This window comes from Neovison vison, chromosome 7, assembly GCF_020171115.1.
Source record: "Neovison vison isolate M4711 chromosome 7, ASM_NN_V1, whole genome shotgun sequence".
In the NCBI taxonomy this organism is placed as follows: domain Eukaryota; kingdom Metazoa; phylum Chordata; class Mammalia; order Carnivora; family Mustelidae; genus Neogale; species Neogale vison.
In genome coordinates this window covers 51,968,696-52,108,788 of record NC_058097.1, presented here as the reverse complement: position 1 = coordinate 52,108,788, position 140,093 = coordinate 51,968,696, and the positions used below count along the sequence as shown (strand labels likewise).

Below are 140,093 nucleotides of genomic sequence, written 5' to 3'. Positions count from 1 at the left end.
CAGAAAGTTGCATTTCTCAAGGAATTTGTCCATTTTTCTCTACGTTGTCAGATTTGTGGGCAAACATTTGCTCACGATCTCCTAATTTCCATTTGATTTGGCCGTAGCATTAAATGACATAGCAGATCCAGATAAGAAGAAAGCCTAAAATCAACCATCTTTAACGTCTGGGTGGCTTTGTTAAGCATCTGTTTTCAGCTCAGGTCATGATACCGGGGGTCCTGGGATGGAGCCCGGCATCCGGCTCCCTGCTCAGCGGGAAGCCTGCTTCTCCCTCTCCCACTCCCCCTGCTTGTTTCCCTCTTTTGCTGTGTCTCTGTCAAATAAATAAATAAAACCGTGGAAAAAAGAAAAGAAAAGAAGATCCAGTCTCTTTTTAGAAAATTGGTTCCTTTGTTCCTATCTTTCTGGACCACACTTCTGGGAACTTCCAAATTCTTCTGAGACTCCCATGGATTCATGGAAGTTACCCCCTTTCCTAATCACTACTCTTTCTCTAGGTTTTCACTGAAAAACATCTTCCGTTTGATCCAGAAAATGGGCTTTAGCTGTATCACCCCAGGGAACCATTAAAAAAAAAAATTAAAGGGAAAATTTCACTAAGTATCCCATGAAGGAAAATGCAACAAGTTATCACATGGATGGGGATGGGTATTGATTAATAAATCTTTAAAAAATAAAAAAATAAAAGTTTGTTATTTTTCATTAAAAATTGGATTTTGAGTTTTATCAATGGTTCTTCCTACCTATACTGGTATGATATGATCTATACTGGGATGATATGATCTTTTCTTTATTATATTAACATGACAAATTACCTCCCTTGGTATTTAAGTATTAAATCTGTCTGCGTTCCTGGAATAAACTCAACTTGGTTAGGATGTAATTATCCTTTATATGAGCCGGATTCCTTCTGATTTTGTCTAGGACTTTGATTCCACGATCTATAATTTTCCTTTATCTCAGCGTTCTTGCCAGGTTTTGGATATCAAGGCCTCATGAAACAAAATGGAAAATGTTTCCTCTCTTTCAGTTCTCTGGAAGCTTGCATAAGACTGATGTCATTTCCTTCTCAATTGTTCTGTGAAATGCCTGGGCAAAACCAAATGGTCAAGCCGTGTTATTTGTATGAAAAATGTTAACTATGGATTACTCCTCTTTTAAAAAAATAATGTACTTGTGTTTTTATTTACTTATTTATTTTTCAGTAATCTCTACCCCAACCAGGGACTCGAACTCATGACCCCGAGATTAAGAGTCACACTCTCCACCACCTGAGCCAGCCAGGCAACCCTGGATTATTCTTCTTTAATAGGACTATTTGGACTTTTAATTTGTATATTTGTTTGCTTGGGTAAGTTGTGTTTAGCTTGGAGTTTGTCATCTAAATTTTCAAATTTCTAGACATACAATCATTCACAATATCCTTTTATGATCATTGACATCTTTTTTTAAAAAAGACTTTATTTACTTATTTGACAGACAGAGATCACAAGTAGGCAGAGAGAGAGAGGGGGAAGCAGGCTCCCTGCCAAGCAGAGAGCCCGATGCGGGGCTCGATCCCAGGACCCTGGGATCATGACCTGAGCCGAAGGCAGAGGTTTAGCCCACTGAGCCACCCAGGCACCCTATGATCTTTGATATCTTAATGTAGGATTTTTCATAATGCCCTCTCTCATGTTCATTCTTTTTTTTTTTTAAAAGATTTATTTATTTATTTGACATAAAGAGACACAGCAAGAGAGGGAACACAAGCAGGGGGAGTGGGAGAGGGAGAAGCAGGCTTCCCACTGAGCAGGGAGCCCGATGCAGGGCTTGATCTCAGGACACTGGGATCATGACCTGAGCCAAAGGCAGACGCTTACTGACTTAGTCAGCCAGGCTTCCCTCTTACATTATTATACAGTAACAATGATCCTAACTGGGCTGTGGGGAATTTGCAGGGAGTGCCAGGAAAGATCTCCCAACCCCTAAGTCCTGTTAATTAAATGTTAAACATTAAACATAATGTTTTCTATAGGATTCTTTTGCACATAGCCTTTATCGGATTTTTCTGGGTTCGCAGACTCTGCAGCCCCTCCGTTGTCCTCTTGATGCAATGTTTGGATGTGGGTGAGGTCTGGAGCCCACGGCCAAGAAAGAATTTCTGAGACATCTTTGGTGCAAAAAGGTTATTTTATTAAAGCACGGGGACAGGACCCCAACTTCCCTCTGGGTTGTGAGGGGTGACGGATTATATACGTGGGAGTTGGGGAGGCAAGGAAGAAGGGAGGTTTGCCAAAGAACTTTCCTAGGCTAAAGAGGACCTACAAGATACTGGAAGCCTTGCCCTTGTCAAGCTATGGTTGCTTTTCCCTCTAGCAAAGCCTTAACACTGAGACATTTGGGAGTTTCCTGGAGGAAGGTTATCCTTTGCCTCAAGTATCTGTCACTGGGCTGCAGGTTAGAAGGAAATTTAATTTGACCTGCATTTCCTTTGACCTTGGTTTTCTATGTCAATGTGGAGGGTGTGGGATGATGTTAGAGCCCCAGGAAATGGAGTCTATGGACGGTCTAGCAATAAACTAACATCCAGGTTTTCTTGTAAATTTCTTTCACAAAGACATTTGCAAACTGTTGGGGACTCCTGTCTTGTAGGACTATGATCTCTATAAGTTAACCTTTTGTTTTTCCCTTCCCTTTCTTTAGAAAAGAAAGTGCCTGAGGAATGTCGTGCAGACCCTTACTCTGTCCCCCGTGGGGTGGGGTGGCGGGGGACGGGTTGTGGGGTGTCAGTTCCATCACTCCCAGCTGTGGGCAAAATCATACCCGTGTCCTCTTGCCCAGATGTCTGCACTTTCTGGGCTCTCTGGTTTGCTTCTCAATTTTGGTTTTAGAAATCCCTGTTCTCAGAACCAGTGGAGATATAGATAGGCAGGGGGGGAATGAAGGAAAGATAGTGGAGAGATGGACAGACGGGAGGAAACAGTCTTAAAAACTGGACTGGAGTTTGGAAGCTGGATATCTGGGGCACGAGGGAAGATTCTAAGGGCACGAAAGTACAAAGAATGTGTGTGGAAGGGAGTGGCAAGCCACTAGGGGGTTCTGAGGAATGGAGGATGCTGTCCTGTCCACCCAGCTGGGAAGGGAGAGGATGCAGGACAGACGGACAGAGGGAGGGACTAAGGCTGGGGGTACAACCAGCTGAGACCCCAGTTAAAGATGATACAGCACTTAGAATAGTGCCTGGCGTTTAAGAAAAATGCATCTGAATTTCTCTCTCTTTTGTTTTTGCCTTTGTTGCTCCTATCTGCCTGTCTTACCTCTTAGCTCTCTCTTTTCGGATAACCTCAAAGCTCTCCCAAGGTCAGGCAAGACTCTGCGGTGGCTTGCCTCTCCATCCTCCTCTTTCTGCCTGGCTGGTCTCTAGCTGCCCCTAAGAGAAGCTAAGGTCTGGGACCAAAACCAGGGGTAGGGGCCCAGGTGGGAGAGGGAGGCTTGCCCGCCCCTACAGAGCTGGTTTTCAAAGTAGGGTCCCTGGGTCCCTGATTCGTCTCTGATTCAGACCAGCTCCTTTTGCATCATCTGGGAACCTGTCCGAAATGCAAATTTGGGGTTCCGCCCCCATACCCTAAGAATCAGAAACCGGAGGAGCCGGAGAAGCAGGGTAGTCTGGGTTATAACAAGCCTCCAGGGGATTCTGACGTGCACAGATTTCAAATATCCGCCGCCAGGAGGTGCTGCGGAGAGAGGCTGGCTCTCCAGGCAATCCTGATTGTGTGGTTTGTTATCAGGGGTGGAGCCCCGGCTTACACCCAGGGACCCTGCCTGTGGCGGAGGGGGTGGGGGCGGGGAGGACAAAGCTGTGGCGCCAGGGGTGGGTTCTCCCGGTGGCTGCAACAGGTGGTCTCCCGAGCAGAAACACAAACACTGTCCCAACCGCCAAAGAGAGGGCTGTTTCCCACACAGGCTAGCACGGGAGACGCTTTCCCTGCTAACCTCGGCTCCCGACCCAGCACCTCCTGGCCTTCCAGACGCAGCGTCCTGTCACAGCCCGACCTCTGTTTCCAGGCATCATCCAACCCGGAGCACAGCCTCGCTTCCTTCCTCAAAAATTGTGGTAAAATACGGGCAGCGGAGCAGCACAGTGGGTGGAGCCTCCGATTCTTGGTTTTGGCTCAGGTCCTGATCTCAGGGTCGTGGGATGGAGCCCCCCCATGGGGCTCCGGGCTCAGAGTCTGCTTGAGATTCTCTCCCTCGCCCTCTGCCCACCCCCACGCCCCCAGCTTGCTCTTGCTCCCTAAAATGAAATAAATAATACCTTCTTTAAAAACTGTGGTGAAATCTACAGGATGCAAAATGTATCCTTTTTACTGTTTTAAAATGCACGAGGCGGGGTGCCTGGGTGGCTCAGTGGGTTAAGCCACTGCCTTCGGCTCAGGTCATGATCTCAGGGTCCTGGGATCGAGCCCCGCATCAGGCTCTCCGCTCAGCGGGGAGCCTGTTTCCCCCTCTCTCTCTGCCTGCCTCTCTGCATACTTGTGATCTCTGTCAAATAAAAAAATAAAATCTTAAAAAAAAATAAAATAAAATGCACAAGGTTGTGGTGTTAAGTACCTTCACAGTGTTGTGTGACCGTCACTGCTCTGTACCCATTAAACACTAACTCCCCATTCTGCTCCCCCCACCCCCTGCCAGCCCCTGCTAACCTGCGGCTGCATCCCCGGACCCTGGAATCATGACCTGAGCCCAAGGCAGACGGTTAATGACTGAGGCCCCCAGGCATCCCCCCGAATTCAATTCAAAATCATAAAAAAATAATAAAAATCACTTTTCTTTGAACCTTCCCCTTCTCCCCCAATAAAATACAATCGTCTCATCGAGACGTCTCATCGAGATGCCCATATGTGTGAGATATTAAACCCACATGTGCTCACCTCCTGGCGTCCTCCTGACAGCCTTGGCTCAGAGACACTGATAGCTATCACCAAGTCTGTCTTGAAAACCAGCCTATGAAATGGTCAGACTCCCCATCTCCCTGTCACTGGAGAGACGACCGGTTCTGAACTCAGGTTTGGCTGTTTATGGCTGGAAAGCCAATACTCAAGACACAAATGTTGGTGGGAAAGGACATTGGTGGCCTTATTGAGGAGGCTGGCGATTGGGGACAATGGTGGACCCACGTCTTAAAGACCACCCTCTTCACCTGGGGGGAGCTGGAGGGCTTAAAGGGGAAAGTGTGGGATATGGTGAGGGGGTTGTGTGCAGGCAAAGCCGGTGCTCAGCACCCGACTATTTGTCTTTGCAAGGCTTCCAGATTCCCCCAATAACCTGCCAGTCCTCAAGGCTTCCAGGTGTCTCCCAGTAGGGGCTGGTTCAGCAGCCCAGCAAGTTATATCTGGACTCTTCCCTGCACCGGGAACCAATCGCTGAGGTACCTGAGGCTGTTTTCCAGGGCCCCCCTTCTGGAAAGCCTGGTCCTTTGTGCCTCAAAGTCAGTGGGCAGCAGGATCTCAAGGAAGCAGCTAGTTAGTTCTGCTACAAACAGAGGCGTTTAGGTCACCAAGCAAGAAGCTTGAAGCAAGTCAACCCTTAACACGGGTGGGAGTGTGCTCACCATCCCACCCACCAACCCCAGGGAGACCCTTCTTCTCAGTCTGGGCCAATCTCATCCACAAAATGGTACATTTACTTTCTTTTAAAAATGAGAGAGGGCGGGGTGCCTGGGTGGCTCAGTGGGTTAAGCCTCTGCCTTTGGCTCGGGTCATGGTCTCAGGGTCCTGGGATCGAGCCCCGAATTGGGCTCTCTGCTCCGCAGGGAACCTGCTTCCCTTCCTCTCTCTCTGCCTGCCTCTCTGCCTGCTTGCAATCTCTCTCTCCCTATGTCAAACAAATAAATAAAATCTTAAAACAAAATGAGAGAAGGATCCTGCTCCTCCTTCTCCTTCTGTCTTTCTGCCTGCAGGTGCTTGCTCTCTCTCCTGCTCACTTTCTCTCTCTCTCAAATAAATAAAATCTTTCAGGAAAAAAAATGAGAGAGAAGGTGGCCTCCAGCTACATCTTCTACACCAAGGAAATTGCTAGATGCCTCCTGTGGACAGCAGAGCCATTGACTTGGTGACCCGTAGGTTCCTACCTGCCCAAGGAGAAAAAGATGTCCAATTAAGCCAGAATCTTGCCAGAAAGGAAGGGGCACGAATGCCCTGTGAGACACTCAGACAAACCTCAAATAAGAACGTTTTGTTTTCCCTCATTTTGTGTCTGATCCCCCATCCTACCTACCCCTCATCTCCCGCTCATGAAAATAACAGCCCTCCCCCGGACCTGAGCCTTGTAAGCTGTGTTCTCCCCAGACTCCAGTCCTGAGCAGACCCAGCGCCAGGGAGGAGCTCGTCTGGTGCCGAGATGTGGGTCTGTGTCGTTCGAGGGGCTGGTCTCCCCTCGAGCTCCCGAGTCCGCACACGAAGAAGCCTGTTCACTCATTCACTAAGGGGGGGGGTCCACCTGCACCCCGACGGCCTCCATCCCATAGGAAAACCAGCACGGATCCAAACCAGCACAGGGGGCCAGCGTGTTTGCGCTCCTCTCTGTTCAGGACTCTTAAAGGGGGCCATTTAGAGAAGGAAACAGAAGGCGAGAGTGGTGTTGGGGGGCAAGGAGAGAGGCTGCTGTACCAAGCAGGCAGGACAGGATGGAGACTGGACAGGGAAGCTGGTGACTGGGGCTCTCAGGACTGGGAAGGGATGGGATGACCCCAGGGCGCTGGCTGGAGGGGCCCTTTCCTGCGACGGGGACCCCACATGATGGGCAACGTGGGGTTCCTCTGGGCGAGAGCCCCCGAGGGTGGGACCCAGGCTGGGTGTTCTCGGAGGTCCCAGCCCCCAGCCCCGCCCCCACCCACAGGGTGGAAAGGGTCAGTCGCTCCCTGCGAGTCCGGCAGGGGCGGGGCCGAAGAGGCTGAGTAAGGGAGAGTTCCGGGACCCTCAGGCTGGGTGTGGGTGGGCACCGCTGGCCGGTGGGATTTAAGCCCCGGGTGCTGGGGGCAGAGCCTCGCACGCAGGCCTCCGGGGAGCGAGGAGAGCGGAGGATGATGGCGCCAGGCCCTCTTGCAGGTGCGCCTGGGCCTGCCTGAGGGGCCAGAGCCGGGGCTGAGGCTGGGGAGGCCCCCCCGTCCGGGAAGGGGGTCCCATACTGTGCTGTGGGGACTTCTGTGGGGCTGGGGTGGACTTAAGTTCTTGGGGGTGGGCTGAGCAGAGGGCACAGTCGCCCCCTCACAAAGTGTGAGTGAGGCTTTGGCCCTTCGAGGGAGGAGCTGGGGGGCAGGTGGGGGTGGGAGCCCGCCTGAGCCTGGGGCGCCCACCCTGCCCGCCTTCCGTGGCTGCGGGCCCCGGAATCACAAGACGGGACCTGTAATCGGGCCCGTTTCAAGGACGGGGACACCGAGGCCCGGACACGCGCAGGGACTAGGGCCGGCAGCGGGAGAGCCTGGGCCCGAGCCCGCAGGGCGTCTGGTCCACGCGCCGCCGCCCACCCGCAGCTGTGCTCCCTCCCCGGGTGGAGCCTCCCATCTGCTCAGGGGGCTTGGCCCAGGCGGCGGCGGGGGAGGGGCGGCGGCGGGCTGGGGGCTCTCTCCGGGGCCTGTCTGACCCTGGGTCCTTTGCTCAGGGCCCCCAGCACCCCAAAGGCCCCCGAAGCCCCGGAAGAAGCGCACGGTGTACCTCAAGGCGCAGCTGCGGGAGCTGAGGAAACATTTCGTGAGGAACCGCTACCCCAGCACCAGGAGCGTCTCGCCCTGGCCGCCAGGCTCGACCTGGACGAACAGCAAATTCAGGTAGGACCCCCGCGCCCCCGGGTCCTCAGTGTTCATGAGATCTACTAGGAAGGTGGCACTTCGTGGGGGGCTGGGCCCTCCCCTGCACCCGCTGAGCAGACTGAGGCCAGAGGTTCACATGGCTAACAAGGGGTCCCCGTGTAGAAGCGGGACCGGACCCCAAGTTCAGCCAAGCCCCTGTGCTGTCCAAACCCGCCAACGTGATCCCGCCCGGACTGAAGCCGCGGGGCTGGGCCTCTAGGCACCAGCGTTCAGGGCCTCGGTGAAGCCCTGCCCCTGGGGTGCGGGGTGCCCACGCCCTGCCCCTGCTGCCCCCTGCATCTGCCCCTGTAGCTTCCTGCACTCCACATCCCAGGGGCCTCGAATTGGATCTGGGGCCATAGGGAGCAGTGTGAGGCCTGGTTTTTTCTTCCGAGCAACCCCATCCCTGGCCAGAGCTAAGCCCTTTTTCACACCTCCTCCCTGTCCCCTCTGTCCCTCCCTTCAGGTGGGCCAAGCTCCCAGGCTTCAGCGACTGCCCAAAGGGTGCGGTCTGGGACCCCCTGCTGCACTGAGGGGCCATGCAGTCCCTGCATCCTTCCCTGTCCCCTTCCCTGTCCCCACCCGGGCCCCGGGCCCTGCTTGCCTCGCGTTCCCAGGGATCCCAGGCGTCTCCAGCGTGGCTGGGCACAGCCCACGCGGGTCTCCCGGGCAGCAGCGTCTCTAGCCTCCACCTGCCCAGCGGGACCCAGAGCGGGGCTCCCCACGGCATGTCCCCTCTACCCACAACCCTGTCCTAGCCCTGGACCCAGCCAGGCCTCAGAACCCCTTCGCCTCAGACTTCTCTCTAGACCCCGTCCTGGCCCCCGATTTCACAGCGCCCCTCTTACCCAAGACCCCTTGGAGGAACCCTCTCTCTTTCCCTTTGATGTCCAGATCCCAAGAGGGAGATGACACCTCCCACGCCCGCCTCCCCACCCCCCAGAGGACAAGTGACTCAGATGCTGTTACTGGATACATAGGGCAATCTGTCCCCACGGAGTCCTGCAGTTCCCATGGGGTCAGAGGGGACTAGGGGGGTCCTCCGGCTTCATGCACCGCCTCCACGTGGGCGGGGACAGCGGTGGCGGGTCAGGCTGCACCCCAGATTACTTCTTCTCAATGGGACCTCCCCCCCATGCCACCCGCTGAGGTGGGATATTGTGTCCACTGTGGTCCCCACAGGTCATGCTGTTGTGTGTCCCCACTGGTACTCAGGGGCCCCTGTGGGCATTTCTCCCAGCTCCCAGGTATCCCACGGGACCTCTGCTTCAGAGATGCTCTGAGATCTTACTAAAGTCCTCAAGCAGCCTTGTGGGGGAATTTAATCAAAATTGCATGAAATCCGTCAGTGGTTTGGGGATAAACTGACATCCTTACCATACCAGCGCTCCAATCAATGGATAGTATTTATTCCTTCATTTGGTTGTTTACAAAGACTCTCCACCAAATGTTCCTATTTATCCGCAGAGGTCTTACAGACGTCTTTCTGGAGGTAGAGTTGTAGTGTTTTATCTCTTATGCCTGACTTTTTAGATGACAATTGAATATTTTATTTTTCTGATCTGTTTGTCCTATATAGAGGGTTCGACTGATATATTTACTATGTATCCAGGAACCTGATTTGCAGCTTTTAATTCTAATGACTTAATCTGGATCTTGTTTGAGGGATTGATACTTTGAAAATTAATAGAGCTCATGGTCCTCTTGGAAATGCTTTTTCTACTACAGAGTCAGCTAGATTTATGCCCTTCTTTGATCTTCTCATCCACCCCCCCCCAAACACTCCAGGAGAAATCCTCACCCCTTCTCTCGGCTTCTTTGTCTCCTCCCTCCCCAACTTCTGCCGCCCCCCGCCCCCCCCCCCGGCCCCGCCCCGTGGCCATCTTGGCCCCTGGGTCTCCCCACAGCTGTTTCTCTAACCCTGTCCTGGTCCCATTTAGCAAATACTCCAATCCTCTTAAGCCGGGAGGGCCTCAGCAGAGCAGAGAGAGAATTAGATCAGATTTGGGGGAGGGACGCTCATGTGACCATGTCTGTGGAGGGGGAAGGGGGAAGGGGAGAAGTTTGTGTGTCAGGGTTGGAGTAGAAGAGTGTGTGTGTGTGTGTGTGTGTGTGTGTGTATGGTTCGAATGTGGGGACACTGCTGGGAAGTACTGAAAGCCGGTCCTTATCTGACAGACCCTGCTAAATGTACACACAAACCGCCCAAACCCCACCCCAGTTGTCCCTGGGAGATACCTAATTTTGCATCTATCCCAGGCGAGGGAACTGAGATCAGGAACATCCCTGGGGTGGGGGGAAGCAAGGTGGGGGGTCAGATGAACTTCAGACTCACACCCTGGTCAGAGGGAGGGAGGCTGCTGACCCTGGGAACCGCCAGGAATGGCAAACCATGGAATGGCAAATCGACGGATTTTCTAACAGTGGAGACAGTTCTCTTTTGCCTTGACCAGCTGCACGGGACCTGAGCAGATTAAGTAGCACAGATCCCTCCCTACTCACCTTTCTAATTACATTTCACCTTTCACCTTTTACCTGCTTTTAACAGCCCCAGGCCCCCTGACCCCTCTGAATCCAAGAAACTTTGTTATCCCCCAGGAAACTTTCCTGGGCTGCATCGGGACCATCCCAGAGGGGACGCATCTGGACCTTCTGCTCAGCTCAGGAAGGAGGGGAGGGAGTGGTAAATTCTTAAAGGCAGGTCTTGGGACTCCCTTATATCTGTATCCCTCAAAGCAGCAACCAGAGCAAGAATTATTCTGTTTTCCAACCTAGCTAAATAAATAAATACGATGTGGGGGGAGGGGGTTGGGAGAAGGGGGGTAGGGTTATGGACATTGGGGAGGGTATGTGCTTTTGGATAAATTGGAAGGGGAGATGAACCATGAGAGACTGTGGACTCTGAAAAACAATCTGAGGGGTTTGCAGTGGCGGGGGGGTGGGAGGGTGGGGTACCAGGTGGTGGGTATTATAGAGGGCACAGCTTGCATGGAGCACTGGGTGTGGTGAAAAAATAATGAATACTGTTTTTCTGAAAATAAATAAATTGGAAAAAAAATAAAGGTATTCTGGCTGAAAAAAAAAATACGATGGCACGTGGATCACTCAATCACACGGCTAGCCAACACTGTTGATCTGGAGGGACCCATGGTGACCCCTATGATCCAGAGGGCTCCCTCTTTGGTGCAAGGTCACTGGCATCCATGGCATCAGTGGGTAGAGGTAAGACTCTACTGTGCACCCCAGTGTTCATAGCAGCAAGGTCCACGATAGCCAAACTGTGGAAGGAGCCAAGATGCCCTTCAACAGATGAATGGATGAAGAAGACGTGGTCCATATGCACAATGGAATATTCTTCAGCCATCAGAAAGGATGAATACCCAACTTTTGCATCAACATGGACGGGACTGGAGGGGATTGTGCTGAGTGAAATAAGTCAAGCCGAGAAAGTCAATTATCATATGGTTTCACTAACTTGTGGAGCATAAGGAATAGCATGGAGGACATTAGGAGAAGGAAAGGAAAAGTGAAGGGGGGTAGAGATCGGAGGGGGAGATGAACCATGAGAGACTCCAAGAAACAAACTGAGGGTTTCTGAGGGGAGGGGTGACCACGGTGGTGGGTATTAAGGAGGGCACGGATTGCAGGGAGCACTGGGTGTTATACATAATGAATCATGGAACACTACATCACCCTTTTTGCTAAAATCCATCTAAAAAAAGTCAAGTGCCACAAAAAAAGAAAGGTTTTTAAGGGTAGTTGTTTTTATAGTAAGCGAACACAGTATCCACCAATGATTTTGTTTGTAAAAAATTAAAGCCCCCCCATTTTTTTTTAGTCTTTACCTCAAGTTCCTCTAGATAAGTGCCTAACAGGAAATACCTCTAAACTAGTATAGCTTTAATATTGTTGTCACAGTAAACAATGTGCCTGGAGACACAGGTCAGATCAAAGATGGGGTTCCTTCATGGGACACCTGAGTGGCCCAGTGGTTAAGCCACTGCATTTGGCTCAGGTCATGATCCTGGGGTCCTAGGATGGCGTCCCACTTTGGGTGGGTGGGTGGGGGGGTCCTTGCTCAGCGGGAGGCCTGCTTCTCTCTCTGCCTCTGCCTACTTGTGTGCTCTCTCTCTCTCTCTGATAAATAAATAAATAAATATAAAATCTTAAATAAAAAAAAGATGGGGTTCCTTCAGGGCCTCCTTTGAGGGGACAGAGAAACCTGTTGTGATGTCCTGAGGCCACCAGGGGACACCCACACACCGCCGCCTCTGAGCCAGGACTTTGGGCTGGATGGGAGAGGCTCTGCGTTTTTCCTGCGAGGAAAACAGGAAAAAGACAGAGGTAACATAGTATTTGCTTCCATTCCTATAATTTAAAGCCAAAAACCTAGAAAATACTAATTTGGCAAGGATTTTGGAACCGTGACTGGTTCGATTTTAAATCGGAGCAATCTCCTTGGAAAGCAGTGGCCCGAAGTCACCAAATTGTAACGTTCACACATTTTAGGATCAGGCAATCCCAGTCCTTGGTGTGTATCCGAAAGAAACGTGCTCCAAGACATGTACAGACAGATACAGTCGAAGGTGCATTAAGGATTATAAACCCAAGCGAGCAGCTTCCCAAATGCCCGTCAGGAATGAAAAGGATAAAATAAGTTTGGGGGCATTTGTGCAATGAAATAGTGTTACAGGAGCTCAAATATCAGGAGCGTAATGACCGCAAGTCAAGCGAGCGGGACATAGAATGTGACATTGAACTTATGGAGAGCATGGCACTTGCTGAGAGGCTGCCTGCTTTCCAGAGTGGCTTATAATTTTGCATTTCTGCTAGTGCTAGGGCTTGAAGTTTGTGCCCCTTTCGAATTCTTTTTTTTTTTTTAAAGATTTTATTTATTTATTTGACAGACAGAGATCACAAGTAGGCAGAGAGGCAGGCCGAGAGAGAGGGGGAAGCAGGCTCCCTGCTGAGCAGAGAGCCCGATGCGATGCGGGCTCAATCCCAGGACCCCCGGATCATGAGCTGAGCCGAAGGCAGAGGCTTAACCCACTGAACCACCCAGGCGCCCCCCCTTTCAAATTCTTATCTAGAAAACCTAATGCCCCCAGTGATGGTATTAGGAGGTGGGGGGCTTTTGGGAACTGATTAGTTCAGGAGGGTGAATGGATTGATAATGAGTGGGCTCTTACAAGAGAGGTCCCAGAGAGCTAGCTCCTCCTTTTCTGCCCTGCTCAGAGACAAGCAGAAGTCTTCCCATCTTCCCCCCTCCCCTGTCCCCACTAGAGGGCTCTCACTGGATCATGCTGGCGCCCTGATCTCAGACCTCCAGCCTCCTGCACCATGAAAAATATCTGCTGTTGTTCTGTTGTTTATACGCCGCCTTGTCTTATAACTTACAACGCTCACCCAGTGTCTCAGTATGGTTTTATTTTTTTTATTTTTTAAAAATATTTTATTTATTTGAGAGAGAGCATGAGAGATCACAAGTGGGAAGGAGGGGTAGAGGGAGAAGCAGACACCCCACTGAGCAAGGAGCTTGACCTGGGGCTTGATCCCAGGACCCCCCAGATGACGACCTGAGATGAAGGTAGACACTTAACCGACTGAGCCACCAGGTGCCCCAGAAATGATCTGTTTCTTAGTATGACTGTCAGTTACGTGAAGTGTTTAGTTTGTGAAAATTCACCTGTCTCTACACACGTCACCTATGTGCTTTATAAAATATACATATTAGTGGATAAATCAAGTGTGGTATAGCCCTAAAATGGAATATTACTTGGCCATAAAAAGGAAGTAAACTATGGATATGTGTGCAACAAAGTGGACAAGCTTCAGAAACATTCTTCTAGCTTTTGGTGCTGATAGCCCTCTCGCAAACATGGTAAACGTTCCTAAACCCGCCGGACTTTTCTGCAAGAAGTGTGACAAGCATTAACCCCACAAAGTGACACAGTACAAGAAAGGCAAAGATTCTCTTTATGCCCAGGGAAAGTGACATTATGACAGGAAGCAGAGTGGCTATCGTGGGCCGACTAAGCCGATTTTCCGGAAAAAGACTAACTCTATAAAGAATATTGTGCTGAGGTTTGAATGTGTTGAGCCCAATTGCAGATCTAAGAGAACGCTGGCTACTAAGAGATGCAAACATTTTGAACCGGGAGGAGATAAGAAGAAGAAGGGCCGAGTGATCCAGTTCTAAGTTTCGTATTTTGTTATATTATGAAGACAATAAAACCTTGAAGTTATGTTCGCTTCAAAAAAAAAAAAAAAAAAAAAGACAAACAAACCCCCCAAACCACATTATTCTAAGTGAAAGAAGCCGGACACAAAAAGTCACGCATTGGATGATTCCACTTATATAAAACATCCAGAATGGGTCAATCCATAGTGACAGCAGAAGAAGACAAGTGGTCGCTGGGGGCTGGAGGAGAGGCGAGGGGGACTGTCTGCTTCATGGGTACGGAGTTTCCTTCTGGGGTGGTGAAAATGTTCTGGATCTCGGTAGAGGTGCTGTTTGTGCAACATCTCGATGACGTTAAGTCCCATTGAATTGTTCACATTACAATGGGCAATTCTGTGTCATAAATTTTGCCTCCAAAAAAATTCAAAGTGTATATTATATTTCAAAAAGTCCATGAGCAGAAGCTTGAGTCTCTGAGAACTTACTTCACTTACCAAAGATCATACAGTTAGCCATTCAGCAGGATTTGGATCTGAAGGCAAGCGCTTCCCCACAAATGTCCCCCTGGCTCCCCACCCCACCACAGTCAGGATTGTACTGATTACCGCTGAACACTAGCCATGGCTTATTTTTTTTTTTTCAACAAAAGGAGTCATCCACAGGTTAGAGACACCAAATCTTTATTGTCATAATAATCAGGGAAATGATATATTCTGAGAGGCAGCTGATGAGTCCTATAACTTCTGTCTCCTCAAGGACACCAAGACTCATTTAGAGACTGTGGAAGAAAAACAGAGGTTAGGATAGTATCCGTTTATCACCCTTCAAGACAGAATGATCAGTTGCCTCTCTGATGGGAGAGCTGGTCTACCCAGAACTAACTAGCATGAATAAGTAGAACAGGAGAAAAGAGATGTGTTGTAAATCAGTGGCCATAGGAAGGTTTAAGACTTTCTCTCTCCCTCTGAAGTTCAGTATGCCACTATTGATCATTTTAGTTTCTTGATTATTTAACACAAATCACACAGTCTTTTATTTGAACAAATTCACTAAGTTGGTTATTTTCAGTGGTAAGAAAGTTAAAAACAGGCAGTCCTGTAATGTTCACAGAGGATAAATTGGAATAACCCCAAATGTAACACAGACCCTTGAGATGTACATACACTTTGACCTTGGGATTCCGCTCAGTTAGTCTAATAATAACTTTTAAAAAGCCAACCCTCTTGGGACACCTGGGTGGCTCAGTTGGTTGGACGACTGCCTTCGGCTCATGATCCTGGAGTCCCGGGATCGAGTCCCACATCGGGCTCCCAGCTCCATGGGGAGTCTGCTTCGCTCTCTGACCTTCTCCTAGCTCATGCTCTCTCTCACTGTCTCTCTCTCAAATAAATAAATAAAATCTTAAAAAAAAAAAAAAGCCAACCCTCACACACTCACTTAAAAAGCAACGTGGAAGGTAACCATTGAAGACAAACAGGTTATACTCTCATAGAATAGTATATCTGTATTTTGAAATTTGGTGAAAGCATGAGGAAAAGGGAGGTAGGGCGCCTGGGTGGCTCAGTGGGTTAAGCCGCTGCCTTCGGCTCAGGTCATGATCCCAGGGTCCTGGGATCGAGTCCCGAGTCGGGCTCTCTGCACAGCGGGGAGCCTGCTTCCACCTCTCTCTCTGCCTGCCTCTCTGCCTGCTTGTGATCTCTCTCTGTCAAATAAATAAATAAAATCTTTAAATTAAAAAAAAAAGAAAAGGGAGGTAGTTTTATGAATTCCGGTGGAAAAATCACCATAATGTGTATATTTAAATGAAGATCAAGGATCAAGTCACGGAACAAAAGAAACAGTATTACTCATTCATGTTTTAAAGGACCTTGATATTGTTATCTTTGTGTAAACGCCTAGAATAAACCCAGAAGAGCATGTCCTGAGCAGTTGGTTGGATTTTCTGCCGTGGAAGAGAGTAGGAAACAGAGCAATGTGAGCGGGACAGGGAAGGGGTAACGTTTTACCCATATTCATGCGCTGCCTCAATGTTGAAGTGAGCAAGTGTTCATGCATCACTTGTGTAAATCAAAATCGGAATTTAAAAAATGAAAGTCAGGGTGCCTGGGTGGCTCAGTCGGTTAAGCCTTCGGCTCAGGTCATGATCTCGATGGGCATATTCTCAATGTCTGTTTCCAGATCCATAAAAAGGCAATTTTGGTGGGGAGAGAGGTAATGAGTGGAAAGTTCATAACTGAGCCTATCGTAGGGGCTCATTTAATGGGAACAGCTAGTAAGTGGCTTGCACAAAGCCTCATTAAGATGATGGGATTTAACACTGAGTTTGGGTATAACCTATCCCTTTGAGCCTTGTCTCCTCATTTCTCTGTGGACATAAACACATGTCCGTAATCACTCCCTGAGGTCATCGTGAAGGTTGACAAGACACTCTTTTACACTCAGTAAAAATCCTCACTGTAATTTAAGAGCACGGAGATGAGTGAGCTCTCCGTGGTCTGTTGAACAGGCTCTTCTCCTCATGTTTTCTTTTCAGTGGAAACTAGCCTCATTTCTTTGTCCTCATAGGGTCAAGGACAGATCGCTCAATCCAGGGGCCAGCAAGCTAGAGCCCAGAGGCCAAATTCAATGGACTGTCTGTTTTTATGACCCATGAGATATTGGTTTTCTTATTTTTAAGTGAATTTTAGCTAAAAATGGAAGTCAAAATGTGATTGAAACTTTGCGACCCCTGAAAATTATATGAGATTCAAATTTCAGGGTCTATAAATAAAGTTTTATTGGAACAGCCACGTTCATTTGTTTTTTATTGCCTGTGGCTACTTTTGTGCTACTGGGTAGAGTTGAGTATGTGAGAGACCATAAAACCTGCGAAGTCTAAAATACTTATGAATGGGCCCTTTACAGGAAATGTTTGCTGAGCCCCAATCTCATCCATTACTGAGTAATGTAAACTTCAACATTCCCTTTTCATTAACCTAGAAAGTTCTCCACTTTAAGAGATGCCCCCAACACAACACACACACACACACACACACACACACACACAGAGCCTTCTTAACCAGCCAACTTACCCAAAAGGAGAGCACTGCTTCCATTTCCCATCTTGGTTATAATTTTTTGTCAACGAGCACCAACTCCGATTCAAAACATAGCCATTCTTGGTGCATTCATAAAAGAGCTTTTTTCTGTAGAGGAAGGGGAAGGCACATTTGGGGGGATCTGCAGAGAAAGGAAGGAGCAGAAGCAGAAATATGAACATGGCAAATTTTGGGATCAACCATCACTAAACTCAAAACCCGTGCTTTGTCTCCCACACCCAGCTCTTTTCAAAGTGGTTAACACAAGAGAACAGTCATTCGGACTCAGGTTTACCCAACATCAAAATCACACAGTCAGCTCCTATCAGTCGAACCTTGGATCCCTGGCATCCAAGACAGCCCATCATAGCGACGCTCACCTTTCCCCGTGCAGTACCGCCATCTGCCTTGGAATTTCTTGTCGAGTGAGCACCAGTCATAATCGCTGTGGAGGGAGATGCAGTTGTAGTACATGGAGTCGCCATACATAAATGGAAAGACACACGTACTGTTAACAAACTCTGGAAGAGAAGAAACATGCTGGTGTGGGGCAAGCTTGCAAGGGGAACTGACTTTCTAACGTCCATCCCAACAATCCGCACTACGCTTGCCCACCCGCTGCCCTGTGTCCGCATGGGGCTGGTCTCTCCAACTTGTCTTCCCTGTGCGTAACAAAATACCCATGAGCAGAGGACCCACACTTCATCTCCTAAGCCAAAGCTCTGGAGTCTTTCTCATAGTCTCCTTTCTCCCTCTCTCAGAAAAGTAAAACTATTAGCTTGCCAGAATTGGCTCCTGCGTATCTCACAAAGCTATCTACTTCTCTCTGCACTTTCACCACTACCTTAGTGTTGCATCTTGCCTTGGCCATGACAATAACTTATTTCTGGAAGCTTCCAACCTATTTGTTCCATCCATCTCCACACTGCGGAGAGAAAGTCCATTTGCAAAGACCAGCCAGCCCCGGCCCCCAACCTATTAACACCAAATGGCTCTTAGGATCAGAAGCAGCATTGAAATGGCTCACAATACTCTGCTCGCTCTTGGACTTGAAGCCTAACTTGGACTTTCCTTCCTGTGTTCTCTCTGCTCACCCCTTGTTAGGTGTCCTGAGTGTGCCGCCATCTTTCTTGCCTTAGGGATTTACCGATGATTTTCTCTGCTTGGCAGGAAAACCACACACCCTTTGCCTGTTTAACCCTCTTCTTAGGTTCAGCCTAGATGTGAGTCTCCATGGAACCTTCTGGAAAATCCAGACTGCACTAGATCCACTTGTATTGCACTCTCATACAGGGTCCCATTCCTTTTAATTATTTAATGCATAATGACTTGTTCAGAGTCTTTCTCATTTGTCAGAAATGACCCCATGTATCTTATCCAAAGCTAGACCCATGATATCAACTGATAGGGACTGGCACATGATAGAGACTTAATGAATAAATATTGGTTGACCCTTCATAAGCCTGAAGTAATTTTGACCCAGATTAATTTATTGCTATATGTTGCTTATATTTGCTATATGTTATTTATATTATTATATATATGTTATAATATATATTATATATATTGCTATATGTTACTTATATTGCTATATGTTATTTATATTTATTATTTAATAATATGTTATTTATTAACAATTATATTAGCACCTTATTATGTTATTATTTAACCGTGTTGTCATTGTGAAATTTATTATTTAATATTTAAATAATATTTAAATCATTTAACAATTTGTATACCATTAGTAATCATTATGCTTATGATTATTTAGTTATTATTATGTAGTTACAGAATATAGCTTACTCTCTGCTAGACGGATTGGACATAGTTTACAAGCAATAATGCACGTGATGATATCCCCACATCAGTCCCGTGAACTGGGTATTGTCATGAAACTCCTGCGAAGGTCAGCTTTGGTCCTCAGCATGCGATCCCTACACCCAGAGATGCTGCTGCCTGCCAACTGCCCTGAAAACAACTTCCTTCTGACTCCAAAGCCAAGAGGGCTGAAAGGCCACATTTTCCAGGCTACGTTAGTTCAACCCCCAAACAAGTAATTGGTGACTGAAGCAATTAAGAAACCAACCAATCTTTTTGGACTCCAATGTCCCTTTCCCTGGCTTGACTACCCCACAAAGTGTTCCCATCTCTGCATTTCTCTCCCCAAACCCTAATTTCATGTGTGTAGGTTAAAACTGAGTACCAGTCATGCACAGGTGGAAATGGGCCACCTCTTTCAAGAGCTGAGACCCTGAGGCAACTTTAGCTAATGTGAGCAGGTAAGAGTTCCATGATTCAATTTCTAACTTAAAAAACAGATGCAGAAGATCACATGTAGGCTTCCATTTATATGAAATGTCCACAAAAGACCAATCTCTAGAGACGGGAAGGAGACTGGTGATTGCCTGTGCCTGGGGACAGGAATTTGGAGGCGGGTGATGGCAAATGGATACGAGAGGTCTTCTTGGGGGTGATGAACATGTTCTAGAACTGGATTGTGGTGATGTTTATACGCCTCTGTAAATTTACTAAAAAATCATTGAATGGTACACTTAAAATGGGTGAATTTTATCAATCTGGGATTTGGCTGTCACGACCAGGGAGGACCTTTACAGCCGGAAGAATAACAGAAGAGCAAAATGGTGGGAAGTGCAAGGATCTCCAAGATCATGACATTGTTTCGTGGGTGAGGCTAACATTTGAGACACTAACAAATGAAGAGATGTCTCCTTACCTAGAACCGGCGGGTGCAAATGGGTAATCAATTCTGAAAGTGAAAAGAAATGAATAAAATTTAGACCCAGCTCCTAAAATACTCCATTCCTAGACTAATGACTATTAGAGACTTTATTTTTATATTATTATTATTATTATTATTATGATTTATTTCAGAGAGACTAAGAGAGTGGGGAGGGTCAGAGGGAGAAGCAGACCCCCTGCTGAGTGGGGAACCTAATTTGGGACTGGATCCTGGACTCCAGGATCATGACCTGAGCTGCTTAACCCACTGGGTCAAACAGGTGCCCGACTACTGACTATTAAAATACCTTGAAGTACATGTAGCCAGCTCTCCGAGGGTTGTTTTAGGTCAACTGAGGAGATGTCTCACATCCACCCAAGAAAGCCCCTTAACTTAACTCAGGTGTGAGCTCTGACTGTCCCCAAGGTCTTTCTTGGAGTAAGTTCGAGGAAGTCTAGTGTCACCCAGCTTCCAATCATTGGTTGAAATTCCACAAGTCTGAAAGTTGGAGGAAACGTTCTAGCTTTTGTCCACATGTCAACGTTTCAGGAAAACAACCTGTTTGCTCAGTGTGCCCTTGATGGGGTGATTTTGTTCTGTAGTGTTTCACTTCTTGGAAAATTTTGCTCTTGTATCATCCCTGAGCCCATTGTGGGGAGTAAGGTTAGACCATAAAAGCCAGGTTAGACCTTGCTAAAGACTAGAAGAGAAATACAAAGGTTCGTTACCCAGTAACATTGACTAATGTCTACTGCACTGTTGCCATGTTCCAGCTGTTCTCCTCAGTTGACCTAAAAAAGCCCTTGGAGAGCTTCTCATTTGGAGCTCTCTCTTCCTCCTCATTCCCCCGAAAGTTTACAGATGAGAAAACAGGAACAGAGAGAGTCACATGACCACCAACTGGTAGGAACCAGGTCCAAAGTCAAGACGTCTGACTTCAGAGGCTGTGTTCTGACCATGATATTGATGCCATCTTGGAATTGCCAAGTGCAAGTGACCTGTGCAGGCAAGTGACTTACCTGTGCAATCCATGAACCTGACTTTGTCTCTGATACAACAATGCTCATTTGTAGGTTCGCATGAGACTCTAACTCAGGAGCTGCTGTGTGGTGCGTCTGGCACCAATGTTAGGTGATCGCAGCCCTGCTTTTCAGAAGGAAGCTAACATGTCAACGATTTTGAAGGCATGGTTAAATAAATAGTCACTGGGGTAGTTTTCTAGGTGTCCACCTTCGTATTTAGCGCCTTATGCCAATTATCTACTTAACACTGGTTGCTTGCACGGCCCCTGAAAGATTGGGATTATTATTATATATTACATTTCTTGGTTACATATTGATAATGACCTCCGTTTTGTAGATACACAAATGGAAGTGTAGAGAGGGAAATCACTGTCAAAGCCATAAAACTGAATAGGTAGGTACTCGGGCTCCAGAAACCGAGCCTTTAAAATGATCCTGCCTCTGGGGGGCGTTGTTTCTGTCCCTGAAACCCTTCTGGGAGCTGCCACAAAGCTGAGCCCCCACTCTGGGTGCTGGTGGTGAGTTAGGATACTTTTAGCCTAAAACCATGGGTGCTGAAGTTTCTGCTTTGTCTGTCGCAGTGCTCTCGGCTTGCCACAGAACCACTAATGTTCGCCCACGTCTCATCTCTGCGGTCTGTAATCCCCACAGCCTTCTCATTTTACACGTGAAAGAGCAGAGAGACACTTTCACCCAAACACTGGCCACTGTCAAAAATGCGTGCGGCCTGGGCTCCTGTCCACCTCGGTCTTCTGGTTCCAAGGAACGGGCTATTTCTTGCAGACGCCGGTTCCCCCAGAAAAGGTCCTTGCCATTCCCATCCACTGATATGGCGGAACCCCACCAGATCCTTACAGATCATCTGTCACTGTGCTTTAGGTCACTATCACACTGCGCCTCCGGCCAAACATGACTACTTTTTACCATTTGATAAATGGTTTTGACCCCCTCCCACCGGGTCCTCCTGGTCCGCCTCCAGCTAATGATGCTGACTGAGGACCACGGATACTGACTGAGGACCTACAGTGTGTCCCCTGTGTTTTGAGAAAGGGAAAAACAGCCGCCCGACGCCCGACACCGAAACCCTGGTCCTCCACCGCTCTCTGTGCCACAGATTACCAACCACGCCTGTGCCCTGGGTGGCTGCTGCTTCTTGACCTACTGACCAAATCTTCCTCCTCATGCTGGTCTGCCTTCCCCCTCCGGGAGGGTTTGCCGACACCCAGACAGAATCCCCGCTCCCCCGTAGCATTCAACGGAGTCAGCCCCGGCTTCTCTGAACCAGCCCCCCAGATCTCTCAACCAGAGTCCAAAGCCTGGAGCAGATTCCAGCACCCTGGGTTTGAACAGCCCGGGGTGCCCCGCGCATGCGCAGTCTCCACGGCTCCGGAGCAGGGCGGGGCGGTGGGGGGTGCGAGTGGGAACCAACGCGTGGTGCAGGCAGGGCTCTTCCAGGGTTTTAATCTTTACCCCGGCAACGGCGACCTGAGATAAAGACCACTTGCTCTCTACTGAATTGATCTGTTTTCTGGGGAGGCAATTTAAACGGTTAAAACAGCAACTGAGTTATAAAAGGGAGATCGTGAAAGAGAACTTTGCAAAGCAGCACGTGTTAAGTGTCCTCTTTCTCTTATTTCTGTTTATTTTTGTTTATAAGTTGTGGTAAGAACATTCTGCAGCAGATCTCCCTTCTTAACACAGGTTTCAGTCCGCATTACAGTCCTGCCAACAGCGGGCAGACGGTCCTCAGCCTACACCCACGGAACAGCAAGCTCCCCGGCTCCCTTCTCCCCAGCCTTGGCGTGCACCCCTCTGCACGGTGTTTCTGGGAGTCTGACAATCTCAGACACTTGATACAAGCGGAGCCCCCACACCCTTTATTTTGCCCCAGCTGTTAATGCTGTATGTCAAAGACCCCAGTGGAATCTGGTTCCTGCCCTGCTCACCGCAACCGTTGCATCCCAGGGGGTCTCCGCTTCCTGCTGTGACCCCTGCTCCCTCCTTCACCCACCTGCTTTCAGCCCACCCACACAGACAGCCAGGGATAGCCAGCTCACTGGACTCCTCATCACCTCCAGGCACCTGCAGACGGCCTGCCCCGGAGCCAGTGTTGCCTCTGGTTTATACTCTCGGAGTCTGCCCCTCCCTCCCACAGGAGCTGCTTTCCCGGCACAGGGGCACAGGGCACCCGGACTGACTCCACAGCAGGCTCTTGGCGCCCTAACTCGGGGTGGGGGGGGTGCAAAGAAGAATCAGCAACATCCCCCCCTGAGAATGCGCTCTAGCACGTGTGGAGAGTGGGCTCCCTGCACTGGCTCCAGTCTCCTCACCTGCACATGAGTCAGAAATGCAAATCCTTCGCCCCCCCACAACCTCCCTCAGCCCCCCAGTGCCACAATGCTTAAGTTTGGGAACCCCGGCTCCAGCTCCATAGCTTGCTTGATCTTTCCATAACCATTTCGTACCATTTATTCCCTTAATTACTGCTTTTTTTTTTTTAAAGATTTTATTTTTCTGTTTGGAAAGAGAGAGAGAGAGCAAGGGAGCGAGAGCACTGGAGTGGAAGGGAGGAGCAGATGGCGAGAGAGAATCTCAGACCAACTCAGCACTGAGCCCGAGCCCGGAGCCTAGCTCAGGGATTGATCTCATGACCCTGAGATCTTGACCTGATCCGAAAACAAGAGTCAGAAGCTTAATGACTGAGTCACCCAGGGGCCCCACATAAAGGACAGATGCTCACCCCAGTTCCCACGTGTGGGCGTGGCCCACGTTAGACCCCTCTCCCAGCCACCCCCTCCGGAGGGATCTGGGTAGAGTGGAAGACACCCCGCACACTCTGCAAGAGAGGTGAGGGATGGAAAGGTGAGTACCTGTAAAGGGGGCGGGGGTGTCCTGGTGGACCCCCAGGGCAATCCAAGATGAGGAACAAGACAAGCATCACCATGGCCGACTGTGGGGAAGGGAGGGCACTCACCTCACCCTTGCGTGTCCGTCTGTCTAAGTTCTTCCCATGGTTACTTCACTCACTTGCTGCCCCTTTGTAAGCACTGGGGGACCGGCTACTGGTGAGAAACACATCTGCCTTTTCCAAACAGAGATGAGAAAATGGAACAGGAGAAACTTTGATAAAGGCACGAAGCCTGGAGAAGCTGCGTTTCCCCCACCTAGCATGTGGGGTTTGCTTTTTCGCCTTTTGCTATTTTGCTAAAAGGGATGGAACTGAACACAGCCTCTGACCTCTCCTGCAGCTAGAGAGGTCAGCTAGTAGGTAGTCCTGGGAAGCAACAGCGCCGCTCCAGGCTGGGAGGAGTCTCACACAGCTCCATGTCCCAGTTTCTCTGGCTTAACAGCTGGGGAAACTGAGGCCAAAGTGGCAGAGCACAGGTTCACTCCAGGCAGCCAGCTGAGTGACTCTGGAGAGTTCTTTTTGTTCTCTGAGCCTGTACTCCAGATCTCTGAAATGTTGGGGCTACATACATGCCATTGGAGAACCCAGTGAATATTCTTTCCCTTCCTTCCTTCCTTCCTTCCTTCCCTTTCCTTCCTTTCCCCTCCTCCGTCCCTCCCTTCTCCTCCCTCCTTCCCTCTTCCTTCCTCCCTCCCTCCCTTTCCACTCTTCCTTCCTTCCTTTCCTTTTTTCTTTCTTGAGTTAATCATTTTCCATCACACCATTGTTCCCAGTCCCTAACCATGACTATTTCGGATGCTACAAACAAAATCAGTAGCAATGTGAGACCAGTTCTCCATTCCTCTTATTTAAATCAGTTAATGTTTGTGGCAGATACTGGAGTTTCTGCTGTCAGGGAAGAGACCGTCTTTGGCTTTGATTTATTTCTCCCTTTCGGGGGGCAAATTTTACTGATTTTTATTTATTTATTTTTAAAGTGTTTCTTTTCTTTTCTTCTAAAAAAAGATTTATTTATGAGAGAGAGAGAGAATCCGGATGTAGACTCTTCATAAAGAGTGGAACCTGATGCAGGTCTTGATCCCAGGACCTTGGGATCACTACATGAGTGGATACTGAGTCAGCCGCTCAACCGACTGAGGTGTCCAGGTGCCCCATGGGTAAATTTAGAAAAATGCTTTAGGTTCTAATGATCACTTCTCCCAAAGATCATGGAAAGTTATATTCCTGAATCTTCATGAGGTCATCAGAGGTGGTGATAATTACGTGCAGTGTTGGTGAAGAACCTTCTGGAGGTTCACCTGGAACCACTCCCTAAAGGCATGTCCAGGACACTCTGAGCAGGACCCAGAACACCCTACCCTCTCGAAGGGCTGTCATGGTCATCAGAGGGGACCCATTATTCCTTTCTTGCTCAACTGAATCGTCATTATGCCCCAAGGCACTCAACCAACTGTGATAAAATATTTTCCAGAATCAGAGGTGGTATCTAGCCAACAATGCTTGTAGAGTTGAGATGAGAAAAAGAAAAAGGAAAGGAAAAAAACCCCAAACACTTAAGGTCCTAAAGCTACCAAAGGGCAGAGGTGACCTTAGTTTCTAGAGTTTTTATGTGAATCCCAGGGAGACCCAAGAGAGAAATTACCCATGATTCTAGCAGAGAGAGGATTACAGGGGGCTCTTTCTCTTCTGCAAAAATGGCCCTGGGTTTGGACTCAGGTCTCCTTGTAAGGGCAGCTCTAGACCCAGTGGAAAATATATGGGCATTAATGTCACATAGACTAACTTTCAGCTCCTGGGTTTCCCACTTAGTAGTTGGGGACGTTAGCCACCATGTTTCAGAGCTGCCCAGTCCGCAGTGAGTACACTGCAGACCTTTACCCTTCTCCAGGCATTGTTGTGTTTGAGAGTTGAGTTATTGTAGGTAAGATGCATACATCTTCTTGAAACCCTGTGTATGAATTTGCAAGGGCTGCAGTAACAACATACCCCAGACTGGGTAGTTTGGACAACAGAAATGTCTTTTCTCAGAGTTCTGGAGCCCAGAAGTCCATGGTCAAGGTACTGGCAGATTTGATTTCTGGGTAAAGACTCTCTTTGTGACTTGTAAATGGCCAGCTTCTCCCTGTGTCTTTACATGGCCCTTCCCCTGTGCTTGTATATAGAGAAAGAGATCTCTGGAGTCTCTTCTCATAAGGACACAAGCCCTATTGGCTTAAGTCCCAGATTTATCCCTCACTTTAACCTTTATTACCTCCCTATGGGTTCTATCCCCAGATTCAGTCACATTGGGAATTAGGGCATCCGTGTGTACATTTGCAGGGCTGGGAACCACAATTTAGCCCATAACACTCTGATTCAGCTCTGCAAAATGAGCTCATTGGCCGCAGCTTGTCTGAACCATGGGAAAATCTGAGATGATGGGCATCAATTGAAAGTCAATGTAACAAACAAAGTTGTATCAGTTCCTAGAAAAGTTGAGTCATATCCACAGGCGGACAAATGATAACTTACCTTTAATTGGTAGCTCTCATGGAGCTAAGAGTTTCCTGGACCCAGCCACATCCCACTTCTGCTGATGCTCTCTCTCTAATCCAAGCATCATGATTCCCCCAGCACAGCACACAGCTCCCCGACCAGGCTCCCTGCTCTGCAGCTCTGCGCCCGCTCCATTCTCGCTACATAGTAGCTACAGCAAGGTGTGCTGCTGCTGCCATGAGTATCTCCCATGGCATCCATGAAACTTAGGGAAAAATGCCAAAGCCCCTGTTCCATCTGACCTTGGACTTTCCCCATTGCTCACCCAAACCAAGCAGCCTTCCTGCTATTTCTGCAGCTCCCCAAACACTGTGGGATCTCAGGCACTGACATCGTGTGTCTGTCCCGCAGAAACACCATTCCTAGAAGACACGGGGCGGGACTTCTTCCTTCTCTTTCTTCTTCTTTTTTTTTTTAGTTAAAAAATATCATTTATTTATTTGACACAGAGAGATCACAAGTAGGTAGAGAGGCAGGCAGAGAGAGAGAGGGAAGCAGGCTCCCTGCTGAGCAGAGAGCCCGATGCGGGGCTCGATCCCAGGATCCTGAGATCATGACCTGAGCCGAAGGCAGAGGCTTAACCCACTGAGTCACCCAGGAGCCCTTTCCTTCTCTTTCTTCAGAGCTCTGTGAGTGTTTTAGAAACCCTGTTCTTTCTTTCTTTCTTTCTTTCTTTCTTTCTTTGAGAGAGAGTGAGCAAGAGAGAAAGCATGAAAGGGGCAGAGGGAAAGGGAGGAGATACCCTGCAGAGCAGGGAGGCTGATGCAGGGCTTGATTCCACGACCCTGAGATAACTCTGTCTCTCGCTCTTCCCTGATGTAATCTTTTACACAGGGATTCTCTCTCCCTGGCCCAACTTCCAGCACTCACACCTATGTTCAGATGCATATCCATTTCTATGCCTGTGCGTTTGTTTCTTTATTACATTTCTCCCATCTAGATTGCAGACTCCAGAGGCCTTTCTCCAGTTCAATACCTGTGCCCCACAGGCGGCACATGCTCAGTAGCCATCGCTGAATGACAGAAGAGAGTGCGCCTCCTGCGGGGCCTGCGGTGAGGGTTCTAGGAAATAAAACAGTGAGGCCAGAACGCGGCCCAGGCCACGCGATCATGGCAGGGTGGTCGTTGTCACGCTCGGAAAGGCGTTTCTCACATTCATGCCTGGCAGAGAGTAGAGGAGAAGGATCCTCCCAGATTTCTGATTTTTTAAAATTTCCGATTTTTAAAATTAATTATTTTTATTAACATATAATGTATTATTTGCCCCAGGGGTACAGGTCTGTGAATCGTCAGACTTACACGACAGATTTCCGATTTTGAGGAGCAGAGAACAGATTTCAGGAAATTTGGACAAGGACGTCCAGCAAACATCTCTGGCTCGTTGCTCAAGGCAAGCAATGTCTCCTGAGCAGGGCCCAATGGTCAATCGGTCGGCATGCCTCGATGTCCTCATGATTGCTGTGTGTGCGGAACATTGCAGGAAAAAGCGTGCAGGTATGTATTTTGGACAGGAGCCCTTTGGTTGGGTGGAAAATACTGTGAATCTTCAAGTCAGGTGAGTTTGGATTTGATTTCCACCTCTGTCCCGGAGAAGACCGTCACCATTAGTCACTATTCATGTTAGGAACACAGCTGCTCAATGTCCAGCTGCTCAGTTCTGCTCCTGGCTATTCCACTTACTAGCTATGTGACCCTAATGCTTCGTGCCTCACTTTTCTGATGTGTAAGCTGGACATGACAATTGCTTCTAATTCATAGGAGTATTGTATTACGTGTGTTGGTATGTGCAAAGCAATTTAAACAATCCTTGGCCCAGAGTAAGGAAGGCCCATGTAAGTGTGGGGTTTGACCGTGGCTGTCACCACCCCAGTTATTACTGGAAGTAATAACAAAGTTTTTATTTTAAAACGATCATTGTATAGGGGCACCTGGGTGGCTCAGTGGGTTAAAACCTCTGCCTTCGGCTCAGGTCATGATCCCAGAGTCCTGGGATCAAGCCCCACTTCTGGCTCTCTGCTCTTGAGTGCCTGCTTTCTCCTCTCTCTCTTTCTGCCTGCCTCTCTGCCTACTTGTGATCCCTCTCTGTCAAATAAAAATAAAATCTTTGGGGCGCCTGGGTGGCTCAGTGGGTTAAGCCGCAGCCTTCGGCTCAGGTCATGATCTCAGGGTCCTGGGATGGAATCCCGCATCGGACTCTCTGCTCAGCAGGGAGCCTGCTTCCTCCTCTCTCTCTCTCTCTGCCTGCCTCTCTACCTACTTGTGAGCTCTCTCTGTCAAATAAATAAAATCTTTAAAAAAAAATAAAATCTTTAACAAAAATAAAATAAAATAATTATTCTACAACCCAGACAAAACCTCTATCAGGTAAGCAATAGGTATGAACCCAATTTGTGGATGGAAAAACTGAGGCCCCCAAAAGTTAAGTGACTTGTCAGAAGTTTCACAGCTGGAAAAATGTGGGGTGGGTTTCACATTCAATGGCGTCTGATTCCAAAGGGTCCTAAACTACTGTGTACCCTTTGGACAGGACCGACTAAGTTCAGGAAATCATGCTTTACTCCAAGCACGTGGATGATGATCACCACTGAGGCGGAACTTAATTTAAACCTGGAGCTTCTCCAGCGAGGGGCTCAAGCCTGACCCCTAGTGGATTCCTCAAGAAGAACATGTGAGGGTTTGCTTTCCTTCACCCCTCCACCAATATTTATAATGCTTTGACATTTTGATGATGGCCATCCCAACATGAATAAGACGACATCTCAGTGGTTTTGACTTGAATTTCCATGGTTAGTGATGTTGAACACCTTTTTATACACCCACTGGCCATTTATATGTTTTCTTGGGAAAAACGTCGATTGGGGTCTTTTGCCCATTGGTACAGTCACTGTGGAAAACAGTATGGAGGATCTCCAAAAAGCTAAAAATTGAACTGCCATATACTCCAGCAATCTTACTTCTAGATCTCTATCCAAAAGAAATAATGTCACCACCCTGGAGAGGTATCTGCTCTCCCATGTTCATTGCAGCTTTGCTCACAATAGCCCAAATATGGAAGCAAACCAAGTGTCCATTGATGGATGAATGGATAAAGAAAATGTACATATAATGTACATATGTATAATGAACCATTATTCATCCTTTAAAAAGGCAGTCTGTGATCTGTGACAACATGAATTAACCCAGAGGATATTATGTGAAACAAAACAAGTCACACACAGAAAAAAACAGTTTGATCACACTTATATCTAGAATCTAAAAAAGTTGAAGTCACAGAAACAGAGGAGAAGGGCAGCGAAAATGGGGAGATGCTGGTCAAAGGGTACAATTGGAAGCCTTACTGTAAACCTAATCTGATTAAGACAGTAATCAAGACAATGCAATCAATATTAATGATGTAATAGACAAGTAGATCGATGGAACAGGATAGAATCTGGAAACAGACTCACATATATAGAGTCAGCTAATCTGGACAATGGAGCAAATGCAATTCAATGGACGCAAGGCAGTGTTTTCAAAAAATGGTGTGGGAGGGCGCCTGGGTGGCTTGGTGGGTTAAGCCCTCACTGCCTTCGGCTCAGGTCATGATCCTAGAGTCCCAGGCTGTGAGCTCTATGGGGAGTCTGTTTCTCCCTCTGACCTTCTCCCCTCTCATGCTCTCGTTCTCTCTCTCTCTCTAATAAATAAATAAATAAATAAATAAATAAATAAATAAAATGATGTTGAAATACCATGTTTGCAAAACATCCGTCTGCCAAAGGATGGTATCCAGGATATATGAAGAATTCTTACAACTCAGCAATTAGAAAACAAACAATCCAGTTTTTAAAAAATGAGCAAAAGATCTGCACAGATATCTCACTAAAGAAGATACACAGGTGACAACGAAGCTTATGGACAAATAATCAATATCACTGGTCACTAGGGGATTGCAAGTTAAGATAATGAAATGCCATCACATCCTTATTAAGATGGTTAAAATCCAAATACCAACACCACCAAAGCTGGCAAGGATGTGGGGTGGCAGGATCTCTTCTTCATTGTTGGTGGGAATGCAAAATGGTGCGACCACTTTCGGAGACTGGTGGTCTCCTACAGAACTAAGCTGACTCCTACCATATGACCCGGTATGATCCAAATGAGTTGGAAGGGCACATCCAGGGGTATCTGGGGGGCTCAGTCAGTTAAGTGTTGGAATCTTGATCTCAGCTTGGGCTTGATGTGAGGGTTGTGATTTCAAGCACCACACTGGGAGCCTACTTAAAAAAACAAAACAAAACAAAACAAAACAAAACAAAAAACCCCAAACTCATGTCCACATAAGAACCTGCACACAGAGGTTTACAACAGTTTTATTCATAACTGCCCCAAATTGGGAGCAACCAAGACGTCCATCAGCAGGTTAGTGGATAAATAAACCAGTACATCCAGACAATGGGATATTATTAGTGATAAAATGAAATGAACTATCCCGAGCCACATAAAAACCACTGGGGAACCTTACATGCATATCGCTCATCGGAAGAAACCATTCCTAAAACGCTGCGTACTGTGTGGTTCCAACTGTAAGGTACTCTGGGAAAGACAAAGTGATGGCTACAGTGGTCCCCAAGAGGAGAAATTCCGCCCTAACTGGAAAGGAATCCCAGTGGATCAGAGAAAGAAGGTCAGGAGCAGAGGACCTTGGAAGTGAAGAGACCTGAGTGGCTGATGAGGATGCTTTCTGTAGGACACGAAGGTAAACAGAAGGGAGAAAGCCTTTGGGGGCTGGCTGATGAGAGAAATGGAGGGGCACACTTTAGGGCACTATAAAATAAAACAGAACCCCAAAATAGAAGAAACCACAAACCGTCCCACCATCGAGATCCCCACCTCCCCAGCAAAAAGCCATCCAGGAAAGAAACTGCCCCTCCCTGCATGGACAGCAGATGGCGCCCTTGAACTAAGAATCTTATAAACCATTAACCCCCCTCTGTGGGTGAAACGCAACAAGGTAGCGATCTCTCCCTCGTTGCGCACACACCCCAGAAGCAAATGAACCAAGGGCGTGAAAGAGCCTCAAATTAATATTTGAAGATAGGAAAGACATTTTGAATTAGAAATTCGAAAAGTACTAAAATGAATTTTTAAAAATGAGGGGGGAAAATGGAACAAGCCGGAATTGGAGGTTTGAAGTGGCGGGGGGGGGGGGGGGAGGTTGGGGTACCAGGTGGTGGGTATTATAGAGGGCACAGCTTGCATGGAGCACTGGGTGTGGTGAAAAAATAATGAATACTGTTTTTCTGAAAATAAATAAATTGGAAAAAAAAAAGAAATTAAAATGTCCAAAGTGAAAACTAAATTAAAACGTGGCCAAGGGACAGTGGCTCTAAGTGCAGACTCATGAAGGGGCATTAAGGAAAGCACTAGAGGGATGCCTGGGTGGCTCAGTGGGTTAAGCCTCTGTCTCTGGCTCAGGTCATGATCCCAGGGGCCTGGGATTGAGTCCCGCATCAGGCTCCTTCCTGCTTCCCTCTCTGCTTGCCTTTCCCTGTGCTTGTGTTCTCTCTCTGTCTCTCTCTGACAAATAAATAAATAAAATCCTAAAAAAAACCCCCCAAAACAAAACAGAAAACCCTACAACATCCACAAGGATGAAAACAAGATAAAAATGTAAAGGGAGTTATAGAGGGTGTGATTGAAATAAAGGAACTTACGATGTGTGTCCCTGAACAAGAACATCAAGACAAAGGGGGGAAAAATAATATTCGAGACATAACCTAAGAAAATTATGCCAGAATAAAAGAAGATTAGAAGCTACATATTTAAAGGATCCACCAGGGGGTTGTGAAGATTTTTTTTTTAAACATTTTTTTTTTAAGATTTTATTTATTTATTTGACAGAGAGAGATCACAAGTAGGCAGAGAGGCAGGCAGAGAGAGAGAGAGAGAAGGAAGCAGGCTCCCCGCTGAGCAGAGAGCCCGATGCGGGACTCGATCCCAGGACCCTGAGACCATGATCCGAGCTGAAGGCAGCGGCTTAACCCACTGAGCCACCCAGGCACCCAAACTGTATCACTCCCAGGACCTGGGGAAGTAATTGCAAGGTGTGTTGGTATGGCACTGAGCCAAGAGTGAAGTGAACTTAAGTGAGGACTCTGTCTTATGTTTCTGGAAACTTCCACTTGAATTACTGGACTCCAGTGGCGGTCCGAGTCCTTGAAAATTTATCTCCACGTGGAACCAGTATTCAGGAGACCCTTTCTCCTGGACACTAAACACTGTGCCCCATTGGGGAAGTCTCCCAAGAAGGCTGAGAGTGTGTGCCTCTGGTGCCCCGCTTCACAGTCGTCCGGACTCCCAATCATTCAAGGGGCATCGAGGCTGTGGACTAATTCATGCTTGGAAATCTGGTAGGAGGTTGGCTCTGGCTCTTCCATGTAACACGCATAGCAAGCTGATTTTCAACTGATTTTCTTTCTTAAAAAACCCCTATGATCCATTTATCACCACTAGATGTCTCTCTGGCCAACCATTCCCTAGGATCTGATTAGTAAGTAATTCCTGATGCCTAGAATAATAACCAAAATCACTGTGCACCTTAAGGACTAATTGCCAACACCCCCCGGCTCGGTCACAGTGCGTTCTATGGCTTTCCCGATACAAGTAAGCCCATTTCAAAGACTAGAAAGATAAGTCACCAACATTCTTTTTGGGGTTCCTGTTTCTTATGAAAGATTATGAGGAGTCTTTTGGGTCTATAAAGACAGTGCTTTCCTTTTTTTTCCCACCATCTTGGGGCCTGTGGAGGCCTGCTGGGAACAGGACTCCTCTAAAACACCGAATAATGTCTGGAAGGCTGTGGTCCAAGGCCATTTTTGCTGGCTATAAGCGGGGTCTCCGCAACCAGAGGGAGCACACAGCTCTTCTTAAAATCGAAGGTGTATATGCTCGAGATGAAACGGAATTCTATCTAGGCAAGAGATGTGCTTACGTGTACAAAGCAAAGAACAACATAGTGACTCCTGGTGGCAAACCAAACAAAACCAGAGTAATCTGGGGAAAAGTAACTCGTGCTCATGGAAACAGCGGCATGGTTCGTGCCAAATTCCGAAGCAACCTTCCTGCTAAAGCCATTGGCCACAGAATCCGTGTGATGCTGTACCCCTCAAGGATTTAAGTTTAATATAAAGTAAATAAAGGTGTAGATTTGTTCTCTTGTATTTTTGTTATTAAAAAAAAAAAAGACAGTGCTTCCAAGCTCTTTTTTAGGGGATGCCATGACCTACAGTAATAATACATTTGAAAATATGATTTGACACATATTCGTGTATATGTTTTTTTATTGAATTATATTGACACACAACACTGTTTCGGGTGAGCAATGGAATGATTTGACATTACGTTCACTGTGAAATGATGACCACCGTCTGGTCACCATCTGTTACCATAAAAAGCTACAAAACATTCTTTTCCTTGGGATGAGAACTTGCAAGATTCACTCTTCCAGCAACCTTCAGATATGCACGACAACACCGCTGATTACAGTCACCATGCTTGACATCACATCCCTGGGACTTATTCATGTATATATGTGTAGACAGGCATCTGTTTCTATTTATAAAATCACCTTAAAATATTAGAAATAATATATTGGGTACACATGTTATACTCTGTGATTTCCCCTCCAATTCTGTGGCATTTTAATTATTTTTTAAATGTATTTTTTATCTTAATTTTTTAATTTTATTTTTTAAAAGATTTTACTTATTTATTTGATAGAGACACAGTGAGAGAAGGAACACACGCAGGGGGAGTGGGAGAGGGAGAAGCAGGTTTCCCACTGTGCAGGGAGCCCGATGTGGGGCTCAATCCCAGGAACCTGGGATCATGACCTGAGCCCAAGGCAGATACTTAACGACTGAGCCACCCAGGCGCCCCAGAATGTAGGTTTTCATATTAAAACCTCATCATCCACCATCCATGGCCAAAAACCCATTATTAACAGCCGGATCACCTTCTACTCATATCTCAGGAAGAAAGAAAGAAAAAAAAAGCCTTATAAGGAGGGTCCTATCTTCTCCTTTCACAAAAGAAACTGAAGATTACTTCCCAGGAGAATGATTAGACCTTTTCATGCCCTTCCCTGAAAATCTCACCATCAGTCACAATATTTCCAAATCTTGTCTTTGTTATAATGCTGGGTCAGGGAACACCATTTTTTCCCAAAGGCGTCCCCATCTTCAGTACATTCCCGGTAGATCATGTGTCTGTACCAGAAGGGAAACACGCATTTTGCAAAGTCTACAGAGGAAGGAAGCAATCAGAGTAAGAAATCTTTCTATTTTGTTGTTTCTTCTTTGCCATGTCTCTCATGCACACATGTCTGTGCCCCCCCAAACCCTTCCCCCGCATTCAGCACCGTCTGCTTGGCAATATTGGTGGGAGATTGAGGTTTTGCTAAAAGTTTGCTTTCAAGGTCATGTGTTTGAAGCTCTCATAATGTCCTTGGTGCAATGTGATTTGCATACTGTCGGAGACCTACCTGCACAGATCTCCTTTTCACAGTGTCATTGACCGTGGAATCCCCGTACAGCGTCCTCTTGTGGATCCTATTGAACAAATATCACCCAACCTCCCTGCAGTATTCAGAGACCGGACACTCACCGTCTTCAGAGCAGTATTTCCAATAGCCTTGGTAAGTCTCATTTAGGGAACACCACTTGTGTTTCGTCTTGAGCTTGACGCAGTCATAGAATATTCCATTTTTGTAACGGAATGGAAAGAAACATTTGCCATCTGAAGAAAACAAAAATTCTTGGTCTTTCTCTGGGAGTGTTACTTGGGATGTTACAAACTTACTTTTTTTTCTTAATATATTATTTATTTTTTTGACATTGAGAGAGAGAGGGAGAGAGCATGAGACATGAGAAGGGGAAGGTCAGAGGGAGAAGCAGGCTTCCTGCTTCTCGAGCCCGATGTGGGACTCGATCCCAGGACCCTGGGACCATCACCTGAGCTGAAGGCAGTCGCTTAACTAACTGAGGCACCCAGGCGCCCTACAAATTGACTTTTGTCTTCCCCTGGTTGCACTGAAGTGAGAGCTGCTCCCTGGGGTCCTGTTGAATACTGAGTCACTTAACACTTTTCTCCATGGTAAAAACACTCTTGATATATTTTGCTTAGCATTTGACCCCAGTTCCAGAAAACTCTACTAAGCTTAGAAACATAAATGTGAGACTTATCTATCGAACAATTTCCCCTCCATCTCTTTTCTTCACCTTATTACACACACACACACACACACACACACACACACAGTATATAGCCTGGTTTGTATCTATTCAGTTTTCTCCACACGTATATGGACATAACGCTTATATGGACATTGCGTATACACACCTGTACATCCCTACAACACACACACAGGATACATACTATACATGGGCTCTCTGCACAGAGTTTTTGCTCCTTCCTAAAATGAATCATACTTTATATCCATAACTTGTTTCTAACTTAGCTTATCACAAAAGTGTTTCCCAATGTATCTTTTTCTTCCCCCCTCCTGGCCTCCATTTAAGACAGTGTTCAGAACTTTCTCTAGAATTGAACTCATCATCTTTCTCTCTCACTTATATTCTTCCTCCGTGAAGGGCATTTCTATCCACCCACCTGAGCCAAAAAAACTTACCCCATGTATCCTTTTAATCTTTGTAGCTCTAACTCCTATCTAATGTCAATTCATATTCTGTGATACGGATCTTGCCAAATTGACTCAACATTTCCCGTATTCAGATTGTTTTCCCTCTCTACAAAGCCGAAGCAAACTTTCCATGTATGTAAATTCTTAGGTGCTGAAGCATTTATTTCTGCAGAATGGAATCCCAAAAGTAAGATTCTTAGGTTAACACACATATGAACTGTTAACGTTATTGGGTATTGTCTTCTCAAAGGACAATAGCAATTCATGTTTCCTACCAATGTGCCCTTTTACCTGGATTTTCTTCACCCCGAAGTATTTATATGATCTTAAGATGTACACCTTTTTATTTTTATTTATTTATTTATTTTTATTTATTTTATTTTTTTTAAAAGATTTTATTATTTATTTGACAGAGAGAGATCACAAGTAGGCAGAGAGGCAGGCAGAGAGAGAGGAGGAAGCAGGCTCCCCGCTGAGCAGAGAGCCCGATGCGGGACTCAATCCCAGGATCCTGAGATCATGACCCGAGCCGAAGGCAGTGGCTTAACCCACTGAGCCACCCAAAGATTTTATTTATTTATTTGACAGACAGAGATCACAAGTAGGCAGAGAGGCAGGCAGAGTGAGAGGGGGAAGCAGGCTCACCGCTGAGCAGAGAGCCTGATGCGGGGTTCCATCCCAGGACCCCGAGATCATGACCCGAGCCGAAAGCAGAGGCTTAACCCACTGAGCCACCCCACACCTTTTTATTTTTTTAAGATTTTATTTATTTATTTGACAGACAGAGATCACAAGTAGGCAGAGAGGCAGGCCGAGAGAGAGGGGGGAAGCAGGCTCCCTGCTGAGCAGAGAGGCTGATGCAGGGCTCAATCCCAGGACTCTGAGATCATGACCTGAGCTGGAGGCAGAGGCTTTAACCCACTGAGCCACCCAGACGCCCCAGGTGTATACCTTTAAAACAGATTATTCCTGTCTTGCTTTAAAATAGATGGTACAAAGTAGAATGACCGGGGTCTGAAGCCAGCAAGCATTAGAAAAGATTACTTATTACTATTTGATGAGTTCTTGGCTGATATCATGTTATTTATATTACTATAATTATGGTTTGTTTAAATATCTGATAATACAAGGTGTTTCTCCAATGCTTTTCCCCCCGTAATATTCCTAATTACTATTGGACATTTTTCCCACGTGAATTTTAAAATCAGGTATTTTCTGGTTTATTGGCAGAAATTAAAGAGTAGTGCTGGTAAAGTTCGGGGTGACTCTTATTTCTTGTTTTTCTTTATCTGTCTACAAATTCCTTTTATCAAATTTACAAAAAGAGAAAAAAGATTTTATCAGGAAAAACCCCACTGATCTCCCCATTTTTACAAAATTAAAAGAAAATATACTTTAATCACAAAAGTTTTCTGATCATCTTACCTTTGACTTCTGGAAAGTGAATTATAGTTTCTGAAAAAGAAAATTGGAAGCTGATGTTTATTTCACTATTCTTATTTCTTCCAACCCAGAACATAGCATGATCTGTCATTTAGAACTTGCTTTATGTTCTTCAATATGATTTTATCATTTATTTATTTAAGTCCTGGATTTTTTTTTTTAAGATTTTATTTATTTATTTATTTATTTAACAGACAGAGATCACAAGTAAGCAGAGAGGCAGGCAAAGAGAGAGGAGGAAGTAGGCTCACTGCCGAGCAAAGATCCTGACACAGGACCGGATCCCAGAACCCTGAGATCACAACCCGAGCTGAAGGCAGAGGCCTTAACCCACTGAGCCACCCAGGCGCCCCAGTCCTGGACATTTCTTGCTGATTTAACCCCAAAGTGTTTTTTGTCACTGATATAAAATCAGTCTCATAAAATAGAATGATTTTCTTTTCTATCAGTGTCTACTGGGTTCTTACCAGTATAGGAAAAAACAACTGGTTGTTGTATGTTTATCTTATATCTAGCCACAAATCCAGATTCTCGTATTTTTTAAAAATTTCTTATTAAGTTTCAAATTTTAATAAAATTTCTTATTAAGTTTTAAATTTTAATGTTAGTTCAGATTCTCTTATTGAATCTAGGAACATTTACTAGTTTTCCTAGGGCTTTTTGAAGTATGCAATCATACAATAATTGTACTTCTTATTTTCTTTGCTTAATGGGTTATCTCCTTTTTGCAATATCACCTGCCTTAGGGCCTCTCCACCCCCACAAAGTTAACTAGTACTGGTCACAATCAACACATCCGTGCAGACGGAGTGATATTTGGGTTAAGAATGTTCATTTCAGCACAGCTGATAATAACCCCGCAGATAGAGATCAATCCAAAAATACCAATCAGTAAGGGAATTTAAAAATAAAATATTATTATTTTTTATTTGAAAGAGAGAGAGCAGGAGCAGGTGGAGGAGCAGAGGGAGAGGGACAAGCAGACTCCACGCTGAGTGCGGAGCCAGAAGAGGAGCTCAGTCCCACAACACTGAGATCACAACCTGAGCTGAAATCAAGAGTCAGACACTCGACCTCCTGAGCCCCTCAGGTGCCCCTTCAATACATAGCTTTATAATACTGCAGACATTAACAAAGAGGAACTTATAAATAGATATGAAAACATTTGCACTTCATCTTTAGGCGACAAAAGGCATTTTCTATTTCATTATGTTCTATAAGACTCTGTTTTTACAAAAAAGAAAATCCCATTATGGAGTCGTATGGGATGATACATTCGATCACTCAAAAATATTAACAGTAAAAATGACAGTAATATTATAATTGCTTTCTTCTTCTTTTTCCTTATCTATTCTTTTTTAAAAAAATTATTTATTTGAGGAGTGCCTGGGTGGCTCAGTGGGTTAAAGCCTCTGCCTTCAGCTCAGGTCATGATCCAAGGGTCCTGGGATCGAGCCCTGCATTGGGCTCTCTGCTCAGCAGGGAGCCTGCTTCCCCCTCTCTCTCTCTGCCTGCTTGTGATCTCTGTCTGTCAAATAAATAAATAAAAAATCTTTTTAAAAAAGTTATTTATTTGACACAGAGAGAGAGAGAGAGAGAGAGAGCACAAGCAGGGGGAGGAGCAGAGGGAGAGGGAGATGCAGGCTTCCCCCTGAACAGGGAGCCCAATGCGGGGCTCAATCCCAGGACCCTGTGGTCATGACCTAAGCCCAAGGCAGACGCCTAACTGACTGAGCCACCCAGGCTCCCCTTTCTTTAACTATTCTTAACATAGATTGTACTTTATCTTACATATGAGGACATGAAATATGATTTCTTGCCAGGAAAAGGAGCATAATATTGAATAACTTTATATTTTATTGCCAAATTTAAAAAACAACTCTTAAAGTTTTTATCAACTCACCTACAGCTGGAGGATCATCATCTGAAAGACACAATTTTATTTTTAAATTAATCTCTCCACCCAACATGGGACTTGAAATTACAACCCAGAGATCAAGAGTTACACCTTCCACCGACTAAGCCAGGCGGGTGCCCCGAAAGTCACAAATTTTAGCAAATACTTATTTCACTAGATTTAACCTTTAGACTAGAATGAAATGCAAATATTTTCCTAAATTATAATCTAGTAAGGATAATATTTTGAAGGAGCTGAGTCAGAATTTCAGTGGTGCTTCCTTTCAGTAGTGTAATTGTGGGTGATTTGTAATTCTTCCTTTTGCTTTAACTGTATTTTCTGGGGCTCCATGTTATCACATGGCACCTGTTTTATTTCGGTGATAAAGGATTTCTCTCCTCACAGTAATCATTATTATTTTCTCCCCAATGAGATGGAAGACTCTTTCAAATTCGCAATCGATTTTCGCAAAACAGTAGAGAACTTACATCCACTAAAAATGGCTCCGGAATTCAAGTTTAGGAGGCTGGTGTCTTGCAAGTATTGAAATGCCAAGAAACCTCCCAGAAAGGGCTAAGGCATTTCGTCATAAATGGCCTGTCCATTATCTTGTCCAGATCTTCAACGCTCTTCTCTGAGACTGAAAGAGACAGGATCTTGATGGCTATGTTTTTGCCTGTAAATGTCGAACTGGCAACTGGTACCGAACATGAAGCACCCCCCTTACTGCCCCCAGCGCAGGAAGCACAACGTGAAGAAGACATTTAGAAATGACTTACTTTTTCACCCTTACAAGTAGGAAGGATTCCAGGGGGAGGACACATTCAGAATGTACACTGACAGTGCAGAGGTGTAGCTAAAGAAGTACACTTTCTCTTAAAAAAAAAGAGGGTGCCTGGGTGGCTCAGTGGGTTGGGCTTCTGCCTTCCACTCGGGTCGTGATCTCCGGGTCCTGGGATTGAGTCCTGCCTGGGGCTGTCTGCTAGGTGGGGAGCCTGCTTCCTCCTCTCTCTCTGCCTGCCTCTCTGCCTACTTGTGATCTCTGTCAAATAAATAAATAAAATCTTAAAAAAAAAAAAAGAAATACACTTTCTCAGAATCTTTAGCTCCTTCATCCCCAGCTAACTGTGTGACTTTGGGTCCATGACTCGACATCTCTGTGCGCCAGATCCCTTTCTACAAAACAAAGGCCATAACTGTACCTACCTCATGGGATTGTTATGAGGAACGTACTTCTTACGCATATCAAGTTCTCAGCTACAATTCTTTTTTTTTTTAAGGGAGATTTCTTCTTTATTTTATTATTATTATTATTTTTAAAGATTTTATTTATTTATTTGACAGGTAGAGATCACAAGTAGGCAGAAAGGCAGGCAGAAAGAGAGGAGGAAGCAGGCTCCCTGCTGAGCAGAGAGCCTGATGCGGGACTCGATCCCAGGACCCTGAGACCATGACCTGAACCGAAGGCAGAGGCTTTAACCCACTGAGCCACCCAGGTGCTCTTAGCATATGATTCTGCTTCACCCTAGAAATTCTGTCTGCCATCCACAGGGGTGCAGCATAGACAATTCTTCTGAGTATGTGGGAATATTTCCATAATACAGTGAGTTAAAGGTTTTTAAAAGGAAACCTGACCTAACCATGATGGCAAAGAATTACAGAGTGCACATGCTAGGGAGGGGATATAAAACAGCATGGCTGCTCTGGAAAACAGCACGGAGGTTGCTCAAAAAAATTAAAAATAGAACTACCATGTGACCTGGCAATCCCACTTCTGGGTATTTACCCAAACGCCTCAAAATCTGGATCTTGAAGAGCTTTCTGTATTCTCACGCTCACTGAATCCTAATAGCCAGGACGGGGGAACCACCCGAAAGTCCATCCCCGGACGGGTGGACAGTGGATCAGGAGAAGGCAGTCTCTGTGTGCCGCGGAAATTAATTAGAGAGAAATACACTCATTAAATAAATAAAATTAAATTGTATCCAAAGAGAAGGAACTCCTGCCATAGGCAACAGCAGGGATGGACGTGGAGGACATCAGGCTAAAGGAAATAAGCCAGAGGCAGAAGGACAAAAACTTCACATGAGGTATCCAAAACAGATGCACTCCGTGAATGTTAGCAGTTAAATCCAAACACTTATACTGTGTCTCTAATACCTGCTGGTGGTAGGTATTAATAATAATAATAATATCCTGGCATCCTCCCAGCATCCGTGGGGGAGGGGGCAGCAAAAATCATTCTCCTGTGTCGGGTGTGGGAACTCAGAGCCTGGCCCGAGGTCACGGAAGAAACTCAGGGTGGAGTCAGAGAGGCCAGGTTGGGGCTGGACTTGGGAGCCCCTGCTGGAGGGAAGTGGGACAGAGGTGGCCGGGAGGTGCTCAGCTCTGGGCCGGTGGGGTCCCGCTGGGAGCGCTGGGCTATCATTCTCCTGCCCTCCGGTCCCATAAAATGATAAAGGCTTTTGCAATGCAAGATTTGAATTTTAGCACAAGCGTTTGCTGAAATTCAGCTGTGGGCCGACGGGCAGTGTCTGCCCCAGGAGCATGAAATGGTAACAGGCAGCAGGGGAAAACTCCAGAATTTTGGGTTCATGCTGCATGTCAGGGGCTGCCCGCCTGGATGGTCCTCCTGTCAGGGACCCCACTGTCGTGTCATCCCTGAGTGCACCCCAACAGCTCGTAACCATGGAAACGTTACACATGCACACGGCCAGCGTCTAGTCCTGGAACGGGATCACTCAGTTGGACCCTCTGTGAAGTCTTGCCAGGTCAGTCATATCTCCGGGCTTGCCCGAGGCGTGAAGGCGGTTGAGGTCACACAGCTCATCTGTCTCCTCTCCGTCTTCTCACCCGCCAGTGGGCCCACGGTATAGTCACTCTTGCCACTTACTCTCTACACTGTGCGCCCCCAGTGCGATCCAAGCCTCCTACCTCTTTGCTTCTAAAATGCTAAAATCCAGTGCTTTCATGTTCTGTCTCCGGGATCAGAATGCCCCTTATTCTCCACGGTGTCTTACTGCCTGCAGGCCGGGTGGCTGGCCCCAGAGATGACAATGGGGCCCTCTTCACCTTGGGGGAGCAGACACTTGTGTGGAGAGACAGACAGCGTGAATGAGCAACATTCCCAAAGACTCAGAAGTGCGCTGAGCACCACGTAAGTGGAAAGACCGTGCCTGGGCCCTGTGGGTCTTCATTCACCGAGACTGGGCAGCATGGAGAGAGCGTCACATGGGAAAATGTGACCTTCCTAATTCAGGAGGCCAGGCACTAAAAGTGGAGAAATTTTAGGACCATCTTAACCAGCTTTTGACCCTTATGCTTTCTTTTCTTTCTTTCTTTTTTTTTTTTAAAGATTTTATTTATTTATTTGACAGAGAGAGATCACAAGTAGGCAGAGAGGCAGGCAGAGAGAGAGAGAGGAGGAAGCAGGCTCCCTGCCGAGCAGAGAGCCCGATGCGGGACTCAATCCCAGGACCCCGAGATCATGACCTGAGCCAAAGGCAGAGGCTTTAACCCACTGAGCCACCCAGGCGCCCCCCCCCCTTTTTTTTTTTTAACATACATACAAAAGTGGTATCTCACGAAAAAATCAATGTCCTAGACAAAAGTATTATTGTTCCATAAGCACAAAAAGAATATTCTAACACATAAGAAATTAGTGGTCACAGCCACACTAAGAACCTCTCTCTCTTTTTTTTTTTAAAGACGTTTATCCACACTGTATTCGATTTACTTTTCAATGCAAACGTGTCCTGGAGGATACTTCCACGTAGGACCTGAGAGACCATCATTTTGAAAAAATTTCACAAAATAACTGTTTTCCCAGGTCTACGTGACTCCTCCCACCAGATGTGTAGGAAATGCTTCTGTGATGAAATTCCCTTCTTATATGGTCATCCACAATCGCTGAAGGCCACACGATTTGGTAAAGGACTAAAACAGACTTGCCAAAACTCAGTTCCATCTTCAAAGCCTCAAATAAAGCATTTAAAATATGGTAGGGGAGAAGGGAGACACACGGTTATGAAGGAACACGACTCTGCCAATGGGATTGTCCAACTTGCATTCCGATTCTCTCATTTTTATTAGTCAAACCTTGTTATATTTGTGTGTGTTTTTAGTATTTTTATTTTTTTAAAGATGTTATTTATTTATTTGACAGACAGAGATCACAAGTAGGCAGAGAGGCAGGCAAAGAGAGAGGAAGGGAAGCAGGCTCCCCGCTGAGCAGGAAGCCTGATTCGGGGTTCGATCCCAGGACCCTGAGATCATGACCCAAGCCCAAGGCAGAGGCTTAACCTACTGAGCCACCCAGGCGCCCCTGGGTGTGTGTTTTTAAGGCCCACCAGTGGCGTGTGTCTATTCAATAGAAATACTAGAAAAATAGAGAGGGTATCTTTTTCTCTTTTAGGGTACATGAAATTAGGATGGTTCTTACACTCAAGTTGGATTACATACGGCAGAAAATGTGCAAGACTCAGTTTTTCCTTTCCTTTTTTTTTTAAAGTTTTTATTTATTTATTTAACAGAGACAGAGAGATCACAAATAGTCAGAGAGGCAGGCAGAGAGAGAGGAGGAAGCAGACTCCCCGCTGAGCAGAGAGCCCAATGCGGGGCTTGATCCTAGGACCCTGAGACCATGGCCTGAGCTGAACACGGAGGCTTAACCCAAGAAGCCACCCAGGCGCCCCAAGACTCGAGTTTTCAATGCTCACCCCCGACGTGTCACATCGCGACTCACCCTCATAGTCAGGACAGACCACACGGTGAAATCCACAGACCCAGAGCAACAGGAACCCCACCGGCAAGGCCATGCTGCTCCTCTCAGAAACAGCTGGTTGACTTGTGACTTGCTCATCCTCAGGGCTTTATAGCCAACACCGCCACCGCCACTGACTCCTCCTTTCTACTTCACTTCCCTCCTCCCTCCTCCTCTCCCTCCTTCCCCCAGGCTCCTCCTTCTCTCCTCCCCTCCCTTCTCGTAGGGCTCTTTCTCCCTCTCAGCTCCCCTTCCTCCTCCTGCTTTTCTTATCCCTCCTTTCTCCACTCCTCTCCTCCTTATCCTCCCTTTCTCCTCCTCCTCCTTCCTTCTCCCTTCTCTGCCCCAAACCTAGACCACCTGCCTTGCATGGGAAGAATTGCAGGAAAAGAAATACACAAGGATTAGGTGAGTCACAATGAGGAATTTTAAGTTGTTCCCACAATCATCAAGGATCCATGAGCGGTACAGATTAATCCCTGTCTTTGACCTTACTGGTCTTTGAAAGCCAAGCCAGGGGTGCCGGGGTGGCTCAATTGGTTTAAGCATCTGCCTTTGGCTCAGGTCATGATCCCAGGGTCCTGGGATCGAGCCCCGCATTGGGCTTCTTGCTCAGCTGAGAGCCTGAATCTCCCTCTCCCTCTATGCCTCCCCTGGCTTGTGTGCTCTCTCACTCACTCTCTCTCTCTCAAATAAATAAAATCTTAAAAAAAAAAAACAACAACAACCAACTTGCAATTGCTAAACTACTAAAGTTTGCCTTTACCATCCCTGTTCCATGTCAGTCACTACAGCAAGGCACGTCACCAATGTCCCATTCTGTAAATTTTTCCTCAGTCACGTTTTCCTTGTTATTAGCCATGTGAGATCCAAGAATCCCTCAGAGTGTGAATGAAGGAAACAGTTTCTCATGAGCACATCTTGCTGGCTATTTTTAATTCCTGTGATTTCTGTGAGTCTGAGTGTTGCTGAATGGGCTAAGAATCCACACATCTCATATTATCACTAAACTTCTGCACAGACATATATAATTCAGGGAAAACTTTTTGAATCATGCATTTTCTAAAGTTTTTATTTTATTTATTTATTCATTTATGTAATCTCTACACCTGACACAGGACTCGAACTCACAACCCTGAGATCAAAAGTTGTACACTCTTCCAACTGAGCCTACAAGGCACCCCCTGAATCATGTATTTTTTAGAACATTGTAACTAGGATTTGCCTGAGCAAATCTCAAAAATCTTCAACTACCAAAATTTGTTGGCCATTTACAGCAATAATCGAAAACCTTGCCTAAATTTTTAGTCTCTATAGACCTGAAAGAATGTTTTTCTCAAAATGTCTTGTAAAATCTGATGCTTTGAGGTTTGATTGGTGAGAACAAAATGTATTAGGGTCTCTCATTAAAAATCAATATTTTTATTATATCTAGAAAGAAAGATGATTGCACACGGTTACCAGCAAGAGTGCCAAAACTGTCATTATGCTTTTAATTTATGTTCATACTATTGAAAGGGTTCTGAAACAGGACTTTTTGGAAGACAGGTGGCCTATAGGGAAGAAATGTGATTCCTAAAGATTTTGTTTAACAGTATGAATGTGGAGTACTGAGCAATTATGTACACATAAACACTTATTTTCTGCTTATTCTGCCTTGTTTATAATCATTTAAATCATCCCAATATTTTACCCTAAAGGGATACAATGTTCTTCTGGAAGTTAACAATCTAACTTTCTTAATCTTCATGTAAATAAATTCCCTTATTCTATATGCCTGTTTGAAAGTTTTTTTTTAATTTAAGATTTTATTTATTTATTTGACAAAGATCACAAGTAGGCAGAGAGGCAGGCAGAGAGAGAGGAGGAAGCAGGCTCCCTGCCAAGCAGAGAGCCGGATGGGCGGCTCGATCCCAGGACCCTAAGATCATGACCTGAGCCGAAGGCAGAGGCTTTAACCCACTGAGCCAACCAGGCGCCCCTGAAAGTTTTTAACAACTAATTTTTATACAAAATTAATGACCCTCCCAAAGCTATTTTGTAACAGTAACATTGATTATGGTCACATTTTGCTCTTGTATAACAAATTAGACATCTCACTGCTGTAATCTCTACATATAAAGTACACAAGATTTTTTTGCTCCTTATGACTAGAATGCATACTAATATTTAATATTTAATATTAGTACCTAATATTTAATATCTAAATGTAAATGTTAACATGAAAAATGAATCTGAAACCATGCCTCATTAGTGTTACTGACGTTTCGCCTATTAAAACGCATTCTGTGCATATTAACAATGAAAACAGCCGACGTGGTCACAAAAATCACCGATCAAGTTGGCCATCTGTCTGTCTTCTTTGGAAAAATGAAAAGGAAAAAAAAAGTCATTGATCAAACAAACAGTTGGGGATTCCAGGGAAGATATGGGCTGAGGCAATTGGACAGTCTGGCCAAAGGTCAAAGTTGAATACACATTTTAGCCAAATAACAAGATCAAAACCAAACTTTCTGTCTAATTCACAAGATGATTCCTCCCTTTTACTTAAATTTGCATTTATCTGAACACTAATGCAATTGAGTGTTTCTTCCTCTCTTGCAAAATAATCCATTCAGCATTCATCTCCTGTTCGTTCCCTTTGCATACGTTTGTACTGGGTTCTTTGCCTTTTTCTTATGATCTGCATGAATTCCTCGAGTATGCTAGGTATTAAGGCCAAGTCAGTCCTAGACAATGCAAACACCTACCCCTGCTCCCCCACCCTCACCTGAACCTCAGGGTACCCATCTTCTCACTCCTTTTCGGGGGGATGGGAGGGTGTCCTGCAACTGAGGTCAGGCATGCCGGCTCATAGCTTAGTCCTTAGCAGCTGTGTGAGCCTGGTCCCTAACTTCCTCTTCTCTAAGACAGGGCTAATAGTGTCTGCCTGACAGGGCTTGTTGGGGGGGATTAAATAAGTTCTAGTGGGTGAAGGGCTGGCTGAGTGCCAGTTCACTGTCTTTCCCTCTGTACCTCCGAAGGGGAAGAATTGAGGAAAATTCTTCACCACAGAAGGAGGCAGGAAACTTTTCAAGGAACACTCTCTGCCTCCCCGTCCCCACTATGCCCTGTCTTGCCTTGGACGTGCCATTGGCACCCACCGTTGCCGCCACCAGTGTGTCAAGCCCTGTTATCTCTCAGTATATGGGAAGCCTGAGGAAAAGAGAGCCAGCCTTGTCCTCATGAAGGTTCCACCCTAAGCAGGAATGGATGGTACCAGGAAAGTCATTTGAAGTAAAGAGCCCTGTTGGCATCCTAGCTAAGAGGATGGTAGCTCGCTCTGTGTGTATGAGAGAGCGTGGCACTGGAAGACACCGCAGGAGGGCTCGGGGCTCCCTTTCAATTGGTGGTTCCGAGGCAGAGATGAGGTCTCTAAAGTTGTTGTTCAGCATGTATAAGGTTTCAGCCACCCAAGATGAGTACGTTCTGGACATGTGCTGTCTCTAGCTAACTAGCTAACTCGCTAACGCAGTGTCCATACCCAGCAACACTATCCTATGTACTTAACAGTTTGTTAAGAGGGAAATCTCACATTGAGTGTTCTTGCACACAAAGCAAACATAAACAAAGGGATGGGAGGGAGCTTTTGGAGGTGATGGACCTGTGGTTACCTTGATGGTTGTGATGGTTTCACAGGTGTATGCCTGTCTCCAAACTTGTCATCAGACAGGAAAAGTGTCTGGTTATATCTCAAGAGAGCTGTTAAAAAATTACAAATGCCAGTAGGTCAAGGCTGGAGGCTGGGAGACTTTATTCTTAAATAAAGCTCTCCAGTGATTCCAACTACATTCCTCTTTTATTTATTTCTTTAAAGATTTTATTTATTTATTTGACAGAGAGAGAGATCACAAGTAAGCAGAGAGGCAGGCAGAGAGAGAGGAGGAAGCAGGCTCCCCGCTGAGCAGAGAGCCCAATGCGGGGCTCGATCCCAGGACCCTGAGATCATGACCTGAGCCGAAGACAGAGGCTTTAACCCAATGAGCCACCCAGGCGCCCCTACATTCTTATTTTAAGATAAGGAGCGGTTGGGGGCGCCTGGCTGGCTCAGTCAGAGCACACGACTCTTGATCTTGGGATTGTGGGTTTGAGCACATGTTGGGTATAGAGATGACTGAAGAATAAAATCTTCAAAAACAAATAAAATAAAGCATGGTTGAGAGAGAAAGAGAGGCAGGGTGATGGACTAAGAGAAAAAAGGAAAGAGGGAGGGACAGAGCCAAATGCATGAATTTATGGACACACACACGTATATAAACACACATACAAGTGTGTACATGTATCCAGTGAGACATTCGAGTCAGAATGACATGAAGAGACCGAACAACACCCAGAGACAGAGAGAGAAAGAGGAGGGAAGAGGAGATGGGGCTTAGAGAGGGAGAAGAAAGATGGTATAGGAGAGGCTGAGAGAGTGGATCTCCACGACACAGAGCGGAGACAGAGACAGGAACTGGAAGGAGGAAGGAAGGAAGGAGGCCGCCATGTCAGAAATTGGAGACCTTAAACCTCTTATCTGGAAAGAACCCCCAAACCTGTGAGATGAGAACCTGGCACCAAAGTGACAATCACATGAGACCCCAGACTCAGCTGCTCCAAGTTCCACTTTCCTCACATATTTGCTGTATGATTTTAGCAAGTCCCTGAGCCCATCTGAGCCTCCATTTCTTCATCCTTGAAACCAAAAGGTCCTACCTGTGATCAGTGGTAATATTTGGTAAATGTCAATGGTGTCAGTCCTGAAAGATACCAAGACAGGGCTGTGGACTTCTGGCAAAATTTTCAGAATGGTAGAATGGGATTTAAAAATGAGGGAAAATGAGATGATGTGTCTCAGAGAGCGGGTGGTTTGATTTGCCCACACCTCCCTTCTCACTAGAAAATTCTAGGGCACTTGGTCTCGCATTATTCACTTAAAACCTGCCCACTTCCTTGTAGCTGCATATCCAGGAGCCCTTTCTTCTCTGTTCATTAATATTTCTGCTCCTGGGGCACCTGGGTGGCTCAGTGGGTTAAGCCTCTGCCTTCGGCTCAGGTCATGATCTCAAGGTCCTCGGATTGAGACCCGCATCGGGCTCTGCTCAGCGGGGAGCCTGCTTCCTCCCTTCTCCCTCTGCCTGCCTCTCTGCCTACTTGTGATCTCTGTCTATCCAATAAGTAAATAAAAATCTTTAAAAAAATATTTCTGCTCATGATACCAGTCCCTGCACGATCCCATTAATGTACACATGACTGAATTTTATGGGCCTCATGGATATGCATGAGCTCATCTTGGGGCATCATTAACCATGGGGCTATCCCATCCAAATTTCCCCAGTTGTAACCAGTTACAGCAAACCTTCCTTTAGGGAGCTGCAGTGTCTTCCTACAGACAGGTTGGGGCCAAAACGATCGGGCCTATCCCCAAACAACCCAGAGATTTGGGGAGCACAACCTTAAAGAGGGCTCGTGGAGACAGCTAGGGCCAAGAAGGACTTCTCTCAAAGGTACACCTCAACCTAGAAACTCGGGAGGGGTGTGAGAAGTGGGTCCTGGGGGCCCCCCCACAGCAAAGAAGGAGGGTTTAGAGTAATGCTGTCCTTTGGAGGAAATGGAACAAGAGCCATAAATATCATTGTAAATTTTATAGTGGCCACATTAAAAAACAAATAAGAACAGGTTTAGTTTATTTTAATTATATTTTTGTTGAATCATAATATTGAAAATATTATCATTCAATGTATAATCAACACCAAAAAATTTAATGAGATACTTATATGTTTCTCTTTTCCATACTTCATCTCCAGAGCCCAGTAAGTATTTTACACTTACAACACGGGGCAATGAGAACTCACCACATTTCAAGTGCTCAAGAGCCACAAGTGGCCAGTGGCCACCATACTGGATGGTGCCCTGGAGCTTTGGGAAGGAAAGTTCAGAGAAAGCGGGGAAGAGGGCCGTATGGGGCAGATTCCTTTCTCTTTTAGGCAACTCAAAGGGGTGGGTGAAGCCACCTCTGGCTGGCTTCAGACTGACTGAGCTATGTAAAGCTACGGAAGGCTATCTGTCCCCCAAGTCTGGGGAAAGGAGATGGAAGAAGAGAACTAGCCCGGACAAATTGCCTATTAAGTTCCTGGTAGTCAACTACTGTCTTCATGGTCCCATGAATCTTTGCACTGTCCCTCTAAGGTAAGGCTCACTCTCCCTGTTTTATGGAGCAGAAAGCTGAGATTCAGACATCTTTCTGAGGTCCTGTCACTGCTCCTTCCAAAGGCAATCCAAATACGTAATAGAAGGGGTGCGTGCATGTGTGTGTGTGTGTGAGGAGGTCTCACATGGAGGTTTTATTTCACACATGGAGTCATCATCTGCGACCAAGGGTGGAAGGACTCAGTGTTTTGAAGCAACATTAAAGTTCAGTGACCTTACGTCCATGAGCTCTTGTAATTCCCACATAGCTTCCATAGTTGGATTTTTATCTCCACTTAACAGATGAGAACTTGAAAACTGGAAATCAGAGAGGTCAAATGATCTTCCCAAGGCCACCCAGGAAATAAATGGGAGAGGTGGGCTATCAACCCTGGTTGGTTGAGCGCCATCTTCTTCTCATGACTCCACTGTGACATTTTGGCTCAAGAGAACCAGCAAGCTGAGGTGGTAGGCTAGGCTGCCCCCTGGTGACCCTTTTAGCACCTTAATACTACCTGGCCTTGCTGTTCCATGTTGGGTGACAGATATTGGTGCCCATGTCTCATCTCTGATTACCAAGGTCAGAAATCACATCCAGTTCCTCTTGGTAGTTGCCACTGCTCTGTATAGATGGTAGGGTTCTGGAATACTTATTCGATGGATGGATAAAAAAGTAGATGGTGGAGGAATGGATGGAAGGATGATGGATGGGTTGGTGGATGGATGGAAGGATGGATGGTGGATGGATAGATGGTTGGATGATTGGATGGGTGGATGATGGATAGATAGATGGATGGATGGAAGAATGGGTGGATGGATAGAAAGATGGATGAATGGATGGATGGAAGAATGGAAGGATGGATGGTGGATGGATAGAAGGTTGGATGATTGAATTGATGGATGACGGATAGATGGATGGATGGATGGATGGAAGGATGGATGGAGGGTGGAAGGATGGATAAAATGATATTAACAATGAAGAATATCATTAAGCAAGAAAAGCATTTCCTAGAAGGTAACATTTAAAAAAAAAGATTTTATTTACTTATTTGACACAGAGAGAGAGAGCGAGCACAAGCTGGGGAGAGGCAGAGAGAGAGGGAGAAGCAGGTTTCCTGTTGAGCAAGGAGCCCAATGTGGGGCTTGATCCCAAGATCTTGAAATCATAATTTGACCCTATGGCAGATGCTTAACCAACTGAGCTGCCCAGGTGGCCCTAGAAGGTAACATTTTCAGAAAAGCTTGGAAGATGATAAATAACAAAAAGTAAAGGAAAGAAGACTATCATAGAACATTCCCTAAATAAACTTACTTAATGAATTAATTACTAAAAGCCTAGCATGGTGAAGAGAAGACTGGCTAATACTATCATCATCATACCATTAATGGCCAACATCTACTGTGATCTTTCTCTATAGCAGGCACTGTGTTAAGTACTTTATATCTTTTATCCAACAACTCTGTGGAGTAGGTATGATTCTCATTTTGTGGTTGAGGAAGTGCCCTGCCCACCACCACTCTGCCAGCTGCCAGGGATGTATCCACACGGGCTGTGGATGTGATCCTGTGAAATGCTGGCACCAGAGGGCCCCTAGCACTGTGCTTTGCTCTGTGGGTGTTTGCTAGATCTGGTCCAACATAGCTCCTTCTGAAAATTAACATTCTAAAGCCAGACATCTATATAGATTTTATAGATTTTCAATTTCATAATTTTGAATGGCCTCATATTGTTTTATCCAGGATGCTCTCTTTTGTTTTACCAAATTTTAACCATTTGCACATTAGTGTGTGAGCATGTGTACATCCAAACACCTGTACGTGTATGTATATAATGTGTGTGTATTTGTGTATATGTGTAAGTATACACACCTGTAACATGTGTGCATGTACATATATATGGGTGCATATACATAATTATTATTTTTAATTATGAAAGTCACACACATCTATGGTAAAACATTTAAATGGAGAGTCTCACAGTTGTCCTCAGCTGCTCATTCTCACTTCTCAGAGATCCTATCAACCAAAACTATGGTGAGAATGGCAGGATGCCAACTCCAACTACCCCACGGCCCAGGACAAAAGGTCCTCTGCAACGTTTGAATGTGCCAGTGCTCAGAGAATAGCTTGGTCCTAACCTGAATGTTCCAGACGTGGGTGTCTGGCTATTATAGCTCACTTTATGGTTCAACCATTGTCTTGAACCACCCCCAAACATTTTCTATTAATATCCAAGTGTCAATCCAAGGAGACTTATTAACATTCCAGACTATCAGTTCCTATTGGCTCCTTGCATACATACAACACCTCAGATACCTAGGGGGAAGCATCCATGTAGAGAGAAGAGGAAGTGCAAAGGTCCTGAGGTGGAAGGAAGCTTGGCCTGTGCTGGAAGCAGTGGAAAGCTTAGTGTAGCTGAGGCAGATCAAGGGAGAACAAGAGTGATAAGGAATGAACTTTGAAGGGAAGGCCATGGTAGGGACTGTGGATTGTATCACAAAAGGGATGGAGAACTATGAATTAGTGGATGCCACTTGCCCCCACTTTAATCTCTCCAGTGGCTTCCATTTACATTTAGAATCTAAGGGTGGCTCTGCAGGGTCCGGCTCCATCCACCTTATCAGGCGTCTCTCAGGCCTCACTCCTCCCTGCTCAGGCATTCCAGGTGATCCTTAAATACATCTAGCTCTTTCTTACATCCTGCCTCTTTGGCCCAGAAGAGCTGCCACTGCCCCAGGCTCCCCTCACATCTACATCTCACACTTCCTGCAAGCCTGTTTCAGTGTCATCTTCTCAGAAAAGCCTCCCTTGACCTCCTGACCAGAAGTCACCTTGCCTCAGTTATTCCTTATGGCAGCCTTGGTCCTTCTCTTTCATAACCACGATCATGAGCAAGAGTTTCATGCTTGTCTCTGGTTTATTTCCTTCCTGCCTGTCTCCTTCACAGACAGCCAGCCCCACGAAGGCAGGGTCCAGGCCTGTCTCACACACAGCGTCGCTCCTCTCTGAGCTCTGCAGACTACGCATATTGCAGGCGCAGTAATATTTAAATGAATGCTTTAAAGCAAGCACCAAGAGAGGCCCAATCTGCAGCCCTGTGGATGGGACAGAGGAGAGCCTGGAGGCCAGGACATCCATGAGGGAACATGACCACTGTTTGGGGGAGAGAAGGTGAAAGCCTGACTTTGCAGGAGCAGGAGAGACAGAGAGAAGGTGCTGGTTTCAAGAGCCCTTCAGGAAGTAGAAGCTACTGGGTTTGATGATTGCTAAGACATGACACGGAGAAAGCTTTACTCTTGGGCTGACCACTTGGGAGATGGGGAAGAACACTTAGTCTGTTTGGGCTGCTGTTACAGAAATATCATACACCGGGGGACTTAGAAATAGCAGATTTCTTGTGGTTCGGTTATCTGGAAGTATAAGACCGTGGCACTGGCAGATCCAAGGTCTGGGGAAAACCCTTCGTGGTAGATAACCACCTCGTCATTGAGTCCTCGTGTGGTGGAAGGCGCAAGGGAGATCTCTAGGGTCCCTTTGACAAGGGCACTAATCCAACTCATGAAGCTTCACCCTCATGACCTCATCACTCCCAAAGACCCTACTTCCTATTGCCAACACTTGGGGGTTAGGATTCCAACCTATGAATTTGGGGGAGACATAAACATTCAGGCCATAAGAAACATAGTGCAATTAAGTGAAGTCATGTGTGTGTGGGGGTGGGGGAAAGGGATATTTGGGGCTTTATATCAGGAGCCCAGTCTTGGAATCTGAGGTGCTTGAGGGCCATCCAGATGGACATATCCAGGAGGCAGGTGAAAATATAATCTTGACACTCAGAAGTGAAATTTGCCTGGAGAGGTCTGGTATGGACGATGACGTTGGCTGATACTTCTGGTGGGCTTAGTGCACATGAGGTAAGCCTGAAGACAGCGTCACACAGCAGCTAAGAGCCCAGTTTCTGGTATTAGGTTGTCAGAATTCAGGTAGGAGCCCCACCGCTTTCAAGGTTTGTGATCCTCAGCAAGACACTTAAGTTTTCTGTGCCTCCATTTCCCCAAATGTGCAACGGAGATGATACTGGTGCCTCCCACTTTGGGGTACTATCAGGATCATAATGAATTTAGAATAGTGTATAGCACTCAGGGAGTATTATCTGTTTTTTTTTTTTTTAATAATCTCACTTAGTCATAACAAGCCTAAATGGTAGGTAAGATTAGTATCCCCATTTAAAAAAAAGTATTTTAGGGGCGCCTGGGTGGCTCAGTGGGTTAAAGCCTCTGCCTTCAGCTCAGGTCATGATCCCAGGGATCGAGCCCCCATCGGGCTCTCTGCTCAGTAGGGAGCCTGCTTCCCTTCCTCTCTCTCTGCCTGCCTCTCTGCCTACTTGTGATCTCTGTCAAATAAATAAATAAAATCTTTTTAAAAAAGTATTTTATTTATTTGATAGAGAGAGAGAGAGCATGAGCAGGAGAAGGGGCAGACTCCCCATTGAGCAGGGAGCCCGACTTTGGGCTCGATCCCATGACTCCAAGATCATGACCTGAGCCAAACACAGGCGCTTAACTGACCGAGCCACCCAGGCACCCCAGTAGCCCCATTTTTTAGGTGATGAACCTAAGGCTTGGAGAATTTAAGTAAATCTGAAGGTCACCTAGGCGGTAAATGGTAGAGTCAGGATTTCAGCCAGGACAAGCTAGCCTTCACAATCAAAGTGTGGGGGGGGTGTCCAACCCTGGAGTCTGACCCACCAGTCAGGGTTAGTCATGAGTCGGTAGGCAGTGAATGAGACATTACTCAGAATAAAGTTTGGGGCATGGTGCTGTGGTTAAAGAGAATGAGAGAAATCAGAAAATGCTCCCATATGTAGCAAAAAGCCAAGTGAAAGGGTATGTTCAGAGACCCTGGTGCTCAGACCCTGGTCCTACTGGAGGACCAGAATCAATGGCTTTGGGATTTTGTTTTCCCAACTCATCATTCAGATTTGTTTTTAAGAATTGATGCCATCTGATGTCTCCCCTGAGCTTCCCTAATCTTTGCCTTAATTATTCACGAACACAACTAACAATTGACAATGGAAACATACTTTCGTATCAGGGTCCGCCTGGACCCTCACCGCTTCCCCCAGAGCCAGGAGTTATGAACGTATGCTCTGCAGGTGAGAAGACAAAGGCCCACAGAGAGGAAGTGGTTTACTGAACTTGAGAACTCCGACGCTGGTGTAGACAGTTCTGCCATTGAACCTGAAGTCTTTCACCTACCATCTGCGGTGCTTGGGTAAGTTAGGGTTAGACTTACCCTCTGAAATCTTGATTTCGCTCTTCTGTAAACAGAGCTGGTCATGCCTGCTCATCAGGTCGTTAGAAGGTGGCATACAGCAGGCGCTCAATCCCAGGTAGCCAGCAGGAGCGGTAATAGTAACTGAAACTCGACACAAAAACAGACCACCCATTCCAACCCTGAATTGTTGTTTCTGTGGAGAACGGCACACCTATGTGTCATTAAGGAAAGGGCACAGAGGCAAATGGAGGTAGCAGAAGTTAAGGCTGAGGAGGATGGTAAATGGTGATCATTAAGGTACTTTAATATCCAGCTGGAGGTGGGTGTGAGCACGAGGAGGGTTTAAGGCTACTGTTAAGACCCCCATGATGAGTAAAGCCTTTGGAGCCACTTATATGGGCTAGAATCCTGCCATTTCCTCGCTGTGTAACCAACTAAGGCAGATCACTTGGCTTCTCTGAGCCTCAGCTTCCTCATCTGTAAAATGGGATTAAACTAGCTATCATTTCATTTCATAGTGTGTGTTGAGCGCCTAGCCTGGTGCTCAGCGAATACTACGTTTCTCCTTCCCAGCACAAGGACCCTTCCATAATGACGGTGGATATAATTTTTCTTTCCTGTAAGAGTAAATTATTCTTCACTGCCCTCTAGGGGTGGGAAATAAAATGGCACGTGTGACACCAAACCGTGGAATTAGTGGAAGAAGAAGGAACACACAGGAGCAAAATTTTTGTCTTCCTGGGGCGCTGGGTGGCTCAGTTGGTTGAGCATCTGCCTTCGGCTTGGGTCTTGATCTTGGGGTCCTGGGACCAGGCTCCATGTCAGGCTCCCTGCTCAGAGAGGAGTCGGCTTCTCCCTCTCCCTTTGCCCCTGCCCCTGCCACTTGGGCACACACACTCTCTCTTTCTCAAATAAATAAATAAAATCTTAAAAAAATTTTTTTTTCTTTTTTTCTTCCGTGAGTCCAGCAAGAAGAGGCCAGTTGAGATGAACCCATGGTCCAGTTACCTGTTGGGATGGACGACCTTTGTCCTCTACTCCTTTGAGACAAGTGGAAGTGAGTATACTGGAAAATGATGGGGAGGATTTGGAAACCAGAAAGAATGAATGGGGCCAAAGCAAAGATTGCTGGAGTCAGGTAGAGAGGAGATAATAGAGAATCACTTGCTTCTGGACTGCCTTGACCATAGATAACTGAAAATGTGGGAAGCAAGTTAAGTGGGTAGGGGCTATAATGGACATGGGCATCTTTCATGACGGTCAGCACATGGTAAGGAAGTGCAGATGTGTTAATTAAAAGGAGGGGGGCTCTAGGGGTGCCTGAGTGGCTTGGTTGGTTACACGTCCAACTCTGGATTTTAGCTCAGGTCCATGAGATCAAGCCCCGTGTCAGGCTCTGAGTTGGGCATGGAGCCTGCTTAGGATTCTCCCCCTCTTCCTTTGCCACTCCCCCACCGCTCACATGCTCAGTCTCCCTCTCTCTCTAAATAAAAGGAAGGCTGTCTGTAATTCCAATAGATTGAGTCCTCAGACTCCAACTCAGACCCGCCACTCCTTTTCTTAGATTGTGGTAAAATGCCCAGAACCTGAAATCTACTATTTCAACCATTTTGAAGCACACAGTTCAGTAGAACAGCATTGACTTTGTTGTACAACCAAGAGCCAGCACTGTTTTCAGCTTGCAAAACTAGAACTCTGTACCCGTTAAACGGCTCACACTTCCCCTCCCTCCAGCTCTGCCAACCACCGTTCTATTTTCCGTCTCCGTGAATTTGACCACTCTAGATACTTGATGAAAGTGGAATCAAATTGTACTTGTCTTATTGTGACTGGCTTGTGTCACTGAGCATAGTGTCCTCGAGATTCATCCATGTCGCAGCAGCTGTCAGAATTCCTGTTCCTTTTAAGGCTGAATGATATTTCACTGTGTGTTTGTACACACATACACATACATTTTGTTTATCCACTCATCCATTGATGGACTTGGATTGTTTCTACCTTCTGGCTGTTGTGAATAATGCTGTTATAAACATTGGGTGTTACAAGTACTTCCTTGAGTACCCACTTTAAAAAAAATTATTTACTTATTTTACAGAGAGAGAGCACAAGCCGGGAGAGCAGCAGAGAGAGGAAGAGGGAGAAGCAGGCTCTATGCTGAGCAGGGAGCCTGACACGGGGCTCAATCCCAGGACCCTGGGATCATGACTTGAGCCAAAGGCAGATGCTTAATGACTGAGCCACCCAGGCGCCCCAAGAGAACCCACTTTCAATTCTTTGGGGGATATAGCCAGAAAGGGAATTGCTGGGTCATATAGTAATTCTGTGTTTAAGTTTTTGAGGAACTGCCACACTATTTTCCAAAGCAGCTGCGTCATTTTGTATTCCCATCAACAGGGCATGAGGTTTCAAATTTTCCACATCCTTGCCAACACTTGTTTTCTGCCAAAAAAACAAAAACAAAAACAAAAACAAAAACAGTAGCCATTCTAGTGGGTGTGAGTCCATGCTCTTAATATATCTAGGAATCTAAATCAGCTCCCCAAAGATCATATGGTAAACACAGAAGCAGAACCAAGAGAGACCCTGATTATATGTAGTTCACTCAAGCTATGGTGAAACAATTCTCCACAATGAATATCCTTTTCTACCTGACAAGCCCTCTCCCTTGGATAGGCTCAAGAAACACTCCTTTTTTTTTTTTTTAAAGATTTTGTTTATTTATTTGTCAGAGAGAGAGAAAGAGAGAGCATAAGCAGAGGGAGGAGCAGGGGGAGAAGCAGGATTCCCACTCAACAGGGAGCCCGATGAGGGACTCAATTACAGGATCCTGGGATCATGGCCTGAGCTGAAGGCAGAGGTTTAACCAACTGAGCCACCCAGGCCTCCCTCAAGAAACACTCCTATTTTCATGCCCTTGGATCCCATGAAGCCCTTTTTCTTTTCTTTTTTTTAATAATATTTTTAAAGGATTTTATTTACTTGACACAGAGAGACACAGTGAGAGAGGGAACACAATCAGGGGGAGTGGGAGAGGGAGAAGCAGGCTTCCCACTGAACAGGGAGCCCGATGCAGGGCTCGATCCCAGGACCCTGGGATCATGACCTGAGTCGAAGGCAGCTGCCCAATGGCTGAACCACCCAGGTGCCCCCATGTAGTTTTTTTTCAATGATCACATTCTCTATTCCAGAGATTTCTAATATCTTTGGAATATAGGTCACTGGACAGGCACTAGAGTTCATGAAATCCCAGACTGGTATAAAAAAAAAAAGGTGTGTATTTATCAGGGTAGTGAGAATAGATCTTGAAACAGATAAACTCCAAACCATCAGCAGCTTAACATGAAACATTTTATTTCTTGTTCCTATAAAGCCCAAGGAGAGTGCATCTGGTCAGCAGGGGTCCATGCACCTTCTGCCATGGGGCTCCACCATCACCGAGGACTTTGGGGTGCTGTGTGGATTCTTTGCTTGGAGCTGATAGATAAGAACCAAGAGTGTGATAATCTTGGAAGAGAGGTTTTTTTTTGTTTTTTTTTTGTTTTTTGCCAGGAAGTGATATCTGTTACTTTCTCCCATTTCCACTGGCCTGAACTCACAGAATGCTTTGTTGCAAGGGAGTCTGGGAAATGTGGCTTTCAACAGTATGTTTGGGAGGAAGATGAAGCTGGTTTTCAATCCACAGCAGTCTCTGCCACAGGGAGATATGAGCGTTTTCCCGAGGGAAGGTCTGGCTTCTCACAAGAACTGAGGAGTCCCAAAAGGCTAAGAACCCAGAGTTCATTCAGATAGGGAACCATGCCAGATTTCCCAGTTCTTGTCTCATTCTGGTCATACCTTCCTGAGACCACCCCCACATTCCTGTGGCGAGACTTGGCACATATTTATGGTTAACTTATTCAGTACACATTTACTGAGTGATTCCCAAATGCCAGGCACCGTGCAATGGGTCAGAAACGTGGCAGTAAATAAACTTATGCCCTATACTCAGAGACCTCGCAGCGAACGGGAGTGATAGACATGGAAACAGATAACTGTATTCTTTGAATATTTGGTAAGTACATTGATAGAGATTGGCTCAGAGTATTGGAAGAGTGTGGAAGAGTATTAATCTGGACTGAACCAAGTCGTGTGGTTGAGTAATGGGGAATAAGGCTAGAAAGAAAGAAAAGAGCAGAGTGAGGGCATGAGCCAAATGCCAAAGACAAGAAAGAGCATGGAGGAAGGTCGAGGAAATGTTAATCAGACAGTGAGAACAGAGAGGTCAGCACGGCCCAGATTAGAGAGGATTTCAACCCAGTTAAGAAGATCAGACCATCTGCTGGGTTACTTTGCAGATGGCTAATAGTATCTATTATGTGTTGATTCTTACTAACAACTCCCAAGGATAATCTTAATCCTGGGTCAAGGGGGCATCTGCCTGCCCTCGCTTCACCACCAGCATCCTATGCTCTGGTGGTGTCCCTGACTGAGAATCATTGATGATGATGATGACGGTGATAGTGACAATCGCTAACATTCACTGGGTAGCACTCATGTGTTCTTCTAAGCACTTTCCAAATATTAACCGATTTCAACTTTATAAAACCAAGACCAGAAAGTTCTGAGACCCAGAGGTTGAAAGCGCAATGTGAGTTCAGGGCCTCTACTTGCGTCAACCCACCAGCGAAGCTCAAAGATTGAGGTCTGCCTTTCTACCCCCTCCCAGGACATCCCTCATCCACCCTTATGATGGCTTAGGTCAGATCATACAGGCTAAGAATCTGATCCAGAAGAGACGGGGCTACTAGGTTGAAGGTTGAAGGTAGAGAGGATGTCTTGTTCATCTCTATTGGTAATAGACTAACTATCCCCAAACGTCAGTGGCTGAACTCCGTAGAGTTCACATCAAACTCCGCTAGCACTTCGATGTGGATGTGTGGTGGGAAGCCTCTTTCGTTGAGATTCAGAGACACAGGATCCTTCTGTATCATGGCTCCTCCAGCCCCTAGAGCCTCAAGGTTCTCTTTTTTATCTGAGTTTCTCAACCTGGCCACTGTTGGCATTTGGGGCCAGTTGGCTTTGTTGTGGAACCTGTGCATGGTAAGAAGTTTAGCAACAACCCTGGCCTCTACCCAGTAGATACCAGGAGCACACCTACCAGTATCCCCTTCTCCCAGCTGTAACAACCAAAATGCCTCCAAACTTTGCCTAATGTCTTCTTCTCCATTGAGAACCATGGCTGTATATCCAGCTGACAGAAGAAAGGAGCATGGAGGTTTGCTTGGGAGCAAGGAAGTAGTGAACATCATTTCCACCCACATGAGTTGTAACTGAGTCACATAACCCCACCTAACTATAAGAAAGTCAAAAAATAGGTTCGAGCTAGGAACCCATTTAGTGAGTCTATGGAAGCTTTGTCTCACCGTGTTTGGAATAGGAACACACACACACACACACACACACACACACATGCACACACTACATAGCCCTATCAGAATGTCTTTATCATAGTAAGCCTTCGTTATATCCTTGTGGGAGGGAAAAAGAGAGGAGGAGGGAATGACAGGATGAAAGCAAAGAGAAAAGCTATGATTTTGGACTATTAGGTAAAAAATTCTAGTTCTCGTTCTAGTTCTGCTCAAAAAAAAAAAAAGGCATTAAGTTGAAATGATTCCTTATCTTACATGGGTCTTTACTTCCTTCTCCATGATGTGAAGAATTTGAGCTAGAATTTCTTTCTCTCTTTCTTTTAATTTCTTTCTTTCTTTCTCTCTATTTCTTTCTTTCAAGATATTATTTATTTATTTGACAGAGAGAGAATGAGAGAGGGAACACAAGCAGGGGGAGTGGGAGAGGGAGAAGCAGGCTTCCTGCCGAGCAGGGAACCCGATGCAGGGCTCGATCCCAGGACCCTGGGATCATGACCTGAGCCAAAGGCAGACACTTAACATCTGAGCCACCCAGGAGCCCCTAGAATAGAATTTCCTAAGATGTGTTTCAGGGAACATTATTCTCCAAAGCTATCAAGGGATTGGGGAAAAGAACAATTTAAGATACTCCATATGCCTCTTACTAATTCAGTTCTCATTTGCATACTGGCCTTTCTGATGAGTCCTGCATTAAGGAAATCTGTCTAGCTTTTTTTTTCATGTGGCATTTTCTGAACTTACATCTTCATTTTGTCAGTTCTTACTTAAGCATCTTCTTTGAGCAAGTGACTGTTCTAGTTTCCAAGGAAACACTGCATCAAAGACAAAGTCCCTGTCCTCACACTGAGGAATACAAAGGCCAAGGGTTGCATTTCTCTAACTTTCCTCATCCAAGTACCACCTCCTCAACATTTGCCATATCTTCACCCCAGCATCACTGGCTCCACCTTCTTCTTTAGATATGATCTCTTCTTCACTTTAACACCCTTATTTTATTTTTTTAAAAGATTTTTAAAAATTTATTTGAGAGAGAGGGATCACAAGTAGGCAGGCAGAGGAGGGGGGAAGCAGGCTCCCTGCTGAGCAGAGAGCCTGATATGGGGCTTGATCCCAGGACCCTGGGATTATGACCTGAGCTGAAGGCAGAGGCTTAACCCACTGAGCCACCCAGGCGCCCCAACACCCTTATTTTAAAGGATAGTTAACATCAGGTCTATAATCTATAAAAATGCTACTACTTGCCATAAATAGAAATTGCAAACAAAAATAAATACTGTGAAAGCAAAATCCTATTATTAGATTCTACTAGATGCTATTGTCCCAATACAGCTTTGAGCTTGTGTCCTGCCCTCTTTTTGTTGTTGTTAAAAGGGAGATTATTCAAAATTAGAGACATGGTAGAGAAATAGCAGCATTAAAATGAAGTTTTCTCTTTTGTCATCAGAAAGATTGAAAAGAGCACTGCAAAATGAAATTGCTTTTCAGAATTAGTTAATGTGTGTCCTTCCATTACCTACCGTGATATCATGACCTTTACCAGATGTGTTTGCTGTAATGTTGACGGTGCTCTGCTGGTCTGAGGAAAACTTTATCCTGGTTGTTTTCATGGTTTATGAGACTCCTTCCCTGTACTCTTGGTCTCAACATAAGTTGGACATGCCCTTATATGTCACAAGAAAGCTCGATGCTAAGACTCCACATGTCGCCTTCAGACCCCCCCATGGGAACCAAACCAAAACTCATCCTTGGCTCTTTGACTGTGATGAAGCCCCTCTGTTTTGTCTCTCTGTCTTTCAGATCAGAAAGATTCATGTGTCTTTCCCTTCATCTACAAGGGGTCTTCCTACTTTTCTTGCATCAAAACCAATAGCCTCTCCCCTTGGTGTGCAACCAGAGCCATTTACGATGGGCAGTGGAAGTATTGCATGGTGGATGGTGAGTAGTGCCATGCTGTCCCCTCAGGAGGCCTCTTCAAATGATGGGTCACAAAAGAGAATGTGTGGATTTGTATAATATGATCATATTTTTGCACACAAGTTATGATACGTGTTTGTGTGCCTAGAAATGCTGCAGGAGGCCAAGCACTAGATGCTAAAAATGGGGTAATGATGTTAAAAACGATAGTGTTGAAAATGGAGCTCTCTGAACCACCGTATTCTTTGTCTCTTTCTTGATTTTCTAAATTAATAAGGAAAAACAGAAACAAAGTATAAGGGATTTGAGAAGGGATTTAAGAGACTCTGTTTACTTTTTTCTCAAAGCCCAAGACATTTTTTGCAATTGTATGATTTCTATCTTTTGTGCACGAGACAAAGGGCATTTTGTTTTAACCAATATCCTATTGTTGGACATTTTAATTGTTCCTACTAGTAACCAGGTTTTGAATATTTAGAACCTACTTTTCCCTGTACCACTGTTCTTGACTCTCTTAGATCGAATTCTCCCTTTGATAATAAATATAACACCTTTTTACTATCCTGAAATAAAATTTATAAAGAACATTACCTATTCTAAATTCCTAACCTCAAAATAAATCAACATAATTCCATAACTGCAGAAGAAGATAAATAAAAAGAAGCAAAATGGTTGTAAAGTAATTAAGCACTCATGATCCTACCTAACCTACAAGATATTAGAAAGTGGCCAGACTCTTGTGCCTCCAAGCAGAATCTCTTTGATTGCAAGAGCTAAAAATGACTACAAAGAAGCCCCATTACACAGAAAAAAACAAACCAGACCTGGAAGCAGTACTATCCCTGGCTGAAAATATTGCTCAAACAATGCAAATCAGGATCAACTGGCAGAAACTGAACCTGAAAATTAGAGGTTTTTTTAAAAATTCTGGAACATGTCCCCAAACATGCACAAGATGTACAAAAGGGGACAAAACTCTGCCAGAACTGCATATACTAGACACAGTCAAGGCCCTGAGAGTAGACAACCTGCATTTGATTTAACCCCTTCAGCCATGTCACCAAGGGCTCCTATTAGATGAAGGCATCTTTTGCATCTTCTCCCTCAGATCTGGCTTCTGAATCAAGTACTGCTCTTTGAATCCATACCGGCAGGTATCTCACTCCCTGTGAATAGTGGTGGGGAAGCGGTTTTCCCTGGTCATTTCTAAGTACTGCCTCACAGGACGCTTCTCGTGAGTGGAATATGGAGATCAGAAGCAGATATCCATGGCAATCCCTAGTGACGTTAGCTTACGATATTCATATCACTTAAACATATATTACTGTGCAGATGCTTTTCTGCTCATTTGCAGGCTTCCTCAATAAGGACACTACTGTGTAAATAGAAGAACAGAGTCATCCCTAATTCTTTCCTTCCCACCCCACAGGTGACCCACCAACTAGACTTAATTTTGTCTTCAAAATAGATACTAGCTTCAGCTTCTGGGGAGCACCTGCTTTCCTCTGTTTCCATCCTTCTTGAATCACCATCAACTCTGCCCGCCAATATTTGCTAACCGTTCTTCCCAAATCCCCCTCACCTCCCTCCAATAGATTCTCCGCATATCAGTCAAAGAAACCTTTTTGGGATGTGAAGTCAGGCAAGGCTACTTCCCTGCTCATGCCCTCTGTGGCTCACCGGCACACTTAGAGGAATATCCTGACCCCCGGATAGCCAATGCAATATTGAGAAAGAAAAACAAAGCAGGAGGTATCACATGCCCTGATTTCAGGCTCTATTGCAAAACTATAGTAATAAAAACCTATGGTATTAGCATAGAAATAGACACAGGGATCAATGGAACAGAATTGAGAGTCCAGAAATAAACTAATGCATATATGGTCAATTAATTTATGACAAAGGAGCCAGGAATATGTAATGGGGAAAGGAAAATCTCTTCAACAGTGGTGTTGGGAAAATGGCATAGCCACATGCAAAAGAATGAAACTGGACCCTGTTTTACACCATACAGAAAGGTCAACTCAAAATGACTGAAGACTTGAACATAAGATGTAAAACCACAGACTTCCTACAAGAAAACATGGCAGTAATCTGTGAGACATCAGTCTTGGCAATGATTTTTTGGGTTTGACACCAAAATCAAAGGCAACAAAAGCAAAAATAAACAAGTGGGACCACATCAAACTACAAAGCTTCAGTATAGAAAAAGAAACCATCAATAAAATGAAAGGCAACCTTAGAATGGGAGAAAGTATTTGCAAAACATATATCTGATAAGAGGTTAATATCTGAAATATCCAAAAGAACTCCTACGACTCAACTGGAAGAAAGAGGAAGAAGAGGAGTGGGGAGAGTTGGAGGAAGAGAAGAAGAAGGAGGTCAAGACGAGGAGACCCCTCACCTTGGTCTGGAAAGCTCTACTTGACCTTGCCCTTCTTGTCCACATCTTCCCCTCCCTTCCTTGCCTGCTGAGCTCCAGCTACACTGACTGACATGCTTCCTGAGTATTTTGAACTCCTTCCTGTCTTTGAACTCTCACACTTTTATTCCTTCTGTCTGGACCTCAATTATCCCCAGTTTTTGCATGGTTGGCTTCTCCACATTGTGAGAACCCCTTCTCAAATGCCACCTGCTCAAAGTCTTCCTTCATCCCTTCATCTATGAAAACCCCTCCATCATTTCCAAATGACCCTGATTCCCTCACTTAGTGTGAGTAAATCCACCCGCTATAAACATAATGTTTATATTTGTATAAACATTATAAACAAATACAAATTATATTTGTAGCCCTACATTTGTGGTGGTAAATTCAATCTGTCTATGGAAGTTGCCATAAGACACCAGCACCTAGATGATATATTTGACTTCTCTGACATTTGACAATTTTTCTTTTTGGTAATGGCAGCATTCCTGGTATGTCAAGGTCTTGGCTTTATTTGTTGGTCATAAACCATCAAAATTCTTTGTCTTGACTTGATTCCTATAGGTCGTTTTCTAAGAGATTCATTTTTAAGACACAGTGAAGTATGTTGTTTGTACAGCAGGTGGTGACACCATGGTTGAGATTGGGAACTTTGTTGGGGAAGTTTTCAGGATGAAAGTACAGGAAAAGGCTTTCTTTATGAAATGAATGAATAAAATCTTTTTGGATGGAAGGATGATTAGATGACTGTCCCGTGAATGGCCAGGAAAGTGAAACCACTCATGGGCTTCTTTCTGTACAGATTATCCACGATGCATCTTCCCCTTCATCTATCGAGGAAGGTCCCATAACACCTGCATAATGGAGGGCAGCTTCTTTGGAAGGCTGTGGTGTTCTGTCACCTCCAGCTTTGATGAGAAACAGCAGTGGAAATACTGTGAAATCAATGGTGAGGCACTGGCGTAGGGATGGGGTGTTTTGTGGGGAGGAGGGGAGATAACAATGATCCTCCTGAGGGGAGGGTGGCACAGGGGAGAGCAGAAGAATGGGAGCAGTCTTCTAGGAACCAAATACCTTCTTGGAGAGTACATTAGGACAACCACAGGAGATAAGAATGTCCTGAGGCCACATTCCCCCAAGACCCCAATGTCAGCATGGAAAATCCAGTTGTCCTGAGAATAAAAACCATGGGCTCACATTGGTTTTCAAGTGTTTCTATTGCCAGAATTGCCAATAACCAGATTCACCAAGTGCTGGGCCTTTCCTTAATATTTCATCTTAATAATCTCTTCACTTCTTAATGACCTCCATTCATTCTAGAGCCCTCTCTGTATTAGACTCTGATGCATGACCTCTACATATAACCTCCCATTGAATCTTTCCATGGAAGCTTTATAAGATGCTATTTTCTTCTCTATTCAATAAATGGTTGCAGTAAAATTAAGTCCTGCCAAGGTCACACTCCTAGGTGATGTCAGAGTTAAGATTTGAATTCAAGTCCATATGGCAGTGATGTCCATGTTTCTCACTAAGTAGCGTTGCCTCCATTGAGATGAAGATTCACGTAAGGCACCTATCCATGGAGCACACTTATTCCTTCATAAAAATCTTCACTATGTTCTTCCCTTGGCTCTCAAAAAGTCCTAATCCCATAGAACACCTTAATTTATCTTTGGCCTAGCCATCCATCACTTGTGTCCTTGCCCCTACCACCCTTATCCTTAAATCTCACAATAACTCTGTTGATGAAGACTGTAGAACACAAAAGCCTTTGTTCAAGTAGACAGTAAACTGTGTAGTGGTTGACAGTTTGGGTTCTCCCTTGTATGCAAAGTGGACCTGATAACATCACCAGGAACTCCTTTGGGCATGTTCAATGTTATGTTGCCTTTCATGATATAAAACGTGGTGCCTCGTTCATGTGTGATAAATGGAAGCTCTTTTTGTTGTCTCTTCTCGTCCCTGGGACATTTCCATGATTATTTTCAGAGTATGGGGGAAATTCTTTCAGCAAGCCCTGCATCTTCCCCTCCATATACAGAAACAGCACGATCTCTGAGTGTGTTGAAAATGAAAGCAACAAACTCTGGTGCCCAACCACGGAGAACATGGATGCGGATGGGAAGTGGAGCCTCTGTGCCGACACAAGTAACCAGGGAAGGGGACTGGGTGGGCACGAGTGGGTTTCTTCATCCATCTACTCAGCATATGTTGGGAGGTGGGCATATTGGCAATGAGTAATTCAGGGTCTCTTCCTCATGGATCTGATAGGCAAAGAGCATAAACAATGCAACTGTATGACAGGCAAAGTACAGGCTGCTGAAGATCCAAGAGAAGGGAGCCAGTGTAAGATTTTCAAAATGCAAAACACCTAACTCTTGCTTATACAAACATAGAGTAAGCACATGCTAAGGGTTTTTAAAAATATATTTTATTTATTTATTTGACATACAGAGATCACAAGCAGGTAGAGAGGCAGGCAGAGAGAGAGGGGGAAGCAGGCTTCCTGCTGAGCAGAAAGCCCGATATGGGGGGCTCTATCCCAGGACCCTGAGATCATGACCTGAGCCGAAGGCAGAGGCTTTAACCCACTGAGCCACCCAGGTGTCCCTAAGGTTTAAAGAAAAATCTGGGGTGTCTGTTTGGCTCATTTGGTTAAACATCCAACCCTTGATCTCATCTCAGGTCTTGATCTTAAGGTCATGGGATCAAGCCCCACATTGGGCTCCACACTGGGCATGGAGCCTACTTAAAGAAAAAAAAAAGCTATTAATAAGGGAACTAGAAGGATGGTGAAGCTAATTCAGGGGACATTATAAGAAACATAAAGTCAGTGAAGAGAAGAATGTTGAGTGCAAGCAAGATTGTTAAGTTAGCTACCAAATCCATTAACATCTAATGGGCAATCAAACCTTTGTGGTTATCTTGTCTGCCAGACAGAAGTTACTGGCATCTCTCTGGAACAAAAATCATTCACGATGTATCAGTTTTCTACACGTTCCAGAGTTGGAGCCTCAAGCAAATGCAACAGCAGGTAGTAAGTGAGACAAAGTTCTGTTTCCCTAGAGTAGGGGTCTGTGAATCCCATCTTGCATATGGGCCACAGCTGGACCAATTTTTTTTTTGTTCCCCAACCTAAGAATAATTTTTACATTTTTTTATGATTGAAAAAAGTCTAAAGAAGGATGGTATTTTGTGACAAGCAAAAGTATGTGAAATTCGGGGACACCTGGGTGGCTCAGTTGGTTAAGTGGCTGCCTTCAGCTCAGGTCATGATCCCAGCGTCCTGGGATCGAGTCCCACATCGGGCTCCTTGCTTGGCAGGGAGTCTGCTTCTCCCTCTGTTTCTGCCTGCCTCTCTTTCAAGCTGTGCTCACTCGCTTTCTCTCCCTCTATCCCTGACAAATAAATAAATAAAATCTTTAAAAAAAAAGTATGTGAAATTCGTTACTTAGGACCCATATAAAAGAAAGAGACTGTATGAGGCACGAAGCTGAAAATACCTACCATCTGGTCCTTCTAGAAAAAGTTTGATGACACTGAGCTGGAGAATCAGGTGACTGTTAGGAACTCTTCAGACAACGCTCTAGGAGGACATGAAAAGGTCATGTGGCAATCTTTTGGTGCCATTGCATGTTTTGGATAATTTTGGTAACAAAGGAGAACAAATGTAGATTTAGTGGATGATCAGGGCAGAAGCCCTTAAGGAAGGAAAATAGAACATTTGTCTGTAAATGTAATATAACATTTCCTCACAAGGCACATCGCAGCCTGCCTGCACGTCAGGACCCTGGACATCTCTCCAGCACTGCACTGGTCAAGAGCATGAGAGTTGCACGGAAGAGGCAGGGTGCACCTTGCCGGGCTTCAGCTAAGAATGTGGGCACTATGTGTCCATACACAGCCACAGAAACCCCACCAGTACTGATTTGGGTTCCAAATAAATTTTAGCATGTGGAGAATTCACACGCTGAGGATCTGGGATTAAAGAGGAGCCCCTCTATTACGTCCTCTCCGTGCTTTCCGCTCCGCTCCCTGGTTCCCTTGGTGACATGATGTTGTCCTTGTCTCTACCCCTGCCAGGACCCCTTGTGCTTTCACTCTGTCCTTGTTCCCCATCCCACACCCCATGGAACTAAACTCAAATAGCTTCCCAGGGAAGAAAATCTCTGTGAGATTTAGGATTGGGTCAACATTTCTCTCTACTAATGGGAGCCTCTGAGCAGCACCCAAACAACACATGCAAAGGTATTGTGGACCCAATTTCGATTTTAGGGTGAGCTCTGAAGCCTAAGACTTCACCACAGTGTAAAGGTACAGGGATAACCACTGTCCTATCCCTTCTTCTCCTTAGGAATTTCCTCCTTGGTTCCTGGGTTTCCATGCCACTTCCCATTCAACTATAAAAACAAGAATTATTTTAACTGTACGAACAAAGGAACAAAGCAGAACCTTATGTGGTGTGCAACGTCTTACGACTATGACCGGGACCGCACCTGGGTGTATTGTTGATGCAAAGGTGAGATGCGTAATGTACTCTGGGGCAATGCACTAGCCTTCCAGCATGATTCACTGTGGTTCCCAACAGGATGAGCTCCATGACCCAGAGGTGAGGTGAAGTGGGGGTAGGGAGAGACTGGGACAGCTTCCTGACTTAGAAGGAGGTGGACAAACTCTTTCAGACCCTGAAAGTTACCATGCCAAGTTTTAGGACCAGGAGGCCTTGGGTGTGCAAGGAAAACAGAATTTCTCTAGAACATGAGAAGAAAAGATGGGCTTGAAAGGAAACCACCAGGACTTCTCCAGTCCCCAGAGGACATGGCACCAGGTTGTTGATCTGCTAACCCCATAACTAAGTAGCCAGTGGAGGAAAAGGTGGGGTCATTTCTGCTCCCCATCATGTGGGTCGCTCCCCCACCTCCATACATAAGTCTTCCAATCTCTCCGCAGGATCCACTTCACTCTCCCTTCTAGCTCTTTCCTCTGGCTTCAGTATTCTAAGGCCTGTGGAAACTCTCCATACTTCCTGCGTGGTTCTACTGACCTAAGCACTCTGGTTCTGGGATTTAAACACAAACAGAAGCCCTTCCCTCAGATGTGGGGACAACTCTCGTATTTCTAGCACTATATACCCTTAGGACGCATGTGGCTTATGGATGACTCCTGAATTTTGGCTTGGCCATGAAAATTATCTTCCTGGAGTAGAGGAGAGGCAAAGGAGTGGACTTGGGGCTCTGGGTACCATCCTAACAGGGTGGATATTTAAAAACACTCACATGTTGTTGTGCCTGGGTAGCTCAGTCGGTCAAGCCTCTCTTGGCTCAGGTCATGAGCTCAGGGTCATAAATTGAGCCCTGAGTTGGACTCTGTGCTCCCTTTCCCTCATTCCACCCCCCACTCTCCCTCTCTCTCTCTCTCTCTTTTTTCTCTAAAACAAAACCCAAACCCAAACCAAGAACACCCACAAGTCATCCCCAGGCTGTGGCTGGAAAGAAGAACATTTTTAGTGGACATCCAGAGCACAACTATCTTCTTCAGGCCCCTCTTTCACCAAACCTATTAGTAGAGGTGAGGCTGAGGTGCTCATGGTTAGTGTTTTCCAGACCCTGTGAGCCAGGTGAAGGGCAGGGGTGTCTAACCACTTTTGTCTCAGCTCCTCATCTTCTGACTCAGTCTTGAAAACCAATACAGTACTTTGGTATTCACATTGTGTTTTGAGTCAGTGCATACCTATTACCTGAATGCCGGCTTATGATTTTATTTTCCAGGGGAGGAAAAATATCTTCAGTGGAAGACGGACATACCAAGTTTAGAACCTGCTTTGTCTTTTTCATAGAGTCTTTCAAGTTTAATCGCTTTTAGAAATACCTTGTTCACCATTTTGCTTGATCATTTGGTCCTTTGTGAAAATCAGAGGGGAAATGTGGCATAACCACCAATAAAGGAGCCCACAGTTAACCCCGGGGATGCCCTTTGTACCTCTTAGAATGAGAGAGATGCAGAGGGACAGGAATGTGGTGAAGGAAGCATTGGTGATGGCATTGGTGAGTATCATGGGGGGAGGTCAGATTCTCAGCCCAGGAGCCCAAGGAAGGAACTGCAGCCTGCTCTCTCTTTCTGGGAAATGGTAGATTTGGGTGGAGCATTTGTAGATACTTGTTAAATCAGTAATAAATAAATTCGTAAGTAAACAGAAGGTAGAGAATGTAGAGAAGTCATTGCACTCGATGTAATGGGTGTTACATGCAACTGACAGATCACTAAATACTACCCCTGAAACTAATAATACAGTATATGTTAACAGTATAGGAATTTAAATAAAGAATTAAAAAAAAAAGAAAATTCATTGCAATCCTACCTTGACTATCCTTGCCCTATGCCAGTGGCAGACATCAGTAATTGATTACAGAGTCTGTTTCCCTGTGAGCCCAGATGAATCCTCGTGTTATTGTTCTCCTCCCTCTCCTCCTCCCCACTCTTGCCCCTCCCCCTCTTTCATAAAACACTGAGCAATTGTAACCACTATCCCACACTGCCTGCAGACATCGGGGATAGATTTAACCATTCAGCCTCATGGTACCAATCTGATTGTCTAAAATGACATTGCATAGACATTGGAGAAGCCCAAAGATCTGATTCCATGATGGCTCAAGAACCACAACACGCCAATCACATACAAACATGCCACAGGAAACCTGGCCTTCCTGCCCCCAGATCCTACATGTGCCTCATCCTTGTCTCCAGCCTTCCCTCACACACTTCCTGCCTCTGCCCCCTCATTCAGTACACTCCAGCCCCTACCCTATTCCCGACTCCAGCCTCTGTGCCTTGCTTATGCGGAATCCCCTTCCCCTTGCCCTTCTGACATCATTCATAAAATCACTGTTGATAAAATGTTGATTTAGCAGAATAAAAATAAAATTCAGTTTCTCAGCCTCACTCACCAGGTTTAAAACTCAGTAGCCACATGTGGTGAGTGACTACCATAACAGTGCAAATCTAGAACATTCCATCATCATGGTTTAACCCTGATCCACCCCCTTACCTCTGTCTGACCACCATGGCTTCCCACCATTCCTCCAACACAGCCAACTACATTCCTGCCTCAGGGCGTTTGCATTTGCTCTACACTGTGTTGGAAGTGCTCTTCCTTTGGATATGCCCCTGTTGCTCAGTAGACTCCCTGATGTCCCTACATGGAATGGGGACTCCTGCTCGTTCTCAGACCAACCCCTTAAACCACCTTCCTGCTCCATTTTTCTCCATATCTCTTACCAACTTCTACCATACTAACTAGGATTATATTTAATCATGTATTTTGTTCTGTGTCTGTCTCCTCTCTTTATAATATAAGTTCTCTGGGAGAGGGGCAGGGATTGGTGTATTTCATTCATCATGGGAGCCCCATGCTTGGAAGAGCACCTACAGCAACAACTTCATATATCACTGTTGAATAAATGCAGCGCAGAAGGGGAGGAAGGGACGGAGGGAAGGGAAGGAGACAGGGAGGAAGGAAGGGCAAAAACGAAATTTTAATTTTATGAAACGAGGTTATTGAACTGGACGACCCATTATATACATCTACTTAGTGGGTTTCAGATGTGAGGAAAACTTTCTGGAAGGTGGGACACGTACTTTGGGGACCTGGTGTTCCTGGAGCATCCTGCCCTCAGGTAGAGGTGAGGAGGAACAGACCCTCCGGTTTCAGGGCACAGGTCAGTGTCAGGGTGTGGGGACTGGCATGACGCCCCTCCTAACAGAGGCCATATCCCAGAGTGCCCGGTGTGGCCCAATGCAGTGGGGCTGGGGTTCTCAGGAATGGTTTCCACACTACCTGGCTGAGCTGGAATTTGAGAACTCCCCATCCCCCCCACCTTTGCTTGATGACATTTTGCAGGGGATTAACTCCCCTGGGGATCAGCTTGCCCTAAACCTTGGTAATCCAGATTTATGATTTAATTCAGTGGCCTGAGTATCTTACACAAGGAAAAGGAAGTAGGAGGCTAGAGGGAAAAAGCAGACTGAGCTTCTGAGAAATGAACAAAACGGGCTAAGCTCACTTTTGAAAGCCTCTTTAATGAACCATTTCTAAGCCTAGTCTTATCAGGAACCCCATTTGTAGCCCCAAGATCGGCATGCCCCCTCTTACTGGCAGAAAGAAACTGAGGAGATTGGAAGCAAGAAGGGGGGGAAGTGTGGACTACGGGCTGAACTTTTTCAGGAGTTGGACCCAAGAGGATGCTGGGGAAGAGACATAGGCATTGGGGATTATGAAAAGTCAAAAGGTGTCCTTAACCTTTGGAATTGGGGGAGTGGCACTAACCCTAGTCCCAATCTCATTTCTGTATGTAGACTCCTCCTTCTTAATCTCACTCTAGAGAGGTACCCCTCACCCCATAGTGCTATCTGGACAAAGTGACCGCTCCAGGCTAACCTCAGCTCATGCTCTCTCTGCAGGGCCCATCACCATGCACCCTCCAACCCTCTCTCCTGGAAGGGCCCAGGGGGATTCAGTCTTCAGCAAATGTTTGATCCACGTTGGCCAGGGAGGGGGTATGGGGCTTCTGGAACCTTCTCAGCGAGACATCATCTTCACAAACTCTGCAAAGAAAAGTCCCTGGTGAGACGCATATTTGTAAGGGCGGTGGCCAGGTTTACTTTTGAACCCTTACTGTGTGTGTGTGTGTGTGTGTGTGTGTGTGTGTGTGTGAGGAACCATGGGGGATCTGCAGGCAAGTCCCTGGTGTACCTCAGTTTCTTCATCTCCAACCTGGGAGTCACAGGACGGCCATATGCCTTCTATAGTCTTTCAGATGGTTAAACAAGATCATGCTTATAAGACATATGAAGTGTTCAATAATAACTGTGATTATCTGATCTCATACTTTCAACTAATCTTGGAGGAGAAAATACCATTTTTACAGATAGGCAAACAGAGGTCAGTGAGGCTGACCAGTGAGCCTGAGGTCACGTGGATGGTGAGTGGCAAAGCCTGGAATGAAGGCAGGGTGCCCCTGACTGCTCCGTGACTCCATGCCAGATGAGCTCCAGGGCCCCACCCAGGTCCTGAGGTCAGTCTGTCCTTCCCCTGCCTGAGGATCTGTCTCCGACCTTGTCCAGATTTCCAGTGGTGTCCCCTGCACACCTGAACCTGGCGAGATCCAGCAGGCATCCAGAAAACGTTTACTAAGCTGTGGTCATGCAATGAATATCTACCAAACTTCCCTCTGGGGACTGACAGTGGACGGTTCAGAGAACATCCCTCATCGCCCTCCAGGAATCTGATGGCCCGGACGATGAACACAACTCAGAGCATCAAAGTCTTCAGCGATTACTCCCTTTGAAGGGAGAGGAACAGGAAAATGTCTGTAGGACCACAGAGTGGGGTTTAATACATCCAGCTAAGGGTGAAGGGAAGCTTCTTGGCAGAGGCTTTGCTGTGCCGATTCCCAAGGGATGGATAAAACCTAAGAATGCACTGATGGGGAAGGTGCAGGAAGTGGAAGGAACATCAGGGAAAAAGGAACAGGATTTGAGGGACACAGAGCAGGGGCCAAGGGTGCCCCAGAGCACAGCAGCTCAGAGAGAGGTTGCTGAAGTGTGGAGTGGGTGGGGCGCAGACCATGGATGCACTTGAATATTGGGTTAAGAATTTAGCTTTTGTCAGGGTGCCTGGGTGGCTCAGAGGGTTAAGCGTCTACCAGTGGCTATCCCCATGCAATGTCACCTTCAAAGTCAACGGTACCGTCTCCGTTCACATCGGCCTCCTGCACAACCTCCGAGATCTCACGGGGTGTGAGCTTCTCTCCCAGGAGCCTCTGCATGGCCTGCTGCAGCTCCCCGAGGGTGATCTCTCCATCTCCATTGGCGTCAAACTGACGGAAGCAGGGGGGGTGATGTCAGCCACAAGTACGACAATCCCAAGAGCAGTGTTTACTGATCAGTTAACTGTGGGTCAGGAATTAAGATAAGTGCTTTTGCACATGGTGTACAGGGGGGTCAGGTCCCCGAAGGTGGTCATCAGCACTGCCTTGTTCACTGCCCCATTCGCTGCCCTGTGCCCAGCCCCAAACAGTGCCTGCCACCTGATATGCTGAATCAATGAACTCTTTTCAAACCTCCATGCTGCAAACACTTTACCGATCTACCGGAATGTTTCATATGTTCTACATCCCAAGCAGGTGGGGCAACTACCTATCCTTCCCTAGTCAGCTGATGCTAATGTGGCCAAAGCCACAATCATCTCTTGCCTGGACCATCATGACAGCTCCCCCTCCATTGGTCCTCTGGATCCCCTCATGGTCCATACATCAGAGCCTTGTGTTCATGTTTGTTTAAAACAAATCAGGGGTGCCTGCCTTCAGTTCAGTTCATGATCTCGGGGTCCTGGGATCAAGTCTCGTGTTGGGCTCTTTGCTCAGCAAGGAGACTGCTTCTCCCTGTCCCTCTGCCCCTGCTCATCCTCTCTCTCTCTCTCAAATAAACAAATAAAATCTTTTTAAAATAAAAGTAAAGGTAGACCACACACCCAAGTTTTTCTGAAAGGAATGTTTCCCAGTAACTGAACTGTGTATTTGTTTTTAAATTCACACAAATTGAATTTATATTCTGTTGAATATAAGTGAAAATTGAAAAAATAATCGAATTGAAAGTAATCAAAATTAGACAAAATGAAAAAAAAATGAGTTCCTCAATCACACCTGCTATATATCAAAGGCAGACGCTTAACCTACTGAGTCACCCAGGCACTCCTGAGAAACGCATTTTATTAGGGGATGAAAGCGAATTTCACCAAGCCCCTCACCTCCCTGGATCTCATTTTTAAAGCATCTCTACAAGTGGGTTAAACCAGATTATCTCTTTGCATTCCCCTGTGGGATCTCAAATTATTGGATTCCTTCTTCCCATTACGGGCACAGAAATTAGAGGTCCTAACGTGTGTTCTGGGGATTGCAGGACCTTGGGTAAGATTTGTAAATTCCATAAGCCTCATTGTTCTCATATGCATAACTGGGATAAGGAGTCACTTACCCCTACTGTTCCATATGATGTATAAACTAGAGAGTATGTGTAGAGGGCCTTGTACTTTGCAAGTGTTTGGAAGATGTCATTTTCCTTCCCTATACATCCCATTATAGTTCCCAAAAAACTTGGTTTGGGTGGGTTCCGTCCACACTTGAAGACCAGTCATAGAACCCTGAGGTTTCCTTCAAGCACTGACACCATGAAACTCTTAACTCACTTCCTTGAAGGCATCTCTCATCTCCTGGACACCAATCATCCCTGCTGTTTCAGCTAGCAGTTTGGGCGTCATCAGCTCCACAAAATCATCAAAGTCGACACGGCCACCCACTGAGGACAGAAGAGGCAGGTCTAGTGAGATGCCAAGGAACCAACCCCCCATGACCCCACTGGACCCTTTGAGGTCTGGAGGTCTGTTCAACAGGGAGAACTGTTCCTATCTCTCTGCCTTCTGAGAACTTTCCCTCTCAGCCAACCTGGGCCCCAGAGTCCCTCTAATCCCAACCAGGGTGGACCGAGTGCGTGGGATGGAAGTCACTAGCTGTCCCTGTGACCTTGGACAAATCTCTTAATTAGTTCAGATCTACGTTCGCTCATCTGTTGGTCTGTAGAAGGGGGAGAGTGAATTCAGTGGGAGCCAAATCCCTTCCGGATAGGAACACGATCCCATCCATGCCTAGCCTCATTTACTCTGTGGTACGCCTGGAAGCAAAGCCCAGAGCAATTTTGTCCAAGCTTCCTTCTCAAAATGAGCTCTGAAATCCATCCCAAGTTTGCTTCCGGTGGTAAACTGGGTTCCAATCTTGCCCTCTACCAATGCATCTCGGTGGTTGTGGTTGTGACCTCCATAAATCACCCCTTACTGGAGGCTAAGCCTGACCTGCATCAGCTCCTTTATCACAATCCCACAAGGAGTGACATCGTCTCTGCCTGACAGGTGGGGAAACGGACTCAAGCATGGGAGCTGACTCCACATTTCAAAAGTACCACCATCAGTAAATGATAGAAGTGGGTCTTGAACCGAAATCTGCCTTGAAGAGTCACCCTTTTATCCACTTCCAACACTGCCTCCCTGAGTCCATCCTGGAGTGCTTAGTTCCAGACTCCGAGGGACCCCTACCCTCTTCCTTCTCTCTGGCTTAGCCTCACATCCCTCCCCCTTCCACCATAGCCCTTCCCCACTCCCAGCAGTTCTTCCCGCCCTGGCCTCACAGTTCATGCGGATTTGCTGGCCCAGTTCAATGAGCTCCATCTCTGTGGGCATGTAACCCATCGTCCTCATGAGATTCCCCAAATCTTTACAGGAGATGAACCCATCTCTGTCCTTGTCGAACTCAAGAAATGCTTCCCGAAGCTCTGAAAAGTTAAGAGAGAAGAACCTGAAACAGTCCATGGGGAAGACTGGCATCCCTTGAAACCATCAGGGAGTCACCAACTAGAAACTTTGCAAAGGAGAAGGCATCTTTGAAAACAAAAGTTTCAAAAAGGAGTGATGTATGAAATGTGGCTGGAGATTGTAACATGCAAGACCAAAATGTACAAGAGAAATGATCCGTGACACTGCAAAGCGACGGCACGGCGGTCCTCCAAATTCTGGGCTGAAATTATGCGAAGCTTCCAAACCACCAAAAGAGAAGTCAAGTTTTTGATTCAACTTAAAACTCATGCATGTGAAATAAGTCCATCGGAGAAAGACAACTATCATATGATCTCCATGATATGAGGAAGTGGAGATGCAACGTGGGGGTTTGGGGGGGTAGGAAAAGAAAAAATGAAAGAAGATGGGATCGGGAGGGCGACAAACCATAAAAGACTCAATCTCACAAAACAGGCTGAGAGTTGCTGGGAGGAGGGGGGTCTGGAGAGGGTGGAGGGGTTATGGACATTGGGGAGGGTATGTGCTATGGTGAGTGCTTGTGAAATGTGTAAACCTGGCGATTCACAGACCTGTACCCCTGGGGATAAAAATATATTATATGTTTATTAAAAAATTAAAAAATTAATAAACAAAACCCCCAAAACTCATGCATGTGTCTCTCCTGGGTCTCTGAGATACTTAGGGATGGGCATGCCTTTTAAATACTTTGGGAGGCTCCTAAGTGAGCATGAGAAGGAGTTGCACAAAATCACGGCTGAGTGGGAAGAGAGAGGGGGATGAAGCTTGTGTGGGAAGGGTCTACCCTGAGATGCACAGGAAGAAGCCTGGGGGGGTGGATGACAATGAGGTGGCATTCGGGGACAGAGGTTACCTTCGATCTCATCTTGTCCCAGGGGTCTTTCCTGGAAAGGAATGCAGGGAGAGGGTCAGGGAGCCAATATCCACTTCTCTAAATGCGTCCCCTCCCTCCTCCGAGCAACCCCTTCCCTTTCCTGTCTCTCCCCACCCCGCCCTCCACTTCCTTCTCCCACCTCCTGACTCCCACCCCTGATGGCTTCCCGCCCTCTTTCTCATCACTTCCCGTTTCCTCTCGCCTATCCCGGAATCTTGAACTCTCTCCCTCTGTCTTTCCTGAACAGACATCCCTCCCATTGTGCTGCAAGAGGCTTTCGATGCCACGGCATCCAATCCCCTCCTTTCTCTGGGACAAGAAAACGAGGCTTGGAATCACATTGCTCTGAGCGCCAATGTCATTTAAATCTCAGAACCACCTGGGGAGGTAGGACCAAACAGCATTCCCATCTTTCTTGAGAGGAAGCTGAGGAACAGAGAGGTTAAGGAAATGGCCAGAGGTCACACGGCTCCTAAGTGGCAGAGCCCTTCCAGGGGCAGGGAGACATTGAATCACTTTCTTAAGGTCAGGTGCAGTGAGGGTTGAGACTTGAAATCTGAGCCAAAATTCTTTCCACTATACCCCTTGATTCTTTCCCTATGGGCCCCATTCTTTCTCCCAAGGGTTAGAAGCCGTTTGCATGGGACCAGCATTCAGTGGAGTCTGGGTGGGATGTCCCTGGGTATGTGGCACGCCACCTGAGGAGCCCCACCAGCCTCAGGCTTCTCCCTTTATTCTTGCCCCCCCTCCAACTTCTCTTATTGTCTCTCCCCTCATCCCCCCCCCCCCCCCCCCCGCCTATCATCTGAAAGCCTAACAAGGAAAGGTAAGCCCCCTGGAATCGAATAGATCTGAATGGACCCTGCCACTCAGTAACTGTGTAAGGCAGGGGCTTTGTGATTCAGCCTTAGCATCTGCATCTGTGAAATGGGAACGCAAGGATGGCTTCGTGGGCTTAACAGGATGAAATGACAGTGGGAAAGCAAAGCCCTTTGCCCAGGGCTGGGCATGCAGCAGCGCAAAGGGCTTTGGTGTGGGCACTGGTGTCATCATCATCATCGTCCTTGCTCTGGGTGTCCATAGGAATGGGTGGTGACAAACAGGGTCACCCCAGTTCCCCTTTAATTTGTGGGTCTCCCTCTCCCCTTTTTGCCGCTGACTTCTGATTTCACCCTCACCCACCTCACTGGCCCACCGAACTCCCCGAATTCTACCTTCTCAGGCACGCACCCCCTGCCTGGGCCCCCCACCTAGCCCCTGGCCCCTTGCACCTGTCACGCCCCTTCTTACCCCGTGCCCCGGACTCCCTTTGCCTTGCCCGCCATCTCACCCGCTGTTTCTCGGCGATGCCTTTCCTCAAGAAGATGCAGGCGGGGCCCATGGGAAACTGCATGGAGGGGCAGGGCACGGGACACCGGGCACCAGGCTCAAGGCGGCTCCCCCTCCTTCTTGTCCCCCTCCTTCCCGTCCCCCTAGGCGGGTTGGGCTTCCTTATCTTCCCTGGCACTCCTTCACCAAGTCTTCCTGCCTCTCTGGGCCTCTCCCTCAGTCCGGGTCCCAGTGTCCGAGAGTTGTGACAGCTGGATCAGAAACCTCTCCAGAGGATGGGGAGGGATCAGAGCGGTTCCTGCCTCCCCATCTGGCTTGAGTGACGTGGAGGAAGCGCCAGTCTCAGCCTCTGACCTTTTATCCCCAGAATAGAACTGGATGGTCTTGAAACCGGGGATTAGAGCGGAGGGCACCTATTGATTCACTTTCCAGCAGGCCTGTAGGGTGCTCGCTCCAAGCCGGGCCTCCGCCGGCCTCCAGGCCTGTGAAGATGTAGCGGACATGGCCCATGGCCTCAGGGAGCGGCAGTCACTGAGCCCAGTGACAGTCTGACTTCAGGAAGTGGCCACTCACAGCAATTAAGGGCGAGCGAGCGAGGGGGTTGGGGAAGGGAAGCCCAAGGAGGTGCTGAGGGTCTCTACCGGTGGGGTTGGGAGGGAATCAGGACAGGGAGCCAGAGTTCAGATCGGGTGTGGGAGTGAGGGGGTGCCCACACAGTGAGGAGTTCTAGGGACAGCGGGGCACGGAGTGTTGGGGCATGGGGAGAGGAGCCTGGCGGGCCCTGTGGGAGCAGCAGCAGCTGAATGAGAACGTGTCGAAGGCAGGTCCCTAGGATGTCCACTCACGGGGGCAGCACGGTGTAGGGCGTGGATGCGGGTTCAGGGCCAGAAGGGCAGTCCCGCTGCACGGGGTACGGGCGCGGAAGGGAGAGGAGTGGCATGCGGGATTCTACGACAGAGAAAGGGAAATCAGGTTCCTCATGGGTACAGAAAGGGGGGAAAAGGAGGAGTCTGCAGTATCGGGATGAGAATCAGAGGCACGGGTTTGTACTGGTGGGTTTCGGTACAGAGAGAGGGACATAATAGTAAACACAGACGTCATGGGGTGCACGGGGATGTCATCGAGCTAAGAGGACACCTCCAGCATCCGGGGCTTGACTTCTAAATACCATTCCCCACGAAAAGGGCCCGAGTCCTGGGAGACTGCACTGCTCCCACGTCTGGAGCAGGAAGAGCAAGTCTAAGATGACCCTAAAACCTCTTGGGCAGTAAAGCAAGGACAGAGTTGTGGGGTCCCGGCAAAGGGACAGAGGTCAGCTGGAAGAAGCTCCCCAGCCATATTAGGGGCAATTTGAAAATCCAAATAAACAACAACAGGGCATACAGGGTAACACAGGAAGCCAGGAATCCATGTAAGAGTGCCAGGTGTGGTAATATTTATTTACATCGCACAAGGTACCCCTTACAATATGCTAACTGCAAAGGAGGGTCGCTTTAAGAGGGGGACACCGAGCAGACCGTATCTTCATCAAATGATTCAAATGAACATCATCAGTTATGTGACAATTCGAAATTATATATTCGATTCATGTGCAATAATGAATGAGCGCTCCTGTCCCCTCCCCCGCTCTGCACACACTTCCCAGGACTCAGCTCCAAGCACCTTCTGCCCTTGATGGGTATCGACAAGTTCTAGAAGCATTGCACCAAGGAAAGATGTTCTAGCTGCTGCCCCCAGCCCCTGGACCTCTCACCCAAAGGTCATCCCTTCACCATCTGCATCTCCAGCCGTCGGCAGATCTTGTCACTTCCAGACCTTCACTGCTTGCAGGATTAGGTTCCACACCCTCGAGGGGCCACATGAGGCTCCCCCCGAGAGGCACTCTGGGCACAGGGCCTCCTGCAGACCGCCCGGACCGAATCCTGGCCCTCTGTCTCCTAGATAGAGGATGTAGGTAAACTAACTTCCATCCCTTTGCCTCAGTGCCCCCATCTGTCAAATGGGGGTATAAAAATTGTTGCAAGGGTCTTTGGTGAGTGAGGACGTCCCCGCCCAGCCCTGGCAGAGGGCCAGGCGGCCACGGCTACTTGGGTGCGTGTGTTCACGGGGGTCTGCAGAGGCACTGGGGGAGAAAGAGCATGCCCCCTGCCCTGCTTTCCTCAGGAAGACTGGGTTCTGTGCCTAAGGGAACCACGGGGCTGGGGATCTATGGCCTCACGGCTCAGGCCCCAGAATCAGCAGTCCCCAGTCGGTGAGCTGCAGAGCTGGGGAGGGAGTCTCACAGTCACTGCACTGACTGCCTCCCACGAGGATGGGGCCTGGAGCCGGACTGCTGGGTCAGAACCCCGGTGTGGGCCTGGATGCCCAATCCCTGATATGTGCCCCACAACCCCCACTGCCTGCCTGGCAGGACCGCTGAGGGTTACCGGAGTTAACATTCATGGTCAAGGCCACCACTGTCTCCTACTGTCTCCTAATAGCATGTAGCATGTCTCCGCTGTTTCCTAATAGCATGTGGCTGCTTACAGGAAAATTCATGAAAATGAAATAAAACACACCATGGCTCAGTGGTCGGGCGCGGCCGGTGGCCATCCTGCTTGGCCGTGTGGACATGGGATGTTTCCAGCGCCATGGAAACGTATGGGAAGGTGCTGGCACGGGGCCTGTCACACGCCACCCATGTGGGAGCTCCTGGGGCTGCACCCCAGAGCCCAGCAAACACCCTGACACAGTGCCGGGTGTTCAATAATTATTTATTGAAGAAAATGATCAAATAAATCCCACACCCCGCTTAACCCATCCCCCTCACACACACACACGCACACACACACACACAGACGTGCACACGCACGCACACCTGTGACACTCCAGACTGCCCCCCGCGACCGCAACAGCAGGTCTGCCAAGCAAGAGGATATCTGTGTGTCCGCCCCTCTGCGCCCCCGGCCCCCAGCCCCTGGGCGGGCAGGAGCCTAGTAGAAATCTTCTGGGTCGGAGTCCAGGTCCGCGCCCTGCTGATTCTGAATCTGACTCTGCTTCCTGTACAGCGAGGCCACCTGCAAAGAGCGGGCGGTGGCGGAGGGGCTCAGAAGCCCCAGGGCTGCCCCCCAACCTCAGTTCCAGAACCCTCCACCGAGCAGCTGGTGTGGCCAGGCAAGCGCACCCCGGCTGAGGCCTCACCTGGGCGCTGGTGGTGGCCTCCTCTGGCTTCTTGTCTTCACGGACGCGGATAAACCGAGGGAAGCGAAGGGAGATCCCCTTCTCACCATCCACCTGGGGGAGGGGGCGAGGTTGGAAATGCTCCTGGGGTTCAGGCCACAGGCCGCTCCTGGCAGCAGGTCCCCAGCCCGGGTCTCCTCCCCGCGCCTGCCCTCTGGCCTCGGTTTCCTGATCCATACAATGGGGCCAAGCAACAGGTTGTCAAGACCGAATAAGGGAATAAAGCACTTGGAGCACAATGACAGCTTAAGAGCCAGCAGCTGGGACCTCGGCTGCCGTCCTATTGTCACCCGGGGGCAGGGCAGCAGAGACCCGGGGTAGGTTTGAGAACCAGACAGCACAGTTCGAATCCCAGCTCCCAGCTCAGGGGCTGTGTGACCCTGGCCCAGCGCCCTCGGCTCCGGGGCTCTACCCACCCCCACCCAGCTGCAGGCCGGGCTCGCTCAGTGCTTCGTGAGCATGGGAGGGTGTAAGGCAGGGCCGGGCCTGCGAGCAGGGCGCCTGCTTCGCTCGGAAGCTCCGTCTACGCCGCTCCTGCCACTTGTCACCGAGGGACCCTGACTGCCTAACAGGGAGCCTGAGCGAGAAATGTTAAGACAGAAATTTGATGTAAAAAGGCGAGTTCTGGGGTGGCCTGGGGGGCTCAGTCGGCTGAGCATCCAATGCTTGGTTTGGGCTCAGGTCACGACCTCAGGGTTGTGAGGTCGAGCCCTGCGCCGGCTCTGCGCTCGGCGGAGTCTGCTTGGGATTTTCGCCCTCTGCACCCCCCACCCCTGCGCTCTCTCTCTCTAAAATAACTATATCTTGGGTGAAAAAACAAACCCGAGTTCTGCCTTTAAATTTTAAGTCCACTCCCAATCAGAGAAGCACACGCTAGCTAGATCCTGAAGTCTGAGGGGATTGAAAAGGAAACACGTTTTGAACTCAAGCCTCCCCTAGCACCGGGCCGACCGGGGAGCTGGCCTGGGGGGCGGAGCCACTGGTCAGGGAGATCAGCCTGGGGATTTAAAAACCTGGCAGCGTGAAAATGAATTACGGTCGGGAAAGATGGGCCCCAGCCATCACTGCCCAGCAGGAAGTGTCCCAAGCTTTACATTCGGAAGAACTGTGTTTTCAAAAATGCTGAGGAGCCGAATGTGAGCTTATTGGTATTAAAGGAAATAACTTCAGCATCTACTTTCTGCACCTGTGGAATTTCTTTCTTTCTTTCTTTCTTTTTTTTTTTTCCACATTGAGACGTGGAGCCTGTTGTTGGGTGCCCAAAAAAATGTGAGCTCAAGCTCTCCTAGTTACTACAGCCCGGGCACAGGCGTGGGCTCTATCTCCCGTCTTGCTCCCCATCTCCCATCCAGAAGCTCGACCCCAGGTCCCTCCTGCTGCCTTCGGCCCGCAGGGCCCCGGCTACTTACCAGGCCCCGGGCAGCGGGGTAGATGGGGGACAGGGACAGGTCAGCGCATTTCACCTCCCACACGGCGCTGGGGTCCAGCCAGTGGTCAGGGGCCACGGCACCATCCACCCGGACATAGGGGCGCGGGCTGGGCAGCACCAGGGCCTGCGGGCAACGGCAGTGGGTGTGAGGAGGACAGGGTCTCGGGTCTCCAAGTCAAGGCTGGGGGTTGGGGGTCGGGGAGACGGGTAAGGGGACAAAAATGGGGCACGAGTACAGACAGTGACACAGGCATGTCTTAACGGAAAAGCCTGGGTGGGGATGAGGGGAATGAACAAAAGAGCCAGAGAGACAAATAGAGAGAAAACTGAAGACTGTCACAGAGACAGAGAGAGCACAGGAAAGGGAGTTGTACCTGCAAAATACCTGTGACTGTGCCACCAACAGTCCCGATTACTAGGGGCTTCCCCAGTCCTGTTGGGGTTCACTCAGGGCAGACTCAGGGACCCCTGTGAGAGTGCTCCCCATGACTCATCCCCTCCCCTCAGGGCAGCGGAGGTTCCCTCACCCACGCCCTGGGCTAGCAGTTGGCAGAGCTGGGACTTGAACCTGGACATGTGGGGCTCCTGAGCCTGTTTCAGCACCCGCAGCCCCTAAGAGGGTGAAGGGCCAGAGCCTTGCGCGCACACAGGGCGACAGGGGGCGAGACTGTGCTCCTCACCTGGAGCCTGTGGTGGTGCTCTTCCAGCTCCTCGTCACTGAAGCCGGTTCCGAGCTGCGGGGAGGACAGGGGATCAGCCGTGCAGCCCGGGGCTCCTGCTGCCAAGGACCCAGCTCTGCATAGGGGAGGCCCCCACCCTACCCCGGCCAAGTCAGAACCCACGGAAACCACAGAGGAAGTGCTGGGGGTGGGGGTGCCTGGATGGGGATCCCCTCTCCCAGCGGCGGTCCCCTGCCCACCCGCAGCCCATCACTTGGCACTTGCTGGAGAAGCCCTGGCTCCTTCCATCCGGTCCCCGGGCTCGCCCGTAGCCCACCGGCCCCGGAGTGGGCTGTCTTCTCCGATCTCCACACTGCCGAAGATTTTCCCTCACCTACCCACGTTGTCCAACCTAACAAAAACTCGGCTGCCGGCAGACATGGCAAGACACACGTCTCCAAACCACAGATAGGAAATGCCAACCAGAAAGCCCTCTGTGTGTCGAGAGCCTTTAGTGGTTTCTCTGGCATGGAGCTCTTCCAGAACACTGTCGTGGGTCGAGAGTGTGAGCCAGAGCCCGGCTTGTGCCCCACGATACATCTGAATGGGTAAGGCCACCTCTGCCATGGCTCCCTGGGGCTAAGCACCTTGTGCGGTGCGGAGTCACTCGTGAGGGCCACGCTGGCCATGAGGGAACTGGCCAGCTGCGCGGAGCTGGTCCAGGACCCAGGGCACACCCATCTCTCGGAACACTTCCACAAGTGTTTGTGAAAAATCCCGGGTCACCTCACTAACGCGGGGTCAGAGGCTGGTCGAGGGAGGCCCCTGATCGTCAGTTACAGGAAGGACTGGCCATGACAGAGGCCAGCCCAAGCCTCCATGATGGGCTCCCAGGGCGGAGGCCCCCGGGGGGAAAGACAGACTTTGCTCTCTGAGAAGCAACCACCCCAGCCACTTAGCCCTCTGAGAAGTAGTCCCCACCCCACCCCAGGCTGGTGCTTTATTCTTTTTCCTCCCCAGTGGACTTTTGTTCAAAACAACCCCTTCCCCTGCCTCCTTCTGTTCCATAAAATAACATTCCTCTCCTTCATGAGACGAGCCCATGGTTTCATCACAGCTTGCATGTCCTCAACTGCAATTCTCTGCTATTTCTGAATAAACCCATTTTTGCTGGTAAAATAAAGGACCGTTTTATTTTTAAGTTTAACACATTCGAGTTGTGCTTCTAGAAGTCCTAAAGACAAGGGCAAATGGTCTAACATCTTTTATCACTATGTTACTTAAATGTATCTGATGACATTTAAAACACGGTATTTCTAGGACAAAAAGCAGGGGAAAAAATTACTGTTATACAAAGATCACAGCTTTGTAAAGGTGTTAATAAGACAGTCCCTCAAATTTTATTAGTGGTTGGGGTGCCTGGGTGGCTCAGTCAGTTAAGCGTCAGCCTTTGGCTCAGGTCATGATTCCAGGGTCCTGAGATCAAGCCCCACATCCGGCTCTCTGCTCTGTGGGAAGCCTGCTTCTCCCTCTCTCACTCCCTGTGCTTGGGTTCTCTCTCTCTGTCAAATAAATAAAATCTTTAAAAACATTTTTTCTTACTAGTGGTTATTTCTAAGCATTGGAATTGTGGGTAACAGTTTATGCTATTTCTGTGGCAAAAGCCTCACGTTTGTTGGGTCAACAATGTGCGTAGCTTTAAACAAAAACCCAGACCACCGCATTTTCCAAGCTGCCCTGTGCGTGGGGGAGGGCCAAGGAGCAGAATTCTGACCCAAGCCACAAAAGCTGCTCACTGGCTGAGGCTGATACGGGGGACATATCCCTCTGCTCAGGGCCTTCCTCCTTCCTGCTGCCTAGAGCGTGCACGGCCATGACGGCTGCAGCTCCTGCAGCCACATTATGAAGATGAGGTTGGAAGCCCATGATCAAACCCCTGTGCAAGGGGAGAAGCTCGGGTCCCCAGTGACATCAGAGAGCCACCTGCCCCCCCACTTCAGACTTCTCCTTACGTGAGAGAAATGTAAGACCCTCGTCAGCTATCCTCACCCGCAGCTGAATTCAATTCTTGACATAGCTTCCTTAAAACTTTCTCTATGACAGTGCATTTCTCTACATGAGGCAAGTGTTACTTACAGGATAAGAAAAAGCACACAAAACCTAGAAAAAAAATAATCCTACACACGGCGTGAGAGCCTCTTGGTTCACCCCCCGCCACTCCCCAGGCTGAGTGGACTCTACTTCCCTCCAGCCTCCCCGCACCTTGCATATGGCCTGGAGCTCCTCACTCTCCTCGTCGTAGGCAGCCAGCAGGAAGCCCCCATAGCGGCCGGCCCGCTTGCCACGGCCCAGGTAGGCGCCGATCACCACGAGGTCCAGGGTGTCGCCCACGCCATCGAGGTAGTCCTTCTTCAGCTGGGAAGGTAAGGCAGGAGGTGAGGGGACACGGCCAAGGGGCGGACCTCGCTGCTGGAGGCTCCGCGGTCGGTGGAGCCTGGGCTGGGGTGAGTCTAGGGAGAGCTCCCGCAGAGGCCGAGGACGGCCGCCGGGCTGAAACTGGCCGCGGGAGGAGCTTCTGGACTTCCAGAGCAGATGCGAAAGCGCCTGCCCACAGGCGCCCGCTCTGCCCAGCACCACCCCCCACCCCCAACCATCCGCCATTCACGGCCAGCCAGATATCTTGTGCAAAATGATAATCAGACCATGGGACTTCCTGCCTAAAACCTCACTGGTTTCTCAAAACCATTAAAGGGAAACCCAGAGTATTTTACAACAACCCCAAAGCGCTGTCTGATCTGAGAGCTGCTCTCCACCCCGAACTCACCTCACGCCTCAAAGGCCTCGTTCCCTGCTTGTTTCGACCTCAGGGCCTTTGCACTTGTTGGCTCCACCCTTCTCCTAGATACTCTGCCCCAGATTTCCAGGCAGCTGACCCTTTCCTGTCATCCGTGTCCTGACCCAAGCATCAGCTCTGGAGAGGATCAGACCAGACCCCATGACCAGAGCACTGCAAGATCCTCGCTGGCCCCTGACCTCGACTTGCTTTCTTCACGATGCTCATCGACCCCGATGTCATCTCATCTACGGCCTGGCTGACTCCCTTCTTGCTGGCCCCACTCGACCCAGACGGCCCACGCAGAGAACAGAAACGTCACGTAGCTCCCATGGCGCTCAGGTGGGGGCAGCGCTTAGAGGGGCGGCTTCAGGCTGGCTGGACTGAGAGGCAGGCAGGACCGAGACCCATGGGGTGAGGTGGGGGTGGAACCCCGTGTGGAAAGATCGCCGGATGTGGGAAGGGCAGCCGGGCCAGCTCACCTTGAGCCAGTTGTGTGACCTCTTGGCGATCTCGTAGGTGGCGTCGACATCCAGGGTTTTCACCATCAGCCCCTCGCAGGAGTCTGAGGGAGGTAGGGACAAGGGGACTTTGTGAAGCCGCGGCTCAGGACAGCCAGCCTACAGAAGGCACCGGGGCTGGGGCGGGCGGGAGTGCGGGACGCCCACGGCGGCCAGCCCCAGACCCCCTCACCTTTCACAGACTGCTCCAAGAACTCGGCGATCTGCTCCGTGTCCTTGGTGTCCAGGGAGGTGGCGAAGACAAACTCGCCCTCCGTCTGCACGAAGTTCTCCCGGAGCAGCTGCCGGCGTCGGGAAAGTGGCTCGCGCACCAGGGACTGGGTTGGGGGCGGGGCAGGAAGAGAGAGACAAAGGGACATCACTGTGGATGAGAAGAAGCCGGGGCCTGGGAGAGACAGGACACCTGAGAGTCACCAGCCACTGCGCAGCTCCCGACGGACTGGCCGGACAGGGAGGAACCATGCCGGCACCAGGATTTTGAGAAGGGAAAGGACCAATTTCAAGGGCAGGTCAAGAGTGGTGCAGGGACTGGAGATGGGAAAGGACTCCTGTTATTGGGGCTACAGTTCCTCGTTCAACACCGGCTGAACAGAGCCAGAAGGAAGCCAACGACCACAGGGGTGTAACCTCAATGTGTTTCTGAGAACGTGTTGCATTTTCATCCAAGGGTCGGCAGCCCTGTCCTACAAAGAACCAGACAGTAAATATTCTCGGGTCTGTGGGCTACTTGGGCTCTGTTGTTGCAACCGCTCAACTGTGGGCTGTTGGGCATTAAGTCAGAGGACGGGAGCATCAAACCTTTACAGACAAAAAAGGCCAAGACAGATCGGGCCCACAGGCCTTCGTCTGCCGAGCTCTGAGGCCACCAGATCCACTCGTGGGAGAACACTGCTTGCTTTATATGGTAAAACAGACTTGCCAACCTTCTGGAAGTTAATCTACTCTCTGTGACCTTATTAACTGCCCCCTTTCATGTTCTGTGCACTCCCGATTTCAGAACAGCCCTGCTGGAAACCAAGCAAACCGATTCCAAGCTGAATCTGGCAGGAAGCCTTGTTCTTACAAACCATCGGGCAGGCTGCGGGAAGAAGTCACCTAGCTCTCGCCCATCCAGCCCCAGGGGAGGCATGGCCCTCCTCCACCAGGCTGAGGTAGGATGCTTCCTGAGATTGGGAGCTCACTCCTTCTGTTCTCTTCCATCCCTGCGAGGGCATGGAACTTATCTCAACAGCCCAGACTCATCCGTTCTGTGTCCAGATTCACTCTGAGACTCTCCTAAGGGGAGACTCTGGTGATTGATCCCAGTAGTGATAAGGAAACGGAGACCCCGAGAGGCTGGGTCACTGGCCTGTGGCTGCACACCCAGGAAGGGAGAGCTGGGATGTAAAAAGAGGTGGTCTGGCTTCCGATTCTTACCCCAGCCCCAGAGCAGTAGTTGGCAAACTTTCCAGTCTCGGGACCCCCCGACTCCAGACAGCTTGGGTATATGTGGGTTACATCTCTGGATATGTACCAGAGCAGCGACGGAGTACCCGCGACGAAATCGTGTGTTTATACTGGCTACGTGAAAAGTGAGAAATCTGGGCGTTTGTTAATTCATTTAAAATCAACGCCTCCCATATGTTAACCCAACAACAAATTTTTATGAAATGTGCCCACGTTAGGGAAAATTAGTGGGAACAGGTGGCATTAGTTTATGTTTTTGCAGACTCTTCCATGTCTGGCTGTTAATGGAGCCGGGCTCTCACGTGTGCATGTGCACTCAGATGGTGGCCGCGTGGGGAAACTTGGCCTCGCCCAGCTGCGGAGCTGGGGAAGGTGGGTGGGGCCTCACAGACTCCCCTGAAAGGGTCCTGGAGATACCCTCAGGGGTCCTCGGGCCACACTTTGAGAACTGCTGCCTGAGTCTGTCTGGCCAGACAGACCTCTGGCTCCCAAGCTCCCACACAGCCCCCACCTGCCCCCAGACCCGCAGCCGGAACTCACCTGTCCATTGAGGTAGATGAGGTCGAAGGCATACAGACACACCTGCACTTGGATTTCTGCTGCGTCCACCTCCTGGGTTGGCACAGAGGGGAAAGCAGGGGTGGGGGATGGAGACAGGGGCATGGTCGGTGTGCCTCCCACCATGTCCCAGGCGGACACCTGTCACCTACCACTCTCCCCTTCTCTCCAGCCAACAGGCCACACACCCGTGAGGGTGACAATGCTCCCGGCTCCGGGCTCTGCATCGTGATGGCTCTCAGCTAATCCCAACAACTTCACTCCCCTTTGTCAAATATTTGCTCTCCCAGCCTCCCTTGTACATTAGCTACAAGCTAATGGTGTTGATGGGACAGAGTTTGGGCCATTGAGGGAAAAGAAGTTTGCGGGGCACAGACTGTGGGGAAGCCTCCTGGAACTGATCTTTCATGATGAAACAGAGACATAGGAAAAGGGCTCTTCCCCCTTTGTACTTCGCATGCTGGGATGAGAACACAATGGCTGGAGCTGTGGCAGCCACCCTGTAAAAGGCAGCAAGAACCACACCCCAGTGGACACTGTTCTTCTGGGGACGGGGCAGGGCTGGGAGGAAGAGGAGAAAGTCTGTGACTATGGAAGGCAGCAGAGGGGAATGGAGGCTACCTTGCGTTTGCGGGTGGTAAGCACTTGGAATGGCTGGATCTGCTTCTTTTCCCGGTCCCAAGCCACGGCTTCTGTGTCCAGGATGAAGGATGTGACTGATGGGAGTTTAATCTGAAAGGTGAAAAGAGAGAGCTGGGGTACTAAGAGGTAGGGGATGAGGGCAAAAGACAGGCCCAGAAAAACAAATGTTCTTTTCCTTCCACAGCTCTCGAGATCTACCGATGAACTGATGCCAACTTAGAGACGCATGTACGGATACACACCCTCATTGTCCACAAGGAATGGAAAAACAAACTTTTCTGAGACTTACTACTTGGTCCCATAAGCTGAAAACCCAGTGGCCTTTGTCAGTTCTCCGGGAACTTGTCCACTTCCCCTCTGAAATCTCTAAGCCACCACCAGTCCCCCATCTTACTGAGTCTGGTCCAGCCAAGGCCACATCATGCTACTAGTCTCCCTGCTCCTGCATGGACCCTGTGTGTAACCCACTCTCCTCACAGCAGTAAGGGTGCTCTGAGCAAACCCCAAGTCTGATCGCAGTGCATCCCTGCCTAAAGCATCTCCAGCTCCCCAAAGCTGTGGGGGCTCTCCTGGGTCAGCCTCTGGCCCTCCCAGACTCTGCACCCCAGCAGGCCAGCCTCTCTTGTTTTATGTACTGGCTAGGCCCCTCCAACCACAGGGCCTTTGCACATGCTAATCATGCTAGAATGCCTGTCCTTACTCTTCATCTCCACTGGGAGGACTTCCTTTCCCTCAAAGGAACACTACTGCACAACTCCGGCAGACGCCCACCTTGGGGATGCGGCTGATGATGTCCGGGTACTTGCTGGTATTGTCTTCCTGATTCCTGCTGAAGATCTTCACCTCCCCGCCTTCCAGGACATGGATCTGAGGCAGTGGGAGAGGGGAGGGGACTCAGAGCCTGGCCTATCCCAGCTGGCCCTAGCCCTACCTTCACCGGCAGAAGGTTCCAGAAGCTCTGGAGGAGGAATCAGTGCAAAGACTGGAGGAAGTCATCTCCTCCATCCACATGGCGCCTCCCACCCATTCATGGAAGCCCCTGCCATATCCTTCCACATCCTCACTACCCACTGACCCCCCCGCCCCCGACCCTGGAGGTTCCGGTGTCTTGCTGTGTCTATGCGGATCTGCCTGAGTGTTAAACCATAAATATCTGAATGTATTGTGTTTTCATACAGAGCCTGGTCACAGTCCTTAAGCAGAACTACGAATATGTTGCTTTACTTGTACGACAGCTGCATGTGTGCTAGATACAACATATGTGACTTAAAACACATTATGTATTTTCAAGATCACTGCTGCTACTATAAATCCTTTGGTTTCTTATTTTTTCAGTATCACAGTTTGAAGATCCATCAGTCTCGTTCGCTGCTTCTAAGGGCCTCAGAGCACCAAATATCACCTGCCACATGCGCTCATCTGCCCCCATGATGAACACCGCAGCCCCAGCTCCCCGCCTGGACAGAAGAAGCATCCTTACAGACCCAAGCAAGGATGTCCCTGACTGCGGGGTGGGGACACCCTCGTACATACTCAGTGCACTGTGGGTTAAGGAGGGGCCTCCCACCATGGCTGGTACAGTGAACAACCCCACCCACAAGGCACAGGCGGGCGAAGCCAACATTGCTTCAACTCCCACTGCTGTGGCTCAGAGATCTGGACGATTTTGTCCAATCAAACTGACTTCCAGTAAGCCTTCGTGGTGGTTACTGACACAGCCACTATGTGAAGGTGGAAACCAAGGCCTGAGAAGTGTGAGGTCGTCCGGGCAGTTTGCGGCAGGACACAGTCTGAGTTCAGGTCTGAGTTGCCCATGGGCCCCACTCTTGGGCACCTTCCCTCCTGCCGCAGGGGTGCGTCCGCTCCCCTACCTGTGCCCTCTGCCCATCATATTTGTACTCGCAGGTGAAAGCTGCCTCCTCGAAGCGTTTCAGGACCTCGCTGACTCCGCGGGTGGGGTGCGCCAGCATCGGTTTCAGGGGAACCCCTGGGAGGGCAGAGTGAGAGAGTAAGCTGGGGGAGGCGCCAGCAACGTGTGGGATGGGGGTGTGTGGGATGGGGGTGTGTGTGTGGCAGAGACAGCTGGCTGTGCCCCAGGGAGAACACGCCCTCACCTGGCCTCCCAGCTTGGGACACTCACAGCCTCCCCTGCAGAAAGGGAAGGCCTCGTGATTAGGATGCCGGTTAGGATGCATGGGGAGTGGTGAGTGCAAGGTCTGGGTCACGCCCCCACCCCTCTTCTCTCTCCCCTTCTTCTATGATCTAGAAACCTGAGCCACCTCTGGTCATGCACCTTAAGGTGAAAACCTTGAGACAATAAAGTGACGGAACAGAGGAAACTCAGTCCCCAGTGGGGGGAGAGGGGATCCCTGGAGCCCAGCCACGGTGTCCTCCCTGATCACCTGCCTTCCTCTGGACTCTTACATGTGAGAAAAAGGTTCTGTCTGGCCCGATCTACTGCCTTTTAGCGTAATAACCCTGTTCCAGCATTAACCCCCACCCCGCCTCATCTGACTGGGACTCCACACAGAAGACGGGTGGGTTTTAGCACAGGAAACAGGATTCAGTTTTGGAGGCAAGAGGAGGAATCTGCAGGTTCTTGGCGGGACAAAGGAAGCTATGCCAGGTGGAGGGTGCGGAGCGTGCAGCAGGGCAAGTCCCCCAACCCTGCCCCATGCCCCTTGCCCCCCACCCAGTGGCTTGGTACCTGGGCTCAGCTTGCAATGCTCTGGGAGGCGCTCCAGGCCATGCTCCAGCAGCACGGGGATGAGCCGGTCCAGGTCGGGCACCTCGCTGGGGCAGAGGCAAACATGAGCTGGCAGCTGTCTTTCCAGAACTCTGGCAGCCTGGAAACCCTGTGCTCTGGCTGCAAACTGTGCCTCTGCCAGTCTTTCCCCTCGTCCGGGGGTCTGCTCGCACCTGTCCCCAACTCCTCCACATGCCCGACTCTGGCTGTCTGTCACACTGCCCCCCTCAGCACCACTGCACATCGCTCTGTCTCCCCTGCTCTGGGCCTGCTGTCACCCCTCCCTGTCACCAGGAGACCAGGGGCCCTCTACCTGAGCTACACGTTAGAACCCCTCAAGGATGGATTCAGAAATTTCTCTAAGACCAGGTCCTGCCTCCCGAGAGTCTGACGGAACTGGCTGGGGGCAGGCCAGGGAGCCCCAGTTTGCAGATCCTCCCTGTGGGCAGAGTGGAGACCGCTGCCCTGGCCCTGGCCAGGACGGTGGGGGGTTGGCAGGTGCCCCAAGGGCATCTGCAGAAATGCTCCTGGGCCCTCCTGCCGCTGACATTCTCTCTGGGCATTCACCACCTCGCTGTGGCCAAGCCCCCCCTGCCCCGGAGCCCTCACTGTCACCCCATGGATGTCCTAACCCCTCATTCCGCGTTGGTCACTAGCCCTGCTCTGGTTCTCTCAGCCTCTGCGCATGTGTGATCTCACTGGGAGCTCTCAGATGTCTGCTGCATGCACCTGCGGCCAGCACCCCTCCCTGCTCCCCGTTCCCATGTCCCTGGTCCTAATCACGGTCCCCTGCCTCATGCACAGCACCAATCTTGTCTGGATCACTACCCCTGCTCTGTCACCTGCCCCACGATAGTCACTGTCACCTGCCACGTCACAAGTGGCCCTCAGGGCTGAGCCCGCCGCCCCTCTGGCTCCCGCCACCCTCCCACTCTGCCCACAGCCCGGGATCTCACCAGAATGTCTGCTTCAGGATCATGCCCTGCTCCTCCAGCCACGTCTTTCGGGCCTCTGCTGTCCTGCCCTTCCCAGCATCCACAATGCCCGGGGGGAATTCTGAGAACAGACCACCAGCAGAGGCTTGGGGACCTGCTGACCCTCCGGCTACCCCGGGGGCATAGCAGGCAATGTCAGTGAAACAAGGAACAGAAACAAGGCTGCCAGGGAAGGAGCCCGGAGAGGAACGGGGGCGCGTGGATTTCGGGGAAAGGAGGGTTACCCGGTTGACTCCGGTGCTGGGTGTGGAGACAGACCACAGGGCCTCACCTTGGCCAGGGGGCGTGAGGCTCACGGCCTGGGCGAGGGCGGCCAGCACCGACTGCTCTGCTAGCCCGAGACGCAGCCGTCCGCTCAGGGCTCTGGGGAGACAGCAGAAGAGGGGGAGTGGGCTCGTGGCCACCCTCACTGTCTTGCCCTCCACTCCCTGCCCCTGCCTCCTCCCATCTCCCCCTGCCTCCTCCCATCTCCCCCACCTCAACTCTGTAATCCTCTCCTCGAAACCCGAACCACCTTCAGGGCCAGAAGGGACCCGAGAGATCATGCTGTCCCACTGAGCAGACGAGGAAATGGAGGCCAGCCCCTAAGAGCCATGGCCGCCGGCCTTCCCTAGGCAGAACCAGGGATCCCGTGGTGTCTTTGCCTTTCAGTGGGCCTCTGGGGAATTTCAGTGAGGCTCGGGGCAAGTGAGCCAGGACACAGTGGGCTGGGAAGCAGGACAGGGCCTCTCCGGAGGGGCCCAGAGCGTGCTACTCAACAGCCTGCCCACCCCCCAGGCCTGGCTCTTAGGCACTGCCCTTTAGCACGAAGCATACTGTCCCCATGCCTCCGTCTCCCCGTCTGTAGACCCGGCTGAGGGTGACGAGGCCTGCCTGGTGGCACCTCGGGGAGGAACCACACCCAACATGGGCTCCCGAGAAACGCTCTGTGATGGGGCGACCCCTGGTTTCGTTTCCACCTGCACGGCCACCGCCAGGCCCCAGTCCTGTACTGCTTCCACTGAGGCCAGGCAGGCAACAGTCATCAACCCCGGCACTGCTTGGCCACAAGCCCCAGGCCTAGAGGAGGGGAGCCGCCCAGGGAAAGGTACCCTGTGTTCCCAGTCCAGCCCCTCAGGGCCCAGTGTGAGGGAGGTTGGGGTTGCAGTGGGATTACTGAGAGGAATCAGTAATCAGTAATCAGCTGGTCTTTCCCTCCCGCCGTGGCTCCCAGCCTCCCAGGACCACACCTACCTGGCGATGTATCGGGCTTCTGAGTGGCGGCAGGCAACAAATAGGCCTTTGATGATGTCCATCTTCTTGGCTGTGGACTTAAGGCCGGTGGAGCAGTCAGTGGCTGGGGCGAAGGGAGGGGCCCACACCTTCTCCTGGCTGGCCCCCCAAAATAGGCCCTGGCTGTTTCCCCACTCCCACTTCCCATCGTCCTGGGAGATGCGAAAGCCAGCTCCAGCCCGCCTCCCTCCCTCCCTCCAGCAAGCACAGACTATCCAGTGTGGGGTCACGTGGCAGCTGCGGAGCAGGTGCTAGGATTGTGGCAGGAGTCCCCCGGCCCCACAAGCAGGCCCAAAGCAACCCAGCCCCAGAGAGCATGACTGGAGGCCCCCTGGCCACATGTGTGCCTCTGGGTCGCCCAGGGGAAGGGCAGAGGGTCTGGGTGTGGAGGCCCAGCCTGCCCCACTCACAGCACTGCCGGCCAGCCGGGCAATGTCTCGGAACTTGGCGAAGACTCCGGCGGCGGTGAGAGCGGGCGGGGGCAGCACGAGTCTCTGGGTGCTGCGGCTGCTCTCCGCCACCAGCCCCACGTCACCCTTCTCGGCTGCCTCGGCCTTGACAGACTCCAGCTGCCGTCCTGGGGGTGGAGGGAACCCGTGGTAAGGGCGATACACAGGGCCGCATGTCTGTCTCGGGTCCTCTCTGCTCACACCGGGCCTGGCCCCCGCTCATGGTCTCCCCACATCTCCCCTTGGCCCTCCAGGCTCTGCCGTGTCCCTGGGCCCCGGCCTCAGTCCTAGTGCCCTCACCCCGCTCCCTCTGCAGCCCATCTTCCCAGCCCCCCACCCCGGCCTGCCCCATGCCGCCCAGCCTCCCACACCTGGACCAGTGCCCCACGCTCCCCCCCACCAGACCTGTCTGTCCGATCGGCCCTTCTCCCCACCTTCAGAGCTCCCGCTGTGTCTCTCACCTCCTCACCTCTGCACCCTCTTCCTCGGAGCCCCCCTCCCCAACGCTGGAACTGCCACCACACCCCCTGTTTACCCGTGGCCTGGGCCACTGCCTTGAGGAGGACGCCGTCACCAACACCAAGCTCCAGGCCCTGCTGGGGCGGCCCGAGGCGGTTGAGGCTGAGGTAGAGGATGGGGAGGAGGTCTGGAGGGGACAAAGCCACCACAGAACGCAGCAAGTTGCTCAGCGTCTCTACCATCCGGAGCCTGGGTGGGGGAAGGGGAGCAGAGGTGTGACCTCCTGGCATTCTGGTGTCAAAGCAGGGGGCAGGTAGAAAGGACCCCGGGAAAGAAGAGGAGGAGCTCCAGTCCAGGCCCAGGTGGTACCACAGGTGCTAGGGACAAGGTGAGCCCATTCCAAGCTTACGACCAAGATGGGGACAGTCATCCAGAGGAGCAGCGGCTGCTGGCGTTGGGGGGGGTTACTTTTGAGATGCCAGACGGGGGTGCTTACTGAACACTCATGGCCCCGCCACAAGGGAGATACTGATATTACCTCCAATTTACAGAAGAAGCAGCTGAGGCCCAGAGAGATCACGTAACTCAGCCAAGGTCACAGAGCCAGTGAGTACCAGGCTGAGATGTGAGCTGAGGCCGTCTACCCGAGGACCCGTGCTTTCCACCCCTGCGCCGGCTGCCGGCTCAGAGTAAAACCTTGTTTCTGCATGGCTCATGGCCTCTGTGCAAACGTCTGCATTTGCGGCTGAGAAGGCCTCACTGGAAAGGGAAGCTAAGTCTCCCTTACAGAAGCAGCCCAGTGAACACGGGGGAGGCACGAGAGAGAGAAACACAAAGCAGTGCGGGGCAGACACCACGCATGTGACTTACAGGCAGACCAACGGCATGACCCAGACAGAGGGCCACCGGAGCCTCAGGACAGGACCTTACTTGGAAAGAGGGGCTTAGCAGGTGTAACTGAGGTCAGGGTTAAGAGGAGATCATCACAGATGGGTGGGCCCTCAATCCAGCAAAAGTGCCCATATAAAACCCACAAGAAGACACACACAGAAAAAGAGCCCGTGGAATCAGAGGCAGGGACTGGAGTGACGTTGGCCACAGGCATGGATGCCCGCGGCCACCATCAGCTGGGGGACACATGGGTCAGGTTTCCCCCGAGAGCCTCCAGGAAGAACCAGCCCTACCCACCCCTTGATCTTGGCCTTCTGGCCTCCTGAACCTCGAGAGGACACGTATCTGTTGTTTCCGGTCCCCAAGCAATGGCGATCTGTTTTGCCAGCCCAGGGACACTCCTATGGATGCTAAAACCAGTGGTGCGAGTCTGAGGAGAAATGGAGTCTTTGCACAGGCGGAAAGGGAAGCCCCCAGGATGCCTGCTCACTGCAAAGGGGAAGGTGGCAAGTGTGGAGCAGAGGCGCTGGCAGATGGCCCTGGAGCCGCGTAACCAGGAATCAGACTGGTGGCTGCAGAGGAGGACCTGCCATGGGTAGGGGTCAGGGTCTGGGCAGGTCCTGGCCCGGCAAGGACAATGCAAAAGGGGAAACTGGCAAAACCCAAGTGAAGTCTGGAAGTCACCTCACAGTGCGTGCTGACGCTAACGTCCTGGTCTCGGCCACGGCCCCATGCTGGCAGAAGGGGCTGGCATCAGGGGCCGCTGGCGCAGGATACAGGGGAACTGATGATGCTGTGTCTGCAGGTTTTCTCTAAGTTTCAAACTATTTTGAGAAGATTTTAAAAAAATTATAAAACCCTCCAACTGGGGCACATCTGGGGTTTGGACAGTCACCCGCGGTTCTGAATGCAGGGACACTGGACAGTGTCTCTGGCCGCCGAACAGCCAGCTGTGCTACTCTTTGCTCCACGGATCTTGGCGCAACCTCGAGATGGACGAGTTGCACGTGTCTCGTGAAGAGACCGAAGCTCAGAGAGGTCAGGCCACCGGCCCACGGTCACACAGCCAGGAGGCAGTGGAACGGGACCCATTCCCAGATCCATGTGCCCACCCCAGGCAGGGCTTGGGCTAACCAGGCCCTCCCGCTGCTGCAGCCCACAGGTCTGGCGCTTGAGGCCCTTCCCGCACCCTCCGTGCCCTGCAATTCCACTGTGGGGCTTCCGTCCTGGAGGACATTCCTCCCGTGTTCACAGAGACACACATGCATGAGAACAAAGTGCTGGGAACAGCCTAAATGATCCGCTCATGTCTGAGAAGTGAAAGAGGAAGGAATCCCACAGAGCCAGATTAAAAGGGCTGAGACCTACTTAGACCAACATGGAAGGATCTTTTGGAAACAAGGCTGATGCGCAGGTAGGAACCAGAATGGCGGGGGAGGGACCTGATGACACTGATTAGACACCTGGGACTGAAAGCCAGGGGGCCAGGGACTAGGGGCCTGGAGAAGGGGGAGGGCCGGGGCTGGGCAGCCCAGTGTGCCAGCGGCCTGACTAACACTCGCCAGATTGGGGTTCCCACTAGAATCCAGACCCGGACCTCCTCACACTGATGGCAAGATGGTCAGCGAGGCTACAGTTACTTCTCCTTGCCCAGGGGAGATTAAGTTCCTGCCATCAGGAGGAGGCGGCTTCCCCACCCCGGAACCTGGGCTCATGTTAACGCCTCCTTCTGACCCACAGAAAGAGACAGAAGTGCGGCCCTCTGGGCCAGTGGCCCACAAGGCCCTGGAGCCACCCCAGGGGAGCGGGTGGGAGGGTGAAGCGGAAAGCGCAGAGGCAGAAGGGACCGAGCAGCATGAGCCACTGCCCCACCTGCCCCACCGCCCCACCTGCCCCTGCCTGCCCAGGTGGGCCTGATGAGTTACCGAGCAGAAACTTCCTCAATCTTCTCAAAGGTCCGGGCCACAGCCAGGTAAGGAACCCTGGGGAAGGAAGAGAGACACAGGGTAGTGTGTATAACCTGTGCCATCCATCTGTCTGCCCACCTGCCTCCCTCCACCGTTGGGGCGGCTGCCTGTGTCCCCAGAATGGGAACTTGAGAGGTCTGATGGCTTCCTCCAATGGAGGCCTCTGGGGAGATGCATCAGGTGACAGGGAGAGGCAGAGGGACTGCTGGGGGCGGGGGGAGCCTCACTTCTGGCCTGGCTTCCAGCACGCGTCGTCGATGGGATGGTAGTTGTTCTTGGCAGGATTGTAGCTGGGGGGGTCCGGGGGTCTGTGGAGGCAACAGGGAGATTAGACACCTGGGTCAAAGAGAAGCCATTCCTCCAGCTAGTGTTTTCTGAGCACCTACTATGTGCCAGACACCGCTCAAGGCATGAGGGCACAGAAGGGAATGAAAACAAAGTCTGCGAATCTGGAGCTCACATTCTAGCCAGGGAGTCGGTGGGGGGAACCCCAAAACATAGAAAAAAATAATTTTAATATCAAAAAAATTTCCAAAACCACAAAACCACGCTGGGGGAAGACAAGATGGCAGGTGCTGCTTCTGAGGAAAAGGCTGGAGGAGACATTTGGGCAGAATGACATGAGAAGTGAGCAGAGTGGGTATCAGGTTGAAGAGCACTCCCAGCAGGGGAAATAGCAAGTGCAAAGGCTCTGAGGCAGAGACGCACATGATGTGTTTGAGAAACGGGAAAGGGTGTGGATGATACGGAGCAACACGATCTGCCTGGTTTCTGGGGGCCATTCTAAGAGGCCAGAAACCTCTTCGGGCCTCCCACCCAAGCCCTCCCTCACTCTCTCCTGATGGAACGGCAAGAACAGCAGAAGGGTGCACTCCCAAGATGTCTCGAAGTGCCAGGTACTATGTTCAGGGCACCTGCCTGTTAGCTCCCAGCTACACCAGGGACTCTTCTAACCCTGTTTCCCAGGCAAGTGCTTGAGGAGCTCACACATAGCTAGTAAGCAGCACGGCCCTGGAGACGGCATGCTGAACCTCTCGTTACCACGATCGCCCCTGGAAATGCCGCATGCTGGCCCTGCTGGGGGCCCTGTGCTGCAGCCCCTGCAGTCTGTTGCCTCTGGGCTCACATCCTTGTGCCGTCACTGAGCAGCCGTGTCACCCCAAGGGAGCAACCTCCTGTCTCCGAACCACACTGTCGCCCTCTGTCCAGTGCGGCTCCTGGGAGTCCCTACCACCATGTGCCATCAGGAGGGTGACAGAAAACACAATGGCGGGCGTTCCCCCTCCTTGGAGCACTCTGTGGGGAGCCTTTTTAAAACAACATGGACTCCCCAGCCTCAGGCCTGTAGCTATGCAGGGGAGGCCCAGGAGGATCGGAGAAGCCTCCAGAGGTTTTCAGGCTCTTGTGGCTGATCCCGACGCACAGACTGTGGGTGGCCGCGCTGGACCGGAAGTGTGCAGGGCTGTGCACGGGGAGCTGGACACATTCAACCTTTCCTAAGTGGTAGCCGTCCTGGCGAGCCTGCTGTTATTACGAGACACCAGAGTACTGTGGTTAAGGAATTCCGCAGCGAGGGGCGCCTGGGTGGCTCAATGGGTTGGGCATCTGCCTTTGGCTCAGGTCATGATCTCAGCTTCCTAGGATCGAGTCCTGCATCGGGCTCCCTGCTCAGTGGGGAGTCTGCTTCCTCCCCCTCTCTCCCCACTGCTTGTGCGTGCTCTCTCTTACCCAAATTAATTAATTAATTAATTAATTCCACAACCAGGAATCTCGAGGGGGGTGCACTCCTCCTTTGGGACATAAGTGAGGCACTAATAGAAAATTCACAACAACACTAACAACAGTAGCAGCTACAACTTGCTGAACTTGACCATGGCCAGACCCTAGTCGAATGTTTCGAACCCTCAGGCGCAAACTGGCCCAGAAAGGCTATGTCACTTCCCCAAGGTCACACAGCCGGTGAGGGCGGAGCTGGGCTTTCTAACCACCCAGAGTACCACCCTGCTCCAACACCTCACTCTTCCCATCTGTGAAATGGGGAGACCGGCAGACTCTACACACAGTGGTGCTGGGGGGATTCCAAGCGTCAGGATACAGAAGGCACGCCACCAGGTGCCCGGCCCACAGTTAAGAGCGGATCAAATATGTGCTTTCTGTCACCAGTATGTCCCCATTTCTGAGGTTAGGAGCCTAGAAGTCCTGAAGGTGTGTCAGTCTCCTTTAGGCAGTCACCAGAGATGGACAAGTGATTGGGCTGGGAAGGGGATAAGAGAAATCACCAAATCCCATGAAATAAAAAGCAAGACAGAAAGCTTTGCGCATAGCAGGATGCTGATTTTGTCAGAGAAACTTAGTCGTAGACATGTAAGCACAGGCACATACCCTGGAGGCAAGATGGGGCAGAAGCCAGGGAAAGCACAGACCTGGGATTCAGGGGGACCCAAGTCCCAGGCCCAGTCCTGCTCCACCACCTCCCTGTGCGACGCGGGGAAGCCAACCTAACCCCTCGGGGTCAATTATTCCAATGCCCATAAAATGGCTAAAATACCCTCTCCTCTACCTCCACAGGAGCAGCGCAGAATTGGAAGTAACACAGCCTAAAAGAAACCATCCCGTAGGCAACACACAATCAGTGCGTGAGAAAAGGAGCCGACCATTCGTAGAGTGACGTCACATGCTGACATCGCGCCTTTCAGTCTCCCCAGTAAAGTCTTAACTGGGGCACAAAAATGACATTAAGAATGCCCAAAACACTGTCATTGTTATAATCAACCGTAATCACCGACGGTTCGAGCTGCAAGAATTTCAGATGCTCATTGGTCTCCTTGGTAAAAGAATCAAATCAGCAGAATCTGGACCCGCCGCAGGCCTCCCCTTAGCACCCCGTCCTCCCCACTCAACAGCCAACATGGACTCACCCCTTGGCCTCCTCCTGTCTTGGAGTGCCAGGTACCTCTTCTTTCCCTTCTTTCTTGGTTGCTGGTTTCCGGGGGGCTGGGAATGAAGTCAGGCAACTGTGGGTCCCCTTCCTGAGAGCCCCCACCGGCCGGTGAAGCCAGGAGTCAGGGGTCAGACCTTCCACGGGGCGGGGTGCGCTCTGGGGAAAGGCCCGCCTGCCTCCTCCCCGCGCAGCCGGGAGCCAAGGGGCAGCAGACACTCACCGAAGAAGCTGCTGACCGTCTTGGGAGCTCTGGGGGGCGGCTTGGCCGGGTCCTCCTCCTGAGCCTCCTGCTTCCTGGCCACCTCAAGCTCTGAGGTGCTGTCCGGCAGGGAATCTGCCACTAAAGTGAGAGACGTCGGTTGGGGATGCCAACTTTCACCCCAGGACTTCGCTGGTCACCCACAGCGTTCTGACTCCACAGACAGAAAACACCCGTGGTTCCGCCCTTTTCCTTTCTGTGCGTAAGCACTGAGCCCCTTGAGTCTGATGCCTTTCTGTCAGTAGTAACAGAGTTCTCCCTAGCATCCGGCCTGAGACCGGAGACTTTACGGACAATGGTTTAAAAAGAAATCCCAGCATGATCTCAGTGGGAAGAAAACGTTCCCACTTCTGCTGCAGCTGGCAGGAAATCGAGTACGGTCTGCATCCACAACCCCATGGGGCTGTGTCGCACACAGGAGGCTCCCAGGCACCTGCCTGGAGATGGAACCTCAAAAGCCCGCAGCTCCGCTGGGCTAACTTCATCAACTACCCCTCGGTTAGTAACATTTAGTACCTGTGATTTCTCAAAGATACAAGTATTTTGTTGAGGGATGACTGGCTCTTCTTTCCCATGTGCATGGGGGGGGGCATGGATTTTAGCCGTAAAAACAGCAATTGCAGTAAAACCTCTGAATCCCTTAGAATTTGCATTTTAACAACACTTTTGAGTCTTACTTAAAATTAACTGGCCTCAGGGAGGCACCTGTGTGGCTTAGTCGGTTAAGCGTCTGCCTTCGGCTCAGGTCATGATCCTAGTGTCCCGGTCCTGGGATCGAGTCCCGCACAGGGCTCCCTGCACAACGGAGAATCTGCTTCTCCCTCTGCCCCTCACCCAGATTGTGCTCTCTCTCTCTCTCTCAAATAAATAAAAATCTTTTAAAAAAGAAAATAAACTGGCCTTGTAAGATATCCGACCCAAAACCAGAGAGCCGGGGCCACCGGGGGACTGGAAACTCACAGGTCTCTGGGTGCTCAGGGGACGTCACGGGCTGGTCCCCTCCCTCTGCTTCTTTCTTTTGGGTCACTTCAGGCTCTGTGAGGCTTTCTGGTGGGGTCTCAGCTTTGGATAACAGAAAAGTCACATGGCAAAAAAAGAATTATTCTGACCCCCAGGGCCATTTCAACTCCCGAGATGTCCCGCCCCCATTTGCTCCTGTGCCCATCAAGCATGTCTATAAAGCAACGGGAGGGGTGAGCCCGCTCCTGCCCAGCCCCAGGCACGGCTGGGCATCCACGGAATCCACACCCGGTGCATGAGCGCCCGGGCAGCCAGAGACAGACACAACCAGCCAGTGTCTTCTTACCAACATCTAAAATTATTCACCGCAAGATACGACTGGGAAGAGTTCTAAATGTACATGATAACTTGATGTAGGTAAAAATGAAGAATGTTTTAAACTGGAAAAAACCCCCTGACTTCTAGGACAACAATACACACTGTGTAAGTGAACTTGTGAAAAACCAAGCAGCTTCCTGCCCTCCCATGGCCCCAGACACTGATGCTGGCTAAAGACGGGGAGCCTAACGAGGGGCTTTTAGTAAACAAACACTGGCATAAGTCAAGGCTGCACACGGGCCCCACGGGACCAGTGGTTGTTTCCTGTTCCAGGGGACACTGGGGACACCTACTGGTCATGGCGGGAACTACTAGCTCGAGGTCTTCCAGATTTCAGTGTCCTTAGCCCCCATGGCCTTGCAGCTCCTGCCCTCACCTGTCCACAAGGCTGGGCTTCCTTCCCGTGGCTGCACAAAAACCAGTGTGAACGGGCAACGGGGGATTCCAAAGTTTGGGCAATTGTGCGGAGAGCAGGACACATCCTCGGTTAGAAACTCACTGTGATTCTTTTAAGGATGAAACAGAGAACAGTACTTTCCTTTCACTGGACAAGTGCCTTTTTATCAAATGTCCAAGTTTCTAGAACATCAACAGTTGTCCGGACATAGCTACTTAATAAATGGCACCATTGAGGTGCTGGCCCGGGGGGGCCGTCATCAATTTACTTAGACACTAAGGGTGCTGTTGCGAGACTGGGGATCTCTGCCTCCTGGCCACGTTTCTAAGAACAAAGAAGTCGTGGAGAGGAAAACATTCTCCATCAACACAAACAGAAAAACAGGGTAAAAATGGGAAACTGCCTATGAATGAATCCTAAATTAAAGTGGCCCAAATGATTGCATTTCAAAACGCTCTCGTAACCCAAATGCCTATGTCGGTGTGTGGGCTTCTGACGGACACATCCGGATTCAAGGACAGACATCAGACCGGGGATCCTCCCAGCCTGGCCTCTGGGAGAGGCCCCCACCCTTCCAGATTCCCCACCAAGCACCCTCCAACTCTCTCTCTCTCGCTCTTCCTCCTCCTGGTGCCTCACCTTCTTCCTCCTTCTTCCTCTTGGCCTCTCTGTCCTCGTCCTTGGCCTGCTCCTCCAGGACATCCTGGATTGTCCGCTTAGGAAGCTGCTTCCGAGCTGGGAAGACAAAGGGCTCAGCGTGATTGACCTTGTGGGTCCATCTACTCTCCAACCCCGTCCCAATGAGCTCAGGCCACTATGATGGGGCCCCCTGAGAAGGCTACAGGACCCTCTCCCCTTCTGCCCCAGGCACACTTCATCCTTCAAGCTCTGCTGCTTCCTGGCTGTGTGACCCTGAGCAGGTTACTTAATCTCTGTGCCTCCAACTCCCGAGTGCACAGAACGGAAACAATCCCCAAGTGTAAGTGATGCTAGGACATGTTCGGCCCAGCACCGAGCCAACTCCAGCAGCTGCCCTTAGGGCCTCATCAGCACCCCTGGGATCTGCCATCAACGTGTGTCTCTGATGGCTCTTCCAGGGCCTCAGAAGTCCACAAGCAGTAGGGAAGCAACAGGCCCTGACAGGGGCCCTTGCTCGTGATGGATGGGACCTGGCACATAAACGCAGTAGCTGCCCTGAACATCCGTCTTCTGCTGTCCATGTCCCCTTCCCCGAATCACTCACCGTCGTGCTCTCTGCACCCCCCAAAGACACGCCGTGTGTCTGAAGGCTTGTTTTGGAGCTCCAGAGGGTGCTTCTAGAGGCCTCTAAGCAAGGTGCTCATGCATGGTAAGGAACTCACTGAGGCTACGGCTTTTTTATTGTCACCGGTCCCCTTGCCCCTGGCCTCCTGGACCTGGTAGCTCCCTTGCATGGTCACAGAGGGGTCTACTATCAGCTGCCGCTGGCACTGTCCCCCCTTACTCAGAAAGCTGGCCACGTTTCCCCACCCCCCCATTCCAGAAGCAAGTCTTTTGCTGCTGTGCGACCTCACCTCTCTCCAGCTGACTTTCTAACTTCCCACACCTGACAATCCTGCATTTCCAGCACGGCTGAAGTCCTGTTGTTCCCAAACACAACTCTGGGCCCTGGCACTTGCTGTTTGGGGGCCCTCCACACCAGAGTGCAGAAGTCCTTTCCTCTTAAAAGAATTCCCTGACACCCCCTGCCCCCAGAACCAACCTCAGGGTCAGCCCTGAGCTTCTGGCACGCCCTGAGCCACTTAGCTATTTCATGATGAGCCCCTCCCCCTGTTCTGCAGCCCTCCTGTGGCACCCCAGTAGCCCCAGGATGAAACCCAGGCTCCTGGCCTAGCGCGCAAGGCCCTGTGGGGGCCAGCCCCACCACACACTGTCCTCAAACTCACCCTGCTCCCCAAACTGCACTCAATCCCCCAGAAAGAGGCCAGCATGTGACCCCGAGTGCCACGTGGCTCAGCTCTGCAGGCTGCCCATGGCTGCCCAGCTCCCCCACCAGCCCTGCCTCAGCCCGGTCAACACTACCCCACCTTCCATGGCGTGGCTCAGGTGTTACCCACTCTGTGCTCCTACAGTGCCAAGCCCCATTACCCCTTGAGACTCCTTTTCTTCTTTTTTGTAATCCCAAAAAACTTATTTTAAGTTTTTTATGCAAGTGTAATTCACGTACCATCTCTTAGTTTCAGCTGTGTTATGTATATATATTTTTTAAATTTTAAGTAATCTCTCTACCCAACGTGGGGCTCGAACTCACAACCCCGAGATCAAAAGCTGTGAGCTCTTCTGACAGAGCCTTCCGGGCGCCCCCAGGTGTGCTGTTTCTCATACTAGCACCACCCCATGGAAATAGACGGTGAGCCACAGACCTGATCTTAAACTTGCCAGGAGCTATACTGAGAAAAGAAAAAAATCCAGATACGCTTTGTTTTAATAACACAGTTTATATAACCCAATGTATCCAAAAACACTATTAACTCCAACATGTTGTGTTTTCAATGTTAAAATAACAAACGCTCTCTGTTCCGTGCTGTCTTCGAAGCCCAAGGTACCGTCAGCACATCTCAACTGGGCGCTAAGTTTTTCTCAAAGACAGCGGATCTGTGTTTGGATTTCACAGAATTTAAAGCCGAAGAAGATTTATGCACCCAAGTCCTTCTAAACGTGCCTGAGAGTCCTCGCTGACTCAATCCGGCATCCCCTTGCACACTTAAACTTAATGAAAATGCTGCAGCACTGAACATTGGGTCCCTCGGCCGCACCTGCCACATCTGTCACCGAGCATCACGTGAGGGTCTCTCACCGGTGCCTCCCCACCCCGTTCAAAACACTCCCGATCCCTCGGGGGGATTCCCCCGGGGCACAGAGGTGCCATTCCTCAGGCTGGCTTTCCATGGACCTTCTCCAGTGTCCCCACTGGAGGTCCCCAACCTGCTGCGCTAAGCACCAAAACACCAAGCCATCAGTGCCCTGAAGGGCCTTCTCAATGTCTACTTCCTTCTGCCGTTAACCCTCTTCCTTGTCCTTCAGGGCTCGGCTGGGCGAATCTCTCTTCTGCAAGTCTCCCTCTTCACTGTGCTCCCAGAGCGAGCCGCGCTGCCTCCCTCACGGCCGTACCCGTGGTCACAATAACCAACACATCCTGAGCACTCGCTATGGGCCAGGCCCAGGTCCAAGTAGTTTCCGCATATTTCCTCTTAATCTCTGCATGATAAATGCTGTCATTGTTATCATCCCTGTTTTAAAGCTTTGCTTTGATTTCTGAGAAGGTAAGTCATTTACCCAGGGTCACACAGCCAGTGGATGACGAAGCCACGCTCTCAACCACAGCGCTAAGATCGGAGCTGTCACGAGGCTGGCTGCCTGGTGCAGAAATCCTTGCAGGGACAAAGACAGGCAAGGGAAGGGGGCAGGGGCCTGTGTGTCCTCACCCGTCCGCCGCTTTGGGATCCCTGCTGGGGAGATGTCCACAGGAGAGGTGCTGGAGAGGGAAGGGCTGCTCTCGGGCAATGTGACAGGGCTAGGAGGGGAGACTTGTGGAGAGCCCGGGGCAGGCTTCTGGAAAGCAAGAAAAAGCAATTCTTGAGTGAGGAGAGGAAAGAGTAGCTATCTCCTTGTCCTTTTCCAGGTGGGGGTAGAGAGTTCCCTGTCCTCGTTCAGGGCTCCTCTTCTCTTAACCCGGGCCTTAGCCTCCTTACCCTCCTGTGAAATTTCATGGCGCCAGATGTCCCCATCAAAAACAACAATAACAACTCTCTTTTTTTCTAAAGTAACAGAACGTTTGATTTTTAGCTAAACATATAATGGCCCAACTAAAAACCACATTTCACTGCCTCCCCTGCAGCTAGGTGCGGCCCAGAGTCTAAGAGCCACACTTCCCAGCCTCCCTTGCAGCTAGGCGTGGCCAGGAGCCTTCTACATAGTGCAATACAAGGGATAAGGGTGTGCACTTCCCATGGAATGCCTCCCTCTTCTCACTGGCCAAAAATGGACATTTGCTTGGACAAGGGCATCTAGGATAAAAGTAATGGTACAGAAGCAGCCTGCGTCTCTGACGCTGAGAGATTGCCATGCTAATCCTGAACTTTTTGTGCTCATTAGAAGGAGAAATAAATTCCTACCTTGTTTAAGCCCGTTATTTGTATGTTAGTTTCAATCCCTAACTCATCTTACAGGGCCCTCTGCCCGTTATTAAGTGAATCTTGCAGCTTCATGCCTACCCCGTCCACTCCCCCTCATGAGGCTGGGGACTCCGCAAACCCCTTTCCCGTTCTGGCAGAAAGCTCCAGGGCAGGCAGCACCACAACAAGGCATGAGAGGGGCCTGCGACAGGCAGATCTGATTTATAGCATTTCCAACACTCACGGGGCCCGAGACGTGATGCCCCATGGATGCCGTCGCTTGCTGCCCAGCGCCTGTCACAAAGATCTAAGCAGGCCCTCAGGCACCACCTGTAAGCTCAGAGAGCTTACACAGCTCTCTTACACAGCTTACACAGCTGCCACCTCCATGACGCCTTCCAGTTCTCTTTCGCTCCTGCAGCGACCTGCTTGAGAACTGCATACCTAGTTGGTAATTCTTTGTCTTAAACTCTCTCTGCTCAAATCACTCATGTGGTTTCTCTCTATTTGGACCCTGATGGGTGGAGGCCCCAAAAGGATGTTGGGAAGGCTGCTCAGGACCCAAAGCCACCTCTGTCCCTCTCCTGCTCAAAACTATTCCACACATCCCTAGCGGCCACAGGGAAAAGTCCAACCTCCTAAAGATGGCCCCTTCTTGTCCCTGGAACCCGTGAATATATTTAGTTACATGGCAAAGGGCAATTAAGGCTGCAGAGAGAATTAAGGTCACCAATCAGCTGCCCACTGGGCGACTTTGGAGCAAAAGAAGGAAGCAAGCCAAGGTCTCTGGAAAAGGTGAAAAGCCCTCTGACAATAGGAGAGACGGGACGGGTCCCTGAGCCCTAATTCTGGCTCATGCATTGTTCTCAGATCCATAGGTAGACTCTTCCTGCTCAGAGTCACCCCGAACGGTAGGTGCTTCCGGGGGACATATGGTACAGGTGAGGCAGCTGAAGACCGAGGGCCGGAGCCTGCCCCAGGCCATGGGGCACAGGTGGAGCAGAACTGCGCAGACCAGGCCGTCCATCTGCTCCAGGGCACGGCCGCTCAACTCGTCCATCACCTGGGGCATGAGCAACCGAGCAGCTGGCCTACACACTGCATCAGAGGCTGCTGGGAACGATGGCTTCTTCCAGTCATGGTGGGCAGGCTTGTGGGGACCTACCTGGCCTTTGGAGGGCGTGAGGGCCTCGTCCTCCTCCTCCCCTTCACTGCCCAGGACCCGGGCCACCTTCCGCCCTGGCCTCTTCACTGGAGAATCACTCTCAGGCACCTCTCCATTCCGCTCCTTCAGTGCCACCCTGGAAGGTGGGAAAATGGGGGTGCTCTGGCAGGCAAAGAGGGGGTCCTTCCCGAATGTTCCAGCCCTTCCACTAGGTCCCATTCCTTTCCTTTTCATTCAAGCATCCCATGAGCTTTTTCTAGGTGCTCCTTAGCATACATTCTTAATCGTCCATCCACAGCTTGAGACTATCCTTCCCAGCCTCCCCTGGAGCTGGGAACAGCCTTGTGACGGGTCCTGACCGAGACAATGGAAGGGATAGGACTGATGCATGCACCTTGCTCCTGAATGCCTGCCCACAGTTGTCTTAATCCTGGAACTTGGACTTGCCAGCTCGCTTTGACAAGGCCGAGGCCCTAGATGCAGCTGTGCCTGAAGCCGGATCTATGCCTTTCGATGTCCCAATTACTGAAGTCAAAAAATTCCCTTGAGAACTCCCAGACATTCTGAGCTGGGTTTGACATGCTTAGAGCCAAGGGAGTCTTGACTTACAAAGGAACAAATTCACCATGTCCTCGTCCCATTACGTACTTTGGAGGCGGCTCCATCTCTCTGACGCTGTTGGAGGTCTCCTTCTCTGGCTTTTTCACTTTGCCCTCATTCTTGGGGTAGAAAAATGACCTGGAGGAGCACAGAAGGAGGGGAAAATGGGAATGATAACTGCATGAAGAATCAGGTAAGTGCTTCCGATGTGCCAAAGCCTCTCTGCACTGGGGAGTCAGTGGAGACAAAGACAGCAAGTCCCCACCCTCAAGGGGTTGACTCCGTAGAAGAGGCAGCTGTTAAATAACTAAACAGAAAAGGTCAGGAGGTGTGAAGTGCGCTGGAAAAAATCATTAAGGCAAGGTATTGTCCCACCGCTTGAGACTTGCCGGCCCGAATGCTGGCTTCCAGAGAACTGAGCACTGACGAGGGACCATAGAAGGGTAAGGTGGAGAGGCCTCACCCACACTCTCCTGACCCGGGGATGTTCTGCACCCCTACTATGAGGGGATGAGAGGCTACCTTGCATCGCTGCCTGTGAGCCCCCTCTAGTTATGAGAACAACATCAGACACATTGGGGGACCGTCTGCAGGTATCCTGACAAACAGAGTCCGAGAAACTGTCACCCGGAACCACCAGAGGGAACCGAGGGGGCACGATAACTAAACATAACACAGTACTCCGAGCTGGGTCCTGGGAACAGAGAACAGCATTAGAAGGTACACTGGGGAGATCGGAATAAAGTGTGGAGTGTGGTTAACAGGAACGCAACAATGCTGGTCCCTCACTGTGACCAATAGGCCACGAGACGTCAATGGTGGAAGCTGGGTGCCAGGTTCCAAGAATGGGCCCTATTATTGCTACAACTTTTCTGTACGTTTAAAACCGGTCCAAAATTAACACATAACTAGTGGTCAGTCAGTCAATCAACTGATCAAGCCCAGCCCAGCCCAGCCAGGGGCAAAAAAGCCATGGAAGGCACCATCAGCCCAGGACAGACTATGCCCAGACTTGTCATCACATGAGAAAAACGCAGCCTGTGATCTGTGACCTCCCAGGTCTCAGCTGGGGCAAAGAGGGGGTGTCGGTGTCCGGTCTAGAATCCATCCCCTCCTTCTAGGAGCAGCCCCTCCACCATCCTATCTGGACACCCTCTCAAATTCCGAAGCCCGAGGTCATTAATTCTGGAAGGTTTCAACTACACAAGCCATGTAACTCCCTGTCTGGTTTTCCTGAAGCCGGCTTTTAAGACAGGCTTTCCCACTCTGGACACCACTGATGTTTCAGGCCAGATCATTCTTTGTTGTGGGGGGTGTCAGCAGCAACTACGTCCAGCCCCTACGCTCATCACAAGGCCCCTTCTCCCCCTAGTTGTGACAACTAAGAACATCTCCAGACACAGCTGGCTGTCCCCTGGGCGGAGGGCGTCAAACACTGACTGTGAACCACTAGGTCAGTGTTTCTGAACCTTCAGCTAATAAACTCTGGTTGCACCACCCATCCTCCCGATTCCATGCCCATGTTCTGCACTGCTCGGCTTCCGGAAATTCCGACTTGCAGACTAACTTGTGTTCTTCCTAGAAAAGGCACAGAAACAGAGAAACAGAAATCTCAGCACTTGTGAGACGGTGGGGCGGGGGCACGGGTGGGTTCTCACATGATACTTCGCTGCATGATGGGCCAGAATTCTCCCTTCCCCTCTTCTCCGCCTCTTCTCCAGCCGCTGCTCCTGAAACAGAAATCCAGATCCTTGGTGAGACTACTGGTTGAGCATAGATCAAAACACGTAACCCTCCTTCTTTCAGAGAGAAAAAGAAAGAAAAAAAAAGGTAAAAAAAGGTAAAAAAAAATCAGAAACATGAGTTTCCTCACTGACAAGAAACTCCCATTTTTGGGGCGCCTGGGTGGCTCAGTGGGTTAAGCCTCTGCCTTCGGCTCAGGTCATAATCCCAGGGTCCTGGGATTGAGCCTCGCATCAGGCTCTATGCTCAGCAGGGAGCCTGCTTCCTCCTCTCTCTCTGCCTGCCTCTCTGCCTACCTGTGATCTCTGTCAAATAAATAAAATCTTTAAAAAAAAAAAACAACTCCCATTTTCATGGACCAAACTGATTTGCTGCCGAGATTTATGAGTGAAGAGAAAGTCCCAAGTCAGAGCAAGATAAGAAGCCTCCTTGATCATATGAAGCCTGCTTCTCATCTAATAGGAAGGCACAATGAAGGCCTACAGGTTTGGGTGTTGTGTTTTTGTTTTTTTTTTTGTTTTTTGTTTTTTTTTTCAGTTTTTTTGGGGGTTTTTTGGGGAGGAGTTAAGTTTTAAGATTACCAAAAAACTGGGGCACCTGGTTGGCTCAGTCGGTTAAGCGTCTGCCTTTGGCTCAGGTCAAGATCCCAGGGTCCTGGGATGGAGCCCCGTGGTGGACTCCCTGCTCAGTGGGGAACCTGCGTCTCCTTTTCTCTCTGCCACTGCTCCCTGGTTTGTGTGTGCACACACGCGCACGCTCTCTCTCTCTCTGTAAAAATAAATAAATAAATCTTGTCAAAAAAAAAAAAAAGATCAATAAAAAACTGTTTTTAGGTGATTACATAATATCCTCAAATAACTCTGAAACATGGCAGTCCATTAAATTATACCCACTGGTGTATACAGACCAGCTGCTGAGCAGTTTCTAAGGGATGTTCTTACCAGAAACGAGGAGCAAAAACATCACGCAGATCTCAGAGAGTTACGCACTGTACGATTCCATTTATGGAACATTCTCCAAATGACAAAACTCAGGATGGAGAAGAGATCGGGGGTGGTCAGAGCTTAGGGACAAAAGATGGGGGGGTGGTCAGCTATAATGGGGCAGCACAGCGAGAGCCTTTGTGGGGACAGAACTGTTCCGTATCCCGACTGCGGTGGTGGTTACACAGATCTATACATGGGTTCAAACTGTGCACGCGTGTGCACACACACACACACACACACACACAGCTTAACCAGCTCTGTGGTCTAGCTCAGGGCCCAGTTTCCTGGTTTTTATACTGGACTACGGTTATATAAGATGTCACCACTGGGGGAAGATAGGTGTGTACTATTTTTATAACTTCCGGTAACTCTATGTAATCCTTTCAAAATAAAAAGTTTAAAAAAAAAAAAGAATGAAGACATTCTTTCTCTATGTATGTCCTGCTACAGAAAGACGTTCTAGGTATTTTAAGTCACATTTTAAACAGTAATAATAAATAAAAAAAGGAGGCAGAACAGCGGACATAATAAGCTATTGATTTCGTAAGACAGGAGAAAATAGAAACCGATCTATTCTTTGGTCCTGCTTTTGTTTACCAAACAGAAACTCTGGAAGGATAATTGGGAAGCCAACAGAAGTGGTCGGGGGGCACATTAGGTGACTGGGAGTAGGGCTGTGAACGAGACCAGTCACCGCATAGCTCTATCCCGATTTTATTTTAAACCCTGCATATTTCCTATCCATTCAATTAAAACAAACAGTAAATCCAGACCCACAGAACTGTTCAAATTTTATGGTCCAGCCTCCTACCCCCTTCCTCCAGGCTCCCTCTGGGGAGTGCCCTCCCTGACCCCCAGCAGCCAGTCCCCTCCTGTCCAGATCTGAGCACTGGTTGGATGTCTAGAAGCCTCCCTGGGCACCTGCTAGAATAAACTCCATTTCCTGACCTCCTGGGGCAGTTAACTAGTACTTCTCACACATATTGTGCCGACGCTGTGACCTCCTGATGACGTCATAGTTCATCTTTCCAATCAGACTGGGAGCTCCAGAGCTAGGGGGCCAGGCTTATTCCCTCCCATCTCCTCCAAAAGTTATTTCCCAGACTTAAGACATCCTCCATAACTGCCTTTGAAATTTCAGCAGAATCTATGTAAAACCTGGATTTTTTTTTTCACTTAATATTTTTTCTGTAAAAAAAAAAAAAACCCAACTTTATTAACTGGGGTGCTTCCTAGGAACCAGGCTTTATATGAATTAATTCCCACAAAATCTACAATTCGTTATTATCCTGATTTTATGAAGGAGGCAAAGGAAGCAGAGAGGTCAAGTGATTTGCTCAAGGCCACACAGCCTAATGGGTTGTGAAGCCAGGATCTGAAGACAGGTGTCCAGTTCCCAAGTCCATGTCCTTAACCACTACCAATTCTTTTTTTTTTTTTTTAAGATTTTTATTTATTTATTTGACACAGAGAGAGAGATCACAAGTAGGCAGAGAGGCAGACAGAGAGAGATGGGGAAGCAGGCTCCCTGCTGAGGAGAGAGCCTGATATGGGGATCGATCCCAGGACCCTGAGCAGAGGCTTAACTCACTTAACCCACTTAACCAAATAAGCCACCCCGGCACTCCAAACACTACCAATTCTTGAGGGTGATGAGGGCAGGGGTCCCCCTGTATTGGGACTGAAGGGGTGGTGGGTGGCCCTTAGATCTTGGGGCTACTGAGACACCCAGTGTAAAATGATCACGTTAACCAATACCTCCCAACAATCCAAGCAAACATCTTTCATTTTTATCCCCATGTCGCCATCGAGAAGACAGGCACAGAAAGATACTTGGAATCACAGAGCTTGTAAGGGGCAAAGCGGGGGAGCTGGTACAGTAGTGACAGAGAGCTAAGATGGCAGCTAACATTCTTTTTTATTATTATTTTAAAGACTTTTAAAAAAGATTTTATTTATTAGAGAGAGAGCATGAGCCGGGTGAGGAGCGGAGGGAGAAGCAGACTCCCTGCTGAGCAGAAGTCCAACGTGGGGCTCGATCCCAGGACTCTGGGATCATGACCTCACCTGAAGGCAAAAGCTTAACCCACTGAGCCCGCAGGCACCCCTTTCTAACTGTTGCTATGCCCCCAGGCCCAATCTTTAGCCCCCTCTCTGTCCTGTTTATACCCGCCCCCTTTAAGATCTTATCCAATCCAATGGCTTCAATGTACTCTGTCAGGGCCCCCAACCGTGTCACTCCAGCTGTCTGTCGCTAGCCCTTAAACTCAAGGGCACATCCTGCTGGCTTTCTGGCCAGCATCCTGCTGGCTTTCAGACATCTAGATGTCTGACCAACATTTCCAGCTCATTGGGACCAAAACCAAAGTTCAGTTTTCTCTCTCTCTCTCTCTCTCTCTCTCTCACACACACACACACACACACACACACACAATTCCTTCTCCCATCTCTGCATTGGTAGCTTCTGTCATCCAATCGCTCTGGTCAAAACCCCTGGACTCTACTTCATGCCTATTTAACCATTAAAAATAAAACAAAAGAAAATATGACAATATTGGGAGCTGGTGAGGATGGGAACAATGGGAAGTCTCACACTTTTCTGGTGGGAATTCAACATGGTATGGGCACTTCTGGAGAAGCCTGGCAGTTTCTTGGCCAGTGAAGCGTACACTTACCATATGACCCAGTAACCCCACTCCGAGGGCATTCCCCAGAGAACTCTTATGTGCACACAAACCCCTGTAAGCCAATGTTTATAGCTGTGGACCCGTTTATCGTCACCAAAAATGATCCAAATGTCCTCCCATGGGGAATGGACGAACCAACTATGGTACAGCATACAATGCTTTTACTTGCCGAACAGTATCCCACTATAGGATGAACTAAACTAAGCTAATTTACACTCCCACCACGGCAATAAAAAGGAGTGGTCGGGTGCACTGCAGGGAGGCAGAGGGACGTATGGCTGCAGGTGTACCTAGGGAAGGGAAGCCCGAGAATCACTTTTTGGAGTGATGAAACTGCAGTATCTTGATGGCGGAAGTGTTCACACAATTCTACACATTTCAAAATGGACAGAACTGTACAGTGAAAAGAGTAAGTTCGCTTAATTTTTTTTATATTTAAAAAAACAAAAAACTGAGTGCCTGGGTGGCTTAGTTGGTTAAGCATCTGCCTTCAGCTCAGGTCACGATCTCAGGGTCCTGGGATCGACTCTTGCGTCGGGCTCCCTCCCTGCTCAGTGGGGTGTCTGATTCTCCCTTTACCTCTGCCCCTCCACCTCCCCCTACTTGTATGCTCTCTCTCAAATAAATAAATAAAATTTTTTAAAACACAAAACCAAAAACCCTTGGATTGTTGACTGACCTGATTCACCTCTTTTCTCAAACCCCAAAATCACTGACCCATGAATCCCAAGGGCGCTGCCTCCCACTGCTCAGCATCCCACTGCTCAGAGCGCAGGCTGGGCTGCCCCCACGCCCAGCCGGCTGAGCTAACCCTCACTCTCTTCCTTCCCTGCAGTCAGCACAACTAGACCTGCCAAATTAGAATTTGTGTCACTCTCCAGAGTAGTGCTTCTAACACAATTTTCTGTGTGATCGAGACCTTCTGTACCTGTGGAGTCCAAGGAGGTCACTTTATCCATATGTGGCTTCAAGCATTTGAAATGCAGCTAGTGCCACAGGGGAGCCGAGATTTTCATCTGTTTCTAATGAGCTTAAATTTAAGTCCCTATGTGGGGCTAGCTGCGACTCTGTTTAGCAGTGCACGGCTAAAATGAGCAGTTCCATAAATATAAGGATTTTGTTCATTTTGTTCAGTGATATGGCCACAGGACTTAAAACGGTGCCTGGTATTGAATGCATTGGCCCATACGTATGCCTTTATTTAAAAATCAGGGTAAAAGGGGTGCCTGGGGGGCAAAGTTGGTCGAGCTTCCAACTCTTGGTTTTGGCTCAGGTCATGATCTCAGGGTCGTGAGATCGAGCCCCGTGTCGGGCTCCCCACTGGGTGTGGAGCCTGCTTGGGACTCTCTCTCCCCTTCCCCCTCTGCTCCTTCCCTGTTCCAAATAAATAAATAAATCTTTTTAAAAAAAAATCAGGATAACAAAAACATCATTGCTAACGAGTTTAAGGTTCATAAGCAGGATCTTTCAAAACCTGCAGGCCATGTGACAAGGAGCATGATATCAAAGGGTCTTTACTTTTTTTTTTTTTTTTAAGATTTATTAATTTGAGAGAGAGAAAGAGCACAAGCAGGGGGAAAGGCAGCGGGAGGGGGAGGAGCAGACTCCCCAGTGAGCTGAGAGCCTGACATGGGGCTCGATCCCAGGACCCGGAGATCAAGACCTGAGCCAAAGGCAGATGTCCAACCATTTGAGGCACCCAGACACCCCCAAAGGGTCTTTAAAGAGCTTGAGGATCAAAAGGCTTGTCTTTTTCTTCTTGTTAATAAAAGCTCACATTTCCTAACCTGTCTGTTCCCCTGACCAACGTCCACCCATGGGAAGTATTTTACACCATTCCCCTCAGTATGCTACTCTCACCCCCCGAAGCTCAGAACAGCTCAGCATCCCCCAAAAGGCAATGAGGAAGTTGGGACAGGGGAAGGAAAGTGACAGGGCCACACAGCCAGCCTCTGGTGGATACCAGAAACACAGAGAGCCAGTTCTAAGAACCACCTGGGATTACATGTAAAATATTCTAGTCCACTCCCAGGCCTAGTGAATCAGAAGCGCTGGGAATAGAAGGGGGATCTGCAGGCTTAACAAGCTCCTAGGGATCCTAAGATAAGATGAAATTAGGAGGTTTTACTTAGACTCCACTGGCCTTTCCGTCATGCCTCCCTGAGGCTAACAGGTCAGAGATTCAAACAGGATGAAATGGGTTTGGAGGACTAGAAGCGATGTGTTCTTAATCCCATGTCCCTCTGTCTCTCCTCAATGATTCCCTTCGGCTTTCAGATGCCAGCCTCCCTTTCTAATTGCTCATCTCTTCTCCCAGCCAAGTGCACCCCGCCCCACCCCTTGCCTTACCTTACCTTTCAAGCTTCCCCCTCACCTAAGGACATCAATATCCTTCTCTCTCCGCTCCCCAAGCTCCTCTGGCCCTCCCTCCACCGTTTAGGAGAACAATAAACCCAGACCTTTGAGTTACTCTCTCCAAGGCCCCCTCCCTTCCCAGGCCTTGGCCTTCCAACTGTGTGGTCCAACCCTACCTCTGCTCCACACCCCTCATCAGGCACCCAGAAGCCAAACATCTCCCTATACAAAAGGGTCCCCGCATTTCCAAAGGCATAAACCTGGACCAGACCTCTGACCTCTCTCTGCCCCACCTCTGTCCAACTGGATCCTCCCCCGACACGGTCTAAAACCCACCCCACTTCTCCCCCTCCATGAACCCTTTCCCGGCCACACCTCCTAGCGTCTGGCCCCGCCCACTAACAAACTTGGCCCCCACCCCTTTTCAGGAGGGCTAGTCTCCCCGACCACCCAATTTCCAATGGCCCCGCCCACGGGGTCTTCCCCCCGGGGCCCCGCCCCTCGGGCTACGGTGACCACGCCCCCGCAGTAGCCCCGCCTCCCAGGCCTCTATTCAAACCCCTCCGAGTCCTACAGACTCCGGCCCTCTACCCTCTACTTGGCCCTCTCCCGCCGGCCGACAACCCTCCCCCCACCAATGCACTGCAGCGACCTGCTGCCGGCGCTCTCCCTTCCCCGCCGCGCTCTCGGCCGCCTGAGCGTACCCCACGCCCGCTCCTCGGCAGCCGACCGACCCCGCGGAGCCGCGGGCCCGGAGCGTACGACAGGCGCGCACCCCCCCAAGTTTCCCAGCCCCGCGTCGGCGGCCTCACCTGCCTCTCGCCGGCCCCGCGCGCCGCCGTCCTGCGCGTTACACCCGGAACCACTAGTCGCCCGACTGCAGCCCTCAATTCGCGCCACGGAATTCGCGCGCAGACTTTGGCGGGCGGGGGCGGTATAGGGGGCGGGGCCCGGGAGTCGTCAGCGCCGCCGCTGCCTCTCGGAGGACGCTGGGAGTTGTAGTCTCCCCGGCCGGAGGCTGCTAAGAAAGAGGTGAAGCAGGGTGAGCCCTCCCGCAGAGCACGATGGGAAACAGTCCGCGCCTTTCCTCCCTCTGGGTGGGCGGGCGTAGCTGTGAGGCCGAGAAGTGACTGGCGGGGAAAGACGGAGATTCAATGGAAGCCGCTGCACGAGGCACGGCGGGAAGAGAGGCGGGAGGCCGCGCGGGGCATCCCGGGAGCAAGGGCCGGACCTGGCCTTGGCGCGGAGCATTGTGGGAGGTGGACGCCGCTCCGGGGCGGGTAGGTGAGTGGGGAGGGGCGGGAAGGGTGCACATCTGGGGGAGGGGAGAGGCACAGCTGGGTGGGACAGCGGAGATGGGAGGGCCCGCGGCCAGAGGGGCTGGGAGGACTTGGGGAGGGGGAAGCGGGTTGGGAGGGGCTGCGCGAGGTGGGGCGGGAGGCGCAGCTGGACGTGGGGGAGCATCTGGGGTGATGAAGCCCATCTGAGGACGAGGGGCCATGTCTAGGACCAGAATGCACACCTGGAGAGTACAATAGCTGCAAATGGGAGGAGGGAGCTACAGCTGGACTGCGGGGCGCGTCTGAGCAGGAGGTGGGCACAAATATTGGTGACACTTCTGAAAATTGGCCACAAGTGAATGGGGCACACACCTGTGGGCGAAAAGTACATACTGGATGTGAGGAGGACATCTGGATATGGGAGCATCTCGGAGGCAGGGGCTACAGCTGGATGTGACGACCCATGGCGTCACATCTGGGACAACAGCCATATATCGGAGACACGTGCAGGGAGGAGGAAGCCACAGGTGCGTGAAGAATGTGACTGGGAATGAGGGTCCCTGAATGGATGTGGGAGCACATCTGGACATGGGATATCTTTAGAGGAGGGCAAAGAGGGATGTGAGTTACAGCCAAGTGTAGACACATTGAAGGGGGGCGTTTCCTATAAATGGGGCACGAGAGGTTATGGTCAAGTATAGAAGATCTATCCGGAGGGGGAAGGAGGTCTTGGCTGGAAGTTGAGAATACATTCGAGGTGTCCACCACTGCACTTAAGGGTTATGTTTTGGGAGAGGGACCCCAAATGTACCTAGGGGCACATCTACAGAGGAGGGTGCCAGAGCTGAAATTGGGGATCAGGATGACAGGCTCCAGCTGTCCCGGGGATAATGCGGAAATGGGAGAAAGCCGAAGATGGAGTATAGATTCATATCTAGATATTAATGGGGGTGCATCCCACCCTGGGCCCTGCCTGGAAAGAGGCACCAGCACCAAAGAGGCAGGCAGAAAATGGAGAAAGTGGGGTACCCCTGGTGGGGATGGGTCTGATATCCACATGCCCCCTCTCTTCCACTCAGGTGCCCCAGGATGGAGTCCCCGCCCAGCACGGCTGGGCAGGAGGAGCAGGAGCTACGGGAGCGTGCCTTCTTCTCATGGGCCGAGTTCAGCCGCTTCTTCGACGCGTGGTGCCAGCAGCGGCTGGCGCTTTTCTTCGTCAAGAGTTCCATGCACCTGGCACGCTGCCGCTGGGCCAGCGCACCCCCGCTCTACACACTCATCGACGTGCTCAAGTACAGCTACGTGCGGCTCGTGTGCAAGGACGTGCGCGCGCCCAGCCGGCCCACCGTAGGGTGCGTGAGAGGAGCCGTGCCCTGCTGGGTGCTGGGGGTGGGGATGGGAATCGAGGGGGAGGAGCAGGCAGAGAGCCCCCCCCAACCCAGAGATGGGGAGGGAGAGATGCCAACTAAAACAGCTAAGTACACCTTGCAGAGAAGGTAAAACAGGCCCAGAGAAAGGCAGACAGCCCGTAAGCTGGAAGGACAGAGGCACGCAGAGTGAGTGACTTGGTGGGCTCCAATTGCAGATTTATAGAGAGGCAGAGTGAGATGGACACAGTGAAGAAAACCAAAGGGGGGGGCAGAAAATTCCAGAAACACAGAGACATGGAGCCAGACACTCTAGCCAGAACCAGAAAAATGGGTGAGAGCCAGGTTTGGGACATATACAAAGAGGTCAGAGACAGAGCTGCAGAGTAACCCATGGGACAAAGAGAGGAAGACCATCCGGTGATTCAGTGAATACAGGGCCGGTTCCCCGCGGGAGCCAGGGGTAATTCACTGGGGTGAGAAGGGGTTGAGCAGGATAGACAGATCCCCTGCCCTCCTAGCACCTTCAGACTGGACAGGAAGGCTGGTGTTATAGGAACAAGCTGACAGATAACTTCCCTACGACTGTAATGCTACAGGGGCAAATGAAAAACCTGCGAGACAGCTAGGAGATACACCCAGCTGGCTAAGGATTTTTTAATCGTTCTCCCCAGTTTTAAAACCAGAGCACTCCCCATAAAAGTTTCAGTTTCTGGATTTTCTTGAAACATGGGAAAAGGCTGAACCCATGTTCTTGTATGGCAGATGGCCACTGCAGTTAGAGGGGTAGGGGCCTCGGGTTTGCCCCAGACCCCACTGCTCCCTATTATCTCACACTTAGCCCTGCCACTTTCATGTTTCACCTTCCTGGTCCCGGTAGGTGCATGTGAGTTTCAGACCCTTGGTTGGAGAGCTATGGCCAAGAACAGAGCGTTTAAAAGCAGGCTCTGCCTTCAGGCTGCTTGAGACCGGCCCCATTGCTCCCGAAGTGGGTGTCTTTGGGCAACAGACATCACATGTCTAAGTCGGGTTTCTCCTCTCTGGAACATCAGGCAGCTGGGTAGATGACAGCTGTTCTAGAAGTCAAGAGCACAGCCAGCCAGCAGCCTAGCCTCAAACCCCAGTCCTGCTATGATTAGCTGATGACCTCACCTGAGCAAGTGACATCACCTCTCTGCGTCTCAGTTTCCTGCCTTGGAAAATGGAGGAAGTGCCGGTACTGATCGATTCCAGGTTTTGTGAGGATTAAATGAGCTGATAGATGCAGATCGCTCAGAAAAGTGAGCACCTTCGAGCAGCGATTTTCACCATAGTTACTGAAACACTTACTGAGAGGTTACACTTCTTGGTACTTGGTATTCTTCTTGGTACCTTGCTCATCTAGAAACAGAGACTCAGAGGTCAGGAAGCAGAATGGGATCAAACACACACATCATCATCACAGAGAAATCTAGAACATTAGAGCTTGTGAGCAGCTCAGGCCCCATCTGGAATCTCTCCTTGTTAACAGAACCCAATTCAAAGTAACAAACACTTATTGAGTGCCTACTGTGTGCATGCTTTTTGCTGGGCATTTGGAACCCAGAGCTTGGCCTCTGCCTTTGAGCAGCTGAGAACCTAATGGAGGGGAAAAAGACCAAAGAAAAAAGAAAAAAAAATTGGAAATGAGGGCTCACAATTGTGGGAGAAAAGAAGTTAGAGAGTGGGAGGGAAGAGGACAAAAGAGGGGTGGTCAGCCCAGCTCCACCTGAGAGCTTACGAGGTATTTCTGGAAGGCTTCCTGGAAGAGGTGACTAGGAAATGAAAACTTGAGGGATCCTCCTTGTTTATACATTTATGTATGTATGTATTTGACCTAGACATATGGCGCTTGCTATGTGCCAGCACTGTCCCCAGTGTTCTGCCAGGGAGGAAGCCAGGAGACAGGAGGGGCTGAGAGCAACAGGAGCTCTACGCATAGGATGGTTCCTCCCAGGGCCCTGTCAGGGACAGACTGATGGAGAGAGACAGGAGGCCAGTGAGGAGGCAGGGGCTGCGGGGCCTGAGAACCACACATCAGAGCTTTCTCCCTGGCCACTCCAGCCCCGTTGCCTAAACGTTACCTGGCAACCTTCCCCAAATGGCCACCCCGTCTCTTCCCCCTCCAGCTCCAGCCCTCTGCTCTGCACACTACCACCACCCCCTCCCCAGCCTCCCTAAGCACTTCCCTCTCTAAAATACACACACCAGCCTCTGAGAACACAGAAAGCTTGACGACCTGAAAGATCAAGAAGAAACGGGTGCGTGAAGGGCAAACGAGCTCATAGTGATGGTACTTTTAGAAGTAAAAAAAATGGGGGAAATAGCAGGTTCATTTTTATTAAGTACTTACACCGGCCCCTTGTCTAACTACTTTGCATAATGTAATCCTCTTCTGGACTCCTCTCAATGAGGAGGTACTATTCTTGTTAGCCCCAATTTCTGTATGAGCAAACAAGCACAGAGAGGTTAAAGTGATTTCCCAAGATAGCCCAGCTGCCGAGGGAGGGAAACCAGGATCAGGACCCACATGGTTTGACCACAAAGCCTGTGCTTTTAGTCCCCTCTCTCTTCCTTCCCCTACCCCTCATCTTTATTTCAATCATGGATCATGAGAGTCGAATGTGATCCTAGGTGCCATGCTGTTTGTCCATCTGAAGGCTTTTTTTCGAGCGCCTGCTGGGTGCAGGGTGAATATGTTTTAGATGGTGGGGGTTTCAGGGGAAGGGCACCCCATTCAGTGAAGACCATGCATTACAAATGGGCCTCCATCAGATCCTCATCCCAATGTGCCGTGGAATCTGCCCAAGCCTGGGGATGGTCAGAGAGGGCTTCCTGGAGGAGGTGACACTGGTTCAGAGTTGTGAAGGAGGAATAGGAGCTAACTAGGGGAAAAAAAGGAGAAGGATGTTTTATAAAGAAGGAGAGAACTGAGTAGGTTGCTGGCAGTGGGAATAGGGAAATGTGGATGGTCTGATGAGTTTATAAGGCACGACAGGCAGAACTGGGTGCTGGGTTGCTTGACGTAATGAGCAGAGTGCCTGGGTGTCTGGGGTTCATACAGTGGGATTCTGTCATTCCTCATCATCTGTTTACTGAGCGCTTCCCAGGGGCCAGGGGCTGCTCTCAGTGCTGGGACTATTGCAGTAGGCAAAACAGACAAAGACTCCTGCCCACATGGAGTTCACACGTAGAAGTGGGTGGCATTCTTCATCCCGGCTGCTTGTAGAGAAATTGCAAAAATAGCGTTCTGATGCCACAGTAGACGATTATGTGAGGTACAGGGACCTTGTGGGGACGTGCTATTCTCTGGCAAGATGCACAGCTCCCTGGTGTTGTAACCTTCGCTGAGTGGGGGCTTGTTCTAAGGGCTGAACTAAAAGAGGCCAGACCAGAGAGTTTCACAGGAGCCCGAGAGTTAAGCAGGGGAGGTGGGTCAGGTAGAGTCCCATGAACGGGCCACAGTTTGGGTAGCTCAAAAAGGGCTGCACGTCGGGAATGTCTTTTGGTTCTACCAATACCACGGGGGTGGCTCCACATTTGTATTTTATTTATAACGATTTGGCGGCTTAGACTTTTTTCTAATTTTACATTATTTTTGTTGCTTAAAATAAGGCAAGAAGTCCCAAGCTTTTTATGTAGATTTAAAAAGTCTAGCAGGCTCCCAGTTTTACTTTCCCTCATGCATGGAGCAGAAAAGGGGCGTGTCAGGTATCCCCTTCTGGTTTAACAAAGACAGTTCTTCAGTATTTATACTGGAGAGACCTGGGGTGGGTTCTGGGGAGGCTCAGCCTTCTCAGGGGCCACTTGGAAACAATTTCGGAGCATTTTAGGGCGTGCAACTGGCATTCACTGCCTGTGAGTCAGGCTTCTTCATTTCTTGCCAAGCCCTAGACAGTCTATGTTACAAGGGCTGACAAGCTGTGAGGACCTTGGGCCAAATCCATCCTGCAGCTGTGTTTTGTAAATAAAGTTTTATTGGAACACAGCCAGGCACATGCACTGACAGGCAATCTATGGCTGTTTTCACAGTATACCAACAGTGTCTATTTACTGTCTGCCCTTTCACAGAAAAAGTGTGCCAATCCCTGCTCTGTAAACATAAACCTCCTACCTAAAATGCCAGTTTCATCCGTCATGGAGAAACACAAAACATCCTTTCAGAAAGCAGATGTCAATAATATGTGTTATTTATCAGGGAAATGCACCCTGATTTTCCTCCCTGTTCTCTTTCATTTTTTAGAAGGCTGTTTGTAGCTCCCTGATTGATTTCAGCTAATAGGTGGGCCGTGCCCAGCAGCTTGACGGCCTCTATCTTAGACAGACTCTTGCCCACACACAGATGGATAAGAGAGTTGGGGGTCATCGAAGCATTGTTTTTTAAGAAGGGAGAACAGGAGACAGCATGCAGTTAGCAGAGGGGCACCTGACTGGCTCCATCCGTGGAGCATGCGACTCAGTTTTGGGGCTGTGAGTTCAAGCCCCATCTTGGCTATAGAGATGACTTAAATAAAATCTCTAAAAAAACACAACAAAACAAAACAACAACAACAACAAAACCCCAACATACAGTTGGCGGAGTTGCCAGTGGCCTATCAGGCAGCAAAAGGAATGAAATAATGTTGAAAAGCTAATGAGTGAGAAAGCCCTGTTTCAAAAGTATATAGAGAGTGGGGTCGGTTTCCTATTGCTGTTGTAACAAAGTATCACATACCTGGTGGCTTAAGGCAATGCAAATGTGTGATCTTAGAGCTCCGAGGGTCACCAGTCCAGCAGGGGTCTCACAGGGCTAAAATCGAGCTGTCTGCAAGTCTCATTCTGGAGACTCTAGGGGAGAATCTTCTAGAAGTGCCCACATTCCTTGGCTTCCTGCTGTTCTAGCAGAGAAACACCTCTCTTTCTCTCTCTCTCTCTGTCTCTTTGACTTGCCTCTCTGGCTTCTTGCTTCTGTCTTCCCTTTATAAGGACCCTTGGGGGTACACTGAGCCCAGCTGGATAATCCAAGATCATCTCCCCATCTCAGGACCCTTAATTTATTATTATTTTTATTTTTTCTATTTTTAAAAGATCTTATTTATTTATTTGACAGAGATCACAAGTAGGCAGAGAGGCAGGAAGAGAGAGAGGGGAAGCAGGCTCCATGCTGAGCAGAGAGCCCAATGCGGGGCTTGATCCCAGGATCCGGAGATCATGACCCAAGCCAAAGGCAGAGGCTTAACTCACTGAGCCACCCAGGTGCCCCAGGACCCTTAATTTAATCCTACCTGCAAAGTCCCTTTTGCAGTGCACGGTAACGTTCACGCAGCTCCAGCAGCTAGGGCATGAACATCTTTGAGGGGCTGTTTTGCCTACCGTACACCAGAAGAAGAAAGGATTCCTAAGTAAACTTTTTAACAAAAGCACATCCATCATATGTATGCAACTCAGTGCATTTCCACCAAATAAAAATGTACATGTAACCAAAACCCAGAGCAAGGGGATACACATAGCCAGTGCCAGGAAGCTCCCCCATTAGCACTTAACCACTCAAGGGTGACCACTCTCTGGTCTCCCAACAGCAGAGGCTACCTTTGCCTCCTGTGGAACTTTCGATAAGCCTGACATGTGGTGGCTTATCACCTTTTGTGTCCGGCATCATTCACACAGTGGATCTGCGAGATCCGACCATGTTGCTGGGGACAGCAATGGCCTGTCCATTCTTACTTTAGGTTAGGGTTGTGTTTGAGGATGTATCCCTACTTATTTTCCCATCCTCCTCGTGGATATCGGTTTGTTTCCAATACTTGGCAGATACGAGCAGGGCTGCTGTGAACATTCTAGCACAATCTTTGGGCGCCCATCTTCAGGCATTGGTCTTGAGTGGAAGCACTGGGTCAGGGGGAGGCACATGATCTGAGTTAGCAGAGACCGGCCTGTGGTGACAAGCGACTTATGTTGAAACTCCCATCGCCAAGAAGCTAAGTGCTAGGCTCTCTCCACATCCTGGTCTGTGCTCCCTGTTTATTTGGTTATTCCAGTGGTGGGTGGTGGCCTTTCCTGGGGCTTTTCTTTTCTTTACTTTTTTTTTTTTCCTGGGCCTTTTCATTGGGATTTGCTCAATGACTGATGAGTTTGAACTCCTTTCCATGTATATGAACTTTTAAAACATGGGAACCCACCTTCCACTGTTTATGGGTCTCTAAAAACATACCCAGGAAAGGCTAGATAGCCCATTTGGGAAGTGGCTACTTTGGGGGACTGAGGAAGACTTTTGGGGGGGCAGGGTTCTCGGAGACTCTCAACTGGCCATGCCGTTCTTGCTAAACGAGAAGTGGATACAGGAGTCTCTGAAGGGTTTTGTTTCTTACAGTTTTTCGAGGTAAATAAAATATTCCTTGGCTTTTGGTAGAGATGGGGAGGTAGATGCCGAGCCACGGCCAACGTGGGTGTTGACAGTTAAGTGCTTTCCATACATCAACTCTTTCAATCCTCACAACTCCAGGACAAAGGTCTGGTGATGATGAGCTCCCTCACAACATAGGAGGAAACTGAGGCACAGAGGCTTGAAGGGACTTGCCCGAGGTCATGCAGCTGGCAGATTCGGAAGGCCCTCTCTCTTCTGGATGCTTGCCACAGTCCTTAATTTTAAGAAAATAAATAATTAAAGAGAGGGAGAGGAGGAGGAGGGCAGACGGTGATGTGATGGCGGCGGTGGTCGTTCCTCCCGCAGGCCTCCCCAGCCCGGCTGCCCGGCCTTCATCATCGTCAAGCTGAGCCCGCTGCGGGACCGCCTCGTGGTGACGGAGTGCCAGCTGACCCACTCGCACCCGGCCTGCCCGCTCGAGTTCGCCTACTACTTCCGCCCGGGCCACCTGCTGGCCAACGCCTGCCTTCCGGTGCGCACCACGAACAAGATCTCCAAGCAGTTCGTGGCGCCGGCCGACGTGCGCCGCCTGCTGTCCTACTGCAAGGGCCGCGACCACGGCGTCCTGGACGCCCTGCACGTGCTCGAGGGACTCTTCCGCACCGACCCCGAGGCCAAGGTGGGGTCTCGGGAGAGGCAGGCTGGGGCGAGGGAAGAGCCACGTCGGTGCTTCGCGGGTCGGTCATTCATTCATTCATTCATTCATCCGCCCACTCATCCATTCACTCCTTTCATCCATCCACCCCCGTCGCCCCCACATCCCTGTCATCATTCGCTAAGTGCTCACTGAGGCCTTGGGGAGACAGCAGCCTGCCAGACACCCATGGTCCCCGCCCACAGGGACTACCAGAGCTTCTGCCCCAGGGGACGAGGGAAATGCTCTGGGATAGACCCCCACGGTAGGGTAGCCCCTGGCCACATGGGGCCGTTGAACGCTTGCAAGGTGGCCAGTAGAACCGACGAGCTGAATTTTAAATTTTATTCTACTTTAACTCATTGAAATTTAAAAGAACCTCTTCTGGCTATTGGCTACCTTGCAGAGGAAGCTACTAGAATCACCTTGCCTGGTAGTGGGGGAACCAACAAGAGACAGACACACCCAACCGTGATAAAATGTCAGGAAGGTTGGGCGAGGAAGAGGAGGTGACAGAAAGTGCCACTTAAAAAACAAAACAAAACAAAACCGAACCACACGCATAGAAGGTGCACAGATGAGAAGTGCATAGTTAGAGGAATGACCCCAACGTAAAAACAGCCTTTCCCCACCACCCCGATCAAGACTCAGAAGGGAGGGTCACCTTTGTCACCTAAGGTGATGGAGTGAGGAGTAGTGTCAAGGAGAATAGGGTGAGGACATGGAGAGGGACAGTTAGTTGTAAGGGTGCTATTTTAATTTATTTTTTAAAAATATTTTACTTATTTATTTGAGAGAGAGTGAGAGCACAAGCGGCGGGGAGAGGCCAGGAGAGAGGCAGAGGGAGAATAAGAAGCAAACTCTCTGCTGGGTGGGGAACCCAAGGCGGAGCTCGATCCCAGGACCCCGGGATCATCACCTGAGCCGGAGGCAGATGCTCAACCAACTGAGCCCTGTAAGGGTGCCATTGTGATTTGAGTGGTCAGGGAAGGTATCTCTAAGGAAATGCTCATGAAGCAGAAGAGGCAGAATGGAGGCAGGGGACCCCCATTCTATCTTCAGAGGGATTGGAGTTCCAGGCAGAAGGAACAACCAGTGCAAAGGTCCGGAGGCTGAGGCATTCCTGCTGTTCCTCTATGAGGAATCTTTCTGATGCTTTCATCCAACTTCAAAGCGGGGGGTGGGGGGGTGGACATGTAGGAAGGGAGGGAGGGAGAAAGGGGGGAAGCTAGGTTCTCCACCCTGGCTGTGCTTTTCTCTCATGTAAGGAAGAGGTCCCCACCTAGGGTAGTGAGGCAGTGACCCACTCTCCTGAATTGGGTCCAGAGCCCTCCCCCAACCACCATCTCATGCTCAGGACCCAGTCGTGATTCAAACCACCAACCCAAACCTAGCCCTCTGTCCACATCATCATATCGCTGATAATTTTAGTTCATGTTTAACAAGCACTGACTGTGTGCCAACACTATCTCAAGTGCTTTGCATGTTATAATTCATTTAAATCATACCAGAGCATGTTGAGGAAGGAGTCCCCCATTCGACAGACAAGGAAACTGAAGCACAGAGAGGTCAAGGAATTGGCCCAGGGCCACACAGCTGCTTAATGATGGAGCTGAACTTCAGACCCACACAGTCTGGATCCAGGGCCATGCTCTTATCCGCTTGGCTATTCCCCAGTTTAGAAATGAGGTTTAGGTCCTTTCCCAGCAGGTCTAGCCTCCAGAGAGCTGAGGGTCCCACCGAAGTCAGTTTACTGCTCTGTAAATTGGGGAGTACATGTGTGTGATCCCCATGCTGCTGGTCTTTGCTGAAGACCAGTTATCTGTTATCAGTTATCTCCTGTCCACCATCAAATAAATAAGCCTTGGCTGTCCCTGCAGACACCTATGTAGGGCTGGCCCTCCCCACTATGAGAAGCCGCTCACCGACAAGTGAAAGCCTTTCAGGTCAAGGCATTGTCTTCTAAACTTCCAGTTAGGAGGCTGCCACAGAGTCCCAGCTAAACCAAGGTTGGCTCCTGGGTCCATCTTTCAGTCCACCTTAATCCTTTTAAAGGAAACGAGGGGGACGCCTGGGTGGCTCAGTTGGTTGGACGACTGCCTTCGGCTCAGGGCGTGATCCTGGAGTCCCGGGATCGAGTCCCACATCAGGCTCCCAGCTCCATGGGGAGTCTGCTTCGCTCTCTGACCTTCTCCTCGCTCATGCTCTCTCTCACTGTCTCTCTCTCTCAAATAAAATAATAAAATAAAAAATCTTAAAAAAAAAATTTAAAGGAGACGGGGAAGGAGTTCTGGAATACCAAGAGACAGAAAAGCCAGAGGATTCTTCTTTTTTTTTTTTTTTAAACACTTAAATATTGACTCCTTGAATATGTAACACATTCACATGCTTTTAAACTCAAAAGGTACAAAGGTTCAAAAAGTGAAAAGTCCCCTTGTCACCTCCTGTCCCCCAGGTCCCCTCCTCAGTGGCCACCAGAGCGTCCATTCTTCATGTATCTTCTGTCTCTACTCTGTGGCTCAGGGGAACTTGCTATGATGATAGAAATGATCTGTGTCCCCTGGACTCATGTGGATATCAGGCACTTGGAATGTGGCCAGTATGGTGGAGGAACTGGATTTTTAATTTAATTTAATTTAATTAATTGCATTTTAAATAGCCCTGTATGGCTAGTGGCTTCACACTCAACAGCCCCACCGTATCGGTATACAGAGACATTTGTGTCTGTCATTTTCATTTTATTTCCACTTGCTCCCCACCCCTGCAAGGTAGCATATTAGACTTTTTTTAAATTTTTATCTTGCTTTAGGTGTTGGGGCTGGCCACATGTCAGCCGCTTTCATTTCTTCCTCTGGGGATGGTCATCTTAAACTGTCTTGCCTGGCGGGGTACGGGCCAGGCTGCCAGCTTCCAGGAGCCACGTGGGGGAAGAGGGCTGGGGAGCTGGCTCTGGGGCAGCAAGATGTAAGGACACCCTGTCCCTCATCACATGGACTTGTTGACCCCAAGGCCAGCGGCCCCTCCTTCCTTTCTTTCTTTCTTCCTTCCTTTCTTTCTTTCTTTCTTTCTTTTTAATGAAATATTTGTCTTTTTCATAATTTTTTTAAAAAATATTTTTATTATTATTTTTTAAGATTTTATTTATTTATTTGACAAACAGAGATCACAAGTAGGCAGAGAGGCAGGCAGAGAGAGAGAGAGGGAAGCAGGCTCCCCGCTGAGCAGAGAGCCCGATGTGCGGCTTGATCCCAGGACCCTGAGACCATGACCTGAGCTGAAGGCAGAGGCTTTAACCCACTGAGCCACCTAGGCGCCCCTCTTTTTTTTTTTTTTAAAGATTTTATTTATTTATTTGAGAGGGAGAGAGAGAGAGAGAGAGCGAGCACACAGGAGCAGTGGTGAGGGGCAGAGGGAGAGAGAGAAACAGACCTTCTGCTTAGCAGGGAGCCTGATGAAGGACTTGATCCCAGAACCCTGAGATCATAACCTGAGCCCAAGGCAGACGCTTTACCCACTGAGCCACCCCAGCGTCCCAGTCAGGGGTCCTTTCTGTTTTACCCTTTACACAGAATCAACTCCAGCCACCTTGGAGTGAGAGGGAACTTGACCTTGAGAGGTCTATTTTGAAAAGCCAAATGCCTGGGACCCTCTGAGTGGCGGTGACCCACTTGGTCCTGGGAAGGGTCCCACAAAACTAGCGTACCCAAAAGCCACCACCACAGTTTATGGGCAAGACTGAGCAGCTGCCTCAATGAGGGAGGTGTTAAGACCTTTTATAATTTGCCCTGAGGCAGTGATGATAAGCTGCGGTGTTCAGTCATGTCTCCATTGTCTCGTTTGTGGCAGGCTCCAACAAGCCAACTGGCTTTCTGGACAGAGATGGTGCTTGGCACAGAAATGTTGTACCTTCTGTCATGGGTGCACTATGCCTTCTGAGAAAGAGGAACGTTGATCTGAGTGTGCCACCTTTATGAATAGTAAACGGTAAACTGGTAGAGTCACGGTGGGCGACAATTGGGCAATGTCTATTGAAATGAGCATGTTGGTCCCTCCCCCACTGCTGGGAATTCATGCTGCACAGGGTCCGGGTGACTTACAAGTTAATCAGCTCTTTTCTGGGTCCTGGAGTACCAGCTAGAACCTGGTTTGATTTATCTTGTGAGGTGCTAAGAGCTTTCTGTACCTTCCAGCTGTGCCGTTCCCTGGCCATGGGACATGCAATGAGGTGCAACAGGTTACTTCTCCAAGCCTTAGTTTGTTTGTCCGCAGAATGGGGATAAGAATAGGTGCTACCTCGTAGGGTTGTCGAGGTTGTTGTGCGAGGATTAAGTGTGTGCGCGTGCGTGTCTGTGTAAAAACAGACAAGTAGGAATCCCTGTATGCGTCGCTTTTTAGGTATTATTTTTATTCCCGCAAGTTTTTCTTTGGGACAGTCTGGAGAATAGTACCGTTCCGATCATGTGAACACAGGAGTGTGGATGGAGTGCATTCTGTGGCATGGTCCCCGAGATTCACATCTGTGGAATCCTCCATCTGTGCTATGGCTGACGCATCCCAGTGCCACTGATCCAGGTGTCTGAGGCGAACCCTGCCCTCATGGGAGCCCTCACATCTGCCAGCCACACGCCCTTGAATCAGACCTGTGGGATCACCTTCATGAAGGCCAAGGAGGTATCGCAATCAGGAGTGCAGACTCTAGGCCCAAGCAGCCTCAGGTTCAAATCCCAGTCCTGCTGCTTATTACCTGCAGGTGTTCACCTCCCGGTTCAAGGTACTTCTGGTTGTGCGACTTCTTGGAGCCTCTGCCAGTCCAACAGGGAAGGACTCTGGCCTGCCTCCGTCCCTCCTCTCTCTTCAAGGCCAAGCGCAGCATCTGGGCCCACAAGAGGCTCTCAGTCAATGCTGCTTAATGAACCAGTGGCTGGGCAAGAAAAGCTTCTGTGCCCTCTTTAGAATGAAAACCTGAGGTGAAATCGAAGTTTTCCCTTAAAGAACGAAAGTTGTCTTCTAACTCATCAAGGGCTTGCCGGCTCTGGAAAATCTCAAGGCACCTACGTTTTGCTGTATTTCCTTTCCCCACTCCTGATTGCCCAGAAGAAACAGACATGAACTCAACACTATAGAAAGGTGTCATTCTTTTTGTTATACTTAGGACAACTTTTATCTGGGCACTGATTTCTACACTAGGGCTGTCTGAAGGAACTTTCTGTGAGGTTCAAATGTCCTGTAGCTGTGGCATTCAGGAGAGCAGCTGCTAGCCCCGTGTGGCTGGTAAGCCCTTGAAATAGGACTAGCACGGCCGGTGAAGGGTTGTCAAACATTAATTAATTTAAATGTAAATAGCTACATGGGGCTAAGGCGACCAGCTTGGACAGTGCAGTTCTAGATGGAGACCTTCACGAAGATATATTGCAAAGTAGTCGTAGTATAAAAATTCATGATGGTTGAAAACAATCACAATGGGCCGGTAACTAATCCAGCGGTAGGTTTTCTAGGACTTTTCATACAATTCCATAAAAATTTGATAAAATTTAGAATTAGTGAATTCTAATACGAGTTAAGATGCTGAATATAGGATTTTTGGGTTGGGAAAGCAATTTCCTTGTTCTTTTGGGACTCTACTAGATCTTTTTTTTTTTTTTTAATTAGAGCATTTTGTTCCTTTCCCTTGAAAGCTGAGAATGATGCAGTGCTTTTTCCCCCTTAAGATGTATTTATTTATTTTAGAAAGAGTGCAAGAGAGTGCAAGCAGGAGAGGGGGCAGAGAGAGGGGGAGAATCTCCAGCAGGCTCCCCACCGAGCAGAAAGACCTACGTGGGGCTTGAGCTGACAACCCCAAGATCATGACCCGAGGCAACGGAGCCATGTTCCTGCCCATGAAGTTCAGTAGATGGATCTAGAGCCTGGAGATACGGAACTGGGAGTTATCAGCTAAAAGATGAGGAAGGCAGTGTGACCTGATGAGATCACCTGGCAGAGCCTGGAGACAGGAAAGAGGAGAAGAGAAGCCAGGACGGGCTCTTTGGCTCTGCAACTTTTAGAAGCAGAGCAGGGATGGGAGAGGGCAAGCAAAGGAGACCACGTGGGAGATGCCTGGGCAGAAGGAGGACAGCCAGGAGTCTCCAGGGTGACAGAAGCCCAGAGAGATCTGTGTTCCAGAAAGGGGGCAGGCTCCCGGTCCTTGGTGCTGCTGAGGGACAAGTAACATGGAAATCATAGTGGGATTAGATATGCACCAAGCTTGGACACAAATGGTCTTGTTTTAGCCTCTCCATGACCATGGTGGACAGACATTACCTCAATTTTGCAGAAAAGAAAAGTGAGACTCAGCCCAGGATACCCACAGCTAGCAAGAGACAAAGCGGGGAAAAAAAAAAAAAGGAAAAGAAAAAGAAAAAAGAAAAAAAGAGAGAGAGACAAAGCAAAGATTTAAAAGCAGACTCTTCCCTGGGCTGTGGTGACGCGGCCGGTGGATAGCGCTGCGCACTGACCCAAGCTCATTCAGGATGTATGGAGCTGCGGCCGTGAGCGCCCCTGCAAGCACCAGGAATGCAAAACACAACATCCCTAACCTTGTGGCGCTTCCGTCTTAGGAAGGACAAACCGATGATCAGCAAATCAGCAAATAAAGGCGTGACATGCGTCAGGGTGGTTAAATGCCATGGCCAACAATGGCTAGAGAGAGCCACTTCCATTGCTTAGAAGTGATGGTTAGAGCAAGACCTAGATGAGGACATGATCTCTGAGCCGGGGTGACAATGGCAGTGACGACAAACGCTTGGAGAACGCTCGCTCTTGGTTGAACATTAACATATTTGTGCCAGGCAGTGTTCTCAATGATTTAATGCATTCCATCCTTCCAGTCACAGAAATACTCCTCTTCACTTTACAGATTGGGTGGAGGGGTGGGTCAGGGAAGTTACCCGAGGCCACACTGCCAGGGTCTCAGCCCCTGCAGTCTGGCTCTAGACCCTAAACCGGACCTGAACCTCCAGGCATGAAGGAATGAGTTTTCCATTCCCAGAAGAGAAAATTGGGGGAAGAAAGGGGGAAAGGAGGAAACTGAGGCTCAGAGAGGTTAAGCCACAAGGTTGGGACCAGGACTCAAACCTAGACGATCTGGCTTCAGAGTCTACCACCTGAGTGCTAGGCCAGTGGCTCTCCAACTAGAGAGTGCATGGGGATCCCCTGGAGGGCTTGTCAGAGCGCCGACTGTGGGGCCTTCAAGAGTTTCTGACCGGGCAAGTCTGGGAGGGCCTGAGAATATGCATTTCTGTCAAGATCCCAGCAAGTGATGCTGCTGCTCCAAGGCCTCCACTTCGAATTTTACTTTAGTCTGTCTCTGAGTGCATGAAGGAATGAATACCCAGGTCCTAGTAGGTACACTGAGGCTCAGAGAGGCTGTCTTGTGTGCAGAAATCACAGAGCTCTTAGATGGCGGGGCCAGATCTCACACCGGGGCAATGGGCCTCCAGAGGTCGCATTTTTAACCATTCCCCGGCACTGCCTCCTACCGGTCGGAAGAATAAATGGCTGCACGCAGGGATGCAGGAATTCCCACTGCCCCCCCTGCCCCCAGGATGGTGCTGGGTGGGTGCCCGAGATCTGGGAACCGCCAGGCGAGCCTGGCATCCCCTGACCTCATTCCCTGCCTCCCCCGCCCCCGCCCGCAGGTGAAGCTGGTGTTCGTGGAGGACCAGGCGGTGGTGGAGACAGTGTTCTTCCTGACGTCACGCACGCGGGCGCTGCTGCGGCGCTTCCCCCGCATGCTCCTGGTGGACCGGCTGCCCGGGCTGCAGGGCGCGCTGGACCTGCTGGCCGTGCTGTGTGTGGACGCGGCGGGCCGCGCGCGCCAGGCCGCCTGCTGCGTGGCGCGTCCGGGCACGCCAAGCCTGCTGCGCTTCGCGCTGGCCTCGCTGCTGCAGAGCGCGCCCGACGTCAAGGGCCGCGTGCGCTGCCTAACCGCTGGGCCCGAGGTGGCGGCGCAGCTGCCGGCTGTGCGCCAGCTGCTGCCGGGCGCGCGCGTGCAGATTTGCCGCGCACAAGGCCTCGAGACGCTCTTCAGCAAGGCGCAAGAACTGGGCGGTGCCGGCTGCGAGGACCCGGGCTTGTGGCCGCGTCTGTGTCGCCTGGCCGGCGCGTCGTCGCCCGCCGCCTACGCGGAGGCGCTGGCCGAGCTGCGCGCACATGGCCCGGCCGCCTTCGTGGACTACTTCGAGCGCAACTGGGCCCCGCGGCGCGACATGTGGGTGCGCTTCCGAGCCTTCGAGGCTGCCCGGGACCTGGACGCGTGCGCCCTCGTGCGCGGCCACCGCCGGCGCCTGCTGCGCCGCCTGAGCCCCTCGCGCAGCGTGGCACAGTGCCTCCGCGACCTGGTGGCAATGCAGTGGGCCGACGCGGTCGGGGAGGCGCCTGATGGCCTGGACGGTGGGGGGCTGGGGCCGGAGGTCGAGCCGGGGAGGGGAGCCCAAGGGGCAGAGAGGAGAAAGGGCCTGGAGAGCGGGGACTGGGGAGGGGCCCCGAAAGAAGGAAGTATTTGGAGAGGCGGCCAGTTGGAGGAGGAGTGGCCCCGAGGTTTGGAGGCCAGAGAGCGGGGAGGGGCTCAGTTAGAAAGCGAGATGGGGGGAGGGTTGCAGGTCCAAGACTGGAGAGAGGTCCAGTTGGAGACCCAGAAAGTGAGAGGCCTAGAAGGGAGTGTTTGGAGAGGGTCCCAGTGGGAGAATGAGCAGTGGAGAGGACCAGAGATCAGAGACTGGAGGGGGTTCTTGTTGGAGGAGGAGAAAGATAAGGGACCGGAAGGTTATGTCTGGAGAGGATCCCGGTTGGAGGACCATGGGCTGAGGGGATTGGAAGGCTACACCTGGAGGACGGCCCAGCTGGAGGATAGAAGGGTTAGGGTGTTGGAGACCACAGACCGGAGGGGGACCCAGTTGGATACTGAGAGGGCCAGGAGTCTTGAAGGGAGCACCTGGAGGGGGACCCAGCTGCACGATGAGAGGACACGTGGGCTAAAATCCAGAGAACGGAAGGGATCTCAGTTGGCACCCGAGAAGGGGTCCAGGTGGGAGGTCAGGAACTGGAGGGGGCGCCATTTGGAGAAGCCCAAGGAGTTGGTCCCTGAGAATGGAGACCAAAGGGGGCCCCAGTGGGGAGAGGAGAGGCAGAGAGGGCCGGATATTGGAGAAGAGAGAGGAGTGAGTTTGGGGGTCAAAAGAAGAAGGGACCTGGAGGATGTTGTTCTGGTCCAGCTGGGGGACACAAGGATGACAGGCCTGGAGAATGGGGAGGGAGCCCCATCTATGGGCCCCAAGAGCAAAGGAGGACAAGAGATGGAGTGTGGGGGCACAGGAGGGAGGTGTCTAGGGCTGGGGAACGGAGTGTGCGGCACCCCGTTGGGGACTGTGTTTGAAGGTGATCCAGAATGGGCAGGAACAAGGAGAGTCTACCTGGCCACTGGGGAGAGCCTGCAGGAAGGCGGTGAAGAAGGTAGCCCGAGGGAACCGAAGAGGCCTTGCTGCCCCTCAGCAGAGGAAGAGGTGGACTGGGAGCCCCTGGCCAAGTTCCGAGCGGCGTGCGGGCCGGAGCTGGCAGAACTGGTGGCCGAAGAACTGGCCTTTGCCAGGCAGCACGGTACCCGCGGTTTCCACTGGACTGGAGCTGGGTTTGCCCTTAAGGATGGCACCTCGGACTTCTTCCTAGACAGGGCTCTGACCCGCTGTAGCTGCTCCATCCATGCCGCGCGGCGTCTGCCTTGCCGCCACCTGTTCGCAGCACGCCTCCTCACAGGGGCAGCCTTATTCCACATGGACCTGCTCAGGGATTGCTGGGGGAGAGCTCCAGAACCCTGACCCACTAGGGTCCTGCCTGCCACCCTCCGCTGCAAAGGTAGGAGGGCATTCTTCGATCCCAAAGATAATAGGGCTGAGGCCAAGGAGGCCAACCCAGTCCCTCTGGCCACCTCCTGTCATCCAGGGACCTCACCTTGGCCTTTTGTCTCTCTGGGTACAAGGGGAGGCTGACTGGTCTCTGAGGCCCTGGAGCCACAGTGTGGAAGATGGTGGTGGCCAAGATGGTTTCTGAGGGCTTCCCTCAGGAGAGGAAATGTGTGATGAGACAGGGGAAGGCTGGGGCAGAAGGAAGTAAGGGGACAAAGCTTGGGGAGGGGAAGAAACCAGGACATGGGGAGAGCCAGGAGCAAATGTTCACTCCATAGAGTGCAGGGGTGAAGGAGAGAAGCAAGGGGGACTGTAGGAGGACAGATTGGGGGTGGGGGGGGAGAGAAGCTAGCAGGGAGACAAGCAGAGGATAGAGGACAAGAGGAGAGGCAGAAATGGGGAAAAGCTGAGGGAGGCAAGGGAGAAGGAGGCCAGGGTGGAGGACAGAGGGGGAAAAAAATCAAGAAGGACACACAGAAAGAAAAGGTATGGGAGATGGGGAGAGAAGGAATAAGTGGGGAGTGATTTGAGAGTCTCCAAAGCCCAGAGGCTTGGATCCCCTTGACCTTCTGGTTGGTCATTCCCAGAAGAGACTGAATGAGAGGGGTGTCTGGTGGGATGGGCTGGAGGTTCTCCAGTGGGAGAGGGGACAGTCTGGACTATCGTGCTTCAAGATTGGAATAAAACGTATTATTTTGATTTCTGCACTGAGTTCCTGGCTTCTCAGGGAAAGAGGGGAGAGAACTTGAGGTATTCTGACATTCCTTCTTCCATTCTATCAACAAGACCTCCTGGGGCTCTGGCCCCAGGATGGAATGGAGGGGCCAAAAATGAATCCAACCTCCGGCTCCCGCCAACAGCTCAGCGCTCTTCCTGCCTCATTTGGACCAGCACACCAGGGTGACAACTTGCCAGCATATGTGAATTTTGACAAATGGCTAGTCTGGGCCAGTCTCAGCCACTGTGCCAAGGAATGGTCTAAGAATGGGCGTGTGACCCAATCCCGGCCAATGGATCTGCTCAGGGTGGGAGGCTTCTAAACATTCTCTCAATCCTAAGAAGCCTCAGAATGTGAATGGTCAGACCTAAACCTGCTTGGGAGCATCTTGATGGAGCGTGAGAATGAAGCCAGTGCTGAAGGTGGCAGAGCTAAGAGGTGCCCTCTATGATCACACAAACACCCCTGAAGGTGAGCATGGTGCCCATTTTTCAGTTGTGGAAATTAAGTTCAAGAGAGTCAGTGACTTGCCAGAGGATGCACAACAGAGAGTCCTCCCCAACCCAAACCTCCGCCCCTGCATTTACTTTTCCTCCTCCCTCTCATCCCTCCTCCCTCCCTGTCTTTCAAGAGAGATTGAGAGTGTGCATTGCAGGGGGGTGCAGTGGGAGAGGGAGATTATCTTAAGCAGGCTCCACGCCTAGTGTGGAGCCCTGCATAGGACTTGATCTCACGACCCTGAGATCATAACCTGAGCTAAAATCAAAGAGTTGGGTGCTTAACCAACTGAGCCACCCATGCATCCCATGAATGTCCCTATACTTCCAGTGGCTCTCAGTTAGCGAGTAGGGATGGGGTCATGCAGGACTGGCTCCCATTCCGCTCTCTCAGGACACCTGCTGAGCACCCCCTCCCACCCCCGCCAACCTTAGTGTCTTCATGTGGAAAATGGCAATAATACTAACTCAGCAAGGCTGGTCGGAGAATTTAAAATAATGTACTTATACTGTGTAGTGCATGCTAAGCCCATCAGTAATTTGCCGTTATTATATATCAGGCCTCCCGTTTTCTTTTTGAGAAACTAAAGATGTGGGCTGTCC

The 140,093-nt window shown here is 49.6% G+C and overlaps 6 protein-coding genes and 1 pseudogene across 9 annotated transcripts; 4 read left to right on the top strand and 3 right to left on the bottom strand.

The window, feature by feature from the left end:
* Positions 1 to 13,709: 13,709 nt before the first annotated feature.
* On the top strand, positions 13,710 to 14,030 carry LOC122913887 (annotated as a pseudogene).
* Positions 14,031 to 33,092: 19,062 nt separating this feature from the next.
* LOC122913886 (60S ribosomal protein L35a-like) lies at positions 33,093 to 33,497 on the top strand. The gene has a single exon (XM_044260530.1). It carries the CDS (start codon positions 33,118 to 33,120, stop codon positions 33,448 to 33,450), a length of 333 nt encoding a protein of 110 aa, XP_044116465.1. The 5' UTR covers positions 33,093 to 33,117; the 3' UTR covers positions 33,451 to 33,497.
* Positions 33,498 to 33,876: 379 nt separating this feature from the next.
* Positions 33,877 to 44,175, bottom strand: BSPH1 (binder of sperm protein homolog 1). The gene is made up of 6 exons (XM_044260529.1): positions 44,058 to 44,175; positions 39,320 to 39,340; positions 37,399 to 37,428; positions 34,938 to 35,069; positions 34,430 to 34,574; positions 33,877 to 33,900 (listed from the first exon to the last, which is right to left on the bottom strand). The coding sequence occupies exons 1-5, from the start codon at positions 44,128 to 44,130 to the stop codon at positions 34,432 to 34,434; spliced, it is 399 nt and encodes a 132-aa protein (XP_044116464.1). The 5' UTR covers positions 44,131 to 44,175; the 3' UTR covers positions 33,877 to 33,900; positions 34,430 to 34,431.
* A 12,362-nt stretch (positions 44,176 to 56,537) lies between these two features.
* ELSPBP1 (epididymal sperm binding protein 1) lies at positions 56,538 to 69,818 on the top strand. The gene is made up of 5 exons (XM_044260528.1): positions 56,538 to 56,616; positions 62,765 to 62,902; positions 66,109 to 66,255; positions 67,296 to 67,454; positions 69,661 to 69,818. Exons 1-5 carry the CDS (start codon positions 56,547 to 56,549, stop codon positions 69,816 to 69,818), a joined length of 672 nt encoding a protein of 223 aa, XP_044116463.1. The 5' UTR covers positions 56,538 to 56,546.
* A 3,544-nt stretch (positions 69,819 to 73,362) lies between these two features.
* CABP5 (calcium binding protein 5) lies at positions 73,363 to 80,166 on the bottom strand. Of its 2 annotated transcripts, none has more exons than XM_044256999.1 (6): positions 79,929 to 80,166; positions 78,578 to 78,608; positions 77,541 to 77,684; positions 76,549 to 76,658; positions 75,034 to 75,181; positions 73,363 to 73,907 (listed from the first exon to the last, which is right to left on the bottom strand). In XM_044256999.1, the coding sequence occupies exons 1-6, from the start codon at positions 79,989 to 79,991 to the stop codon at positions 73,882 to 73,884; spliced, it is 522 nt and encodes a 173-aa protein (XP_044112934.1). In that variant the 5' UTR covers positions 79,992 to 80,166; the 3' UTR covers positions 73,363 to 73,881. The 2 variants fall into 2 exon arrangements, with proteins under 2 accessions (XP_044112934.1, XP_044112935.1); XM_044257000.1 differs by having other exon boundaries at positions 75,052 to 75,181.
* A 2,537-nt stretch (positions 80,167 to 82,703) lies between these two features.
* Positions 82,704 to 119,789, bottom strand: LIG1 (DNA ligase 1). 3 transcript variants are annotated; one of them, XM_044256996.1, is made up of 28 exons: positions 119,451 to 119,789; positions 112,526 to 112,597; positions 110,916 to 111,005; positions 110,268 to 110,403; positions 108,413 to 108,539; positions 105,588 to 105,683; positions 104,174 to 104,275; positions 103,175 to 103,294; positions 102,932 to 103,007; positions 100,241 to 100,321; positions 99,972 to 100,028; positions 97,232 to 97,404; positions 96,658 to 96,824; positions 96,209 to 96,285; positions 95,247 to 95,338; positions 94,937 to 95,036; positions 93,942 to 94,027; positions 93,106 to 93,221; positions 92,006 to 92,101; positions 91,214 to 91,324; positions 90,575 to 90,646; positions 88,761 to 88,905; positions 88,550 to 88,632; positions 87,497 to 87,649; positions 85,256 to 85,309; positions 84,556 to 84,699; positions 83,108 to 83,200; positions 82,704 to 82,983 (listed from the first exon to the last, which is right to left on the bottom strand). In XM_044256996.1, the coding sequence occupies exons 2-28, from the start codon at positions 112,540 to 112,542 to the stop codon at positions 82,900 to 82,902; spliced, it is 2,748 nt and encodes a 915-aa protein (XP_044112931.1). In that variant the 5' UTR covers positions 112,543 to 112,597; positions 119,451 to 119,789; the 3' UTR covers positions 82,704 to 82,899. The 3 variants fall into 3 exon arrangements, with proteins under 3 accessions (XP_044112931.1, XP_044112932.1, XP_044112933.1); XM_044256997.1 differs by lacking the exon at positions 119,451 to 119,789 and adding an exon at positions 113,208 to 113,232; XM_044256998.1 differs by lacking the exon at positions 119,451 to 119,789 and adding an exon at positions 113,192 to 113,209.
* A 310-nt stretch (positions 119,790 to 120,099) lies between these two features.
* Positions 120,100 to 138,974, top strand: ZSWIM9 (zinc finger SWIM-type containing 9). The gene is made up of 4 exons (XM_044256995.1): positions 120,100 to 120,445; positions 120,998 to 121,270; positions 128,013 to 128,325; positions 136,014 to 138,974. The coding sequence occupies exons 1-4, from the start codon at positions 120,336 to 120,338 to the stop codon at positions 138,186 to 138,188; spliced, it is 2,871 nt and encodes a 956-aa protein (XP_044112930.1). The 5' UTR covers positions 120,100 to 120,335; the 3' UTR covers positions 138,189 to 138,974.
* The last annotated feature ends 1,119 nt before the right edge of the window (positions 138,975 to 140,093 follow it).

What these genes read in the sequence shown, in the direction of transcription:
- CABP5 (XM_044256999.1), bottom strand. Translation starts at nt 79,991, where the DNA reads ATGCAGTTTCCCATGGGCCCCGCCTGCATCTTCTTGAGGAAAGGCATC. An exon ending in GCATCGCCGAGAAACAGCGG is followed by an intron (nt 78,609 to 79,928) that starts GTGAGATGGCGG and finishes ATTCCTTTCCAG; the next exon opens with GAAAGACCCCTGGGACAAGA. An exon ending in GGGACAAGATGAGATCGAAG is followed by an intron (nt 77,685 to 78,577) that starts GTAACCTCTGTC and finishes TTAACTTTTCAG; the next exon opens with AGCTTCGGGAAGCATTTCTT.
- LOC122913886 (XM_044260530.1), top strand. Translation starts at nt 33,118, where the DNA reads ATGTCTGGAAGGCTGTGGTCCAAGGCCATTTTTGCTGGCTATAAGCGG.
- LIG1 (XM_044256996.1), bottom strand. An exon ending in TCACGCCCTCCAAAGGCCAG is followed by an intron (nt 108,540 to 110,267) that starts GTAGGTCCCCAC and finishes CTTGCTTTCCAG; the next exon opens with AAGCCTGCCCCGGGCTCTCC. An exon ending in GACGGTCAGCAGCTTCTTCG is followed by an intron (nt 103,008 to 103,174) that starts GTGAGTGTCTGC and finishes CTTCATTCCCAG; the next exon opens with CCCCCCGGAAACCAGCAACC.
- BSPH1 (XM_044260529.1), bottom strand. Translation starts at nt 44,130, where the DNA reads ATGGCCTTGCCGGTGGGGTTCCTGTTGCTCTGGGTCTGTGGATTTCAC. An exon ending in TCACTTTCCAGAAGTCAAAG is followed by an intron (nt 35,070 to 37,398) that starts GTAAGATGATCA and finishes TGTTTTCTTCAG; the next exon opens with ATGGCAAATGTTTCTTTCCA. An exon ending in GAAATACTGCTCTGAAGACG is followed by an intron (nt 34,575 to 34,937) that starts GTGAGTGTCCGG and finishes CTTCCTCTGTAG; the next exon opens with ACTTTGCAAAATGCGTGTTT.
- ELSPBP1 (XM_044260528.1), top strand. Translation starts at nt 56,547, where the DNA reads ATGAACCCATGGTCCAGTTACCTGTTGGGATGGACGACCTTTGTCCTC. An exon ending in CTCCTTTGAGACAAGTGGAA is followed by an intron (nt 56,617 to 62,764) that starts GTGAGTATACTG and finishes TCTGTCTTTCAG; the next exon opens with ATCAGAAAGATTCATGTGTC. An exon ending in GAAATACTGTGAAATCAATG is followed by an intron (nt 66,256 to 67,295) that starts GTGAGGCACTGG and finishes GATTATTTTCAG; the next exon opens with AGTATGGGGGAAATTCTTTC.
- ZSWIM9 (XM_044256995.1), top strand. Translation starts at nt 120,336, where the DNA reads ATGGGAGCATCTCGGAGGCAGGGGCTACAGCTGGATGTGACGACCCAT. An exon ending in CAGGGAGGAGGAAGCCACAG is followed by an intron (nt 120,446 to 120,997) that starts GTGCGTGAAGAA and finishes TCTTCCACTCAG; the next exon opens with GTGCCCCAGGATGGAGTCCC. An exon ending in GCACCGACCCCGAGGCCAAG is followed by an intron (nt 128,326 to 136,013) that starts GTGGGGTCTCGG and finishes CCCCGCCCGCAG; the next exon opens with GTGAAGCTGGTGTTCGTGGA.